Here is a 127,658-nt window from a genome sequence, read left to right as displayed (position 1 = left end):
AGTTGTGGCATGTGGGCTCTAGAGCACAGGCTCAGTAGTTGTGGCACACGGGCTTAGTTGCTCCGCGGCATGTGGGATCTTCCCGGACCAGGGCTCGAACCTGTGTCCCCTGCATTGGCAGGCGGATTCTTAACCACTGCACCACTGGGGAAGTCCCCAGATTTTGGTATTTTAATTACAGAGAATTTTGCCAGGAGCCTTAGATCTTCTTTTTTCTTTCAACCATATTTGACATCATTTGAGGTAATGCCATTTCCTCCTGCTTAGGTCAACCTAACAGAAGCCAGCACAAACAATAGTGTCCTAACAATACCGGAGAAGGAGTAATATTGTTTTTAAATATTACTGAAAATATTTTGTATGCTCTTTTTAAAGTTAGTTTTAAAAAAATTTGTGCTTATCATAACAGATACTAGATTCTCTATAGGGTGATCAGACACATGTTCCCTAAGAATTTATCATCTCAAAAGGGCAATGATGCACATGAACATGTGGAAAGGACAATAACACTTAAGAGGGGTTTAACAAGAGCATCCTCAAGATCAAGAATTGATGTTGCAGAAAAGCAAAGGATAGGTTAATGTATGGCACAGAGGAGTTGGGTTGAATCTCACATTTGGGCAAATTGGGTGGAAGAAGTGAGCCTCTCTGAGTTATACTCACTGTTGGTCTTCATCAAATGGGATTTCCCTAGCTTCCCAGCAAAGCAGAGGAGCATGTCATACATGGGGACTAGCTTGGGCATGACCAAAATGTGATGACGCTGATGATTGCTTAGAACAATTTTTGAGCATTGCAAAGCAGTAGGGGGAGATGATGAGAGCTGGGAGAGGGTTGTGAAGCATTCTGAGGTGAACACTGAGGAATTTCCTCTGCCCCCTCCCATTTGGACTGCATAAATGGAAGTTTAGGGCATTTGCCTTGCTTACTCCTGAGAAAAGCAGTAACCAGTATTAAAAACTATGACTCAGCTGACTCTTCTAACCATTCAGATAAGCATCCTTCTGGTAAAGCAAAGTCGGTGAAATTCAAATGAGCAACCAGTCAGCAAAAAAACTGCTGCTGACATTATTAATCTTCCAAACTACCCAGATCTATCATCCACATAAAAACTTATCATTGGGCACTTGTGGAATAGGTATCCCTCACTTAAAGGAATGGTCATTGTCAGCAAAGTTAGCGGTCCAGACTTTCTATCAAATCAATCTTATTCTCTCATTGATTTCCATTACCAAATCTGAGATGCATTCTGCTGTTAAATCCCATTAAATGTGTACCAAACCCTTTGGAAATGGCATGTGTAAAAGAAAAATGATAATATCCTGATAAAACATTGACAGTGATATTTATATATTAATAGTAATGCTGTGCTGTATTCACCATGTCACAATAAAAATTGTTCAGGATGAAACATAACACAATCCTACAAACTGCCTCACACACTGCAAAGGACAATAATCCCTAAAACATTAGCAACTTAATTTCTCACTAGCTTCACAACTGTCTTGGCATTTCTATCATTACATAGCCAAAGGAATTCTTCTTTTTATTATTTAAAATCTTTTCTCATCTTCTACCAGTCTCTTTTCCAAAATCCTTGTCCAGAAACCCCTGAATAGCTTGTGATGCTATTCTCAGATGGGGAAAATTAGCCAGCCAGACTCAGTCATAGTGGTTTATCCCAGTGCCTGCTGGGATTTCCCCATCATTGGAGCAACGGGGCATCTCCTGGAAGGAATATTGTTGAGGGAAGCAGTGGACCTGTGAAAGTAGGACTAGATACTTCAAATGCTTTTTCTAAGTTCTGAGATACAGCTCTACCATCTGACATTGTTTACAGTGGTAAACATGTCTGTGTTTACCATTCTATTTTCAACCTATGCACTTTGCATAATATATGTTAAATGACCAAATGTTTTGCATAATATATGCCGAATGACTGAATGTTTTGCATAATATATGTTGAATGACTGATTGAATTTAGATGATGATTTTGTTTTTCATTGGAGAATATTGACACTTCTAAGTGCTCGTAGCTCAGGCTGGAAAAGTGGCTACCGTCATTAATCTCCATAGGAATTATGCGCCATAGGTCATAATGGCATTAAATGTCCAATGTTCTAAGGTCTGGACAGGACATTCCTGACAGTGAACTTTTGCTGAATTCTTGAGTTCCTTACCTTTATCATTGCGGTGAGTCAATTTTTTATTAAGCAATAAATAGCCTGCCTTCTTGCATCAGAACAACATGCCCATCACTGTTGATGCACCCCAGGTATTCCCCTTAATCCTTTTAGCATAGCCCACTGCAATGCAAAGCCAACATTCAGGGTTGACTTTACCATCTGATTAAAAAAATAAATGTTTTGATTAAACTATAACATACCCACAGAATTCTGAAGAGTCAGTGGCAAGATTGGGATGTTTTCTGGAGATCAGCAGGCTACGTGCCAAGAGTTTTTGGTTAATTCACTGAGAAAAGGGTTTTGCTGGTGGTGGTGTTTGTTTTTTTACCCATCATGTCCAGAAACCTCAACATGGAAGAATCTCAAAATTGAACACACCCAGGGAGTCAGACCCATGCTCACTGAACTCACGAGGAGCACACGTACAACTAAAAGGACTTTGTGTGGACAGAAACAACCAGAACTGTCACAATGACCACCAGGCTCCTGTGGTTGTAACCAGCACATTCTTTCCCTGCAGGCAGAACAAGTGGGAAGCCAAAGTATGAGCTGAAAGTAAGTAGAGAATGAAAACAAGAAGAGATGTGTATTCTCAAGGAATATTTTGTCCAGGACATGAGAGGCCTGAGGAAGCTGCCATTTTTTTTTTCAATCATGAAATAACTCTCTGGTTGTATGTATGTATGTATGTATGCATGTCATTGTATGTATGGCCACATACCTTTCCTTTCAGATTCTAACTGTCTCTCAGAGAGTCTTCGGCATTCTTTGGCATCTCCATCTCCATCTCCTTGTCACTCTGATTTTCTCTGATACAAACAAAGCCTGCTCCCTAAGCTCACACTTTGTTCCACTATAGTAAGATTGTAAAGAGAAGAAAAAGTCAATGGTATATGAAATTATTATTAATGATATGGCCACTTATAAATCAATCCCCCATTCAAACATCTCTTTTAAACATCTCCCCCCCACACACACAATGATGGTGAACATTTACAGCACAATGCATATACATTCAGTTCTATTGCAAATCTTGCAAAAGGTGTAAGGTCAGTGAAAGTGAGGTTGGTAAAACTGGCACATGAGGATCTATGGAGTTAAACACATGAAGGTAAAATCAACTGGGCTGATGACTATATCGATACTACAGAAGAGAATAGTTTGAATATCAAAGAATTAATTGAGACCCTTGGGAAAACTGAAGAAACTCTGAAACATTTTTACAAAAAATGACCCTCTTTTTTATTATTCTCTGAAAGTCAAATATGAAATAAAGCATGTTGTAAGGTGCTTCACAATGCGTAGGAGAAAATTAAGCCAACAATAATCATCTTGATTTATTATTTATTCATTCTATAATTAGCACATAGTTGTACTTATCAATTTTGTTCAATATAGGATAGAATAAATGTGTTTTAAAAATGTTGAGTTTTATTTTCAAGACAAGTCCCCAGCAAACCTTTTTTCACTAACTGCTCTGAAATTTGGTCTGTGTTTTAAGTAGATTTACTTTAAGGAGGCTTTCCCAGTGCTAATCACAATAGGATATTAAGGACTTCCTGTACTAATGACACAGAACTTTTCTAGTAGTAAGTCTGATGTCTTGTTTCTATTTGCATATTGAATTTTTACTATTTTGTTCATAAAATATCCTCATTTCTCAGTTCTTGGGGGGTAACTTGTTATTTACTCTTAGGTGTTTCCTATAGGATCACTTCCAAAGGGTGATACTTTTAAAAGTATCATCAGTATTTTCTAAGGCAACACATGTGGAGGACATAGACTTTGGAGTCAACTTGGAGCCAGACCTATGTTTGAATCTGCTTTTGCCACTTAAGAGACATATGACAATGGGCAAATTATGTGCCCACTCTGAACTTTGGTATCTTCATCTGTGAAAATGGAGCAGTAATAGCTCCCTCACAAGATTGTGGTGAAGATTAGATGTGAACACGTGTAAATGCCAGGTACAGAGAAAGCATTCAGTATGCAGTAGTTGTAGCAGTGCTCTTTATTTTTGGTTTGTTTGGCGGCCAAATTTCCCTTGTGATCTTAATTTGTTGATTATTTTGTATATTCGGATTCTTTCCATGTGCTTTGCAATGTGAACCTAGGGTCTCTAGGCTATTAAAAGTAGCTAAATATGACTAATACTGAAAATATGCCTTTAGGAGCGCCTTGTTACATAAATCTCTCAGAATGAATTCTAATCTATAAAGCTTTGGAAAAACTCATAATGAGGTCTTTAGGATTTACATTGTAAAATTTTGGTTGAGTTCTTCTATAAGTTGGATGGCTGATATTTACATGTGAAAAACCTCAATGGAAGCCTCCCTCTCCACACCCAAGCAATTTTTATAAACAAGTCTTGACTTAAAACCAAGAAACTCAAGTCTTTCACCTTGCAGAGAGCCCCATGCAGAGCACAGTCTTGGAAGTCAGGTGGTCCTGGATTTGAACCCCTGTTTGGCTGCTTCCTGGTTGTGTGATCTTGACCAACTTAGTATTTCCAAGCCTGGGTATCTTTATCCATAAAGTTGGGGATAATAAAAATACCTACCTTGGGGCTGTCATGAGGATGAAATGAGACACAGCATATAAAATGTTTATGTGCCCATACAGCTTGGCACATTGTGCTTAAAATCTTCAAAGTTAACAGGTATGTCATATTTTGTTGAAAATGGTAATAGTGTAACACAAAAAAAACAAAAAACAAGTTCAGTTGAGTCTCAAATTATGTTCTTTGGTCTTGCTCTGCTTTTTGCCTCTTGCATTTCCTACATTTAAGATCCTTTCCCTCCCCTGGGTGGTGGTGGGATGAATTGGGAGACTGGGATTGACATGTATACACTAACATGTATAAAATAGATAACTAATAAGAACCTGCTATATAACAGAATAAATAAAATAAAATTCAAAAATAAATAAATAAATAAGATCCTTTCCCTCCCCTATTACTCCTGAACATGTCTTCTGCCCCAGTACTTCTCAGTGGTCTCTTCCCCATCCCCACACACAATCAGGATAGCATGTTGGGTTGCAGGGGAAGACATTATTCCAAACTGGCAAGAGGTTTCTACCTTCTTCTTCTCTGAGACTGGTATATCCCCCTACAAGTTTGATTGGTTCAGATATTATTTAATTTACTCAGCTAAAGTCAGGAGGTAATGATGGCTAACATTTAGTATTCACCTATTAGCACCAGATACACTATGCTAGGTGAGTTAACAAACATTATTTTATAACATTTTGACTGTTCATAACAATCAGGCAAGGCAGATACCACTTTTCCTGTGTCTGAGAAGGGTAGCCAGAGGGTCTGAGCCAGTAATTTGCTCAAAGTCACACAGTAGTAAGTGGCAGTATCAATGGCCATAAGGATCAAGTTAATGCATTAATTGGTATGTGATGGCTCTAAATGGTTTTCTGCTTCTGGGAAAGGCCTACACAGACTTCTCATACTGGCACTTATATGTGTGCTATCATAATATCACTTTAATCGTGTAGGACTTTTACCCTTTTCATACCATTTATCCCCTAGCACCACGAATGTGTATAATACATAATACTAAATGTACCAAGATCCTTGTACATTCCATGCACACACACTTACAGTACATTCACCAATTATACACATACACTGGATGCTGGAGATCTGACCAACAGAATTCCAGACATCAAAAAGCAAATAAACTAGACTTTTCTCAACTCAATAATTCCCATTTAATTTCCCCTGGCAAATACTGAATTTCAAACTGTGTTTGTTCTATAAAGTAGAACTTTCGAAATATTGTGATATGGAGTCCCACATAATCAGAAGGAGAGACAGTTGAGAAAGGCGATTAAGGTGGATGTGTTTCTTCCATTATGAATTGAATTTAAGTTTCTCATTTCAGAATAAGTACCAAATTCTGCAATGATTCCAAAAGTGGAAGTTCAGCTCACACTGCATTTTGGGGAAGCTTTAACCACACTAACCATTTAAGGTCAAGCAAACAAGCGGTCAACCCTCACAACGTGCGTAGTTCAGCTAAGAGATAATAGGGTCTCTATCTATACATCTCTATATGTTAGCGCCATAACGCAATCCGGGTCCTCCTCTCACCACCGCAGCTAGACAGACGGACACCCTCTCTCCAAGCCACATGGGAAGTCTCATGTTTAAGCCCCCAAGCAAGTTGCCGGCTCCTGCCTACACCCCGCGTCTACAAGGATTCCCTTTATTGTCTTTAACACACTCTCCAGCAAAACGTCCAGTTCCAATCATCTCCAACTGCGAGTGTGACCCCCACCCGGTCCCCGGCGCCGGGTCAGAAGGCTGGGCGGGCGGGGCGGGGCGCGGCGGCACGCACAGGGGCGCCGGCGGGGCTGGGGGCGGGGACTGCGCGCGGCGCGCGAGGCGGGGGCAGGCTGCTGTTTTCGCGCATTCCCCTTTGTTCTGCTCCATTGTGTGGCGCTTCCTTCTCTGGCGCTTCTTCTCTGCACCCTGGCAGCCTGTGGGGAATTCGTGAAGGGGCTTTTGGTGACTTTTTCTTTCTTCCCCCCTCCCCCCAACCCCCCGGTTTATTTTTGAGGAAGTGAGGAACTCCTTTGCGCTGCCCCGCCCTCGCGGTTCCCTGTCCCCGGGCCTAGAAGGGAGGCGGAGTAGGAAGCGGCTTGCCCTCCTCCCCAAGCCGGCTTCTTCGTCCTCCCGCCTCGCTCTTCCTCCGGGAGGCATCCTAACCCCGCATTCTGGACTTTCACCTCCTGACCGGCCGCGTCCACGCCAGAACGGCGATACGCGACCCTCTCCCCTCTGAGGGGCGCAGGCTCCGGCCGCCTGGGGCTCCACCTGGCGCCCAAGGGAAGGTCGGAGGCCGGCGTGCGGCCCGAGCCCAGTCGCCTCGGCGTCCCGGGAGCCGGTGCAAGTGTCGCCGCTACCCTCCCAGTCTCTCGCGCTCGCACTCCCCGGCCACCGCACGGCCTCTTCGGCCCCCTTATATAGCCCTCTAAAAATAGCTCGCCTCGCACCGCCTTGTAAGGCAGCAGGGAGATTCGCAGCGTGCCAATCCGCGCCCGCCGCCAGGGCCAAGCCCCGCCCCAGGCCCTGCTCCACGCTGCCCATTGGTCCTCAGTGACTTCATGAGCCCCCTGTTTACCATACATGGTCACACGCGGCCTAATGGACGCCCTCCTCCGAGATCCCACGGCTGCGCGGAGAGCCGGGCGGAGGGAGGGAGTTTGGGGAGGGGGAAGAGCAGGAGGAGGAGAAAAGGAGGAGGGGGGGGGGGTGGAGAGACTACAAACTAGCAAGGATGGGGGTGGGGGTGGGGAGGGAAGGAAAGGGGGGGAGAGAAGCGATCGCGAGAAAAAAAAAATGCCACCTCCCAAAATAAAGAGCAAAGATTGCATTAGGAGCGAACAGCGCTGCAGAAATAGATGGCAGCTTCGTGTCAGTGAGTTTGCATCCCCCTTCCTGATCCACGAGCTGGAGTGATTAGAGCCCTGGAAGGGAATTGTTACTCCCGTGAAGTCCCCTTTTCCTGGCAGCCGTCTGCACTGTACACGCTGGATGCCTCTCTCCATCCACCCCACTCAGTCTCTCCTCTCTCACCTCCTCTCTCCCTCTCTTCTGCATTGATTTTTTTTTTTTTTTTTCCTTTTTAGTTGACTGAAACAAAACAAAACAAAAGGGCCACTGGATGTCTGCCTCCTTGGGGGGTGAGCCAGACAGACTGACAAACAAACAGACCCAACTGTGTTCGGGGGAGGGTTTCTCCTCCCGTTTTGCCCGGCAGCAGCAGCATGGACGTGTTGGCTAGTTATAGTATATTCCAGGAGCTACAACTTGTCCACGACACCGGCTACTTCTCAGCTTTGCCATCCCTGGAGGAGACCTGGCAGCAGGTGAATGATTTAAATTACTTGTGTAAATCGTGTGGTGGCGGCGGAGACGCAGGGGCTGCGTTGGTGTGGGCTTGGGGTTGAATTTTGTTTGTTTGTTTAATTCCCCCCCCCCTTTTTGGCTGTCTGTTGTTTAAAATGTTTTCGGAAACAGTCATATGCTTACCTCTCCACCCACCCCCTAACCCCTTAGTGTGCTGAGCTGAGCGGCCGGTCCGAGCTGCCTGCGTTTCAGTCACCAACACACATCCTTGCGCACACGTTGTGCGGCTCACTGCCCCCCAGCAGAGACCTGCCTAACTTCTGGGGTTCGGAGGAGCCGGGTGGGAAGGTGGTTTGGGGCTTTACGAGCCATCACAGACAGGTACCGCGTCCCTACATGCAGGAGCTCTACCTCCTTGGTACCTTAAATCCGGTTCATCTCTTTCAACTGGTGCTAACGACCGTCAGATGGGGGGAGGGGGTAGGAGCAAAGCGGAGTGTTTTCCTAGTAATTAGCGAGTATCAGTAAAGAATAGGAACTTAATTTTGAGATTAGAAGGTGGGCAGGAGGACGAGGAGCCCAGTGATAAAGGATACTCAAAGATATCTAGGAAGAGGATGGGAAGATGTATCTATCTCATGCTGACCGTGCATTGTAGGTTTCCCCAGTGCGGTGTCTTCAGAAGGAGAACACCCTCTGTGGGTGTCCTTGCTTCTCTTTCGTTTGGTGTGCCTCTCCACTTGCACAACCTCCGACAAAGGGTGGTGTGTGCTTCCATGCCTCTGACTTTGTTTTAGAGGACTAGTCAAGAAACTCCTAAGATGCTGAAGGGCACCGATGCCAAGTTGGCTAGGTGTCCCAGTGAGGGGGAAGCGGGGCTGGTGACAAGTTCACTGGGCTTTGTGAAGTGGAATAAAGAAAGTGCTGGTTAGTGGAAAGTGCTAGATCTGCTGCGGAAACAGTGGTTTTCTCAGTAAGGATTAGGAGCTGCTGAGGGGACATTCTGCAGGAAAGATGGTGGGTGGGGATGGAGGGACACGAACATTCTTTCAGAATTCTACAGTGTGCATCGTGGAACGTGCAAGAAGACAGTTCGGATTTGCACATTGGAAGTGTGAACGTGCACAGTCCGTCTGGGAGAAACGTGCTTGCCCTTGGGGAGGGCGGCAAGAGGCTTGGTGTGTGGCTGCTCATGTAACTTCTCTGCTCCGTGACAGCAGCTTGTTAAGGCTAATGAACAGCTGAATTTCCTCTGCCAGGATCCAAAGCGGGATTTGCCAGTTTGAGCCTGGGATGTAACAGTTGCTGTTTTAGTGAGTCAGGTTTGGCTTTTGGTATAAAGAGCCTATCCTGTGTACCATTGTTGCTAGTTGCTGTTCTCCCCTGATTTTGAGGCTGGAGTTTCTCCAGGTACTGGCCTCTGGTGTCTGTGCTTCCACACATACATTCCTGCCCAAGGATGCTGGCAGATGTGTTTGACTTTGTCTTTCTCTAAACGCACGCACAGCTCACATGTTTCCAGCAGAAGGCATTTCTCCAGTGCATCCTTCCCCCCATCCTCGATGAGACTATCTCAGGAAGGGTCTCAGTAGAGCTTTTTCCTCCTTTTATTTCACATGCTAATTAAACCAAAAGGTTGCCAGAATTTCATTTTCTGAAATAGTCTTCATTTCACACTGTCAGCCCACTGGTGTTGAATCGGTTGCCTATTAACAACTGTCTAGACAGGTTAGGGAAGAGAATCTGTTGATTTAGTCAGCCTGCCCAAGGCAGCCCTTGTTTGTGACTAACTGTTAAGCAGGGTTGGAGGGAAGAAAGTTGGCTTTATCTGTTACAACGTTCCCTCCTGATGAATCACCCAACTTTGTTTTGGTTCAAGATTTCACAGTAGTAAAGCCTGCTTTGGGGGAAGGCCTCTCCAGAGGAAACCTGCTTTTCTAGATCTGGTTAGAGCATCCTTGAGAAAGTCTAGATCTGTAAAGAAACATCATTGGTTTGATAATGAGAAGATGTATTGGATCTTTTGTTTCCTTAGAAGCCTTCTCCGCTTCCCACCCACCTCATCCTTCATCTCACCTCCTTCAGGGCATCTCTAGCTTAGTTTGTATCTGTGGGCAAAGAAATTTTCACCCCCCTATTTCTTGCCTTAATCCTCTCCTACTGCCAACTGCCCTCAGCTTAAAACCCTTTGCCAAGCTCTTTCAGAGGCATGCTCATAATCCATACTGAAACATAACTTGTGAGGACACGGTCCTAAATGAGATATCATTCCAAGGAGCTTTCTTCTGTGGACTCTGTAGTCACGGATGCTTTCTGTAAAGGTGATTGTGACTCCAAGTTCATGCTGATGACATAACCTCCAACCTCTGTCTCTTCCTTCCTCCCTCTACCTGCCCCCTCCCTCTTGCCTCTTCTGAGTATAAAGGAGGGGAGTGTGGTTATATGCAACTGTTGGTTCTAAATCAACCATCACATGGTGAAATTTTAAGGCTCCTTTGCTCAAATCAGCTCAAGAAGGTTGCTACAAAGAACCCCAGGCAGGAGGAAGTTTCCTGATGCTCGGGGGTAATCAAATTTTAGAGGTCAAATGAGGAGCAGTTATTAGATGTAGTCCTGAAAGCGAACAGTGTACCTTGAGGAGATGAGCCAAGTACAGAGATTCCAATAGTCTGATTTGGTTCGTAAGAAAGAGTGGCTTGGATGATAAACTCAAGAACAGCTGTGCATTTGAAAATTAAGGATGGACTCTTTGGAGATTTTATTTTAAACTCAAGTCTGAGGTAATTGTTCTGCTTAATAGTCAGTGAGCTTGTCATGGCCCTCCTGTCACAGGGGTCGTCATTTTGACATTGGGTTTTTGGGCAATAATGTCTTAGCCTCATACGGCTCCAACTATGAAAACCATTGTTGGTGTAATTTTTAAATCCACATGGACATCCTACATTAACAGCTCTCCATTCCTGGGCCCTGACTGCATACTTAAGCATTTGGCCCAAGTAGCATCATCCTTGCCTGTCATATAACTGTAAATTACACTGTGCTTATGTGGTCTATTATTTTATGGAATTCCGCTGACGCACAACTCTTAAGGCTACCAGCCTTAAGCTCTTTGGAAACTTGCAGGAAAATTTCCAAGAGCTGTCTGAGCAAAAGTAGGAAAAAGTCAAAGGTAGGACAGAAACTAAGAGTAGCATATAGGGTACCACTTGATGATGGATAAAGGGGGACCCATTCATGAGTTTTGTTGCCATTAGAAATCATGATTTTTCTGGACTCACTGCTGATTTGGAAAATAAAAAAGGATTTGGTACAATACTGATGGTTATTTTTCTTTGGGAAGCTACAAAGACTTTTAGAATTTGGATATATTCTTTATACCTAGACTGCTATTTCATGAGTGCAGGTCAAGTAATGATGTTCTAAGTCTTATTTGCACTTAGCTTTGCTTCATGCCATTGAGGAGCATGGTATGTTTACTTGAAAACTCTTATGGAATTATGCTTGTTGTTAATGCTGATTCATAATTGGCAGATGGGGTCAGTTTCAGGCCTCCTTTTTGCTCAGAGAAAATTTTCCACTGCTACTGGAAACAAATAAATAAATCATAGAACATTCTTCCCTCCTCCCCCATTCCCCCATTGTTTTAAACTAATGGCATACTTGGCTACTGTAAGAACTACAGTGTCCCCATAACACTGCAATTTCATCTTGGTTTCAGGCACCCTGAAACACTTTTTACAAGGGCCTTTGGTATGAAGCATCTCTAGGGGACAACTTACAAAAATGGTTGCCTGCCAAGAACAGCCTCATGGTGCAAGGGATGGGATTTGATCTGTGAGCTACATTGCTTCTCCTACGTTGGGATCTTGCCTTTGCACTGCCTTCTACAGGCCCGAGCAGCCGGGTGCTGTCTCAGCCAGAAAGACAAAGCAAACTGTAGGGTCCCTGCATCCGCAGGTTTGCCTCTGTCCCCAATTTGCAGAAAACCTTGTCATGAATTAGAATTTCTTGGCAACAGCACCACCCAGGGAAATTTGTAGACACAAAGGAGCCTTGCTAACCACACTGAAAGGATAAAATAGCTGGCTTTTTTTTTTTCTTTTTTGTATGTGACTTGTGTGCTCTTTAGTTACCATAACTCTATTTTTTTTTTTTTAAATTTGAAACAGTGACTTGATAGATGAAAAAAAAAATCAGAACTGCCCCTGTTCTCCAGATTTTCTAAATAAGGATGCAGTCACTCAATAAATGTAGCTTTACAAATGAAAGCACATGTGAATGCCATCTATCACACAGTTGGCCTTTCCATGTTCTTTTTAATTTTAATTTCCATGTTCTTTTTAATAGATACATCTTTGTGTAGATTTAGGGACTCTCAAACATTATCACTCAGTCTACCTGTTTGCAGTTCGGTATTTTAAAGTGAGTGAATGTTACAACGCAGATGTTTTTACTACATCTGTCTTTAGTTGGGGGGATAAAGGAAGTGGTGACTTCTTTGTTCTCCATGAAACTCCCACCCCCACTCCCTACCCTGAGGAGGATGTGATGTTGGGGTCCAATCCATTTAAAGGGCAGAGCAGAAGATGTGACACCTCACCCTGAAATGATTTATGTATGGGGATGTCAGAGACCTTCAGCGTTCAAAATGTGCTCTTCCTCTCTCCCAGCCCATTCTAAATATAAATGCCAGTGGGGGCTATTTGCCTCTCCACTTAAATGGGAATAATTTAGAGAAGGTCCTAATGGAGCTTTCAGTAGCCATTCTCTTATAAATCTTCAGATTCTTCTCCCTTCAGAGAATTCCTGTATTTTAACTTTTTGAGTACAAGAAGGCAATGCAGTCTTCTTTAATCACTGTGTGCTTATTTGGGAGAGAAGACAGTTTTCCTCTGGCCAGTCCGGACTGGCTCATGTTGATAGGATAGCTGGCCAGATGGGGTGGCAGACACCCACTATCTCTGCAGTTTGTCAGTAGTGTGCAACGGGTTTTAAATCACCTTTGCTGGACTCCATGATTCGTGAATGCAGAGAACGCCTCTGTGATTCCGGTTCACTCAATCTATCAGTTAGCATGTATGTTTGGAATTGGGATTTGCTGAAAGTTTAGGACAGCTCCCCAACGTAACCTGAGTGGTGCCAGAAGGGTGAAGGGTGGAGATTTATCTCCCTACAAATAAACCCCTTTGTTTCCCCAAATTAGCTGAGTGCTTGCTTAGCATTAACAGGTGGAAATATTTTAACCCAAATTGCCAAATCTTACCTAGTACAGCGATGAGGAAGCTCTATAAGTACTAATGGTGTTAAAGTCGGTGGAACAAGATACACCATCTAATCATTAATGTTACATGCAACATCCACAAGTGAAGAAACACTCCTCCGCCCAGTTACATTGTGTGCTCATTTTAGAGCATCCACATGAGAAGCTGTCCTAACTCAGTTTAAGTGTTCCCCAAATCAAATATTGCATTACTGGAACAGGCTTTTACCTAAGATTGGTCATGATCTTGTTGCTCTCCCTTCTTGTTCCTTGGCCTTCGTTTTCTGCTGCTAATTTGGAGAATCATTTCTCCTGCCTCGAATCCTTTTTGTTTTCCTCACTTGGTATTTTGCTGTGACCCTGAGAACTTGGTCCTGCTAAGTGTATTGTGTCCGTTGCACTCTCCATTAGAGCAGCTTCCAGCTGCCCCATCCACCACATGCGTGACATAGATGTGGACAGCAGGGGGTCAGCAGCAGCTTTGTGATCAGTCCAGAATCAGCCTGCTTGAGGTGGTGTGACTTCTGATTTCATAGTGATACCATTCCTGACTGAGCATTACTGGAACAGGCTTTTACCTAAGATTGGTCATGCCTCTGAGCTGGTAGAGGCAGTCAGTCACACCTTGTGGGCTTTTCTCTGTTTATATTAAAATATGGAAAATATTTCACAGTCAGTACTTCATTCCTTTGCTCTAGTTATGTGCAAAATACTGTTTGGGTGATGCGAATTTGAATTGGATATAGTTCTGCCCTCTATGAGCTTGACTGCAGTAGGGGAGAGTGAGCATGTCCAGAATTAAGTAATACAGTATTAGAACAGGATTGCCGAAAAAAAGGAGATTTTAAGTCCAGTATTTGAACACTGACCCATGCCTCTCTGTACTTACCCACCTCGTTACAACCTTGCTTATAAAACATGCTTGAGATTTACTAAGTTCTCTTAGGCTTTTTTAGCTAATGGTGTAATGGGGCTGGTGGCCCTTTTAGGGCAGATGAGTCGACAGTGTGAATGAACACACATGTCCGTAATGGCCAGGAAACAGCATCCGTGTCTGTGTCATTCGGAAATGATTATAGGTCATTAAAATAATTAATGCAATATCTATTTCTGAATATGGGTTTATTGACGTTTCCTGAGGTCATATTGAAAGTCAGGCCCCAGGCCTTGTACCAAAGCTAGACCCAGAGAATCTTAGAATTTCAAATCCTGAAAGGGTCTTGGTGTCTTTAACTCTAAAACACTATGCTAGGACCAAATGATTGTTGAAGCCAGATGAGGCATTGAACCTTCCAAGGTCACCCAGCTGTTGTTAACATGGATGGTGGTCCCAGGCCCAGTACTCTTTCAGATGCCCAAATCAGTTTGCTTGCTTTTCATCACACTGTTCTGTATATACTTTGAGTCACTTCTTATCTTTCCTCCTCTCTCTTTCCCCCTCTCCCCTTAAAGGGAAGCGAGAAAACCCCCATTTTACCTTGAACAATACTAGTGCACGGAAGTTTGGAATTGTCTGGGCCCTAAACCAAGCTATTGAATATCTTGGAGAAAGCTTATGTGTGTAATTTAATCTCTTTTCCATTTTTAATAATGTGTGGTAACCTGGAAAATGTACACTGTACTGAAAAAACAAAACAAAAGCCCCCAATTACAACTCCAGCCTTATGAAAAAAAGTACTGTCACTTAAATGATAACAAACGGAGTGAGACTAAGGAGGGTGCATTGAGATGTATGCGGTAGGGAGTTGGATGGATGATAGAACTGGGGTTTTATGTGGAAAGCGTCAAATGCGAAGTTTTGAAATGCTTTGTCTCTGACAACTTGCCAACAAAGGGACTGCGTGAAACTGTAGCAGTTATCATGTGCCAATTCAGAAAAATCTCTTTTGAAGTGTTTTAAAATTTCTTGAGAGGGTTGGATGGGCAGTGAGGTGGTAATGTTTCACAAATTTAAACAAAAAACATTGCACATTGTGATAAGCAGTTGGGAAGACAGTCAACTTCTGTGCGGTTTTTAAAAAGTCCTTATGGGGTGGGAGGGTGAAGCCAAGGCTCAATTTTCACAGTGTCCCTAGTGAGGAGAGGAAACGCAGGGCGCTCTTCACTCTGCTCAGTGACTTTTGGCCCTTCTCCACCCAATCTCTAGTGTAGTTATGATGGTGAAAATTCTCTCTTGGAACTTGGCTCACAGATTGGTTTCACCTCTAAGATCTTAGAAACTGAAGATTTCTTCCCAAATGGAGACTTCTTTATTTCTTCAAAGCTGTAATCTACAACTCCAACTCCAATATTTTCCTGAGTTTCAGGCCCACATTTTTGAACTGGCAACCTGGGGCTGACACTTAAGGCTTTTGAGGTTGTCCCATGAAGACCTCAGCTGAATATGTCCCAAAGCTTGAACTCATCAACTTCTTTCCTCCTTTTCCTGGCTTCCCTGTTTCTTTTATTGAGTTGACCTTTCTTCTGTGATCCAGGTTTGAAGGTCCAGCCATCTTTGGCTCCTCTCTTTCCCTTCACTCTGATTGGTTGAAAAATCCCATTGATTTGGTTCTTACAGTACTTCACCATGGTCTTCCACTGTCTTCTTGCTCTGCCATTGCCTCAGGGCAGCCCCATCACCTCCCCTGGACTGACTTACTACCTCCATCACCATGTTTCAAACTGTCAATGGAGCCCTCTTGTACATACGATGAGGCCAAACGTCTAAGAGTCACGATGTTCCAAGACTGGGTCTAGGTAGTAGTCACAAGTTTCCCCCTTTGTTACCATGTGTGGTAACTGCCATCCAAATCAAATGACTGTACTTTTCCTGCTTCTCTCTTCATTTATGTCATTTCCTTCAACCTTTTCCTTTTTCTTCCTCTTTGAGTCTCTTTGTCCAAATTCTACCCATTCTTTAACTTTCAGATGGTTGCCACATCTTCCAGGAAACTCCCTCCCTTTCCCTTGGCCAACAGTAATTGCTGCTGTTTCTATACTCTTTTTTTTTTTTTTTTTAATGTAGATTTGTCAGATTCTTCCGGCAGGTCTAACAATTTTTTTTTTAAAAGACTTTATTTTATTTTTTTTATTAACCCATTAACTTTAATTAATTAATTAATTTATTTATTTTATTTTTGGCTGTGTTGGGTCTTCGCTTTTTCTGTGCGAGGGCTTTCTCTAGTTGCGGCAAGCGGGGGCCACTCTTCATCGCGGTGCGCGGGCCTCTCACTGTCGCGGCCTCTCTTGTTGCGGAGCACAGGCTCCAGACGCGCAGGCTCAGTAATTGTGGCTCACGGGCCCAGTTGCTCCGCGGCATGTGGGATCTTCCCAGACCAGGGCTCGAACCCGTGTCCCCTGCATTAGCAGGCAGACTCTCAACCACTGCGCCACCAGGGAAGCCCTCTATACTCTTGTGTAGAACTTTTTACTTCCTCATGATGCTTTTCAGTTTTGTCCTGTAGTATAGTTTTTCTTTTCTTTTTTTTCCCCATTGCCTTATTTTTCCAGTTAGGTTGTATGATTTAGAGCAGAGTCCATGCCTTGGTTATAATTTTGATAATAAACTTTGAATACATAACCCTTCAGGTTCTTAGAAAGCCTTGCACCTGGTAGATACTCAATAGATATTTAGGGCTTATGATGTGACTTAAGATTTGACTATGTCTGTAGTAATGGTTCACAACTGTGGCTGCACCCCAGACCAATTAAATCAGTATTCCTTTGGGTGGAACCCAGGTATCAGTGTTGTTTTGTTTTTGTTTTTTTATAAATTTTATTTATTTATTTATTTATTTTTGACTACATTGGGTCTTCGTTGCTGCGCATGGGCTTTCTCTAGTTGCAGTGAGCAGGGGCTACTCTTCGTTGCAGCGTGTGGGCTTCTCATTGCGGTGGCTTCTCTTGTTGCGGAGCATGGGCTCTAGGCGTGCAGGCTTCAGTAGTTGTGGCACATGGGCTCAGTAGTTGTGGCTTGCGGGCTCTAGATCGCAGGCTCAGTAACTGTGGCGCCCAGGCTTAGTTGCTCCACGGCATGTGGGATCTTCCTGGAACCCGTGTCCTCTGCATGGGCAGGTGGATTCTTAACCACTGCGCCACCAGGGAACTCCCTCAGTGTTTTTTTAAAGCTTCTGGGTGATTCCAATATGCAGCCAAGGCTTTGAGCCATTAATCTATAGAGGGTTAATATCAGAGATATCAGAGTTGCAGGTGGCTACTACTTATATGGAAATATTTCATTTCTTGTATAACTTGGAATCTAAGTGTAATAGAGGTTTACAATAAAGCAGGACAGTGGTGGATGTACTTCATCCAGCTCCCTGGTTAATAGCAACTGTCCAAGTGTTGTTTCATCTTTCTTGTTTTACTTTCCCTTACCCTAAAGTGTTTCTCATTTAGCTCACATTTCCTATGACCCACTAGAGGTTTGCTTAACCTGGTCAAATTCCATTTCTGGTACCTTTGTGGTGGTGGGCATTAAACTCCAACCATGCCGTGCTTCAAATAATTCATTCTCAGCAGGCTCTCGACCATGATTTTCCACTTACCTCAGCCTGCTCTGTGGTTTTAAAGGGATGGATGCATGCACGAACATTTGTTGGATGATGCCAGATAGGCATTAGGTAGCAGCTCTACATATTTCTTCCTGACCTCACTGTTTGCAAATAGACTCTGTTTATAAAGAATTTCAAAGGACCCATGTTTCTAGTAAGAGGAGCCAAAATAAACTGTGGAAGAATTGCCGCTGAGGACATTCAGGCAAGGAGGCTGCCTCCTCGTCCATAGAAGGCTTTAGCTCTTGTGGTAATGACTGTGGGCATGTGGCGATGTTCACAAAGAAGCCTTAGAAATGCCTCTATTTCAAACTGTGATGTTTGCAAAAATGTATGTACTGTAGCTACATCCTTTCATCTATAAACTGTCTTTGATGGGGGTATGGTTGGCAAGAGAGAACATCATGAGAGGAGCTCAGAGCTTAGGGTTGAAGGATGTCTTTTGGAAAGCTCAACCCAGCCGTGAAAATGGCAATTAGCTGTGGAGCAATTGCTCTGCAAGGAAGTGCCCGCCTGCTCCTGACCCCGCTTTCACACTCACCTTCCAGAGCCGAGGTAGCAGGAATTCAATGGAGTGGTCACAGTGCTGGCTCTTATTTTTGGAGAGGCGGCAAATTCGCTCATCACACAAAGGAGTGGAAATAGATTGCCCCATCCCTACCTTTTGAGCTCTTAGTGTTTGTTCATATGGCCACTGTAGACCCTGTTAATAGAGCACAGTTCCTGCCTAAGGGGTGAAGGGTGTCTTCTGTGAGGGGGCCTCTGTGCAGAACCGATTCTCCATGAGCTCCCTGAGATGCTGCTCAACGGCAGACCGCGTCTCTGGCTTTGCTTTCTGTGTTCCAAGATGGCTCGGCCCTCCCCTGTGCACTTGCCTCCCTATATCGAGGTTCTTGCTTTCTTTGATATGGACCAAGATATGATTTCCTCTGTGACGGAGGTGTTCATGTTGGCTTGTGAGAGCCTAACAAACATCTGTATTGAGCTTTTTTTCTTAAGGGCTCAGGGTGTTTTGCTCAGGATCTCTTGTCATTGGCACATTCTTTTTGTAACTAAGGAACAGACAGGTATTACAGAATTTCCCGTTCAGAGGTGAGAAAATTGGGGCAGAGGAAGATGAAGCAAGTTGTCTTAATGTGGCCGCAAAGCAAATGAGTTGCAAAACCAGTGGTGGAACACACTTCCCTCTTCCTTCTTTCCACTTGGCTATTCTGCCTATTATCATAATAAGCATCATAATAATATCTAATATCTGTCAAATATTTCCTAGAGATGATCTCATCTGAGCACTTTATGTGCATCATTTCATTTAATCCTCACACCAACCCTGTGAGATACATATTCTTCTTATCCCCACTTTACAGATGGAGATGTTGAGGTTCGAGTTATTAAATGACTTTGCCTAAAGTCACACAACTTGGAAGTGGTTGAGCCAGAATGCAAACCCGGGCAGTATGCTCAGGACTCCGAATTTTTACATTTATACTGACTTCTAGTTAGGCAGGAGACACCAGGGCAAGAGCCAAAGTTCATGGCCTGGGACTCAGTGGAACTGTATGGGTTTGAACAGCTTTCTGGTCTGCTTTCTGGGCCTTGGTTTTCTCATCTGAAAAAGAACTGGGTTGTGCTAGGGCTCCTAACGTCATAGTGTTTGCAGTAGTCAAATTACACGAGGCGTTGAAATCAGGCAGAGCTGGAACCTTGAGAATGTCACCTAACGTCTCTGAGTCTCATTCTGTCATGAGTGGAATGGAGTTAATAATGCCTAGGTAAGGGCAGGCCTGTTGGCTCTCTGGCCCAGTGGAATGGAGTTAATAATGCCTAGGTAAGGGCAGGCCTGTTGGCTCTCTGGCCCAGTGTCTGGTACATGGCATCCACTCAACAAATGCTCTTTCCTTCCCCGTTTTCAACCATCCTTCCTCCCGTTAAAAACAGTGCAGAGTGACACAATGCTCTTTTTCTAAATAGTATCACTGGTCTCTCTAAGATCCCAGTGATTTTGGAGTGTCTAAGAGAAGGTGAATGATGAAAGGCCAGGCCAGGGAGAATGCTGGGCATTGGACATGGTGTTCCTTTATCCATCCCACAAGAGAGCTCTCACGAAGTCACTGGTGCTTAGAAGTGGGGAAATACTAGCAATATCCATTGCCCCCCCAAAACTCAGCCTCCTTTGATACCCTTGGAATTTGCTTGACTTGCTCACACAAATGTCCAACTCGTTCCCTTTCTTTCCAGTCTTACTTCTGACTTACTTCCCTTAAGTTTTTCCAGCATGCGGTTATTTTTCTTTACGAGCCAGAATTAGGCACATATACTATAATATAGTGCTGGTTACTACACCTGCCTTCTCTGCCTTACCTGATGACTGAGCTTACAGCAGCTTATGAGAGTGAATCTGGTTTTATGAGATCTATAAATATCTCCGATAGGATTTTTATTTCATTTCCCCCCCTTCAAGTAAGACATAATGGAAGCAATCACATACACAAGGAATATTCTTTCTGTGATAAAGTGGGTGTTTTTGAATTGGCCTCTGAAAAGCAATAATTTGATGTGTTTGTTCATGTTGGGAGTTTTATGGGGGAGGGGGAAGGATCACGCATACGCTGCTATAAAACTCGAATGTTATTTCCTCATGTTGAAGGTTTAGCCCAGCACCTATGGGGAGATTTATGTCGGAGATGCCAGCCCTGTGTGCAGACTGTATTTCCTCCTCCTGAGGAGCGTGCATTTGTGTTTTCTTAGACACATAGAATCCAGGGAAGGAAAGTCCCATTGGCTGGCAGGAGGGGGCTCCCAGAAAGAAGGTTTCCAGTTCTTTGTCTCATCTGTTTCCAGCTGCCCCAAGGGAGGATGTTCTCATCCTTCTCTGCACTTCGTGGATTTCCTAGGAAGATTTCACACCACTTCACGTATCTCAGTGAGATTTTTTTCCCTTGGTATTTCCCTTTTTAAAAAAAAGAGTCTTAAACTTATCCAATTTTTAAAAATGTACTATTCCCCAGTACCAAGTATGGAAAGGATTTTCCTTACCTTGCTCTTTGAGGAGTGTCTAGAAGGAACCTTGAACATGTAACTTTAAAGAATACATTAAAAAAAAAAAAAAAAAAAAGCCATGCGAGTTCGATGTACCTCGTTTTTCCTGTCTGGAAAATGGAAGTCAGGAGCTCCATTTGCCATCTTACTCAGGACCATTGTGACAAAGTTAATTATGGATTTAACAATTGTTTTTGAAAAATTGAATATCTGACTCTGACTACTTAGGATTTTTTAATTTATTTTTTTGGTACAACCTCTCCTTGCATACATACATCTTCCCCCAGTTCTCAGAAGCTTTGTGTTTAGCTAGATGATAATATAATTTGGCCTCTGAAAGAATAACCCATGTGAACTTAGTACACCTGATCCAAGGGCATGCAGGATTTTTGCCTTAATGTCATTCCATTTTTTCTATTTAACTTCATCTCAGTGTGTAATATAATCCTATCATTTTGGCTCTGCTACCTACAAACACTATTCTGTGCTTATCATCAAATAATGTGACTTCTCTGGTCCTCAGTTTCCTCATGTGTATATAGTAGTGTAGAGTTAGGAATAGTCAGCGATCAGAGATACAAACAGGAAGGTCCTGGGATAAACTGGCTTCACGAGCTGTTTTATTTGGCCAGCATACATATTTCAATTTCTTTTTAATTGGAATGCTTTTAGACAGATATGCACTCTTCAATTAACCTTGTCTCCACTATTTCTACCTTGCTTATTAGTTTCTGATTTCTGGCCAGGTGAGCATGCATTTGGGTTTGTGACCCTCAGACTGGCAGCTCTCTAAGTCACCTTCCCCTCCAAAACGCTGTGATTTGGGGACAACCTTTATATATTTATCAGTCTCAAGCTGGCTTGATTACTACTCTTACCTGGAATCCATTTTCATTTCTTTTTAGATTTCTCTGCCTTGTTGAATGTCTTTGTTTGGGATTCTGTTTTATAAAGCAGATTCCAAATTGCTTCTCAATTTCTCCTAGTCATCCAGGTTCTGTTGTAGATCATCGAAATCTGGGTTGGAAAAGACCATCTGGTTTACCCCTCTCCCCGCCTGGGCTGAGCAGTGTCTGCAGAGCATGTTTATTACTTATTGGTATTTGCAACATTTTCCAATTTGGAAACTGACTCTATGTTTCCTGAGCTTGCAGCCTCTTCTTGGTGGAAATGGGAGTGAAATGGGACAATACCAAACAAAAAGTTCTTTTGGTCTAACAGCCCTCATTAACAAATGACTGCCATTGTCACTGTTTCTTTTGTCACTCCTGAGACCCAACTGGTCAGTGGTGGGAAAAACTCCTTTTTGTGGTAGAAAAACATGTAACCATTTCTGAGGTTTCTTAGTCTTGACATAGAAGCATGTTGTACAGAACCCCATTAACTGCTTTAACTGCTTATTTTGTGTGGAAGTAGATTTTATATGACTTGTTTCACTGAGGAAGTGATGCTTTTTGTGTGAAGAACTCCAGGGCATTATAATAAAGTACTTTCCGGAGAATCAAGTAATTTGCATTTTTTCCTACGCTTGGCACTCAAATACTGCCAGCAAGGCACTTGGCCTTCATTTTCTAATGCTTTCAGGATGCTGGTCTACATTAGGGGTGTTTAAAAAAATTTATTCTTTTGTATTGGCTCCCTGATATTACTAAGGATATCATTTAGTTTGACCAGCTGGTGATTTTCAGGGTCATTCTTTTCCTGTTAAAAAAAACCCCGTCATTCCATTAAATTACTTGATGCAGGGTGTTTCTCCTTTTCTCCAATCTCCAATTACTTTTTCTTTCTTTCTTTTTTTTTCTTTTTTAAAAACTCTGAGTGTTAAGTAAAGGTCCAGGTTCATTATCTTGTTAACATATATATTAATTAATTTTTTTAACTAATAGCTGTTTATCTTACTGCGTGAATTGGCAGCTATTAAAATATTTCTGAAAAAATATCCCTAGAAAGGAAGAAAGAAAGAAAAAAAAGATAGAAAATAAGGAAAAGAAAAGGAAAAAGGAAAGAAAGACATTATGTGGGCTTCAAATGTCCTTGCACAGTTCTTCTGTGAAAGAGAAGCAGAATGCAAACCATTTGTCTTCCTATCCAGGATGTGCCTGCCTACATTTTCCTCCTGTTTTTGCATTCATGATCTCTTTTTTTATGCTCCCTATTCATAGAGACTAGGATTTTACAAATATTAGAATTTGAGGACCATTAGACATTTCACTGCAATCTGTTTTCTTCTCCTCAATTTGTGGGTAACCTGCCTGAACTTTAGAGAACATTATTTAAGTCCAAGCCAGTATTGGACCATCAAGAACTGTGAGCCCCCTTTCAATATTTTATTTATTTATTTTTCAAATTTTTATTGAAGTATAGTTGATTTACACTGTTGTGTTACTTTCAGGTGTACAGCAGTGATTCAGTTATACATACATACACACACACACACACACACACTTTTTCAGATTCTTTTCCATCATAGGCTATTTTAAGATACTGAGTATAGTTCCCTGTGCTATACAGTAGGTCCTTGTTGGTTATCTATTTTATATATAGTAGTTTGTATATGTTAATCCCAAACTCATCATTTACCCCTTTTCAGTATTTCAAATGCATTCTCATGTTAACACAATGCGTGGTATAGCATGGCTCAAGGCAGTGCTTCTCGAAGGGTGGGCTGCACTCGTGGGCTTCATGAGCACAGCCTTAAATAACAACAGAACCACCTTGGGAGGCCTTACTATTCCCTTTTTAGTTTTCTTTCAATCCTTCTGACTAACTCAAGGCGAAAGACTCAGCTTTGTGGTAGTATGTCTTTAAGGCTTGATAATCTTTTCTTCTCCTCCGCCTTCTCTGTCCTGTCCTCCCTCCCTCCCTTTGTTCCTTACTTCTTGCCTCTTTTTCTTTCCTCCCTCCCTCCCTCCCTTCCTTCCTTCCTTCCTTTCTTTCTTTCTTCCTTTCTTTCTTTCTCTTTCTCTCTCTTTCTTTCTTTCTCTCTCTCTCTTTCTTCCTCCCTCCCTCCCTCCCCCCTCCCTCCCCCCTTCCTCCCTCCCTCCCTTCCTTCCTTCCTTCCTTCCTTCCTTCCTTCCTTCCTTCTGACAACAGATCCCAGACCCAGAGATTTTGACAGGCAAACATCCAGCTAAAAGTTAATAATATCATTTTGGCTTTATTGTTTTTAATTTTATGATTATCTTTTATTGATGAACATTTACAGGAAGAGTATTTTAAAATATATTCAGCCTTAATACATAATGCCTTAGTGAGGCAATTAAAAATGTAAATAACAGGGAAATGATTACACAGATGGAATGCTGATTTGGTAAAAATGTATGAAGGTGGAATGAAATGAAGTTTGAGGAATGCTGGTGTGGTAGAAAATCAGGGGACCTGGAGTCAGAAAACTGGAATTAGGCCTGACTTTGTAAGTATAAACCAGGGCAAATTGCTAAGCTGCATTTTCCCATCTGCAGTGTGGGGTTTATAATAATAGGATTCTTATAATCAAATGATATATGGCTGTGAAAGTGCTTTGTAAACTGTCATATGCTATATAATGTTATTGTTTTCTATTCTGTGACAGGGGAGGCTTTAGTTTCAAACCTTAAACTAGCACTCCTTGTTGACTTTCTTCTTCCTTATGATTTCTATTTAGTGTTCTCAGCAGGGATATAATAGCTTTTACTTGTTCAAATGGGGCTATTACTTGTGCCTTAATTATGGCACTTTGAAAAATCTTCCTATTGGTTTTCTAGAAGTGGGGACATAATTTCTAATTTCTTTGTGTGTGTGTGCTAGCTTTTAAATAAATTTTGAAAAAGTAAACTTAGTATCTATAGTATGTCAGAACTTCTAGATTAAGATAATACATTTAGCTTAATTGATTTTTTAAGATAAATTTTTAAAAGTTAAAATATTTTACCACACTCATGAAACAATTGTGTGCATTTGTGTGTGTATGTGTGTTGGTGCCCAAGGATGAAGGAAGTTTGGATTTTGTGTAGAAAGGAGAACCCTGGGGACAGTTTGCTTCTGAAAGTGGAAGTCTGGGTGGCTAAAATGACTCATTCACAATGTCTGTCACATGTTGTTAGATGATAAGAAGATGGGGACTTGCCTGGATAGGAAGTCCTAGACTTACCGGGACCTTTCAGCTGACTTACAGGGAAACCCAGCTTCTGCTACACAAGGATTGGAGTGACAGAGCAGCGTGCATGCTGTCTGGGACATGGACTTTTATCCTGCCCAAGACAACCCTGGTAGGAGGTAACTGTAGATAAGAAGGGAGGTTGATCTCTCTGACATGAGGACCACACTATGTTGGTCAAGCTCCATGAACGCTTCAACTCAGGATGCTCAGATCTCCATGCTGCTTAAGACAGGTGCCCTATTGACAAGAATTTGGGGGCCTGGAGTGTCAGGTCCAAAGGCCCACTCTCATACTGCCTCATCTGGAGCACTGGTGGAAATGAGGGTACATCTGGATCACTGTCTATGAGGCCACTTAGGGTTTTAGCCCATCCCTGTTTTTGGGGGTTGAGTAGCTCTGTCTTTCTACGTTCCTTCAAAGCGAAGGCTTGCAGCTTTGATGGTCCTGGGGAGCAGCCCATGTGGAGGCTTGGCATGGGCCTCTCTTGCTCTGCCTGCCTGGGTCAGATGGCAGCCACGGCCCTCCCCTCACCCTAGCTAGAGTTGGAGGGGGTCCCCGAAGCTCACAGCTGCCTGTTTGCCCTGGCTGCAGATTTTCAAGGGGAAGTGGCGATGGAGAGGGACAGGAATCTACTTCTGTAGGGGTTTGTCAGGACATACCTTTGGCTCAACCTCCCACATGAGAAATTTGATTCTGGGGTCAGGAATGTGACAAAACACTTAGGTATGCAGCTGGATTTTTGCCATCAATGTGATTTACAGGGAAGTGTGACCATAAAATGCTTGAGATCATGAATTGGATGGACTCCCCATCTGGAGAGCCATACCTTTCCCTGCAAAATTAAATATTTATGTACTTTTAAAGTTTAGTTTTGATTTTTTTAAAAGAGGATAGAAGCGCACTCAACTATTAAGAAAAAAAACATGAATTGCTTCAGATCTAGTGGTAACATTTTCAAGTTTGCAACAAACAGCTTTATTGGAAAACATTGTTTTGTTCTTTAAAGAAAATCAAACCCATCCTAAGATGTTTCAAGACCCGGCTGATGCTATAGTCCTGGCCCGTGAACACCATGGAAGCAGCAGAGGCTGGGGCTGGCGTTGGCACATTATATTATCAGAGAGCTTTGTTGCCATCTGTTACTCCGTGTCCTCTCGCTTTCAGGTTCCTCCACTGTGGCTTTCCCCGTCAAGTGCTAACTTATTTCATTTTAAAAACACTTTTTATTTTGAAATAATTATAGACTCATAGTAAGTTGCAAAAACAATACAGAGTCCCGTGTTTCCCCCAGTGGCGACATCTTATTCTATAGCTATCAGATGACTTACTTCATTTTGAGGCACTTGCTCTGAGGGAGTCGGGCGGGTGTGGTAGGAGGGAACACCTTGGAAAGCAGGGTGACATCCTTTTGGGGCAAAGGGAGCTGTGGGCAGGGGGCAGAGGGGGAATCGAGAAGGAATCCAGGCCATCCCCTCCCCAGCCGCTTTGTACCTGGGACCTCTCAGCTGTCAAAATGAAAAGCCAATTACCTTCTGTGTAAATGAGGAAAAAAAGAAATAAAACTGTCTATTTGCTGATATGCATAACATTTCAAATAAAAGGATATACATAAGTACTTATTGACAGTTTTGAGGAGAAGGAGGAGAGGGTGCTGGGAGATAGAAAAGGGAGATTTTACTTTTTATACCTTTTCTGTTCTGTTTAAATGTTTTTGACCTTCACGTATGGTCATTACTTTTAATTTTTTTAAGACAATCCTGGTGATGGAGTGATGGGCCACTTACATTTTCCTCGTGTTATACATATATATATATATATATATATATATATATATATATATATATATATATATATATATTTTAGTCTTATGTTCATTTAAAAAATACCAAGCCTCTTGAGAAGATCAATAATTATCAACAATTTGGACTGTTGACAGTTGTCTATAATTATACCATGATTGCCGTTATTTTAGTGGGGCTCATAAATTAACCCCATCTCTCCCCTCCCTAACCTATTTGAGAAAACAGATACGGGAACCAGAGAGAGAGAGGTTAAATATCAGGTCTAAAATTGATAAAACTGGGTTTGGACCCCGCTGGGCGGTGCCACGTCACTCTGGCTTCCCAGTATTTACCATAGCCCTCCCGCTGGTGGCCTGCGGGCTGACCCGTCCACGGGAAGCGTGTGCTCCACAGAACAGCAGGTTGCCAGCCTTGCCTGCCTACCTGGCCCCTCCGTGCTTCCCCCGCGGCAGGTGGCAGAACCTTCCAGGAAGAGGTCAGGGCAACAAGAGAGGAGCATGGGCTCCAGTATGTTTTCTTTTCTTAATGTTTTTTCTCCCAGTATCACTGATCACTTTCTTTCTTGGGCAGGAGTGAGGGAAGGAAGTAAAAAGAAGTTTGGAAGCTTTACTTCCAGGATGTCCTGGGAGATATTTACTTCTGGAAGAGGGAGCCCTGTGGAAGGGCTGGAAGAGGGAACCCTGTGCCTCTGGAAGAATTCCAGAGGAGGGCAGGGAGAAGCCCAGCACAGCAAGGGGAGGGGCTCAGGATGCAGAAGGAAGACTGGAAGCTGCAGTGACAGTTTTACATTGACCTGACTCAGGGGCGGGGCTCAAGGGTCCATTGTCTTAGGCCCTTGTCCTCGAGGAACGCTGGCCGGAAAGGAACGAGGAGCAGTCAGGGAAGGGGAGTGACCCAGAGTGTGTTCGGTTCTAGTGTGTCCTGAATTCCCCCGACCTCACCCTGCAAGTAAAAATGGAAAGAATTTGAAGACTATAGGCAGGTAGCCTTAACAGAAGAGTGGCGGAGGTGGAGAGATGAGAACAGAAGAATCTTGTGTCTCCAAAACACTCTGGTTGTGGAGACGGCTTTGTCCCTTACCTCTCCACCTGCCCACTTACCTCTCCGTGGCCACTTCACGTCAGAACAGAACTCACTCCTAGTCCCTGAAGTCAGCTGGCCCTTGCTGATCAGAGTTTGTCATCCACCAACAAGGGGTGAAGGAGTCGGAATAGTCACACTCGTCTGTAATAAACCATTGGGATTCTTGAGAAGGAAGTAGAGAATGCTCAATTCTGAAGTTGTGCTTCATTTCTCCTCTGTGAGTTTTGTTTGGTTCTCTTTCTTTAAGATTTTCTCAGTGATGTCTTGTCCATGAATAGTTGTTAGTTGTTCTTCTTGTGAAGTCTGAAACCACCTATATATTGCCATCTTAGTGATGTCACTCTTCTGGTTCTTTTTCTTTAATTTATTCATTTAATTCCTCTCTTTCTCCTTCTCTTCCTTCCTTGAGGGCTTTTGATGTGCCAAGCATTGTGCTAGGCGCTGAGAATGTACTAGTGACCCAAACAGATATTGTCCCTGCTGTCATTGGAGCTTAGAGTCTAGAGGTGGACCCAGAAGATAAATAGATACATATGGATGTATGCATTGTGATTGGCATATAAGGAAAAGAACAGGGTGTCAGGAGAGAACATTTGTTCAGTGACTTTCCCAGTCACATCTGAAATAGTTAAGGAATTTTCCTATTCATCTCATAGCTTTTTTATATACTTCCCAAAATGTTCTTCTCAAACCTTTTTCCTGGAAGTGTATAGTTACCACTCAAAAAGGAAATCTAAAATGGAACAGACATTTTGGGTTGAGGATACTTACAACCTTTAGACACCTGTATTTCATGTATTACTAGTCTCCTCCTGGGTATATAAATTCTCTTCTATGTATGCAGCTGGAGTTTTAACATCGCTAAACAAAGAGGTTGTCATGCTCTGTATCCTATATGTATTGTTACTGTTTGAGTAAGTATATTTTTGTTTAAAGGGTTTTTTTTAACCTCAACTCTTTTTTCTAATAGATTTATTTTATTCCTTTCATAGGAAAAAAAAAACGAGGGAAGTAAAGAAAAGGAAAAGCTAATGGGTCTTTTCATGTCACACAGCAAATCATGGCAGGCAAGAGATTTTGACTAAGCATGTCAGTTAAGGCTTTAATGATATGTTACTATACAGCACTTCCTTATAAAATCTGTATATGAAAAAGCAGTAGGTAATTTATGGTCATCACTGGTGGCAGTTTTAAAAATATACAGATACGATGAACATTCTGTTCCTTAAGTTCTGCCTCAGGATTGGTGAGCTGCCATTGCGTCCTGTTGAGTGATGTGAATAATATCGATAAACATATCGGGTCGTATTTGTCTGATTCTGGCTTGGTACATAGCTAAAGGGAAAAAAACCTTTCTGGGAAGAGTGATGCTTCTTTAACAGCAAATGGATTGAATTGATGTAAGTATGATTTGCAACAGGGGATGCTTAACCTTCTATCTAGAATCAAATGCCGGAATTAGAGACGCTGAAGACAACAGTGACTTTAACAGCAGTAAGACTTTTGCTTGATCTGCGTGATTGGAAGAAGGATTTGGGGATAAAGATGTATCTGAAAACTTAACTTTGCTTACCTTTAACATCTGCCAGTTTTCAGCCTTGCAGTGACAGTTACTGGCATTACCGAGGGATGGTGGCAGGGTACTGGAGAGACCAAGGTACACCTTCGTGTGAAGGAAAGCATGAAATGAACCTTGTTCATCGGGTGTGCATGAGATTTGTTGACACTGACTTGGTGATGGAGGCAGTTGAATTGGGTCATGTGACCTGTGAGAGGGAAGCAGTGACTCCCAGCTGGTTGGGAGTCCTAAGCAAATCAGAAGGGACACAAGCATAGGGCTGGTGGTTTCATTTCCATGTAGGTATAACAAAAGCTCTGTATTTTCTTCTGGTGAAAACATTGGAAAATGTTCATTTTGGTACTTGTAGGTGACCCAGGAAAACAAGTTAAAAGTTAGCTACAGTGGGATGCTGTAAAACTTGTGACGCAACATTTGTATGATGTTTTTGAAACTTTTGCCTTGGGTTAGCCCCCTGGCATGACTTTTTGGAAGTCTGCACTAAACAATAACTCTTTGTCATTCAGACCTAGCTTGGCTACCTGTACTTCCTTCCACTATGACAGCTCCTTGACCAAGGGCAAGATTTTTATGGGGGTGGGGGAGGTGCTATATCAATACTGGCTTCATCTGTAGAGCTTAAAGGCATTTGCCTCCTGAGAGTTAAGACTTTAATGAGGCATCCTTTCCCTTGGAGCCAGCCTGCCTTTCTGCCGTCTTTGCTCTCCACCAAGGCAGAGAGCAAAGCCTTCTGTTATGATATTGCGGAGTTAATAATGCTGCTCTATTGATGTTATGAGGCTCTCAGTCACAGGGGAATGTATGGGGGATGGGGCCAGCACTCACAGTGCGCTTCCTCCAACTCTCTTTCCAGCCCTGGAGCTTTTGTTTTGAATCTGGAAGCTTCCAACCAGGGCTGGATTTCCAAAGGTCAAATGTGCCTGCACATTTTGTCCTTAATGAGCTAGCTTTGCCCTGGAGCCCTCTCTGAACTTGCCAGCGTTCAACCTGAGTGGTAGCAGCAGCTTCATGACCAGATCCAATTGACGTTCCACCCTTGCGAGGTGCCAAAAGGAGCCACCTAGGGTTATTGGCCAGGAGAATGTGGTCATAAATGCATGTCTACAGGAATGGGCGAGGTTTCCTCTTTGCTTAGAAAGCCAGAAAAACATCAACAGAAAGGGGCTACAAAGGAAAAAAACACATCCAGGCACTGAACCTTTGGTCCCCTCACCAACAAAGCAGCTGATGGTTTTAATGAGGAAATTTCACTTTTTTTAAAAAGGGGAGATAATCATCTTCTTTTTTCCTCTTGTTTTTTCTCTTTTATTCCACATTTTCTTGTCTTCCTCCTCTTCTTGCTTTAAAGGTGGCATACACAGGTCAACTGATATCTGAGGAAATGATGTTTCTTTTACTTGATGATGAGAATTTCTTAACTCAGTATTGATCTTTTTGCCTTGGCTACCAGGAAACTCAGGGCTGAATTTAATTCTGTGCATGATCCAGTAGCACTTTTTTAAGCTAAGATTTCTTTTTGGTAATATTTATCTTCTTTTGTTCTCATTTTAAGGTTTGTTATATGTACGTCTTAAATTAGTATGAATCTGAAACGGAAAATGCCTTAGATGACTTTGTAAAACATTTGGGTTCAGGAGTATTACTTGGTAGCATTAATATGACCATTGGGCCTCACTAGTATCTTTTGAGTTCTTGATCTTTCCCTGAATTATCACTGAGGATCTAGAGAAACAGCCATTGCTGTTTAGTAAGTATACTGGTAAAGCTGAACCTAGAACAAACCAGCAACGTCATTGTCAGCCAAAAACTGTTTGCATTTTCTAGGCCCTGGGGATGCATTTTTTGCTGCCCCTTTACAGATACCCCGTGTATCAGACCCCCTAGACTGCTCACCCTTTTCCAAGCACACAGTGGGGCTTTCATGTGTCTACATCATTGCTCATGTTGTGTGCTCTTTCTAGAATGTTATTGTTCCCTTTCTACATTTGACAAAAGCTCACTTATTTTCAAGGTCTAGCTCAAATGTGACTTCTTCACGTGGCTTTCACTGACGTCTCTAGGAGAGTGAGTTGGTTCCTTTGCTGTGTTGCCATAACACGTTGTTTGTCCTAGCTATTGGTCACACATATACCCTGTTCTCTTTAATTGTATGTGTTTCTATGCCTCTGTCCTTACTATACCATGGGCATCTTATAGGTAGATATTGAGCCCTAGGATTCCCCGAAATCTCTAGCAAAGTGTCTGATGTAAAGTGGAGGCTCAGTAAACAACTGTTAAATTAATTTAAAAGAAGTACAAATACAGTACCTGCCCCTGAAAGGCCAACAGAGTTCAAATGGGTATAACCTACATATCGTAGCAGAGTTCTTCCTCTCTGGCCGTTATCCTGCTAAGACAAAGCTACCAGTCTGATCCAGTCACCCTTGCGAAGAGCACAGAATGATAAGTAATAGTGGCTCCTAATCAAGATTTTTTTAAAAATTCATTTAGGAAGAATTTATTGAGCAGCTGTTGATTATACCGAGCACTGTGCTTAGCCCGAGGGAGGTTTAAAACTTGGTGCCAGACCTCCAGGCTCTTGTAGATTTGTTAGCGCTTACCCTCTCCTGCTTGACTTTTCGTGGTGACATCTCTGCAGATTTCCCTTTCTTGTGTCAAGATTCTTCTTGAGAGCAGGGATTCCAGCTGCGTGGTGCTGGGCAAGAGTAGCTGAGCAGGAGACGAAGGAAGGTGCTGCTCATTTGTGATTTCCTCCAGCTGGGTCTCTCCTCAAATAAGCAATTTCTTAGGAAAACTTGGTGGAAGTGTTTACCACAGTTCCCACCAGTCTCTGCTGTCATATTCTTTTCACTAATGTGTATTAGCCTCCTGTAGGTGTTTGAGTTTGTGAATCCTGACCTAGATTTATCAGGAAGGGCATTGATAACTACTAGAGGAGGGGATCCTTAGAAACAACACCTGCCTACCCCAGCATCTCAAGGACAACTATCTGGCCTTGTTTCATGGGACCTCACCTGCGAGGTTGGGCAGAAATTGCAGTCCAGAATCTGAAATCGAGATACCTGAAGACTCCTATAAACAGAGGGATCAGAATAGTAAATTCCATCTTCATCATGCCTTGCTTCCTTGAGGCAAGCAAGATTTGGTCACGAGAAACCAAGGATCAAAGAGGAAGTGACTTCAGGAAGGCCACAAAGCTAATTACATAGGAGGAGCTGAAAAAAGTCCTCCTGACTTTGCTCTGTGTTCTCTCCGTGACACCACATTGCCTTTGATTTTATATACCTATAAAAAGTCCCAAAGTTAAAAGATTTTGATATCCCAGATTGATTAGGTACCCCCTCCCAATAAGATGCTAAATTACTTGATTTTTAATAAAGATGGTCTTCCACAACTACACATTTCTGAATGGCAATAATAGTTCTTTCTTCTTAGTTTACTACCAAATGATTATAGATAAAACCACTTTAAAATTAAGGTTTAGATTCCATGTAGGGAGCAGGGCTAAGTGTCAGTTTTGCCCTTGTGTTGATTTGCTGCCCAAAGTTTGATGGATCCCCTTGGTTAGAGGTATGTCACCTGATAAGAGCTACTGGCATCCAGGATTTTTACACAGAAGTGAAATGCTTGCTGTTCATCTGTTTTCCATTACTACTATTTTTCCTCCCCTTCTTGCTGCTTCTAATCCTTCCATGTTCTTTTTCAAGCTGCATTTTCTATTTGAATCTCGAACAAAAGAAATGAGCGATTGATAATACTGGTGTTGAAAATGGGCTAAGATCCAGTATTCTGAAGGGCACTGGGTTGGGGGGGAGTGTTGAATCTGGTTTAGTGAAATATGCATTTTTATGTTTATTAAAACTAGGAAATTTTTTTTCAAATGTTGAATGACAAATTCAAATACCCCCTTTAAAAAAAGTGTATCACTTACAGTTTTCATATATTTGGTATTAATCCAATAAACAAGTAAAATTAGGTTCTTAGTAAACTGTAATTATAAATTTTCTCAGTTCAGATCTTAAAAAATGATACTGGTTCCATTTCTTTCTATCTCAGTGATGACACTTGATGTTGACAGATTGGAATGACAAATACTATTTACTTTTAACAATCCGACCAAGATTTGGAACAGTCAGAGAAAACTCAGAAATCTCTTAATAAAGGCTGTTGTCAAAACTAAGACCTCTTTTTGTTCTCACCAGGAGAAATTACATAGAAATTACATACGTAGATGAAAAGTTTGTGAAGTGAAATTTGGGATCGGGTATTGTGTTTACAATTTGGAAAGATCCTGAACCTTTTTCAGGAATCCTGTTGCTTCAAGGTTACTGCAGATGGTTTGTTGAATTTTTTAGAATGTTTTGAGATCGTGGTAGAGGGTTCAGATTTGGACCAGAAAAAAAGCCTAAGGGAAAAAGGCAAGAAACTTTTGGTTCTGTTTCTGGTCCATAGTGTGGCTATAGAAGTATGGAAAACCCAGTTTTCTTTACTAGCTTGGGTTCCCCATCAATAGGATGGGGATTTTAATCCTTGTTGTCTAGTTGGTCTCACAGGGGGACTTTGAGGTTACATGAAAATATTGACAACCATTTTCAGAAGCTTTTCACAAAAGAATTCTCTGTAAAAAAAGGTATATGTCATTTCATATGGATTGGATTGGAAAAGTCCCAGTTTCACCTGGCTGCTATAGTTATGATTTGTTCCCGATTCTGTCAGCCTGTTTTCTAGAGAAAATGGAAGGTTTCTGTAGATCTCTGATTCAGTGAATCGTGGGTTCAGAGCTCAGAGTATGCTTTTAAGAACAGCACAGATAAAGCATCCCTGCCTTAGCAAAAGTGATCCTTTCATTCATATAGTTGTTTGCAAATCCTGATAGTGGGGATGGCATTTTAATTTTATTTTTCCAAGAAACACATTCAAGAACTCAATTTATGTACACTAATATGTATAAAATAGATAACTAATAAGAACTGCTGTATTAAAAATAAAATAAAATTTGGAAAAAAAGAACTCAATTTATTGAAGATCAAGCCAAATATAAGCAAATTTTATGGCAATTGCAGATATAGACACAACATCAAAATATCTCCTAAATTAAGGCTGTGGCTCTGCTGGGGCCCACATTCCAGGATTCTCAGTAGAGAAAACATGTTTTCTTTATAGGGGAGTTTTATTAGCAGCAATGTTCCGGTATGTGGTTCAGGTTAATTAATGATGTAGTCACACTGGTGTCTTGCCATGAGTTTTATTCCAGTAAGTAGGGCACTAGGAAGTCTCATTGGCATATCCTGTCATGCCAAAATGGAATCCTTAATTTGGACCATTAAAATACATCTCAGTGAGGTCTGTCAGCAAGGTAGTTTAAGAATTTTTAATGTGGATACTACCTTACACTGTGAATTCATTCACCATAAACTATTAAGTAGCATGTGCATTGGTTTCAATGAATGTATGCCATTCTAGAATATTTTGTTGGCTGAGATGATTGAGATGATTGAGACCTCAAAGACCCAGACCACCCACAAGCTCTGGTAGAGTTGACCTTCAATTGTGTAAGGAGATTTGTACTAAGAACCACCTTTTCCCCATGAGAGTTTCTATTAATTTTAAATCACGGTGGCGTTTTAAAACTTAATTTTATGTTGTGCATATGTAGCAACCTTCCTTGGAGGTTGAAACAACAAAGCAACTGGGTTGGAAATTAGATTTTCCCCCTTATGCTGCTAATGTAGTTCTTGTTCCATTGGGATTTCCCTTTGCATGGGCTGATGATTTCTTTGAAACTGTATGGAAATTGGTTCAGACAGGAACAAAGGGGAGAGGGGATGGCATTGATGATTCAAATTAGTGTCTCTTCTTCAGTGAGAGTCTGGTGCGCCTGAAAGTGCATGTCTTGCGGTACCAGGCGAGCCACCTAAGGTTAAATGAGATGCCAGAGCTACTGGAAACCAAACTTCAGGGCCTCAGCCCTTGATTCCTCCCTGTCCAGTTGGGTTGAGTTGTTAATTTGAAATCTGCAACATCAGAATGTGGTTCAGAAATGGGCCAAGCACAATTTTTCTTTTCTTTATGCGATGGAAAACCTTCTCTTTCTTTCTCCTTCATCTTTTTCCAGCCATCATGTGAAAGCTTCCTATTGCCTAACATAACAAACAGGAAAGGGAATGACTTTGTGACTCTGGGAACAATGACGGGTTTAGAGAAAGGCATCCGAAAGACATGAAAAAGAATCTACATTTCATTGTCAGTGGCATGTGCACACACACGCATACATGTGTTCATACACACACAGGGACCCTGTACAGCTTATATTCAATATTTTCACCCTTAGCTCTTGCCTAGTTTAAACGCCATACCCTCTTAATTGGATTTTGGCTTCCTTCCAGGTTCAGTGTTTGAGGGCTCTGTATCCGTGAAATAATGATACTGAAATAAATAGCATCTCTCAGTAGAGATATCTTTTTATGTAGAATTCTTAAAGGGAATGGAGAGGAACGAAATGCTTTGTGTTTAGGAATTTATGGGAAGGTCACCAGAATGGGCCAAAACAGGAATTTCCAAGGACCTCACCTATGTAAGTGAAGTGTGCGGCTATTTAGGATGACAGAAAACATGAGTCCTCCCTGCCTGCGAGATTTGAATGCACTGTTTCATCGAAATATCAGTGAATGTGGGATGCCCATGTTGGGAACCAAATGGATGTGACCCTCAAGTGCTTCAGAGACCAGTGGCCAGAGTTGCCTTTCTCAGGGAGGTCCTTTTGGGTAATAGAAATGGGAATAAATGATATAAGATGGTTGAGCCTCTATCTTTAATCTGTTCCCTCAGGGCACCAGTTAACAAGAACCTGGTTGCGGAGGCCAGGAGAGGGTGGGTTTGTTCATCTGAGTGACACTTGGAGCACATGATGCAATACAGACTCCTTAGAATAAATGCCCTCTTTGCATCTGTTTGAAATGGGCAGGTGTGAGGACCCAAGACTGATCTCTTTGTCTTGAGCAGAGATTCCATCTTACTGAGTCTGATGAGTATGAGTCAGTGAGTGCTTTCTCGGTGCTAAAATGTGAATGGAGGAGAAACATCGATGGAGCCCTCTGACCTAATAAGGTAGACATTTTAGGATAGCTTTCCTGGCTGGTGAGACCAGCTAACGTCCTCCCTGGAATTCCGGATTGACTAATGGCTTCATTGATTCATTTACCCATTAAACTAGTATGTTTAGATGCCTTTTCCAGGCCCTGTGCTGGGTGTGGAGATTCATTGGCACATAAGCCCAGGTCCCTACTCTGCTGGAACTTCCCTAATAGTAGGGAAAGATGGACAATAAACATGAAAACAAATAATTTAGATCTTTCCAGGGCTTGGTAAGTAACTAAAAAACAAATAAAACAAGGTAGTCTGAGGGAGAATGAATAGGGTGTTTGGGTTAGTTTATCTAGGCAGATCAAAGGACTCTCTGAATAGGTGGCAATTAAACCAAAACATAACAGATTAAAAGAAAACAGGTATGCCATGACCTGGGGAGTCTGGATTCTGGGGTGCAGGAATAGCAGGCACTATGGCTCTGCGCTTGGTGTGTTTGTGTGAATGGGAGGGGGGGTAAAAGGTGAAGAAAACAAGACTGGTTCACGTAGGATCTGATTTGCATGGCGAGGAAGTAAGTGTGATGGCAGGCCATTGAAGGACTATTGGCAAGAATTTGAGCTGGAAGGGGTCTTTGAGAGGGTGGTTCACTCACTTTGCGAGAAGGAAATGAACTCCCTGCTCAGGGTTAGTAGTTCAGTGGGAAGGGAAGAGGCAGTGTTGGAAAGGGAGGTGTTGAATCTGATTCCCAGGCCAGGTTCTTTTTACCAATACAAAATGAGAGTTGAACAGCATCTTGTCCACTTGTGTTTATGGCTTCTCTTCCTGGTGGTTTCTGGAGGCCAGAGGAGAAAAGATGAAGTGGCAGGAGGAAGAAGAACGCTCTCTGAGATGAGGAAATGGCTTTTACTTCCTACACAGGGCTGCCCTATGGCCTTGTAAGAATCTAAATGTGCCTCTCATTTGGGAATGCTGGGTGTATCCCAGACAGTAAGCATTTAAACTTTTTTTTTTTTCTTTAATGAAAAACATTGAAGAGACAAGTAAATATCACCTGTAATTAAATATTAAAATACTGCTGAAGCCTACAAGGACTGTTGTTAGTTATGTATGCATACATATTGTTTCTGGTGTTCTTTTGGTGAAGGAAGAAGAATTTTGGGCTTGTATCATGCTCTTCGACCCATGCCTGACCAGAATTGTGATCAAATGTGTTGACATTTTGACTGAATTGTTTGTTTGAGAGTTGCTTCATTCATTCATTCATTCATTCATTCATTCGACAAGACAAATGTTTGAATCAGGCCATGAGTCAAAAACAAGTCCGGGTGTCTTTGAGGAGCCCATATTCTAGTGAAGATTATATTTAGATGCTGGCGGGCTCATATCCATGGTGAACCAGAGAATTCATTTCATAGAATCTGTAAACCTGGGTTAGTGAGTGTCTTAAGCTTCATGAGCGAGGCCATGAGGTCCCTGTGAAGAGGCCAAAGACCACCTTCTTCTGGGTTTTGCAGCCTCCTTCCTTTCACCAGCCAGTTGGGCAGCAAAGCCATTGGTCTGTTCCTTCGAACCTGTTCTGAATGAGCCATTCCCATGTTTCTTTACCCTGCCACCACTATTTCATGGCCTCCTGGAACTCCAGACTAGTAGGTTCCTGAGAACCCCCATCCATTCACCTGGTAGGTGAGAAAACAGCCCAGTGAGGTCGATCATGCAGCCGGAGTCCCCTGCTCACTTAACCTTTTCCACTCAACAGCTTTGCTTTACATTGATAATTATTTGGTGTTTTTATCTTCCCTTTCCGTGCCCTTGATATATTTATTTCCTTCTTAGATGTGTAATGAAAAGAACACATTATATATTGGCTATAGCATCCATAGTGTGTGTTTCAGGCCCTGTTATAAGCACTTGACACTTGAGAGTGATTGAACTCTCACACACTTCTGCGTTGTAGGTTCTTCTGTTATCTCACTTTACAGATGAGGAAACTGAGGCAGAGGGGTCAAGTAACTTGCCCAGCAGTGATGTGAGCTAGTAAGTAGTGCAACCTGATTTTGGACCCAGGCAGTCTGTCTCCAGGGCCAACTCTTAACCCCCTTGCTTCTGCCTTTCAAGGTACACAGGGCCCGTTTCCTTAACTGGGGTGAGCAGCACAGTGGCACACCCACACAGACACCTTAAATATTTTGGGAAGTTGATTCCAAGGACCCTGAATTAAGTAAATGTACAGCCATCTATGTCAGGAAAAGCGGCTTAGGGCTTGGTTTCATTATGTCTTTGGTTGTCACTTTTCGAAGTCTGATGAGCAAAACAAACATTCCTCTTAGTGCCCCTACGTTGTCTTCAACATTCCACAGTGGAAGTTCTTAAACTCTCTTGGTTTTGAAAAGATCCTCTGTGATCACTAGCCACTAAATTGCATCTGCCACTGAGGGCCCCGATGGGATTTGAACCTGTTGTTCCTGGGAAATTCAAACTTCGAGTGGGTTTGTGTGTGTGTGTGTGTGTATACATTGTACACCTGGGCAGCTGTGCTTCGGGGTGAAAAACAATCATGTATGTATATGTATTTTTTATGGGAGGTAGAGGAAGGATATATTTAATTTACCCGACTGAGAAGGATATAACAATGGTCCAGAAGGGAGTCAATGAATTGAGCTTGCTTTAAAAAAAAAAAAAAAATCCCAGTAGCCTGAGTCAGCCTGTGCAAGTGATTTGGGAGAGGAAGGGGAGATGATGTCATGGGTTCGGCATGTTCCGATCTTGGCCACTCAGTGCAGAGGGGCCCGGGGAGTTTGGGGAGGGTGTGTGTGTGTGTGTGCAAAGTTCACAGGAGCGGGTAGGGGGGTGAGTAAGAGTGGGTTGTAAAACAGGATTAATAACCCCTTGTCAGACCTTTCCCTGTTACTGTGTTTTGCAGTAATTTTGGTTTGAATGAAGGCTCTCTAGCCAATTAACGTTTATTTGTTTCCTTTGGCAAGACCCGTTGGGGGAAGGGATGAGATTGGTGAATTTAAAATTTTTTTTTGTTTTTGCATTTTGGAAGAAGAGGCAAGTAATGTGAGTGCGGGTTTTCAATGAAGGCTCCCCTGCCCACCCACCCCCTCCCAGCCCCAATCCACCCCTTTAAGAGGCAGGAGGCAAGACATGGCCAGCTGGTGCCTTGCACTGACACAGGTGCAGAGGCAGTGGGGGGGTGGCGAGCCAAGAATAATTACAGGTTTCTGAACCATCAGGCCCCTCCTGACACAAGCGCTCATCGCAAAAACTGCTCTTTATGGAGAATTAATGGTGAAGCTGAGCAACTGTCAGGGTCATTGTTCTTGCAAAGCATCACTCCTCGGGGGGAGGCCTTCTCCCGAGTCCTTGGGCTCTCATGAGTTGCTGGAGCAGGGTGCCCTTCTTCTCGAGCAAGGACTGCTTGGCCCTCTCCTGCACAGTGATGGGCTTTTCCTTTGGGGGTGTCTCTTGTGCATTTTGTTTCTTTTTTAAACCACACTCTCAGCCCAGATCTGGGTCTTTGCTCTAGCGTAGGATGGTTTTTCATTGACTATTAAGGCATGAACTTTATTTCGTCCATGGAAGTATAATAACTGAAGCAGAGACATCTAATGAAACTTATTTTCAAGCTCTAAAGTAACAAATGGGGTTTCCTCCAGTGTGTGTCAAGCTAAATGGAGACTTAGCTGGGAAGTAAGTTGATAGTGGACCCCAGCGTGTTCTGTGACCTAGCTGTGACGAGCAGTGGTGTCTCTGCACCACTCAGAAGTTGAATTTAGTTATAGTTCAGTGGCCAAGTGAGAGCGAGTGACCCTCCTTAAGGGCTGATGGAGGGTAGGTGCAGTAATTGTAGGTAGAGGCCAGAGTGATAGACTTCTCATTGGTGTGTTCTGAAAAGTAACATATGGAAAAACAACCCTGAACCAAGATAGGACGGCCTCTTGTGCATGGGCCACCTTATTCCTAGTGGACACTGAATTTTAAGGGTCACAGACACTGTGAAGGAGGAAAGAGCTCTTCCAGGTTGTGGGAGGCCTGGGGGACAAGGAGCACAAGACCTGGGCCCCAACTCTGCGCAGGTTACGTGGCTGTAAAATTCGCCTTAACTCTTAATTCGGATTTGAGTTGTTTGGTGTTTGTTGGTTTGTTTGTTTTTAATGTGCTGCAACTAAGGAATCTCTGGGAGATGAAAGGGGTATTTGAGGCTGTCTATTTCAAAGACGTCACCCTCTCCCCAGGTCTTTAATTTTGTCTCCTTTCTCCCCAGCCTCCCCAAAGGAAAAATATACAACAAATATTTTCTTTGTATGTTGAAAATCATTGGGGGAGGAGAAACACTAAAGGGGTTTTTGGTAGAGATTTCCCAACTTTCATGTTTGTTTAGAATTCAGTTAATTTGCATAGCACTGTCTCTCAGAATTTACGGATTACTAGAGGGAAATACTTAATTTGGTTCCAGCTCTGGCAACCAGCTGATGTGAGAGACAGTGGGAAGGAATGGCATTTACACTGGTTGCAGTACTCGGTGGTTTTGCGGAGTTCAGCAGTTCTGACAATGATGGGTAATACTGTTGTACCTCTGGGGTGTGCTATTGATGTGGGTTCTTTTTTTTTAACCTAATAGCTAAAAAACGCAGTAAGAGATTTTCACTTATACCATATACTTGCTCACCCACAATTTCTAGACAGAATTTATTCTCTCCTAACCTTCCACCCAAATATTTTCTGGCAGTGAAAGTCAAGAAAAAGTGAATGTTTGTTTAAAATCTATCTCTAGGTCTTACAAGTTTGATTCTTGTCACTGGTTCATACCTCCTCTCTGCCACGAGTTAGGTTCACTGTTACATTTCTCCTCCTCAGAACTGCTTTGAAATGTCGAAACCCAGGGAGATGGGCAAAACGTTGAGGTGCCTGTTATGTGAGGTTCTCGCATAGGCTTACTGAGTTTATCAATTATGGTGCTTCCTTTCCCTCCCCCAATCCCTCAGAAAAACGGTACCAGAACTCTGGCCATGCTTTCAACTTCCTTTCCCATCTTTCAACTCTGACCTAATTTAGAAAGACTAGAAATGTGTCAGAACCATTACATCATACCATCCTTTGAAGAGGGGGAAAAAAAAAAATCACAAAGTTCCCATAAATATCAATCTTTGCAATCCTATAGAGTTTTCAAGTTGGCTTGGAGTTAGAAGAATAAAGATTTTGCCAAAAAGTGTGAAGTGTGAACTTAGTTAATAATATGTTAGAAGGAATGAGTATTTTAGAAGATTGCTTTACAAAAGAAGCACAAATTACCCTACTGTCAGTAGCTTGTTTTGTGTCACTTTGAATTTCCATTCTGGGTTGTGTGTGAATTTCAGAGCACAGAAAAGTAATTAAGCTCTGGGACACTCCCAGGAGAAAGGTAAGAGGTTCGTCTCCCTGTTTCTATACTTCAGACTCTTTGGGGACTGTGGCACCATGGTTAATAGCACATGACAAAACCACACATAACAAATGTCAGGAAGGGGCTCCCATGGGCAGCCAAGTGCAGTTCACCTACGTGTGCAGTTACCTGGGTGAGCATTCTTTCTGGGAACCAAAATTCACCCCTTCCTTGCTGGAAGCATCGGCATCATCATTATCATCAACATCAGTAGGTCAAGGTCTGATCTCAGAAGAAGCATGACTTTGCAAGTTTCCATGAAGGAGATTGCTGGTATCTCCCCATATTTTTGCCTCTATGTTCTTTCCCCAATTTGTTTGATCTCTTTGTTCTTTTAACTCTTGGATCTTTTAGGTGAATGAAATAGGTAGAATACTTGGAATGAAGGGCAGCTGGCTAAAGGGAACACAAAAGACTGATAATTGATTATGAACATAGGTAGTAGTGTAGGTGGCACTTTATTTCAATGACTATATTATTCCAGAAAGTAATCATTAGCAAAATGCCATTTCTTTTATTTCTTCTATTTCTTTTTTGACTCACTAACTCAAGTATATGTGGATCCAAAGACTACAAATAACTACTCCTAATGACACAGTTATTGAGTGGTGGCAAGAATATTGGACCAATGGCTTTGTCTTATGTTCTAATTAAAAGACAGAAAAAGAACTAGAACTTTTTATGTTTTAAAAACATGGGTATAGTTTCAGCGGTGGTGATGGATGGGGGTTGTGAGGTAAGCTTATTTTTTAGAAAGTTCTTACAATGGTACACCACTTCAAATACTTAGACATATCTGCCATCTGAGATAGCAAAGGTAGAATTTAGCTCTAAAAGATTATTTTTATTGTTTGAGACCTATGTGATTTAAACAATATGGTCATTGCTTTTAAGGAGATCATAATCTTAATAAACCAGACATGCTACCAATTTATGGACCCTTAGATTCATTCTGGAGACACCGTTTAATTGTCCAGGATTGAGGAGGGTTGTCTTTCAACACTTGACAGCCAGCATATTTTCTTAACTCTGTGTTTCCTAAACCAGGCTTCCTGAAAGAGATAGACTTTATGCTGAACTTTGGATGAAAGAACGATTAGTGGGAGAGAAAATGAAAGATTGTGTCAAGCATATGGGCATGAGGGGAAGTTAAGGAGAGGAAAAATAGGTGAGGGAAACCCTTTAGGGGAGGGTTTTAGGGGAAATGGCAAAAGTGCCTGGAGATATTTGCAATCTTGACTGGCAAGTTTCATGTAAATTATGATAAGATAAGGACAGGTTGAACAAGAGCCATTTGGTAACCTTGGCATCATCATGCCCGCATATGACCAAGTTTCTTACATATTTCTTGATCCGTGAAAGTAACTACCTCTTGCCAACAACAGGGAGATTTTGGTGAACTTAATTTGTCCTGCAAGACTTGGATTATCCTGTTTTCTGTCGAATTCTGCCTGTGGATCCTATCGTAGAAGTAGCAGGTATGGCAGTAACAGGTTTGAATTTTTTTCTTTTTTTAAAACTAGGTCTTGGATTATCATTTTAATAAGCATGTTTCAACAAGAAGGCTATGAAGAGAATGGAGAGAGTATTTTAAAATATTTCAGGGTGATCATTTCAAAACCAAGTGCAGGTGATATTTGTTAGGAAACTAGAAGAAGCCATGCATTTCAAAATTGGGATATCGGAGAGCCTTCACAAAACTCATCTGTGACTCATAAATAATAAGAAAGTCACTTTGCACTTGGGTGCGTTTCCTCCCCATTGCTGACGGTAGTGGAGTTTTGAGAAGGTGGAGGCTGATCCAGTGGCTCAAGCCCTAAGTTGTATTGTTAGTTCAGGCTGAGGAAAGCCTCATTTCTCCAAGGTGGGGTACCAGACAGCCATGATTTATGTCATTAAATTGACATCTGCTGACTCCAATTTGGAGTTTGCTGGCTAGTGTCATTGGGACAGAGTAAATCTCTGGTTCTGGTGGACAAACAAACATTTGAACTCTGTATCGAAATTTGCAATCTGGAGACACTCCTAGTGTGCCGATGGGCATTTCTTTTCTCTCTCTCTCTCTCTTTTGAAAGTATTTAGACTTACAGTATGTTGCAAAATTTGTACATAGAGTTCCTGTATACACTCTTTGCAGCTTCCCTTAATGTTACATAATCATAATACAAGTATCAGAACAAGAAATTAACCTTGATAAAATACCATTAACTAATTTATACACTTTATTTGAATTACATTATTTTCCCACCGGTGTCCTTTTTCTCTTCCAGGATCCAGGCAGGGATCCATTGCATTTAGTTGTCTTATCTCCTTAGTTTCCTGCAATCTGTGACAGCTTCTCCTTTGTTCCTCATGACCTTCATACTTCTAAAGAATACTGGCCAGTTATTTTGTATAATGGCCCTCAATTTGTATTGGTCTCATGTTTTCTCATGATTAGATTGAAATTAGGTACTTTTGGCAAGAATGGCACAGAATAATGTTGTGCCCTTTTCAGACTGTCATGTGCGGGGAGCATGATATCAATATGCTGCTAAATTTCATCATATGGTGAAGGTGGTGCATGCCAGGTTTCTCTACTGTAAAATTATTATTTTTGTCTTTGTGATTAATAAATGTCTTGTTGGGGGAGTGCTTTGAGACTAGGCAAATATCTTGTTTCTCATTATACCTTCATCTATTAATGTTAACATCCGTTGGTGATTCTTGCCTGTACTCATTACAACTTTGTTGTTTGACTAATGGCGATTTTCTATTTTAATACTTCTATTTCAATACTTCTATGTTTATTAATTGTAATTTTATTATAAGTAGGAGCTGATCTATCTCCTCCATTTATTTATTTATTCAACCATTTATTTATATCACTATGGATTCATGGATATTAATTGTATTCCGTGGGTTAGAATCTTTTATCATTATTCGTTTTTGTTGCTCACATTGCCTAGATTTGGGCTTTGAGAACTCCTTCACGTTGGCTCATGAGTCTTTTTGACATGCCTCCATCACTTTATGAGCACTTCCTTATCTTCTGATACGACCATATATTCTAGTCTCATCTTTATTTTCTTTGCCTCAGCCTTTCAATCAACTATTTCTCCAAGGCACCCTGGTTCCCTTTATTGGATAGTGATATTTAGAAACCAAGATCTTCATGCCAGGTGTGCTCACTGCTACTGGAGTGTCTTTGCTTGTAGACTCTTCTCATTGACAGAGCTAGGAAATACATGTATATATACACATACATGCATATACACATTTATTTCTATATATACCTCTGTGTGTATATGTAAAATTTAAAATCTCTGAGTAAATACTGATACCTTATATTCCAATTAAACATCATAGGCATTTCTTAAGGGAGTTCTTATAATTATTTTTCAAAAACATTGGCGATAAACTGTCTCTTTTGCTTGGAAATAATCTAACATTGAAATCCTCATCCTTAACATTTTAATCTCCAACACTCCTGATGAGTTTCTGGTTGACCAAGTCTTCTTTTCTATCTAAGCTTCATCACCAGCAAATATTACAAGAAGTAGATTTCTCAAGACAAAAGTATTCCATAATGATTTCAGAGGGCTACCCAGCACATTCTGATGGGTACTCATGCTTCTCTAACTCTCAGATGGAATAAGAATGCCTTGTATTAGGATTGCAAGTGATGGCCTCTCTTAAGTGGTCCAGATTTTCCCATATTTTAGTGATGGGAAGTATCTCCATCCTTAGATAATTAGTGTGATCCATGTGTTCTGGGATTCAAACTAGGGCATACTGGGTAGGTTATTTTTTATCCTCCCTGAAGAGTGTGTAAATGCATTTAAAATATCTCAGTTCCTTAGAACTCTGAATGTGAAGAGATCTGAGCTTCCTAATAATCACAACAATTTCTTAGTGACTTTTGATTCTTTGAGCTAAAAATATGTAAGATGACATGACATCCAAAAGCTCTATCCATAGACACTGGTGACTGTGGGTGTGAAATAGTCCTTGTGTGTGTGAGGCCGGGAACTGCCTCAAGGACCTCTTATAACCCATGATTCAGCTGATTTCTACCTGAAACATATCTGTGTCTCAAAGGTCTGGTTCTGCTCTTTGGGCAAAGCTAAAGGAGCATTACAATTATGTTCTAGAAGACATGTATTGGTGGTCGTTTCTAGGATTGCTAGCCTCAGCCTAGTCCAGGTTAGGGTCAGCAGGTGGCTTTTGTAGAGTGGAGTAGAATAGAATGATCAAAATAATAGCATAAAGTTGATTTTATCTTTGTTTGATAGACATTATGTACCTGATGGGTACCAGACACTGTACTTGGTAGATGATGGTTTAAAAAGGGAAGGGGAGGTTTAAGGGAGGTTTCAGGGCTAATATCTTATAATTCAGAAGTGAATTGGCTGGGGCTAACACTGAGGGTTTCAATATTGGAAAGAAGTAAATGATAATTTTTAGCAATGAGATGGAAAAATGGAAGGGAAAATCTCTGAAACATAGAATTCAGAAAAGGGGCAAATAAGGATAAGACAAATTCCTAGACCTGAGAAGGTGGTAGTACTTGTTTCGGATATAAAGTGGTGGGAAGCTACTCAGCAAGAGCTATTATTTAATCAATAAGCAAAATATAATCAAACTTAACTTTTCCAATAAGCTTTACTTGATTAATACCTCCGTAATATAGAGTACAGAATTCATTGTCCACTCATCCCCTAAGAACTTATCAACATACTTTATTGTTATGTTATTTGGTACCACTTTGCTTATAAATTCATGTAATTTTTAGCTTGTAATTGTTTATTCTGCACCTACATCACATGGATCTATCACAGTCTTCTCCTTCTAACATACAGAAAGCCTTGCACCTTGCTGGGAACACAGTAGTTGAGTGAACACGTGTGACATGAGGGTTGAATGAAGATTGGAACCATTCATTAGTTTATCCTATTAAAAATCAATAGTGAGACCCAAAGGTGATTCATTGTTAAAAATCTGCTTTTCTTATTCAGTAATGCAGAGTTTTACCAGAAGGCTGATTAAAAACCAATCTTTTGAAATGTCACCAAAATAAAATCCTTGACAGATACAACACAACTAGGTATATCGTTAAAATAGATTCTTAACAGAATAAAAACCTAGAATCAGAACACTGGTTGAAAACATAGAAGCTCTACAGAGGCAGTACATTAGGAGCTAGTCACATTTAAAATTTGCCATCAGTGTTTCTTTGTTGAAGCCCCAGAAGTTAGAGCAAATTGAACTGATAATATAAGTTAGCACCATGGTTTTCTACCAGATTCTGGAAGAGTAGGATTAAGTGAGGAGAGCTTTTAGATTATAAACTTAAAATCCGCTTTGGCCATAAAAGCGCTTCCCCCATTACAAAGACTTACATGCACCATGGATGAAGATTTGTTGAAACTCTGAACCTTTCTGTTTTTTTTGGTTTCTTTTTCCTCACTTCTTTACCAGGTGAAAACTTTATATTGAAATAGATTGTGTCTTATCTTTAACAATTCAAATAGCTATGATTGAACTTATTTTTATCATGGAGTCAGAGATGTCAAACTATTATAATGGGACTCATGCTCCTTGCCACACAGTATGTAGCAATTGTATTTTGAATAACTTGCTGTAAACAATGGGGGTTTTGTCATGTGCATCAAAGGTTTTATACAAGGCGTTCTTTAGAACAGTGTCCATTCCTGCTGGTTAGGGAATCCATTCCCAAGGCAGGGCTTGCTGTTGGTTCAGCTCATGACTTAGTTTGGGTGGGCATGGTTTATTCTTCAGGTCAAGTTGGAAAATTGTCTTATTTTTGTGACTTGCTAAAGTCTATTTGAAAAATTAAGTTGGACTGTGGGGAGTCTTATCTCGATATGAAAACCTTGTCTGATTCTATTTGCTTCTTGCTTGCGTGGGAACTCCTAGGGAGGCTTAGAGCATCTCACCTGCTGAATTGGATTGTGGAGCATGAGACCATTTTAACATTAAATGTTCTCAGGGAACTTGATGGTGTGAGATAGCCCTTCTGGGCTTCTAGTTCCCCATTAACTATAGATGTGACCCTTGTGAACCCTTCAGAAGTGTCCAGGGAGGAAATAACAAGGTCAGACCTTTCAACAAGAGAATTTCAGATACGAGCCATGAAACATTCTCTGTTCCTTCCTGTATCTTCTTCCTCAGCCTGTCAACATGTGGTCTTATGGTGTTCTTTGCTTCTGATGGCTGTTTCTCTCCCTCCCTCCTTCCCCTCTGCAGACATGCCTTGAATTGGAACGCTACCTGCAGACGGAGCCTAGGAGGATCTCGGAGACCTTTGGGGAGGACTTGGACTGTTTCCTCCGTGCTTCTCCTCCCCCGTGCATTGAGGAAAGTTTCCGGCGCTTAGACCCCCTGCTGCTCCCTGTGGAAGCGACCATCTGTGAGAAGAGTTCGGCAGTGGACATTTTGCTCTCTCGGGACAAGTTGCTATCTGAGACCTGCCTCAGCCTCCAGCCAACCAGCTCTTCTCTAGACAGCTACACAGCCGTCAACCAGGCCCAGCTCAACGCAGTGACCTCATTAACGCCCCCCTCGTCCCCTGAGCTCAGCCGCCATCTGGTCAAAACCTCACAGACTCTCTCAGCCGTGGATGGCACAGTGACGTTGAAACTGGTGGCCAAGAAGGCTGCACTCAGCTCAGTAAAGGTGGGAGGGGTGGCGACAGCAGCGGCAGCCGTGGCGGCAGCTGGGACAGTTAAGAGTGGACAGAGCGACAGTGAACAAGGAGGAGTAGGGGCTGAGGCATGCCCCGAAAACAAGAAGAGGGTTCACCGCTGTCAGTTTAACGGGTGCCGGAAAGTTTATACAAAAAGCTCCCACTTAAAGGCCCACCAGAGGACTCACACAGGTAGTGGTACAAGTTGGCCGCACGTGGTTTCTTCTTTTTCCTCCTTTAGCCTCGTGGTGGGAAGGGCTTCTCTCTGTTCCGACAAGTGGCATCCATGCCAACTAGGAGGTGTAGAGAGGCAGGTGGGCCTGGGTGGGGAAGCAGGTGACTCACTCGCTACCTTAGGATCTCCAGGTGTCCTGAGCACAGGACATGGGTTTGTCACTCACTGGCTCGGAGACACTTTCAGAGGCAATGCCAACCACGGTGTAGAATCAGACACTACTGAGGATGCCTGAACAGGGGCTCTGGTGGTGTGACTCACAACCGTACGTGATATGTGCACTTGTCACTTTCCTGACACTTTTCATTGTTTTATCAGTGTCGTTCTGTAGTTTGGATCAACACTGGAATCCGAGGAGGTACATTTGAAATTCACAGTTGAACAAGGTAGCCAAGGTGTCCCTATTCACTCTTTTTCCAGCATCCGTGATTTTTCATCAAAGTCACCAACAGCAGGAGGGTTTCAGAGTTCATTAGAGGTGATCATTCTATAATTAATTGGCATCTCCTCTTTTGCATTGTTCTCTGGCGCATGCTTTAATGGAGAGATGGCAGAATTGCTTTTTAATGAGCTTGTTACTGAGAAGTTGCTAAAGTGATTACATTGCTATGTGTGTGGTAAGGGCGCTGGGGACCGGCGGGGACTGTATATTTTCCTCAGGACTTCTGTGGTGACTCCCAGGAATCATGTTGATCTTGGGAGTGATGGGATAATTTGGAAGAGTGGGGTTTGCAGAGAAAAGAGTGAGATTAGCATTTTCCTTGAATCTGGTCTTTGTTCTCTGGTTTGAGTTGGAAGCTTAGGGCTGGTGTCTCTTCTTGGGGTTAGCATCGTAGGAGCAATTACTGTCATTGGGGGTTTTTTAATGAGTCCCTGACAGTGTATTGCTGGTATGGTTTTTGCATACTGCATGCACAGTACAAGCTGGACAGGGAAAAGCTCCGAAAGTATAAACAGCAGAATCAGAGTGTTGTCAGGGAGAAATAGGTGATTGGATCTAGGCTGGGAGATGTGTTGGTGAAAGTTCTTTTCGGGCTCACTGCTTGTCTTCCAGGTACTCTGTGGTGGTTTGTGGACTGTGTCACCAAGGAAGTGTACAGTGCAAAGTTCATTGGCTGGAAAATCAGGAAAACCTGGGTTCTATTCTAATGCTATTACTAACTAGCTTTGTGACCTTGAGCACATCACTTTACCTCACTGGCGGCCTCATTTTCCACATCTGCCAAACAATCCGGATCTTAAGGCCCCTCTCAGCTTTAATGTTCTGGGGGGAGGGGGTCTGCGAAATGTCTTTGTGCAGGACAGAGGAGCTTCCCTGAGGTAGGAGTGCATAATGTGTGACTAGAAGCCATCACCACCGTGAACCTGGAAGGTACTCCCACGGGAGGATGAGCGTGGACATTGCTTCCTCACACCACAGGACTTAGGCATGCTCTCCTCTAATTCCGAACTGACTTTCCCTTGTGCCCTCACTTGGTTCATGGGAAGGTCCCCTAAGGTAACTTTTGAACCCGTGGCTCAGGTTCGGGTGCCACTCAGGGTTCCCACTGGAGATTGGGTTCAAGTCCTTCAGTCCACATACATCAAGGCGAAAGCTTCCTGCTATTTTCAGCTTTTTTTCCCCTCTCTCTGATATTGTCCTGGAGGTCATTTTTATTTATATGTCTTTCTTTCTCAAGTCAGTGAGTAAAGTAACGAGAAGACATTGCAGTGCTCCCAGGCTCCAGCCATGACTCATCTCCTGTTCCCCGCAGGAAACCAGAGAAGGCAGGATGCGGCAAGAAGGCTGAGCTTTGTTGGGGGTGTGGGATTCATGCTTATGAGCGCATTTTTTCATTACTGACGTGAGACAGGCAATGTCCCGCCTAGTATGGAGACTGGACGGCTCTGGGGAAGCAGAGAGTCTTTTTTGGGGGTGAGTCCAGGGCATTTTCTTCTTTTCCCTCTCCCCTCTTTCCAGTGGATGTGTTAGAAGGATAACTCTGAGGCGTGATGCGTATTTTGTGCTTTGTTTTTTGGGCATTTTCTGTTCAGAGTGATTATCAAGGTGGAGCTCATTATGTTTCCCAGCACCTGCAACCCCTTGCCTTATAGTGGATTAAAGTGGAAAGACTCCTCCCCGTGGGGAATTTACCCAAGAAGGCACCATGCATTATTAGAAAGGCAGTACTGCAGAGTGGTTAAGAGCAGGGCTTTGCAGTCGGGGAGACTTGGGTTTGAATTCTGGCTCTACAACTTCCTAGATTTATGACCTGGATACATGATGTATCTTCCCTGAGCCTCAGTTTCCTCACCTGTAAAATAGGGATAATTTACCTCCTAGATTGTTTTGAAGATTAAATGAGTAAACATATGTAAAATACTTGGCAGATGGTAAGAGCTCATTAAGGATAGTAATAGGGTTGGTTGTAGTTGTGACTATTGCCGATGATATTGATTAGCAGTGATTTTGTGCAAAAACAGCTTTATGTAAACTAGAAATAAACCACTTAAAGTTAAATGCCACCAAAAAACAAGAAGCTTTTCTTTCCTCACTTCCATAATTTCAGGGTAGGGGTGATGATACAAGGACATTATTCATGGAGGGTGAAATTGGACATGCAGGCATTGGTCTGTTGAAGTTGGCAGTAATGTAGAGCATGACTTTCCTAAAACAACACATGAAGCAATGGCCTCGCACCCTCCAGAAGCATTTTGCCGGTAAAACCTTCTGCAGAGACAAGCATGGAGGGAAAAGTAGGTGCTATAAGAAAGAGAAACAGACAGGAGGGGAGGTAAAAGTGGAGATGGGGGATGAGGAGAGGGAATCTGAATTAATTTGGATGAAATGGATGAGAATCAGAAGTATTTATTTGGAACTGGTGTGAAGGGGGCACATGGGGAACTGAAAAAAACAAAAGTGATAATTTATGTGGTGTGGATGAACTAAGAATAATGAAAAAAGCATGAAGGATGGAATCAAATTAAGTGCAAACATATCAAGGAAGTAGACTAGTAAAAAGCTTGAGGGCCAAGGTATAGGGTGATGGGAATTCAGGTTGGAGACGAGTCTGCTGCTAGAAGTGAACGGAGTAGGGAGAGCCGCTGACCAAATGTTGAAATGAAGTTTAAAAAAATGGACTCTGGTTGGATTCAGGCAAGCTGTTTTAACACAGGGCTCACTTTAATTCAGTGAAAATATTTTCTTATCCATCAGCTGGGGAAGTGTTTTCGGACATAAAAAGAGAGAGAGAGAGAGAGAGAGAGAGAGAGAGAGAGAGAGAGAGAAAACCATCCAGGAGAAAGATGGGAAATATTGGCATTTTGTTCTCTAGAGTTATATATATGATCTATCTCTTCTACATGGTAATATGTTGAAAAAGAGACACACTTGCAAATGTGAAATAAAATGTGTGGGTCTCTGTCTATGCATAAAGAAAGACAATACTTTGTTGGTAACATGGATTTCCTTGCATTGAAGAATTTTTAAAAGTGTTATTCATTTAATCGTTATACAGATAGGATTTACTGAGCTGGAAAAGATATGCTTCTTCTTCCTCTTCTTTTTTTTTTTTTCCCTTCTGTGGCTGTTTTTTGAGGACGCTGAATCCTTCAAACTTTTTGCCCTGGAGGATGTTAGGCAATGAGGTGGTTTTTCTTTTTTTCAGGTAGCAGATGTTCAAGTTGGTAGCTAGGGCACAAATACTGGTTGCCCAAGGAGGTGAAGTGAGGGATGGGGGAGCCAGGCTGGGGGTGGCAGAAGATGAGGCAGGGACTGGGACAAAAGGAATATTGTGAAGTAGCAGAATCTTAGTGAAAGGAAGCATATAAAAATGGACATATGGTTTATTCATTGGGAAGAGCACTTAGTGCTGGCATGAGCGTAAAAATGTCCTTTAGCAGCCAAGCCATTACAGACCTTTCTCTCCCACTCTGTTTTCTGGTCTTTGTATAATATATTTTTCTTTCTCAATAAGTCAACCATTATGTTCATAGTTTTATTCATCTTCTTGGAGACAGCTAAATAATTCTTATATTTTGACGCAGGGGAATCCCTCACTTTCAATTTAAAAAAAAAACCCCACTTTATTATGCTTATTTTCAGCAAAAATCAATTTGTTAAAATGTTAGTAGTTTCTATTCAAAATGAGAAAGAATAATATTCTACATTTCTTCTCGATCACTACTGAGTAGGAAAGGAAGAAAGTCTGTGATTGAAATGGTGCTTTGTGTTAAGTGAGCAGACTTTTCTAATATGGAAATTCATATAAAAGCATGTCCACATTTACACTATTAAGATGAGTCAGGTTGGTAAAGTCCGGACAAAGGCCAGCAATGGAATCTTTGGTTGTTCGTCACAGAGGAGGGAGAAAAGAGGCCACGTCCTCTCTTGTGCCACTTGGAGAACTCTCTATAGACTGGGGTTGCTTTAGCCTAATCCATGGGTGGTGATAGGACATTCTAGATTTTGCACTGAAAAATATAAAAGTATGCTTTCTAAGTGAAAAGATAAAACGAACGTGCAATTTACTTAGCATTTTATATCTGCTTTGGGGTGGTCATAGTGAATCAAGATGTGGCACAATCTCTAAGTTTAATTAGGATTTAGGGAAATTGTTTTTAAATGGAAAGGTGGGTAAAAACATTACAAACAAAAAGATGAGTGTAGTATTTAAGAGGCAAACAAAAGTGCTTATTTTATACATATAATGAAAGTTCTTTAAAGTTTGAAATATAATTTATTTTACTTATTCAACAAATACTTAAAAACACTTGCTATATGCCAGGTATTGTTCAGAGTATTAAGAAACAAAATTCAATTGAGTACATTTTAAAGATCTTACTGGCTTTATTCAGTGGTTCATGAATTGGGCAGCATCTCATCTAACAGATAGAAAGGAGCTCTGAAGCACTATACAAAACAAAAGACTTTTATAGACAGAAGGGGGCTGGACAAGGAAGTTGTACCGGCAAAGAGCTGATTGTTTGTGGCAAGGTCACCTTCCTTTAGGGGATGACAGGGGTCTATCAGGCAAATTACCTCACTAGTGCTGATCAGGTAATTCCAGATTGACTGGTTTAAGATTCCATTCTTGGGGCGGGTGAACCTATATTAAAATTGTAAGTTTCAGTTTGGTGAAGTGGGGCTTAGCACAAGTGACTCCATTTTGGGCCAGTTGTCTCTTTTTTTTAACAATTCTGCCCTTCTGATCCGACTCAGCCTGAGAGATGTGATCAAAATTTAACGCATTAATGCCACTCCCAGCTACTGCTCTGAAGATCTCACAGTTTTTGCTGATTCTCTGTGTGCTATTCACAGGTCATGACTTAAGGTTCACACTTTTTAAGTTGGTCATTCTCTTCATCCCTTTTCTGACATTTCAGTCTTAGGGTATTACTTGCTTGGTGGTTAGTGGCCATGAACATGCACTTAAACGTGCATTTAAAGTGCACCAGGAAGACTACTATGATTATTGTAAGCAAGACAATTCCCAGTATCTGGAGTGTACTTCAGAGCCATGCTCCCCAAGACCCAAACCAATCAAAATCAAATACGTCAAGGAAGACCTCGTTGAAGGAGTCACTTTTTAAAGCCAAGTGGTTTATTCAGTGATTTTATGTAGCTGAGTTTCAGCTTCCCCAGAAGTGTTAATCCAAGTGCAGAAAGTGGTATTGGACGCAGCACAGACACCTTATTGTTCAGCTAAAAGATAATCAAGGGCTATCCCATTATCAAGAACAACCTTGGTCAGAGAGTCTAAGGAATTTTCTTGGGCAGCTGTTGCTTTAGCAGTGGATTCTGCAGTACTTTCAAGAGTTAAGGAAGGTTCCTGATCATAGTCTCACTTGTACTCACTCCTAACCAGGGAAGTAGGTGCCTGCCAAAGGAAGCGAACCCTGAGTCCTGAAGCCTTCTGATAGGTCCCTTCTAACTTGACAATGTAAATCAGGGGAGTTGACCAATGAGGTGCCTCAGTTTGATTGTGGATGGTTAGGGGCACAGTTAGATAACCTAAGAGGCATTGCCTGGTTATGTACCAGCCATCTAGGCATGCATAAGCCCAAGGAGAATGATAATCACCACAGACAAAGATTAATCATGTCAGGGCACAAACCATTCCCATGAATGTGGCACTGTTAACGGATTCATTTGCAGGGATCGTTGCACTTGCCCATTCAAGCCAGGGGTCAGTTAGTTTTTCAGTGCATTTGGAAAGTAAATCTCCTCGCCCCAAATAAAAAGTTGTTCTAAACTCCTTGAAGAAATGGGTGCTGCTGGTAAGATCTTCTCATGATTGGGGTAAGATCTGATTTAGATAATCATAAGGATGTGAGGGTGCGAATATACTATGGTTTGTCTAGGTGTTGTGTCTAGTTGGGCAAGTACAGCTATAATCAGAGAAAAGTAAAAACAAGGCACTGAATGTCCTGGCCGTAAAAGTTAGACCCTCTAAGTGACTTCTAAGGGGGCTTCAACTGTAGTTTACAGGACATTAGGAATAGAAGAAAAATTGGTCGCAGGAAGGACCAGGGGGTCTCTAGCATTATGGACAGGTTGGAGTTTTTAATGGCAAATCCAGCAGTCTAAAAGGTTATCCCCCTTGGTAATGGCCTGGGAGATATGATGGTGTTGTCGTTCCAGGCCAATGCCACAGTAAAGGAAAGAAAGAGAAGAAGAAAGGGTTTTTAATGCTTAAAGTATGAAGTCTTGATTCAGCATCTTGGGTGGAAGCAGTCTATACTGATGTCAGCTACTTCTCTTCCTAGTTAGTTTGATTTGCAGGTCTCCAGAGTTTGCCCAGGAGCAGATGTCAGGTAGAGCCTTCTTCAGCTGTGAGATATGTACCCAAGGTTCAGTGCCTTCTAGTTTTGCAGCAGTGTCAGTGGTCAGGAGCACTTGGTAAGGTCCTTTCCATGAGTCTCACTTTTGCAAAAATATCAGAGTAAAACAATAACTGCCTGTAAATTATAAAAGACTTTAAAATGCCCACTGTTAAGATCTGATGAGAACTCATTTGCTAAGGAAGTGTATTTATTTCTGTGATATACATTTTAAGATAGTAACTGGAATTACGACTGATAACATTTTACCAGAACATTTAAGATTTCCAGGAATTTCATACGATTTCTGGAACACTTATAACATATACAAATACGAAATAGAGAAGACTTATTGTTACCTATTTGACAATGCTTCTCATTTAATTTAATGTATCAAATAAGCCTATTTAGTTTAACATCTTTCTTTTTATGAGGAGAGAGAACAAATCTCTTGAGATGTTCCAGGGGCCCTCTGGAAAATCCCAAAGAAAGTTTGAAGTCAAAAAACTTCACTTAGAATTTGATTTGGGGGGAAGTGTGTCAAAAATATCCATTTAATAGTGACAGTAGATATTGTTAAAGGCAAATACAGAAGGTTACATAGTTGTAAGCAAAACTTAGCTCTTTTAATATTGAGAAGATTGGGTTTTCTCAAGCAATCAAAGACCTGATAAAGACAGTGTGAAGCACGGTAAGTTACTGTGGTAAGACACAAAATCTTCACTGTCCAGGCAGATTACTTAAAAAATAAAGAAAATTTCACAATCCGTTATCAAAAGCAGACTAAAAGTCCAGTAAAGCCTTGTAATTTTAACAGAGAAAACCAAATTCTAATTTTGTACCAGTGTACTTTTGATATTAAAACTCATTTTTTTTAAACTTAAATAAATTCATTCTAATCTTAGCCAGCCTGACTACACATAAAATTTGTTTCCCAAGGTTCCTTTTCCACAAACTTTCTACAATTTTGTCCTATTTTTTTTTTCTCTTTCTCATTTTGGAACAATCAGTCATTTTACTTTCCTTACCTACTTTTCATACACAGTTGTTTTCCTTCACCCTTATTTTTTTCTAAGTAGTTTTAATTACATATATTGATAATATTGAAAATAAGGAATACATCCTTAATTCATAGTGAAAACTAAGATGTAAGAAATTGTGGACTGTCTCTTATATGGGCATTCTGTGGATTGGCAGATTTATAAATACATTTCATAATTTCTAGAAGTATGTTCTTTCTCATAATAAATTTTCCAATGTGGCAAAAAACCCCATGTCTACTAATAAACCCAAGTTTCTCAGTAATAAGAAGCTAAAAGTAGATAAACCTATGTTCAGGACTAATGTTCCAGTATTTAAATGGAAATGATCTAGATAGTCAGTGACTATTCATCATTTAATTTAACTTAGCAAAGCTCTAAGGTTTCAAGTTACCAAAAAGATTGGGGAAACTATTTAAGTAGATATACCATAAACCATAGTTATTGCTGGAAAGTGGAAGCGCTTACCCACTTACATCTACTTAAATCACTTGTTCTTAACAGTTATGTTTAGATTACTCATGAAAATTTTATCATACCAAGTTATTTTTCTTGCTGAAAAATTTTGTAACGGAGATAACATGAACTTATTTGACTAGTAAACCCAGGTAGAGTAAAAGTTGTATGTCTGCATTATTTTCAATGTTGATAACTCTAAAGACATATCTATTTTAATTAAGCCAACAAACTTAAACTAGCTTTTATTTACTGAAGATTATCCTAGGTCATGTGAACTTGAAAAACATTTGAGTTAGTTTTCATATTTTTGAGACTATGTTCAATTTATATAACATTTGTTTTTAAACCAATTAAATGGAGCCGTTTACAAATTAATTTTAGCAATACCATCCAGAGGTAGAAAATACCACACATCTACAACACATATACAGTTGACCCTTGAACAATGTGGGGTTCAGGGGTGCCAGCCCTCTGCATAGTGGAAAATCTGTGTGTAACTCATCGTCCGCCCTCTGTATGCATGGTTCCTCTATATCTGCGGATTCAACCAACTGCAGATCATATAGTACTGAAATACTGACTGTTGGGAAAAACCTGCAAACAAGTGGATCCAAGCAGTTCAAATCTTTGTGGTTCAAGTGTCAACTGTGTATATAGACACACATAAACATACAGACAGACTCAGAGACCTTAAAGCTTCCATTCTCAAATTTTAGCCATGAATTAGGTACAGTAATACAAAACTCACTAGTTATATAAAATAAGTTGGATCAAAATTGTGTGTTTGGCAGACGGAATAAGTTAAGGCTCAGATGGCTAAAGCTTTTCACTAATATTTGTGAAGAAGACACTTAACATTTTTCATTTATCTTAGTTCCAAATAACTCCCTACCCCCCTTTTTTCCCTTTGATAAGAATTACCTCCCTGGAGTTTGCATTTCAAAGAGATATGGCCTAGATACGATTTCCTGGAGATGACCTGGTAGAACATTTACATCTCAAAGGCACAGGAAAAGAATGCAAGTTCTTCCAAGAAGGACTCTTGTTTCATAAGGCCAGAATTTTTACAATACCTACAAGTCTTTTGAGATGAATAGGGGAGGTTTGGGGATTGGGCTTCGAATTGTTTCTAGAGCTGCATTTCTGGTTTTGCAAAAATTTGTAAGATAGGGGCAGTTGCTTTTAATTTCTCAAAGAAGTGGATTGTAGCCTAAATGATTATCAAGGGGTTGATTTGCTTATTCAACCACATTATCTTCAATTTGCTTTTTTATACTGGGGAGAGGATTTCCAACTAAGATGGAAATGAAAATTTATGTTCTGGATTTAGAGCTGTTTGCCTTCGGAATGTTTTAGTAAATCCTTCCACAAAGGCATCAGAATGTTTTTTGTTTTATTTTTTTCCTCCTGGGTACATAGTTTCATTTCTCTTAGGGGAGAAGGTTTAAAAATTTTTTTCTATCAGGCTCTGAATATCAGCTTCCAGTTTGGCCAACTTCTGATCACAGAGCTACTTAAAAAATGCTTTCAAATATCTTGTCAGTTTTCAGCTGAAACACGCAATAAATATAAATAAATAAGATGAAATAAAAAATACTGGCAGTATTGAACAATCCTATGGACTCAAGAGGTGTCCCCAAAGAGGGTGCAAAAGTTATTACCCTCCCAAGATCCAGAGCCACTCCCAAAGATAGTCAAAAGGAGAAAGAAAGAAAAAAATAAAGACTTAGACAATTCCCCTGAGGGCTGGCTGTATACCCAAGCTGCAAATGGAGTCTAGCCCACATTTCTGTCCAGCCATATCTAGCAGCACATGGGATATAACCTACATTTCTGCCCAGTCATATCTTGAGGCCCTCAAATTGACAAGCCAAGTTCTCAGGACGTAAAATAAGACAAACAAGAAGGTAACAGCTGTCCTTGGGAGAGAAAGGATCAATAACCAGTGGATCTGGATTTAGAAAGGAAAGGGCAATGTGAAATTTTATTTTCCTCTCCCAACTGGGCATAACAGACAGAAATTCGGGAGAGCTCCCTCTGCTAAGAACTCTCACTCTTCGCTGGCTTCTGCCAGTTTCCCAGGATCCCATCTGCAGGCTGTAGTATCTACCAGAATTTGACAAGGTTTTTCCATTAATTTTAATTTTATTTTTCCTTGGCTGTTTAAGGAAGTAATGTAGCAGTTTACCAGAAAATCCCTCAGAGTCCTCTCAACTCTGGGAGGGGTGCATTTGGGGACCTTCCTTTGAGGGTAGATATGGGGGTGTCTGTATGGCCACTAACTTGGCAGACTTGTTCACAGTCCTGTAGTCTCTTCAGAATGGAAAGACAGTTCAGACAGAAGACAGTAGAATGAATGCTCCAGTAAAGGAGGGTAGAGGGGAGCAGTCGGAGCTGTGTCCCTCATATGGTCCTTGGTTTTAGTTACCTCTTGAGTCTTTTCATTAGCCTTTTATAACAAATCTTTCAGTGAAGGTATCTTGGAACTTTGGAGCCTTTTGGAGCCTCTGCATGCCAATTACAGTAGGTATCCCATTCTGTTTGTTTGATTTGGGAACCCTTGTTTTAAGGCACGCTTTCTTAAATGATCATGTCTAATTGGAACATTCCCTATAACGGCCGTTGTAATTCTAGGTTGTCTTTAGTAAGGTTTTGCCATTGTTGTTAAGATATTTATAGCTTCCGGGACCATAGTTCTTAGACATAAAATAAGCAGGTGTGCCAGAGGTAGTGTACTCAGTTCTTTGAAACATAAGGATCCCAATTTTTTTTAGCTAAGCCTTGGGTCTCTCGGAGCCAACATTAATACCCAAGAGGGATGTGGCACTGGGTTGGGGATTGTGTGGTGTTTTACAGCATACCTTGTTGTGTGGAAATTTTCTTGGGATTGGCAGGTGACCTGGTGTCAATCTAACCTGTTTTGTGACCAATTTATCCTAACACAGGAGTCTTTTGAGTTAGGTGACAAGCGATCTAACAGCTTTTAAGTGCTCCACCACACCCATCAATTTTGTGACTTTTGTCTTCTGAGATTCCCATTAGCAATAGTCGTTACCTCATATGCACACTAACATACCAGCAGTAACCAAAGAGATGTTACTGCATACTGGCCAAGAGAAGGCGCTAGGTGGACACCACCAGCTGTTCCCAATGAGGAGATACAGACTAAACTAACAGTCCCTAATAAATGGGGATTGTGGACTAACCAAGGGCTAGGGACTTGGGTTCCAGGTGGGACCATCTGCCAGCTCACGCTTACCCACTAAGCCCTGGACTGGGACCGTGGTCTAACCAAGGGCTAAGGATTGGCACTCGGTTAGAGCCTCCTGTCATACCAGACTGGCCCATGAACCCTGCACTGGAAAGCCAATTGGATCAGGAGCTCAATGCAAAGAGAGCAGAACTCAGAGCTGAGAGGAACTTACCCACAGCCCTTGAAAATAATGAGAAAGACAAAGAACTCAAAGGGTTTACAGGTACCAGTGCCTGTGTTTCTTGTTACCTCTGAAGCCATCAGAAGTTTCCTTTGGATCCCACCACTGCCTCCAAATCTGTTAAAAAACAAAATTCAACTGAGTAAATTTTAACGATCTTACTGGCTTTATTCAATGATTCAAGAAATGGGCAGCATCCCATCTGGCAAATAGCAAGGAGCTCTGAAGAGCTGTACAAAATGTAAGACTTTTATAGGCAGAAGGTGGCAGGACAAGGAAGTTATACCAGCACAGAGCTGTTTTTGGCAAGATCATCTTCCTTTAGGGGGGATGGCAGGGGTCTCTCAGGCAGATTACCTCACTAGTGCTGACCAGGTAATTCCAGATTGACTTGTTTAAGATTTCATTCTTGGGGGAGGCTAAAACTATAGTTAAGTTAGGTATTAAGTCTTGGTTTGATGATGTGGGGCTTAGGACAAATGACTCCATTTTGGGCCTGTTGTCTTTTTTTTTAACAAATCTTTTACAAATATAACCCTTTAAGCCATATTAATCTAATGACACAGGTGCTATTCTTATTTCACAGAGGAGAAAAATGAGACCAGGAGAGGTCAAGTAACTCGTCCAGTGTCACAGAGGTCCTAGATGGCTGGGCCAAGATTCAAATCAAACAGTATTGCTGCAGTCCGAGCTCTTAACTTCTGTGCTAACTCATGAGGGGAAAAGAAGTCATACAGATATTTTTCTTCATAACCCATTATTCAGAGGAAATGAGAAGCTTATAGTTTAAATACAAATTGACAATGAAAACTACTTTAAGTGTCTTCTAAATAGGTAAGAACTGGGAGAATCCTTAAACATACTGCCTCATCAAGTGACTAAGAGCCAGAACAAGGAAATTACAAAGGAATGATCTTCCGTTTCCAGTCCCATTATTGTTACTGCAATAGTTACTATTATTATGGTCATTATTATTAAACCGTTTTTTTTTTTTACTTTAAAATTAAAGAGAGACTTTCTTATAACATTCCCAATTCACTCACTAAAATGACAAATGTTAATACTCTATCCATATGAAATAATAAAATCAAGCATTATCACATATAGTGGAAACTGAGGACCAAAACTGTAAAAATGCCTTAGTCCAGGATATACAACCTGCCACTGGCAGTATTAAAATTTGTACCATGTCCCTTAGGCTTGCATTCTATTTAGTAGAATTTAGTAGTAGTCTTATTTACTTTGTTCATTCAGTCATTCTACAAACAGGTATTAAGTGCCCGTAGATGTCAGGTGCTGTGCCACAGAAATGACCAGCAGTTAAGAAGGGAAGAGCCGGTCAGATAAGGAGTTCTAAAGGAAGACAGGGCATTAAATGAGATCAGGGCTCCTGTCAGTGGTCAGAAGCAGCATGGATGATTCAGAGATACGAAGTCACTCTTCTCTTTCTGGAAAGGGTGTTTTTTATTGATGCTGTTCATCTTTTAAAATGATGCCAATGTGATAATACACTAATTTATATAAAATAGAAACCCTAATTCAAGGTCAGGCGTATCAGCAGGATGAAATTAAATACCTCAGTCTGGAACTGTAGGGGGCCCATCGACCACTTTCAACCTCCTCAGCGCCATAGATAAGAATTCTTTGAATTTATACAATAGCAACTGAAATAGGGCAATTTTAAGACATTAAAGGGCCTTTAATATGCTGAGACACATGGCTGCTAATGAAGTTTATCCATGTGTTGAGGCAGAAACTCATTAAACCCCTCTTATGGGATGGAAACTAGCATAAGGGTTAACTGTTCAGTTCACAGGGTGGAGAGAGTTTAATAGGAGGGTTTGATAGTTTGGATTTAGCATATTCAGGGGCTTAAGAGAAAGAGTTCGAAAGAAGGGGCGTGAATGAGGTGGTGAAAAACAATTGATGGGAGAATTTTATGATTCAGGAAAATCTTAGAGCTTCCCCACATGATAATTTAGCAATATGCTAGCTCTTAACATTTATGAAGATAAATTTAGGTAAACATATATTGAGTAGAATGGCTTAAACTCAGCATATACACAGCAAACACATTTATTTTATTATTATAATATGGTAATAACTATAGGCTTTGTGGGATGCCTATTCCAGATGTCCTTTTAATGGATAATTGGTAGTCACAAAGTAAATAAATATGTTAAAATAAGAATTGAGGAGAAAGAAAAAACCATGAAATTAAAAAGTATTTCACCATAAACAATATTTATTGAACACCCACTATACTAGATACTGTTCCTTCCCCCACCTCTGAGAACCTCATTTTTTGATGCAAAGGCCTGAAATATGGTTTCATAAAGCCATTATATTTAGAACCTGATTTCAAAAGAGAATAGAGCATGGATTGGGGATGGGAGGGAGGAAGAGGGAAAAGAAAAGAGGAATCTCATTTCAGAAAAGGCAGTGGAAGTAATCGAATTTTATAAATTCTAAGATTTAAAGGTTAGGCCAGCTCTGTTTGCTAAAGAGGAAAAGAGGGTCATGAGAAGTCTGTGCAAATGAAGGAATGGCATTGGGAAGGCCAAGTGTGAACCTGAAAAAAACTGTTCCCTTTAATAAATAATTAATGTATAGATGCTGTTTCTAATACAGTAAGAATATTAATAACCATGATCATTATGGTTATCCTGTATATATTATATTGGGAGGTTGGAGGAAAGTTAAACGGAGCTTTTTTTAAAAAAAATTTATTTATTTATTTATTTTTGGCTGTGTTGGGTCTTCGTTTCTGTGCGTGGGCTTTCTCTAGTTGCGGCGAGCGGGGGCCACTCTTCATCGCGGTGCGCGGGCCTCTCACTGTCGCGGCCTCTCTTGTTGCGGAGCACAGGCTCCAGACGCGCAGGCTCAGTAGTTGTGGCTCACGGGCCTAGTTGCTCCGCGGCATGTGGGATGTTCCCAGACCAGGGCTCGAACCCGTGTCCCTTGCATTGGCAGGCAGATTCTCAACCACTGCACCACCAGGGAAGCCCCTAAACGGAGCTTTGTAAAGAGTGCAGGCAAAGATAATATTGTAAGAATTAATTGGTGGTAGGCAATAGTTTTTTTATGTCTCCTGAAGTTGAAACAGTAATGGAGTGATTCTGTTAGAATCAGGAAACAAAGGGGAGTTCAAGAAAGTCATGTGTAATAAAACCAAAACCAAAACCTTTTTTTTTTTAAGCTTTGGAATAATCCTTTTGAAAAAATTAGTTGAAATACAAGGACAGATGAAAAAGTATTTGTAAAATGATGTGCCTTTCTTTGAAAAATATTCAGTTTGAATTTTGTAGAAATTGTAGTTGAAACCTTGAATATGGATCATGAGGAAACAAACTTTTCATATAAAGAGGTTAATTCTGGTAAGCAAATGGAACTCTTTGGGAATCCAGCCTACTATGGATATATGTGTAATGGGACTCAGAGCCAGGCTATCAGGTACCAAATGGAGAGAGCGTGACCCTTTGAACCAGGCAGTTTCAATTTGTCCCCAGTCTAATGGAGGCGATCTGGATGGCGGCAAATTTGTTTTCTAAAAATCTCAGTTCCTTCCTTCTTCATGCCTCACCAAAGAATCTTATACTTGATGCTTTCCTATACTGAGTCACTTCCTGCCTTTTTTAGCCTTCCTTTACCCTCCCTTACATCAGGAAGGATCTGGTACACTATTGATTGGTGGATGACATATCCATCAACCAGTATAAAACACTGAAATCTTTTATTATGTTTTGAATCTTCAATTATAGGAGACTTAATGGAATTTCAGGAATCTGCAAGCAAGCAGGGAGTCAAGATGGGGGCGCGTCGGAAGCTGGAGCAGCATTCTGCAGCTCCCACTCTTCCCCCTTCCCCTGCTACTGGATTTTCTACATTTTCTAAGAGTAACCTCTTTTCAGCCATTTTTTAAAGTAATATACTGACAGGACAGTTATTAAGCTAAACGTTAATAGAAGGAAGACCATTCAAAATAAACAAAAGTTAGTGACTTTTTAATGTGCTGGCTATTTGGCCAACCAGTGACAGAGTCACCCCCCATTCCTGCAGTGTCTCCATATTTGGTTGCCAGTGTTAGGACCTGACTAGCTTATATAATGCAAGTCAACCTACTTAAATTATTTAAGGGTGTCTGCAGAGAGAATATACTTTCTGTGGTCTGTCCCATATTTATGTTCACCTTGCCTCCTCCTTTATTATCTGTGCTTATTGAGGTAGGTGAGTTGGGGACTGACCCAGGATGGAAGCCAATAAGTTTTGGGGGATGGAAGACCATGGCGCCCCATTACTAATTCCTTATGGATCCTAGGTCCAGCTTTGTCTTAAACCAGGCGTACTTGGCAGACTTTCTTCCTTTTTGGACTTTGCATCTTTTCCTTTCTTCCCTTCAAAAGTTACCTGCAGTCAGGTTAGACTCCTTTTATTTTATTTGCAAAATAAAAATGCACTTACAATTTAAAACTCATTTTATATGATAAGCCACTCATCTGGTGTCAGCAAGCATATACTTTAGACTTCTTTTGTTGTTTTTGTCTTCAGAATGTATCCTCTTTCCATTACTGTAATTGACATTTAATTTACGGAATTCAGTAAAGTAAAACGGTATTATGCATACTGTTTTCAAGCAAACAATATAAAAATTTTAAAAATCCCAAATCTGTTGGGATACAATAGTTTCAACCATTCCACGAGGTGAGCTAAAGTTGACAAAAGGCATCAATCCTTTTGTTGTGGGCAGGAAGCCAGAAGCCATCCTCAATGGAGAAAGTCCTTTTCCTTCATGGAAGAGTGTTGCCCAGTGAAGTGTGTTATGGTGTCTAATGTCTTCTTCTGGAGCCCTTGGAGTTTTCATAGCAGGGGAATTTTGTCAGAAGGGTGATAGATTGTTCCAATATTGAAGGTACTGTTAAAATGAGACAGGTTCTAGGAGTCTAAAGGATTCCCTAAAAATGTGAAATTATATAATATGTGCCCTGATGACTAGAACCCAGGAAAAAGGTTGACGCCAGTACATATTCTAGTATATAAGATGGGCAGTGTGCAGTTGGAAATATTTTAGAATAGCTGCACGATAGTCATGTTTAAATGTTTTCTGTCTTCATTTTGTATGTTCATGAGGTTTAATATCACCTCACTGGAATTCATTACTGTGATTTTGAACTTACAACATGGCGTTTGAATCCCCTTACTGCGGTATTCACACACTCTTCACCTGTACTCAACTTCTATTGTAGAAAGGAAATAATGATTCCTCATACCGAATTCTCCATTGGTCATGAGCCTATTGAACGTAGTATCAGTATTTTAAAAAGAGCAACAAAAGATACATCTCCCTTCTCTGATACAGGTAATAAGACATTTTATGTTCCCAGTGTTCAGGAGAGAGTATCAGAAAATCAATATGAATAAATTCAAGTACACAGAAGATTCAACCTATTCGAAAATATAGTGTATGGCAGAATGATGGTATGCATTATTAAATGTTTCTTGCTTCACTCACATGTGAATAGTAGCATGAAGAAAAGGTACCATAGGCTACTTATAAATTTAGGCAGAAGGCGATTTGCTGGCTTTTTGTTTTTTTCGTTCTTTGTTGTTGTTGTTTAGTGTCTCAAGGCTTACAGCTAATCTGAATTTGAAACTAAATACTGTCATTACAGAAGATTTTTTTCCGAGTTCTTCCAATTTCTCTGGGGACAAAATAATGGCTGCTTGAAGCAGTGGAGAAACAGTAATTAGGGCAAATAGTAATACTGTGCATGATTGAGGAAAATGTGAGGAAGGGAGGGAGAAAATGCAACAGACAGACTTGTACAGCCTGTTACTAGGAAACCACATCAGCATTAAATACAGTGTGCTAATTGGCTATCCTGTTTCTGCCTGGGTACCAGCCTGGGCCTGCTACACAGCTGTTTCTGCTCTTTCTGGTTGCTAGGTAACTGCATCAATTTTTTTCCCCCTCTTTGTATTCTGGAGGCTAATTGGCTACTTCTGCTCCTGGTGTTGCTGCTGGGTACCAGTCTGGGCCTGCTGCTCTGCTGTTTTCCAAAGGGATTTAATGGGGGGAGGGGAGGAAAAAGGGAAAGGAAGATATGCTGGCAATTAATGGAGCATAAGTGCAAATTCTACACAATGTCTGGCACCTGCGTCCCTTCAGCCTGCTTTCTCAACTAACTCCTTTAGCTATGAAAACACATTAGAATCTTGAAGTCTTTCTTCTCTCTGCTTACCTTTTGAATATAGTTTAAAAGAAAAAAGACGTTTGAAGACTTATTACTTCAATGATGGATTTGATCTTAAGAAAGAACGGGCAAATTATTACACATCTATAGTTGATATGGGCACTAATAGAATTTGTGCAAACATGAACATTTCTAACTTAGTAACAAAGCAGCATCTTTAACATCTTAAGGAGAGTACCACTTTATCTCTTAAATGGGCCAAATTCCTTTGTAGCCGTTCTTCTTGATATCATACATAGTATAAAGTAAGAAATCAAATGGACTAAAAGCAACTATAGGATTTTCCCAACTGTTTTATTCATTAAGAAAGAGTGAAGGGAAGCTTCTAGACCCATGCCTTTCCATTATGGATTTCATTCCTCTGATGTGCAGAGCGCATGTCCTAAGTACTCTTTGGTGATACATTGCATTTACATAGAAATAAGCATGTTTGCACACCTTATTTTTCTTTCCTTATAGCAAACAAACAAATGTGGTGCAAAGTAAACCTAAAATCAGTTTTGTGATTTTTTTTTAAAAGTGTAATTACTTTCCATATCATTTTTATTTCCTATCTAAGTAGAGGTTTCCATTTCATCATTTTTGAAATTCTCCCTGGAAGTATGGGGAGGAAGATTCTTCAGAAGTGAAATGATGCTTCAAGGAGGTTTCACTTTAAATGGTTGGGAAAGTATATGTAAATTGAGGCCCCTTGTAGAGGCAACTTCATCCCCCTGGGAAGAAGCTGTTTTATTGAGAAAACTCAGAACATGTTGTGTGACTGTGCACAGAAATAGTTAGCAGAGGCAACTCTTACTCAACGCTAATGGCTGGTACCGGCTTCCCATACTAATGAGATCTACCCTCCTCTATTGAAAGTGAAGCAGGAGAAGCTCTATTCTGAGCAACAGCCCTGCCGCTAGTAGATCAGATCAGGCTCTATGGAATCATTTCTGTTTAAAGTATCCTTAAAATAGGTAGAAGGCCTCAAACTAGGCTAGGATGATGGAGAGAATAGTGCAGTGTTCCATAGATCTTAAGGAAACCAGCTAGCTGTTAGTAGCGATCGAACTGCAAAAGAAAACCTTATGATCAGAGGATAACTACAGAGCAGGTGTAGTATTATCTCTGCTGTCTCTATTAAAAGGACCGTTGTTAATCACTCCGAAATATTATGGGTCATCTGCAGTCAACTGAAGCAGGATATGGAGGAAAAGTCCAAGGAAGCCCTGGCTGTTTTTGTCCATTCCTCTTCATCCGTGGATTGGACGTATCTGCATCCTGGCTCTGGTAAGACCTGAGAAACCAAGGCAGAGGTCTTGGAAGACTGAAGCAGTCATGATTAGCCCTAGCCATAAACAAACACCGGGACCCACTTCCTAGCTTCTTCTCTTCCTGCTCTTCAGGCAGGCAGATCTTTATTCTTCTCATGGCTCCCTAGTGAAAGCAATAGTGGGAGTGCAAGCATGCTTTGGGGGTTGAGGAAAGGAGATGTTCCATGCAGCTGCTTCAAACTTTCGATTCTCCTCGGTCACAAAAAAACCTGCTTTGCTAATTCTCATCTGCACGCAATGTTGCTGCCTCTTGTATGAGGTACATCAGTTGATGAACCTGGAAAAGAGGAATCTGATGGCTGCTAGCTGCCCAGTAGGGCTGCGGCTAACCCATAGCATGCTTTTTGTGTGAATCAGAAAAAGGTGCGCCTTCCGTGGGGCAGATGTGGCCCGTACTTGAGCAGCAGAGCTGGATTCAGCCCTCCTCCGCCCTTCAGCTGGCCACCCTGTGTGCACAACCTCACATGGCTGCCTACTCACCACGGGAGCTGATCCACTCGGCGGGCCTTCCCTGACCCTCCAAGAACTTGAGCAGCTAATGAGGTGCCGGCAGGAACATGAAAGTCGCATGACTGTTCGGGGTGGGGGTGGGTATTGGAACCTCCTCTCAGTGGCGGAAGAGGCCGCCCATTATGTGTGAGAGTAAACCTTTTAGCCCAGTCGCACTCCCCAAATGTGAGATCATTAGTTGCCTAATGCTCTGATTCTCAACTTGGGCCCATTTTCCCCCTTGGGGCATTTGGCAATGTCTGGAGACACTTTGGGTTGTCACATCTTGGAGGGGGATTGCTACTGGCATCTGGTACGTGGAGGGCAGGAATGCTGGTGAACGCACTACAGTGCACAGGACGGCCTCCACAAAGGAGACTCATGGGGCCCAAGCGTCCACAGGACCGAGATTGAGAAACCCTGGCCTAACGCAACCTTAGCCGTCCTTCGCTCCTTCTCTTTGGGTTCCTCTGCACCACTTGCAAAATATTTCCTCATCCTTTTAAGACTACCAGCCAGGTCTTGCCTTTCCTTTTGTGCTATTTTTTTTAAAAAATTATTTATTTATTTATTTATTTTGGCTGTGTTGGGTCTTCGTTTCTGTGCGAGGGCTTTCTCTAGTTGCCGCGAGCGGGGGCCACTCTTCATCGCGGTGCGCGGGCCTCTCACTGTCGCGGCCTCTCTTGTTGCGGAGCACAGGCTCCAGACGCGCAGGCTCAGCAGTTGTGGCTCACGGGCCTAGTTGCTCCACGGCATGTGGGATCTTCCCAGACCGGGGCTCGAACCCGTGTCCCCTGCATTGGCAGGCAGATCCTCAACCACTGCGCCACCAGGGAAGCCCCCTTTTGTGCTCTTTTAAAAATTGACAGAATATAACTACTGTATAATGTATTATTTCTTTTGGGTCTTAGAAGATGTTCTATTCTCCCACCCCCCCACTTATGATATAGGGAAATCTCTCCACCTCTCCCCGATGCTTAGCTTTCTAGAATTAACATTCATGATTGTAGCTCCTCACAAGCGACATCCCCTCCCCTCTTGCTGAAGGCTCCTGACCTGTAATAATTTGAGCTTTTGCTGAGGCAGGGATTTAAATCACATGGGCTGCCAGGCTGGTAGGTGGGAGAGAGGCTTTTAGCCAGGAAATGGGTCCAGCTGACCAGGCACTGACGATCATTTTCTACCCGTCCTCTCATGTACAGCAGTCTCGCCAAATTGTAACAATTGTTTCCTTATTATCAAAGAGAAAGTTGACTGTTAGGGCAGAAATAAGGCTGAGAATAAATGTTTTCAGTCAGAAAATGGACCTTTTATTGGGAAAACTGTATTATACTGGTATGTGCTACCTCAGTGCACTTGCTGTCGTTCACTGTCTGGTTCACACCAGCATCGTGAGGAAAGTACCGTGAAGCACTGTGAGTTCCCAGGGAGAAAGGTGCTACCTCACGTAAAAGGATTTTAAGTGGCATTATCTAATGGACACATACTTCATGCTAGCATTTTGTCAGGAGATGTGAATTATGCATTGGCCCTTTCAGCTGCAATCACATGCATAGAAAATAACATTGTCAGACATGTCATCCCAAGATACAATGGACAATATGCTATTATAATTGTGTGGCATTGTCCTTGCTGTTTGGAGATAATACTGCTGACATTATTCCTCTCATACATGTGAATGTGGCTATAGGGAGGACGTGACATCTGTGTCTTTCACACAGATTAGCTTATCCCTTGCCACTTGGAGAGATTGCGATTAGTGGGCTGGCCTCCTGGGGTCATGGTAAGTGCCATGTTTTGGATCACAGTTGTTATCGGACCTTAGTTTTAGGTCCAGCAGGGAATTAGTAATATTTATCTTGATGACCTGAAGAGGCAGTGGTTATTTAGTCAGCTCCCCAGAGCAGATGTACTAAAGAAAGGGTAGGCTGAGGCATTCCTGCTCAGATTGGCTTTGGAAATGAGAAGGCAGTTGGGGACCAAGCCTGGATGGCTACTTAACACATTATTGCTTTATCCAAGGAAGTAAGCAATAAGATATCACTTGTATTGGTTGTCATAGCTCACCAAGTGCTTTTACATACCTCATTTGATTTAACCCTCACTTACCTGTGGGGTAAATGTTCTCATTATTCCCATTTTAGAGATGAGGAGACTAAGGCTCTGAGAATGATTTTTCTGTGATGAACTCTACAGCATACCCCATTCTGTTTGTCCTTTGGAAATCAGTTATTTTGCGGGGATGGGGCTAAATTCAAACAATATAAATGAATTTAGTTGTGTTTATGGTTCAGCAAAATAAATGGCTTAACGTTTGCCATCCTTCTTATCTCACACATATGCTAAGTAACAGGTGAGTTGTTATATATCCAGTATGACAAGTTTAGAATAGCTAAGAGAACTGAAAGTTTGTCTAATCTATTCCTATATTCTATTTAGATTGAACTTAAGAATCTTTAATCTTGGTTGTTTTTTTCTATTTTAAGAAAGAAAGCTTTGAAGATGCCAGCAAGTGCAAGGCATTGATTCTTGAAGTGATAGCTCAGTACTAGCGCATTTGCATATTTTAGAAAATGTATGGAGAGAAATCATAAATGAAAACTTCTCCTGACCCCTTACAAGAATGCACCTTAGTCCTCTTTCCTTACTAAACTGGAAAATCCAAATGGAGTGCCTTAGAGAAGAGGTGGGAGAAGCTGTGGATGGATGGATCTTGGTGTGTAGGTTACTCGTTGCTGTCTTAGGTATACCAGAGCTTTGCTTGGGGAGTTTGAACAAATAATTTGTGCTCTTATTTTTATTTGTATGATAATTATGGAGTTAAAAAGTAATCCTGTTTAGCCCTCTTTTGCCCCACTTTTTGGAGGCTATTTATGGACGTGTTAAACGTCTTAAGGAGAAAAACACTTGATCGATACAGTAATTATAAATCCCCTAGTGGGCAAAGATCCCAAACTCAGGTGAAGATTCTGCTGCTGTGTGCAGCCATCTCCCCTCTGTATTCACAAAAGCACGTGGTGAAGAATAGCTGCTTTCTAGCATTCTGCCAAAAGGATCTATAGGAACCTCTGAGTGACAAGCACTTGCATTGTCTTCTGGAGAGCTGAAGAAAGAAAAGGTTTTAACACCAAAAGACAAATTCCTGGAAAGTGGAAGGAACAGCACGCATGAACCCTGAGGGCTCTACTTTTTGAGGATTGTTTGCCTGTAGATTTAATTTTGTCTGATCTTGGGTTCCTGTGCATCTTCATATTTTCAAATTTACTTCCCCCTTTTATTTATTCTACCTGCCAAAGAAATAATTGTAACAAATCATTAGAACTGGCAGGGCCCTCATCCTCATTTGATATGAGCTTCTTGTTTGCTTAGAATTTGCTGCTAAGCATTAGAACGCTTTCTAACCCATGTGCGTCTTTTCCCCCCTCCCACAGTCAGATCTTGAAGTTTTTCCTGTGGTTTTCCTTGGTGTCCATCTTTTCCACAAGGAATGTTAAATAAGCAACGACAGGGACTGGAAATAATCCTTTCAACTAAGGAAAACCTTTCATGCATCTTTCCCACTAGTGTCATCGCACGAGTTAGAAGGACCATAGGCACAAAGTTTATGGGATCAATTACAATGAGTTGACTGTTAAACATTTTTTAAAAAATCTGTTGTGAGAAGAATAAAGCAATAATTAAAATTAACTGAACAGCTTTTGCTCTATTGAGGCGTTAAACCTTTGTGTAAACACAATCATATTGTGCAAACATGGGTCTTTTCACTTGGCTGATTCAGACAGTGAAACCGCTAAAGTTTTGAGGTCTCGGGGTCAAGGGCCCATTTTGGCGTGGCTTGAAAGGTCACCTGCTCATTTGTGTCTCTGCTGCGCCGCACACAGGGCCGTGAGCAGGTATGATTCCTTGCCCGCCGTGGCACAGAGAGGAGCTGGCAGATCTCAGGTCTGAGGCCGGCACGTGAAGACAGCGTGCTGCCCACGGGGCGGGTGTGGGCGCCTGCTGGCCGCTGGGGCCCAGGCAGTGAGCCGGCTCGAGTGTGGAGAAAACAGCAGTTCTAAAATATAAATGTGTTTATTATTACACTGGGCCCCATGCTATATGATTTCACACACACTCATATTTGTGATTTATGGCCACAGCTTCATATGGAGGAAAAACTTGCTAATTTACCCAAATTGATAGGGAGGCCTCTGAAGATGATCAAATTGGAAGGAGCGGGGTAACGGAGAAAAACTGGTCTCCTAAAACAACCAAAATAAAAGTGGCTGCTGTGTCGGAGGCATCCTTTGTTCATTTATTTTGATTAGCAGAGCTTTGCCTTAATTATTCATGATAATGCTGGCCCTGCAAGGAGTGTCCCTCCCCTGTCCTGGCAGCCTTGGCTCGGTGCTGGGTTCTCCGTGAGGTTAATGCCAAAAACACCCAGCCCAGCTTTTCTTGAGATGGTGTCATGCTTTCACCTGTGAGAGGTGAGACGGATGAAGATTGGGAGGTTCACGCACACCTGCCGCCCGCGCCTTTTTGGGAGACGGATGTTGAGTGGGTTGAAGGAGGGGAGGCCTCAGCCCCGGTTTGAGGCACTACTGTGCTAATCAGGCTGCTTGCTGGTGCTGTACCTGTGTCCCTGCCCTGAATCCTCCCAAGGTGGGTGGTGATTTTCCCATCTCAGCGAGGAAAAATAGAGGCCTAGAAGAGCCCAGGGATACCCAGCTAATAAGGAGCTAAGCTGACTGGAAGTCAAGATCTGACTCCAAAGTCGGTTCTCCTGCAGTATTCTGCTGGAATTTTCTAGGAGAGAAGCCAGGAAGGGGCATAGGAGCAAAGACCCCACCCAGCTTCCACCATAGCCCATCCCATTGGCTGTGCTTTCAGCCCATTTCCTGATCGTAGCAGCAATAAACATCATCGTTTCCGACAGCTTTCCAAAGTGATTCTTGTCTTGGCAGAATCTTGAGTTACTTGTTCTGGGAGCTCTTCAGAAGGAAAGCACTTTGGAATGGCATACGCTAGTTCCAGAGCACTCAGAGCGTCCATGATTCATGCCTCTTGCAGAAGAACTTCGTGCAGGCAGAATACTGCGACCCCGGGATAACTTGATGGGCTATTTTTACTTGGATGTACAATTACTAGAGAGTGGATACTGAATGGCCCACCCACTCTATTCATAGCAGAACCTTGGGAGTCATCCCTGTACACAACCTTTTGTTTCCCCCTATTCAATCATTTTCTATAACTTTTTGGCATTACTTTCTAACTATGTTTTGTATTTGTTCACTTCTCTCCTTCTCTGCTGCTAGGGACAATGCCATCCATGTTCCAGCCACAGTCTTCTCTCTCCCAGACTGTTATAGAGCCTCCTAGAGAGTCTGCCACAACATCAGCTTATTTCCCTCTGCAGCCCATTCTCCGTTTTGTAGCCAGGGTGATATTTTAAAGATTCAAATCTGATTGTGGTATGCCTCTGCTTAAAAGCTCACAGTAGCTGCCATTGTTCTTAGGATAATGTCCAAATCCTTACACGTGGTGTGTAAGATGACTGTCCAATAGAAATATGTAATACAAGCCACATGTGTGTTTATATATACATATCCTGGCAGCTTTATTTTAGAAGCAATTAATTATACTAATTAATTAATTTTAATACTAGACTAAAATAATTTCAACATGTAATCAATATTAACATTTATTAATGAACTACTTTACATTTTTTTCCATAGTAAGTCTTTTTTTTTATTTTTTTATTTTTATTTTTGGCTGCGTTGGGTCTTCGTTGCTGTGTGTGGGCTTTCTCTAGTTGCGGTGAGCAGGGGCTACTCTTCGTTGTGGTGCGTGGGCTTCTCATTGCGGTGGCTTCTCTTGTTGCGGAGCACGGGCTCTAGGCGCGCGGGCTTCAGTAGTTGTGGCTCACGGGCTCAGTAGTTGTGGCTCACGGGCTCAGTAGTTGTGGCTCGTGGGCTCTAGAGTGCAGGCTCAGTAGTTGTGGCACATGGGCTTAGTTGCTCTGCGGCATGTGGGATCTTCCCGGGCCAGGGATTGAACCCGTGTCCCCTGCATTGGCAGGCGGATTCTTAACCACTACGCCACCAGAGAAGTCCCCATAGTAAGTCTTTGATATCCAGCATGTATTTTACACTTAGAGCACATCTATATTCAGATTGCTCACATTTCAAATGCTCGGAAGGCACATGGGACTAGTGGCTTCCAGATTGGACCCAGCAGTCTGGCCCCTTACTGATTTCTCCAGTCCCATTGTGTTGCTCTCTCCCTGCAGGACACACCAGATCCTCCTCTGTGGGCTTCTGGGCTAGGTGTGGGAGAGGATGTGGCAGAGAGGTAGGAGTTTGAGGAGATAGCCCAACACAGAGCCATCTTCAGTCTACCTTTGGACCTGCAGAGCTTTCAGGCAGTCGGAGGTATGGGTTAAGAATGAAGCCGTTGCTTTTCTGTTGGCCTTGGGGGTTTCCATTTTGGTTTATCTAGGGCTGTGTCAGGCTAAACTGATGCCTTTTTGAGAAAGTGAAGGGAATTAAATGGAAAACCACAGGTAAAGTTGATATGTGGTATCACCTTTGCCTGCCTACCCCACACAGAGGTCCTGTAGGGAGTAGTACCATTATATGAGCTAAAGATGAGACTGTGGGACTTGACAGGGGTGAGTGAGGGGTAGTTCACATCCCTGGCTTCTAGTCTCAGTGGATAATATTCCTTCATTTATTCATTTTTTAAAAGTTACAACAGCTACTGTATGGGTGCCTCTAAAGAGTTCTGGCATTCTTTCCAGTTGAAAGATTTATTTTATCAGAAAATATTTCCAAAAGGAATATGAACATTTATTTTTATTGTTGGCATTTAAATAAGAGGCAGAGTGAGATAAGGGTTAATCATGTGGACTCAAGGTGAGCCTGCCTGGGTTTAAATCTTGACTGTACCACTCATAAGCTGGTGAACTTGGGGACTGGCTTAATTTCTCTTACCCTCAGTTTCTCATCTATAAAATGGGGGAGGATGATAGCATGTATCTCATAGGGCTGTTGAGAGGATTAAAGGAGAGAATAGCCTTGAAGCCCTTAGAGTGCTGCAGTGCCAGCCCATAATGAGTGCTGGGTAAATATTAGCCAGTAGCCTGTTTCCCCAGGATTTATAAAATATCATCATCGATTGAGGATTGATGGAATTGGGCCACAAGTCTTGGCTCAGGATGATCATGCAAGATGTTTTCTTGGGAAAGATACATTTATTGTCTGTTTGTGTATAATGTTTTGTGTTTTTCTCTCTCACTTGGTTTCTGCTATATGTACATCTATGTGAGGAAGGAAAATAGAGACATCTTATCAGGATTTGATTCTGCCGTACGTGTATCTAACAGAAAGAGCCGAACATATTTTAGTGCATGAGGTGTGTGGCATGGTGAGATGTATACCATATTTAGTGGTACATGGACTGTAAGCTATTTTTCTATTAAAAAAAGTTGTGCTGTTTGGTCCAAACCCCTTGTGTTTCTAATCAGTGACACAGTGCAAGTTGAGAAGTTGGGGCTTAGGGTGACATCTCTGATCATTAACTGAAAGACTAGCACCAGGAGGTGGTCTGCTCCTAACACCATACACTGATCTCTAACCATGTTAGCTAGAAACAAGTGATTGCAGACCTTTTGTTCACCAAGAAGGTACATCCGGCTACTGGGTGTTGATATGAGCCACCTTGCATAAAGAAGGATGTTTGTTGGGAATATTTTAATAATAAGTTTGCTTACATAATACAAAGCACTTGCCCAGCCATCATCTCTCTTCATACTTCATAAAAGTCCTGTGAGGCCAACATCAAAGAAGAGATTAGCCCCATTTGTTTCTGGTTTTATGTTTATCTTAGTATATTATTTAGTGCTTATTATCATTGGTGGATTTGTTTATTGGTTTGGTTGCTCTCTTCCATATATATATATATATATATATATATATATATATATATGTTCTTTTTTTTTCCTTTTTCTCTTTTTGTAAGTGTGTATGTGTATGCTTTCATATATATATATATATATATATATATATATATATATATATATATATATGTTCTTTTTTTTCCCTTTTTCTCTTTTTGTGTGTATGTGTATGCTTTTTGTGATTTTATCTGTATAGGTTTGCTTTTACCATTTGTCCTAGGGTTCTGTCTGTTTGTTTTTTACTTTCTTTTTTTTGTTTTTTGTTTTTTCTCTCTTCCCTTTCTTCTGAGCTGTGTGGCTGTCAGGGTCTTGGTGCTCTGGCCGGTTGTCAGGCCTGAGCCTCTGAGGAGAGAGGGCCGAGTCCAGGACATTGGACACCAGAAACCTCCTGGCCCCACGTAATATCAATCGGTGAGAGCTCTCCCAGAGATCTCTGTCTCAACACTAAGACCCAGCTCCACCCAACGGCCAGAAAGCTCCAGTGCTGGACACCCCATGCCAAACAACTAGCAAGAAAGGAACACAACCCCACCCATTAGCAGAGAGGCTGCCTAAAGTCATACTAAGTTCACAGACACTCCAAAACACACCTCTGGACGCGGCCCTGCCCACCAGAAGGACAAGATACAGCTCCACCCACCAGAACACAGGCACCAGTCCCCACTACCAGGAAGCCTACACAAGCCACTGAACCAACCTCACCCACTGGGGACACACACCAAAAAGAACAGGCACTACAAACCTGCAGCCTGCAAAAAGGAGACCCCAAACACAGTAAGTTAAACAGAATGAGAAAACAGAGAAATATGCAGCAGATGAAGGAGCAAGGTAAAAATCCACCAGACCAAACAAAGGAAGAGGAAATAGGCAGTCTACCTGAAAAAGAATTCAGAGTAATGATAGTAAAGATGATCCAAAATCTCGGAAACAGAATGGAGAAAACGCAAGAAACATTTAACAAGGACCTAGAAGAGCTAAAGAGCAAACAAACAATGATAAACAACACAATAAATGAAATATAAAATACTCTAGAAGAAATCAATAGCAGAATAACTGAAGCAGAAGAGCGGATAAGTGACCTGGAAGATAAACTAGTGGAAATAATTGCCACAGAGCAGAATAAAGAAAAAAGAATGAAAAGAATTGAGGACAGTCTCAGAGACCTCTGGGACAACATTAAACACACCAACATTTGAATTATAGGGGTCCCAGAAGAAGAAAAGAAACAGAAAGGGTCGGAGAAAATATTTGAAGAGACTGTAGTTGAAAACTTCCCTAACATGGGAAAGGAAATAATCAAGTCCAGGAAGTGCAGAGAGTCCCACACAGGATAAATCCAAGGAGAAACATGTCAAGACACATATTAATCAAACTATCAAAAATTAAATTCAAAGAAAAAATATTAAAAGCAGAAAGGGAAAAGCAACAAATAACTTACAAGGGAAACCCCATAAGGTTAACAGCTGATCTTTCAGCAGAAACTCTGCAAGCCAGAAGGCAGTGGTAGAACATATTTAAAGTGATGAACGGGAAAAACCTACAACCAAGATTACTCTACCCGGGAAGGATTTCATTCAGATTCGACGGAGAACTTAAAACCTTTACAGACAAGCAAAAGTTAAGAGAAATCAGCAACACAAAATCAGCTTTACAACAAATGATAAAGGAACGTCTCTAGGCAGGAAACACAAGAGAAGGAAAAGACCTACAATAACAAACCCAAAACAGTTAAGACAATGGTAATAGGAAAGTAGATATTGATAATTACCTTAAATGTAAATAGAGTAAATGCTCCAACCAAATGACACAGACTGGCTGAATGGATGCAAAAACAGACCCATATATTTGCTGTCTACAAGAGACCCACTTCAGACCTAGGGACACATACAGACTGAAAGTGAGGGGATGGAAAAAGGTATTCCGTGCAAATGGAAATCAAAAGAAAGCTGGAGTAGCAATTCTCCTATCAGACAAAATAGACATTAAAATAAAGACTATTAAAAGAGACAAAGAAGGACACTACATAATGATCAAGGGATCAATCCAAGAAGAAGATATAAAAATTGTAAATATTTATGCACCCAACATAGGAGCACCTCAATACATAAGGCAAATGCTAACAGCCATAAAAGGGGAAATCGACAGTAACACAATCAGAGTATGGGACTTGAACATTCCACTCTCAACAGTGGACATGTCATCCAAAACGAAAATAAATAAAGAAACACAAGCTTTAAATGACACTTTAAACAATATGGGCTTAATTGATATTCATAGGACATTCCATCCCAAAACAACAGAATACACTTTCTTCTCAAGTGCTCATGGAACATTCTCCAAGATAGAGCATAAATTCGGTCACAAATCAAGCCTCGGTAAATTTAAGAAAATTGAAATCGTATCAAGTATCTTTTCCGACCACAATGCCATGAGACTAGATACCAATTACAGGAAAAAATCTGTAAAAAAATACAAACACATGGAGGCTAAACAATACACTACTAAATAACCAAGAGATAACTGAAGGAATCAAAGAGGAAATTAAAAAATACCTAGAAACAAATGACAATGAAAACACAACTACCTAAAACCTATGGGATGCAGCAAAAGCAGTTCTAAGAGGGAAGTTTATAGCAATACAATCCTACCTCAAGAAACAAGAAACATCTCAAATAAACAACCTAACCTTACACCTAAAGCAATTAGAGAAAGAAGAACAAAAAAACCCCAAAGTTAGCAGAAGAAAAGAAATCATGAAGATCGCATCAGAAATAAATGAAAAAGAAATGAAGGAAACAGTAGCAAAGATCAATAAAACTAAAAGCTCGTTCTCTGAGAAGATAAACAAAATTGATAAACCATTAGCCAAACTCATCAGGAAAAAAAGGGAGAAGACTCAGATCAACAGATTTAGAAATGAAAAAGAAGTAACAACTGACACTGCAGAACACAAAGGATCATGAGAGGCTACTACAGGCAACTCTACACCAATAAAATGAACAACCTGGAAGAAATGGACAATTTCTTAGAAAGGTACAACCTTCCAAGACTGAACCAGGAAGAAATAGGAAATATGAACAGACTGAAATTTCAGACAAGCACTGAAATTGAAACTGTGATTTAAAATATTCCAACCAACAAAAGCCCAGGACCAGATGGCTTCACAGGTGAATTCTATCAAACATTTAGAGAAGACCTAACACCCATCCTTCTCAAACTCTTCCAAAATGTAGCAGAGGGAGGAACACTCCCAAACTCATTCTATGAGGCCACCATCACCCTGATACCAAAACCAAAGATGTCACACAAAAAAATTACAGACCAATATCACTGATGAACATAGATGCAAAAATCCTCAACAAAATACTAGCAAATAGAATCCACCAGCACATTAAAAGGATCATACACCATGATCAAGTGGGGTTTATCCCAGAAATGCAAGGATTCTTCAATATACGTAAATCAATCAATGTGATAAACCATATTAACAACTGAAGGAGAAAAACTGTATGTTCTCAATAGATGCAGAAAAAGCTTTCAACAAAATTCAACACCCGTTTATGATAAAAACTCTCCAGAAAGTGAGCATAGAGGGAACCCACCTCAACATAATAAAGGCCATGTATGACAAACCCTCAGCCAACATCATTCTTAATGGTGAAAGACTGAAACCATTTCCTCTAAGATCAGGAACAAGACAAGGTTGCCCACTCTCACCACTATTATTCCACATAGTTTTGGAAGTTTTAACCATAGCAATCAGAGAAGAAAAAGAAATAAAAGGAAAAGAAATAAAGTCCAAATCGGAAAAGAAGAAGTAAAACTGTCACTGTTTGCAGATGACATGATCCTATACACAGAGAATCCTCAAGATGCTACCAGAAAACTACTAGAGCTAATCAATGAATTTGGTAAAGTAGCAGGATACAAATTAAATGCACAGAAATGTCTTGAATTCCTATATACTAGCGATGAAAAATCTGAAAGAGAAATTAACAATCCCATTTACCACTGCAACAAAAAGAATAAAATATCTAGGAATAAACCTTCCTAAGGAGACAAAAGACCTGTATGCAGAAAATTATAAGACACTGATGAAAGAAATTAAAGATGGTACAAACGGAGAGATATACCATGTTCTTGGATTGGAAGAATCAACATTGTGAAAATGACTATACTACCCAAAGCAATCTACAGATTCAGTGCAATCCCTATCAAGCTACTAATGGCATTTTTCATAGAACTAGAACAAAAAATTTTACAATGTGTATGGAAACACAAAAGACCCCAAATAGCCAAAGCAATCTTGAGAAAGACAAACGGAGCTGGGGGAATGAGGATCCCAAACTTCAGACTATACTATAAAGCTACAGTTATAAAGACAGTATGTTACTGGCACAAAAACAGAAATAGAGATCAATGGAACAGGCTAGAAAGCCCAGAGATAAACCCACACACATATGGTCACCTTATCTTTGACAAAGGAGGCAAGAATATACAATGGAGAAAAGACAGCCTCTTCAATAAGCGGTGCTGGGAAAACTGAACAGCTACATGTAAAAGAATGAAATTAGAGCACTTCCTAACACCATACACAAAAGTAAACTCCAAATGGATTAAAGTCCTAAATGTAAGGCCAGACACTATAAAACTCTTAGAGGAAAACATAGGCAGAACACTCTATGACATAAATCACAGCAAGATCCTTTTTGAACCACCTCGTAGAGAAATGGAAATAAAGACAAAAATAAACAAATGGGACCTAATGAATCTTAAAAGCTTTTGCACAGCAAAGGAAACCATAAACAAGACAAAAAGGCAACCCTCAGAATGGGAGAAAATATTTGCAAATGATGCAACTGACAAAGGATTAATCTCCAAAATATACAATCAGCTCATGCAGCTCAATATAAACAACCCAATCCAGAAATGCACGGAAGACCTAAATAGACATTTCTCCAAAGAAGATATACAGATTGCCAACAAACACATGAAAGGATTCTCAGCATCACTAATCATTAGAGAAATGCAAATCAAAACTACAATGAGGTATCACCTCACAGTGGTCAGAATGGCCATCATCAAAAAATCTACAAATAATAAATGCTGGAGAGGGTTTGGAGAAAAGGGAACCCTCCTGCACTGTTGGTGGGAATGTAAATTGATACAGCCACTATGGAGAACAGTATGGAGGTTCCTTACAAAACTAAAAACAGAACTACCATATGACCTAGCAATCCCACTACTGGGCATATACCCTGAGAAAACCATAATTCAAAAAGAGACATGTACCACAATGTTCATTGCAACACTATTTACAATAGCCAGGACATGGAAGCAACCTAAGTGTCCATTGATAGATGAATGGATAAAGAAGATGTGGCACATATATACAATAGAATATTACTCGGCCATAAAAAGAAACAAAATTGAGTTATTTGTAGTGAGGTGGATGGACCTAGAGTCTGTCATACAGAGTGAAGTAAGTCAGAAAGAGAAAAACAAATACCGTATGCTAACACATATATATGGAATCTAAAAAAAAAAAAAAAGGGGTTCTGAAGAACCTAGGGGCAGGACAGGAATAAAGACGCAGAGGTACAGGATGGACTTGACACGGCGAGGGGGAAGGGTAAGCTGGGACGAAGTGAAAGAGTAGCATTGACATATATACACTACCAAATGTAAAATAGATAGCTAATGGGAAGCAGCTGTAGAGCACAGGGAGATCAGCTCTGTGCTTTGTGACCACCTAGAGGGGTGGGATAGGGTGGGATAAGGAGGGTGAGAGGGAGGGGATATGGAGATATATGTGTACATATAACTGATTAACTTTGTTACACAGCAGAAACTAACACAACATTTTAAAGCAATTATACTTCAATGAAGATGTTAATTTAAAAAAAAGAGGTTAGCCCCATTTTGCAGAGGAGGAAAGTGAGACTCAAAGAGTATGTAACTTTCTAAGAGCAAATAGTAAGAGTAAACACTAGAACCCAGGTCTCCTGATTGTGAGTCGTGTGTGTGTGTGTGTGTGTGTGTGTGTGCGTGCGCATATGTATTTTCCACTGAACTATACTTGCAAACATGATACTCCATTTCCAGAAGTTCTGGCAACCTTTCTGAATAAAACAAAAAGTGAAATTGAGATGTGAAATAATGCTTTTACTGCAAATTTTCCATTTGGGCATGTATCATTTTCATTCATTGCTTTCTGCTTACCCTTTGAATTAATAAGAAGATAAATGAAGCTCTTTGTGACAGAGACCCAAGCTAACAGAGGCTTAAAAGAAGATGGAAGATTTTTTTTCTCTTTCACATAAAAGTCCAGGCTCTGAGGCAGGTGTGCTCTGAGAAGTTTTCAAAAGCCCAGACTCCTTCTGTCCTGTTGGTCCCTCCCCCATCCCAAGGGTTTCTGTCCTTAAGGGATCGCCCATGTCCATGCAATTCAAGATGGCTACTCCCAGGCCTGCTTTATAGCAACCTAGTTTTCATGCAACTATTTTGAAAGTGGGAAGGGGAGAGGATGTCCCAACCTTTAAAAGTACAGCTTGGAATTGCACTTATCACTTCCACTCACATCTCATCAGCCAGAAGTTAGTTATATGTCGATATGCAACTGCAAAGGAGCTGGGAAGTAGAATTCTCATTCTAGGTGGCAATGAGCATGACTAAAATCTGGGGATTCTCTTATAATAGAAAAAGGGAGAATGAGCATAGAAGGACAACTGGCTGTTGCTGCTCTGCTCTGAGTCTTAAGAATAGCCTCTTTTTAAGACATTTAAACATGAAGCACTTCGGTTCAGAAATTCTAAAAGTATAATATGGTAAGAAAAAAAATCCTAGTGCATTTTAGTTTGTGGCACATTGCACAGTCAAAATAACTGCAGGAAAACTAGCTTCCTGTGGTATTCCAGAAGTTCTGAATGGAAATTTAATTTACATTTTGCATTTTATGAGAATATTGCATTATTGGCATAATATGAAGTGACTGGGAAATGAATAACTTTGAGAAAGTAAGCCTATAGGGTCAAATTAACCACATCTTAATATTCTTGCACTTTTTTCTTTCCAAAGTATCAAGTCACATTGCACTGACATTTTCATCCCAAGATGAAAATTTAGTAGAAGAATGAAGAGAAAAGTATTTTGTAGCTGTGGGTTTAGCGCAGACAAAATTAAGGCTGTTTGAGGTTAGAGGTATATAGTCTGACAGATTGTGTGGGGATGTTTTTACATATGTGGGTGTCAACATGTTTGTGCTGAATTGTTTGCAGATTTGGGGGAGAGGTGGTTTTGTGTGTGTGTGTGTGTGTGTATGTGTGTGTGTGTTAATGTAGACTCCATGGGTGGCTTCAATCATTGTGTTTTCTTCCTAATTCCTATTACAAAGCAGCAGAAGGAGGTTGTAGGAGGATCTAAGCTACAGTGCTTGAAGGAAGGTTTGAACTAAGGACTAGTCATAGATGCATGTTTGTTCGATCAAGTTAATTGACGGTCTTTGAAATGTCTCCACTGTTTTAAATAAGTCTTGGAAATACTAAGGTAAATAAACCTGGCCTCTGCCCTTGCAGGACCAGTTGGTTTTGTGAGGCGACAGCGTGTAAACAAATCACTCAAGCAGTAAGATAAGACTCTCCTGAAGAAGTTATAGGATCAGAGAGGAAGGGGCACCCAGTTCTACCAGAGTTGGTCTAGAATCGCTTCCCAGAGGATATGCTTTGTGAGGTACTGGTGCCACACATTAGGCTAGGCTCTGATGATACAGCTATGTAAAGACATGAACTCTCACTTCAAGGAAATCAGTCTCCTGAGAGGGGGGTGGCTTGTCATCAAGGCCCCTAAGGGTGTGGTTCTTACTTCTTTCCAGTCCATTCTTGAAATTCCTCTTCATATCCTCCCCCTTCACCTCAGCTGTGACACCCCCCTGTTCCTCATCTGTGGCCCTTTGCACCTGCTGTTCCTTCTCCCTGAGATGCCCACTACCCTTGTCCCTGGCATCCTTCAAGTTTCAGTGAGGCTCCTCTCTTCTGGGATGCCTACCCTGAGGGTCCTACAGAGTCTAGGGATGGCCTTCTCCACACATCCACGCACACGCACTGATCAGACACATCCGGCTTTTGTTGTTTGTGTGCACGTGTGGGGCTTCCCCACCTGGAAACCCCTCTAAAACAGAGACTCTTTACTTTTTTGCTTTTATCTCCGACACTGTCATTGCTTGGTGCATATAAGAACCAACAAGTAATGTTGGTTGAATCTAGGTTGTCACACTGAAGAGGCTGATGGTATTTTCACCATCAGTGAGTTAGACCAGAAGTCTTTGTATCTGACTTTGCCTGCTCACTTGTGGACAGAGATGAGGTGTGTCGGAAACAGTGCATGTTAGGATTTATGAATCTGGAAGGCAGGATGTTACTGTTGATTTCTGATTGATCACTGACCTGTTCATTAGTAAGTGTCATTCTGAGTGCACTATAGGCACTGAGAATGCCTGAGCTGGTACTCGACAGTGGGAGATGACAAAGAGGCAAGCGAGAAAGCATCTAGCTCTGTTCCTAGACACATTGGATATTCAGGCAGGGCAAAAGATCAAGGCATAAAAAGATAAATATCTATAGGAAATAGCAAACAAGTGGCCAAAGAGTGAAAACTCACACAAAACTATAGTTTTCTGAGGAGGAGAAATACTTTGGGCTGGGGTGACATGTAGAAGACAGACACATCTTGACTTGAGGACATCCCCGTAAGCAAGAAGGGCTGGGGAGGGCTGCTTGGGAATGTTGGAGAGTGAGGGGTTTGTGGAAGGAGTAGTGGATAGATAAGGGTAGGAAAAAAAGTGAGACGGTTTTGTGGACATCTTTTCCGAAGTACATAGGCAGTGGTATTTGAAGAGCATCTTGCGTAAGTTATCATTTGTCAAAATAAGAGACTAATATTTTCCTTTTGAGTTTTTTTTTCTTAAACTTCATACTTGGGTAGGTACATATGTGGGATGGCTTAGCTAATGGGGAAATTCAGTCTCTGGGAAAAAAGGGGGTTAATCTTGGGAGAGTTAAGTTATATAGACAAATTGATGTTTTAAGTCGTGACTTGAAACCTCTAGGGAATTGGGTCCACATCTATTCAACCTGAATGGTAGCTGGTCCAGGTGAGGGCCCATATCTCCATCATCTGTATGTAAATGATACAATTTGGGCTTTTTGAGGATTGATAAAGTTACCTTTTTGTTTTTTAATTTAAGACAAATTACCTTATCCAGTATTGATTTGCTTAGACCACTTCTCTACCATCTGCATTTGTATAATCAGGGAATAACAATTAATGATTGTGTTAGCTGAATCAGAACAAATTAAGGATGCTGACACTAGTCATTTGATAATTTCCAAAATCAGATCTAACATGGTTTTTTGATTATCTAGTCTTATGGTTTTCTATACCACCAGTCCATCTCTTTTCATACATATCACATACGTAGCAGAAAATTAACTCTGTACCCTAATATATGTGTTTCAAGCTTATATTATCCAATTTTTAGTTAGCAAAAAAGGAAAATTCAGTGTATCTAAGACAATAAATTAGGCATCATCTACTAATGTGATATGTGCCAGTTGATGACTACCATGTGTTCTGGATCCGGTGAGATTTGTTTTAGCCTCCCCTCCTGACACAGTGGTACTGGACCTCCATGCCTCTCTTTTTTTCACAAATCCCAGATACACAATCCTCTCCCACTGCCCTCAGGTTCTCCCAAATCCTCACCAGTAGGTATCAGGCCTACTCTCATTCAAAGCTCTGTGCTACCCATTATTCTTTTTCTTACTACCTCCCTTCATGCTAGAAGAATAAATTCCTGCCAATACTCACTTGAAGTTGTATACCTGAGTTGCCAGCCTCTGAAATTCACTGGACCTCTGGGGGGAAGGGTTCCTGTTCTATGTTGGTTTGCTTCTGAAGGGCACACTCCTGCATTAGAGATATTATTACTTTCACAGTGGCTTGGTGATACTTTTCATATCAACTAAGCTTGGAACATGTTGATTGGGGCTAAAGTTACATTTTTTTCCCCTTCATTTTTAAAATTAAATTTTTTTTAAATGATTCAAAAATTAATAGTTTGGGCATGGTTGTGATAGTAATAGACTGTTCCTGCATGTATCCTTTGCAATCATGCTATATTTACATTTGAATGCAAAAATCAAAGATTGGCCATGAGTTTGAAATTCATAGTTCTTAATCAAATTCTTACCTAAATACATCACATTGAATTGTGGAGACCTGGCTTACAGAGTAATATCTTTATTGCTAAATGGAGGAAATGCCCTACAAATTAGTTTCAAATAAATTCACATGGTGTAGTTATTGTGACAGGAAAAGAGACAAATGTTTTGACAATTTTTTTCTTTAAATTTAATTTCTATCTAGCTTTTAACTTTTATTGTAACTTTGGTAATCACCAAAATATACTTAAATTTCCAAATTGATGTTAAACTTTCCTTGAATTTATCCTTAAAAAGCTGATAAAAATAATTTTAAAAATTAATATTGGACAATAGCAACAAAAAGAAGCCATTAAGAGTCAAAGCAAAATAAGAAAAAATTAACCATGGTGCCAGAAAAACATTTAGTTCCCCAAATGGTCATACTTGCCTATTTTACAGCTTGAGAACATATAACTTCAGGTATGAGTGTTGAATTTTTAAGTGAGTTTACAATCTTTTGAGAATTACTCTCCTAAGAGTTGTGGAATTTTGTTTTTGTTTTGCTGGGGGAAGGGAATTAATTGTAACTTAATGAAAATATTAGAATGCTGTATGCATTTTGATAAAATAAAAAATCAATTTGACTTTGAGAATATTATGATACCCCTAGCCTTATGGGACACATGCTGTGGTATCTAAAAACAAATGTATTGGACTCACAGGTTGCACATTTGCAAAAACTCTATAATTGCTGAGAGCTATACTTGTTCCAGCATCTGTGATGGTTTCCCATTTTCATGACCAATTCAGTCTTCCTTCAGCATTTCAAACAAAATTCACCAAGAATCTAACAGTTCACCTCCAAAGGAACGTTTTAGAAAAAGTTAACAGTCATTAAAAATGGAATATGTCCCCAAAGACTTGTTTAATCCTGTGTATTTCCAGGCCATGTTTCACAAAGCTAGGTGGGTCTGAGAAGTGATTCATTGCGATGCTTGGGCTCCAGTTTAAGTTTCATGGAGAAGCCCTTGTGCCCTTGCCCTGCATACAGAGGTGACAGAAGTCTCTGTTCCCATAGTCTTCTCTGGCCTCCTGCACACCTGCAAACTCCATTTTGATATCACCATCATTGTCAATACACCCTTTATCCATTTGGGACTTCATAATTGACCACTTTTATGTACTAGATTCCATTGAATCTTCATAACTACAAGAGAAGCAGGAAGATGTTTTAAAATTTCTTTTCTACGTGGTTAAGAACAGTAAATCCAGAAGAAGAAGTTAAGTGACTCTACAAGGCTATATTGCTAGTATGTGGTAAAGCCAGAACTAAAAGAATCTGTTTTGGGATGACTAGTCCTTTTTCTCTCCACCAGACCAATGATTCAAGTTTCATCGAGGCATTGAGGGAAGCCTACCCTGAGGGTCCTACAGAGTCTAGGGATGGCCTCCTCCACACATCCACGCACACACATCGATCAGATGCATTGGGCTTGTGTTGTTCGTGTTCACGCATGGGGCTTCCCCACCTGGGAACTCCTTTAGTGCCGAGACCATTTACTTTTGCTTTAATCTCTAGCACTGTCATTGCTCGGTGCATATTAGAACCAACAATTAATGTTGGCTGAATCCAGGTTGTCACACTGAAGAGGCTGATGGTACTTTCACTATCAGTGAGTTAGACCAGAAGCATCAGTATTTGACTTTGCCTCCTTACCTGCAGACAGAGATGAGTTGTTTTGGATGATGTGTGCTAGGGTTTGTGAATCTGGATAGCAGGGTGGTAACATAGCTTTTGGGGCTGGGCATTGGTAAGAGTTTAGAAAGGATGAGCCCTTACACTTGAATTAATGGTGGGAATTCTACATAGAAGCTATATTTTAAACTAGTGCTGTCTAAAATAGAAATATATGCAAGCCATGTATGTGATTTAAAATTTTCTAGTAACCACATTTTTAAAAAAGTAAATAGAAATAGGTAATAGTAATTTTAATAATATATTTTATCTAAACCAATATATCCAAAATATTTTTTCAACATAAATCAATATGAAAAAATTATTGAGCTATATTTTATGTATTCTTTTTATTAATAAGTCTTCCATATCCAGTGTATTCTATACTTATTGCATACCTAAATCCATATGCTAAATTTTCAGCGGTTAAAGTTACATACAGTCCTACCAAAAGAAGAGTATAAAATATTCTTTATATTGCTTCAGTTTTCAAATTTTAATTTACATTAAATTAAATCGGAAGTTCAGTTCTTTAGTTGCCTTAGCCACATTTCAAGTGCTCACAGCCACATGTGGTTTGTGACTACTGTATTGGACACTGCAGTTGTTGACAGCTGTGGGATTAAGTCAAAATCCTTTCTCACCTCCCTCCATATTCTGAAGTAGGAGCTATACCTCATTAAGGATATAAGGTTTAAATTTTAATTTATAAATTTTTAAACAACCGTTTTAAGGTGGTGATCCAGGCAATGAGGAGTTAACCTAACCTAGGCCAGTTATTATTTTATTAGTTATTTTAAAAATTAAAAAAAAAGTAGAGTAAATGTTTGTATGGTCTGTAAAGTGTCTGGTGCTTTGCATAAATTCAGTAACTCAGGCCCTAGCACCTAGTTGGCTTTTGGGTGAGCAAGTAAATGGATGAATGAGAAAAATCAACATGGAGCATAAATAAATGAGTACATATTTTATTTTATGTGATAGTTATAAATGCTTTTGAAATTCTGGAAAATAAAGCCCTTGTCTCATTTTTCCATCACTCCCCTAATCTAAAAACCTTGGGAAAAAAAAAAAATTTAAAATTCAGCTGGAATCTAAGAGGAACTCTGAGACAGTTTTCCAAAGCAGAGTTAATAACATGGAGTATTTTTTAGTTGTAGCACATACACCCTGAGAAGGGACTGCCAAACTATGGAGTGATGTTTACTGGTTACTCTTTTTCCAGTTTTTTTTTTTTAATGTTTATTTATTTATTTATTTATTTTCTTATTAGTCATCCATTTTATACACATGAGTGTATACATGTCAATCCCAGTCTCCCAATTCATCCCAGCAGCACCACCACCCCCCACCGCTTTCCCCACTTGCTGTCCATACGTTTGTTCTCTACTTCTGTGTCTCAATTTCTACTCTGCAAACCGGTTCATCTGTACCATTTTCTAGGTTCCACATATATGTGTTAATATACGATATTTGTTTTTCTCTTTCTGACTTACTTCACTCTGTATGATAGTCTCTAGATGCATCCATGTCTCTACAAATGACCCAATTTCGTTCCTTTTTATGGCTGAGTAATATTCCATTGTATATATGTACCACATCTTCTTTATCCATTCATCTGTCAGTGGACATTTAGGTTGCTTCCATGACCTGGCTATTGTAAATGGTGCTGCGGTGAACACTGGGGTGCATGTGTCTTTTTGAATTATGGTTTTCTCTGGGTATATGCCCAGTAGTGGGATTGCTGGGTCATATAGTAATTCCATTTTTAGTTCTTTAAGGAACCTCCATACTGTTCTCCATAGTGGCTGTATCAATTTACATTCTCACCAACAGTGCAAGAGGGTTCCCTTTTCTCCACACCCTCTCCAGTATTTGTTGTTTGTAGATTTTCTGATGATGCCCATTCTAACTGGTGTGAGGTGATACCTTGTAGTTTTGATTTGCATTTCTCTAATAATTAGTGATGTTGAGCAGCTTTTCATGTGCTTCTTGGCCATCTGTATGTCTTCTATGGAGAAATGTCTGTTTAGGTCTTCTGCCCATTTTTTGATTGGGTTGTTTGTTTCTTTAATATTGAGCTGCATGAGCTGTTTATATATTTTGGAGATTAATCCTTTGTCTGATGATTCATTTGCAAATATTTTCTCCCATTTTGAGGGTTGTCTTTTCGTCTTGTTTATGGTTTCCTTTGCTGTGCAAAAGCTTTGAAGTTTCATTAAGTCCCATTTGTTTATTTTTGCTTTTATTTTCATTACTCTAGGAGGTGGATCAAAAAAGATCTTGCTGTGATTGATGTCAAAGAGTGTTCTTCCTATGTTTTTCTCTAAGAGTTTTATAGTGCCTGGTCTTACATTTAGGTCTCTAATCCATTTTGAGTTTATTTTTGTGTATGGTGTTAGGGAGTGTTCTAATTTCATTCTTTTACATGTAGCTGTCCAGTTTTCCCAGCACCACTTATTGAAGAGACTGTCTTTTCTCCATTGTATACCCTTGCCTCCTTTGTCATAGATTAGTTGACCATAGGTGCATGGGTTTATCTCTGGGCTTTCTATCCTGTTCCATTGATCTATATTTCTGTTTTTGTGTCAGTACCATATTGTCTTGATTACTGTAGCTTTGTAGTATAGTCTGAAGTCAGGGAGTCTGATTCCTCCAGCTCTGTTTTTTTCCTTCAAGACTGCTTTGGCTATTCGGGGTCTTTTGTGTCTCCATACAAATTTTAAGATTTTTTGTTCTAGTTCTGTAAAAAATGCCATTGGTAATTTGATAAGGATTGCATTGAATCTGTAGATTGCTTTGGTTAGTATAGTCATTTTCACAATTTGATTCTTCCATCCAAGAACATGGTATATCTCTCCATCTGTTGGTATCATCTTTAATTTCTTTCATCAGTGTCTTATAGTTTTCTGCATACAGGTCTTTTGTCTCCCTAGGTAGGTTTATTCCTAGGTATTTTATTCGTTTTGTTGCAGTGGTAAATGGGAGTGTTTTCTTAATTTCTCTTTCAGATTTTTCATCATTAGTGGAGAGGAATGCAAGAGACTTCTGTGCATTAATTTTGTATCCTGCTACTTTACCAAATTCATTGATTAGCTCTAGTAGTTTTCTGGTGGCATTTTTAGGATTCTCTATGTATAGTATCATGTCATCTGCAAACAGTGACAGTTTTACTTCTTCTTGGAAAAGAAGATTGGAAGATTTGGATTCCTTTTATTTCTTTTTCTTCTCTGATTGCCGTGGCTAGGACTTCCAAAACTATGTTGAATAATAGTGGTGAGAGTGAACATCCTTGTCTCGTTCCTGATCTTAGAGGAAATGCTTTCACTTTTTCACCATTGAGAATGATGTTTGCTGTGGGTTTGTCGTATATGGCCTTTATTATGTTGAAGTAGGTTCCCTCTATGCCCACTTTCCGGAGAGTTTTTATCATAAATGGTGTGGAATTTTGTCAAAAGCTTTTTCTGCATCTGTTGAGATAATCATATGGTTTTTTGTTTTTTGTTTTTTTTTAATTTATTTATTTATTTTTGGCTGTGTTGGGTCTTCGTTTCTGTGTGAGGGCTTTCTCTAGTTGCGGCGAGTGGGGGCCACTCTGCATCGCGGTACGTGGGCCTCTCACTATCGCGGCCTCTCCCATTGCGGAGCACAGGCTCCAGACGCGCAGGCTCAGTAGTTGTGGCTCACAGGCTTAGTTGCTCCGTGGCATGTGGGATCTTCCCAGACCAGGGCTCGAACCCGTGTCCCCTGCATTGGCAGGCAGATTCTTAACCACTGCGCCACCAGGGAAGCCCAATCATATGGTTTTTATTCTGCAATTTGTTAATATGGTGTGCCACGTTGATTGATTTGCATATATTGAAGAATCCTTGCATCTCTGGGATAAATCCCACTTGATCATGGCGTATGATCCTTTTAATGTGTTGTTGGATTCTGTTTGCTAGTATTTTGTTGAGGATTTTTGCATCTATATTCATCAGTGATATTGGTCTGTAATTTTCTTTTTTTGTAGTATCTTTGTCTGGTTTTGTTATCAGCGTGATGGTGGCCTCACAGAATATGTTTGGGAGTTTTACTTCCTCTGCAATTTTTTGGAAGAGTTTGGGAAGGATGGGTGTTAGCTCTTCTCTAAATGTTTGATAGAATTCACCTGTGAAGCCATGTGGTCCTGGACTTTTGTTTGTTGGAAGATTTTTAATCACAGTTTCAATTTCATTACTTGTCATTGGTCTGTTCATATTTTCTGTTTCTTCCTGGTTCAATCTTGGAAGGTTATACCTTTCTAAGAATTTGTCCATTTCTTCCAGGTTGTCCATTTTATTGGCATAGAGTTGCTTGTAGTAGTCTCTTAGGATGCTTTGTATTTCTGTGGTGTCTATTGTAACTTCTCCTTTTCCATTTCTAATTTTATTGATTTGAGTCCTCTCCCTCTTTTTCTTGATGAGTCTGGCTAATGGTTTATCAGTTTTGTTTATCTTCTCAAGAACCAGTTTTTAGTTTTATTGATCTTTGCTATTATTTTCTGTGTTTCTATTTCATTTATTTCTGCTCTGAAAATTCCAATTCCAATTTTTGTTTGTTCTTCTTTCTCTAGTTCCCTTAGGTGTAACGTTAGATTGTTTATTTGAGATTTTTCTTGTTTCTTTAGGTAGGCTTGTATAGCTATAAACTTCCTTCTTAGAACTGCTTTTGCTGCATCCCATAGGTTTTGGATTGTCGTGTTTTCTTTGTCATTTGCCTCTAGGTATTTTTTGGTTTCCTCTTTGATTTCTTCAGTGATCTCTTGGTTATTTAGTAACGTATTGTTTAGCCTCCATGTGTTTTGTGTTTTTTACATTTTTTTCCCTGTAATTGATTTCTGATCTCATAGCATTGTGGTCAGAAAAGTGCACACTTGAGAAGAAAGTGTAATCTACTGTTTTTGGATGGAATGTCCTATAAATATCAATTAAATCTATCTGGTCTATTGTGTCATTTAAAGCTTCTGTTTCCTTAGTAATTTTCTGTTTGGATGATCTGTCCATTGGTGTAAGTGACGTGTTAAAGTCCCCCCTATTATTGTGTTACTGTCGATTTCCTCTTTTAGAGCTGTTAGCAGTTGCCTTATGTATTGAGGTGCTTCTATGTTGGGTGCATATATATTTATAATTGTTATATCTTCTTCTTGGATTGATCCCTTGATCATTACATAGTGTCCTTCCTTGTCTCTTGTAACATTCTTTATTTTAAAGTCTATTTTATCTGATATGAGTGTTGCTACTCCAGCTTTCTTTTGATTTACATTTGCATGGAATATCTTTTTCCATCCCCTCACTTTCAGTCTGTATGTTTCCCTAGGTCTAAAGTGGGTCTCTTATAGACAGCATATACATGGGTCTTGTTTTTGTTTCCATTAAGCAAGCCTGTGTCTTTTGGTTGGAACATTTAATCCATTCACGTTTAAGGTAATTATCGATATGTATGTTCCTATTACCATTTTCTTAATTGTTTTGGGTTTGTTTTTGTAGGTCCTTTTCTTCTCTTCTCTTTCCCACTTAGAGAATTTCCTTTAGCATTTGTTGTAGAGCTGGTTTGGTGGTGCTGAATTCTCTTAGCTTTTGCTTGTCTGTAAAGCTTTTGATTTCTCCATCAAATCTGAATGAGATCCTTGCCGGGTAGAGTAATCTTGGTTGTAGGTTCTTCCCTTTCATTACTTTAAGTATATCATGCCACTCCCTTCTGGCTTGTAGAGTTTCTGCTGAGAAATCAGCTGTTAACCTTATGGGAGTTCCCTTGTATGTTATTTGTCATTTTTCCCTTGCTGCTTTCCATCATTTTTCTTTGTCTTTAATTTTTGCCAATTTGATTACTATGTGTCTCGGCATGTTTCTCCTTGGGTTTATCCTGTATGGGACTCTCTGCGCTTCCTGGACTTGGCTGGTTATTTCCTTTCCCATGTTAGGGAAGTTTTTGACTATAATCTCTTCAAATACTTCCTCAGGTCCTTTCTCTCTTCTCCTTCTGGGACCCCTATAATGCGCATGTTGTTGTGTTTAATGTTGTCCCAGAGGTCTCTTAGGCTGTCTCCATTTATTTTCATTCTTTTTTCTTTATTCTGTTCCGCAGCAGTGAATTCTACCTTTCTGCCTTCCAGGTCACTTGCCCGTTCTTCTGCCTCAGTTATTCTGCTATTGATTCCTTCTAGTGTAGTTTTCATTTCACTTATTGTATTGTTCATCTCTGTTTGTTTGTTCTTTAATTCTTCTAGATCTTTTTAAAACATTTCTTGCATCTTCTCAATCTTTGCCTCCATTCTTTTTCTGAGGTCCTGGACCATCTTCACTATCATTATTCTGAATTATTTTTCTGGAAGATTGCCTATCTCCATTTCATTTAGTTGTTTTTCTGGGCTTTTATCTTGTTCCTTCATCTGGTACATAGCCCTCTGCCTTTTCGTCTTGTCTATCTTTCTGTGAATGTGGTTTTTGTTCCACAGGCTGCAGGATTGTAGTTCTTCTTGCTTCTGCTGTCTGCCCTCTGGTGGATGAGCCTCTTTTTCCAATGTTAAGAAAGCTTTGTGACATTTTCTCTCTCAGTGTCTTTTTTCCCCAGGTGGTTTAAATTCTCTAGTGTTGCTGAGTGTGATGTGAAAGCAATTGATGGGTCTTTGCTGGTTTCCTCTAGATGTGCTAGGTGATAATATAAACCCATTACAGAGTACCCTTTCTCCTTTCCAATTTGCTTTTTCATTTCCTGATCTGCAGAATTTCAAATTCCTAATCCAAGTCCTAAGGAGACTAGGACCCTAACATGCCCGATAACAGAAATCTAGTAGCTACATTTTTTAAACAAATAAAAAGAAATAGATAGAATTAGTTTTAACAGAAACCTAGGTACATCAACGTCCTAGTCTCCTTAGGAAATGGATTAGGAACTTGAAATTTTGCAGATCAGGAAATGAATGTAGAAAATTTGCATTAGCAATGTTTATTTTCAAGAGACTTTTAATGCAAGATTCTGGCACCTGTTCATATTTCATGCAACAATCTATATCTTAAAGGCAAATGTATAGTGCAGTACGTTTGACATATCACTTATGCTCTCCCAAACCCATCTTCAGTGAGAACCTCTACCAGTGAGTTCCGTAAAATGATGCACTTGGTTTCCCAGAGGGGATGTTGCTCAGGAGACTGATCCCAGGGTTGAGATGAAGGTTACAGGAAGATTTTCAGGATACTCCTTTTTTAGGCTCGCGCAGATAGGGAAGAAGTGGGAAGTGATCTTTGATGGTGAAGGAATAGTTAATCCATTGTAGAGTTTCACATTGTAGTCCCTGTCACAGAGGCGTGGCCAGGTTTAAACAAGCAAGCAAACATTTTCTACTCTTATGCCAGTTCAGTACATAGAGAGGGACTGAAATCACTCAGGCTGTCCTGCCCCTCTGCTGTACCTGGGTCTTTGTTGCAAATCAGGATGCTTTATTCATGCAGTGTGTTTTACAGGATTGAGCCAGGCCCTGCTTTAGTGCTGTTGGTATCACAATGAACAAAAGAGATGCCTGCATGAAGCTTATACTCTCCTAGGGGAAGCAGACAGTAGTACACACAAACAATATGCAGTCTAATTTCAGAGCGACTAAGTAGTATATAGAAGGTGACAGAATCTGCTGTTCAGCAGAGGATGGGGAGGGTAGGTCTCTCTAAGGTGGAGACATTTGAACATTGACCTGAATGAAGTGAGGCAACAAGAGTGTTCCAGGTAGCAAGTGCAGAGGTTCTGAGGTGGGAGCAGCCAGATAGGGTGTGGGGAATCAGGTTGGCGGGGGCAGATCATGTAGACTCTGTACTACAGGACCTTATAGGCTTTTGACTTTTATTCTAAAAGCAATAGGAAACCATTGGAGCATTTACACTTTAATATCTTCTTAACCATTTTTGGGTCATGAACTTCTTTGGCAGTCTGGTGAAGCCTGTGGAACCCTCTGCAGAATAATGTTTTTAAATGCATAAAATAAAATACAGGGGATGTTAAAGAAAAAACTTATATGGAAATATAAAGATTGAAGCCCTCTGTAAGGGACACACATGCTCTGATTTACATTTTCAAAGGGTTGTTCTGACTGCTGCAGCGAGAATAGACTGTAGGGGCCAAGGATAGAAGCACAGAGACCAGTGAGCTTGGAGCCAAGCTGTTTTCATCTACCCTGTAGGGCAATGGTCTCGAAATAGGGTTGTGCAACACAGTCTTTTTGAGTGCAGGAAGAAAAATTTATAACTTCTATTTATATTTAATTGACCCTAATTCTTTTAAATTTCTATATTGAGTGTATGTTTTATAATATCCTAATATATTAGGACATTAGTACATTTATATAATTCATGAATAAATCTACATGTATTGGAGGTACATGTTCAAAAGGTAATGGTGACAATATATTTTGATCAATCAAATGTGATGATTGTGATGTAGGAAGAGTTACTCTGTAAGAAACTAAAAAAAAAAATGCCACACTGCTTTAGACCACATTCCATTTCAGAGGCCATTTTGTGGGGAAGCATGAATTTGTGCCATGATTCAGCCTTGCTAAATGTCAGTCCTGTTTCTCAAGCATCCTTAACTCTCCTTAAGAGCCCTCATATGGCTATAAATCTTTTTACACCTGATTAGACCTACTATCACGTCTGACGTGACACATACTCCCCCAGGGAAATGTTTCCTGGGGTTAATAACTTCCAGAAAGGAAAAGTAGTTCTTGATGTTCCCCCTAAAATTCAGAGGATTCTGAAGAGCATCTTCTACTGCGGGCCCTGTGAACCGTGCAGGCACTGTCGTGCTCTCCTGTACATCCTCTTTGTCACGTGCTCGCCTTCATTCACACACTCCTTCAGGACTTGAGTCCTGATGTTTGAAGCCTGTCTCCCATCTGCCTGTCTCACAGACACCTCTCTTGAACATTTTTGTTCACTCTTGAGATGCAGTGAGCCAAATGCTGGGCATTCTAGGTGCCGCAAGTGTAGCGTGGGTCAGGGGTATGACATTTTCTGTTTTATACCCAGGAATAGGACCTGGAGTGGAGCAAGGAGAGAAGGGAGGGTGAGGCAGATGAGCTGATTTTGCATGAATCTGCTCAGTTATTACTGAACTGCCTTTTTTATTTCTTTCTTTCTCCCTCCCTCCCTCCTTCCCTTCTTCTCTATCTCCCACTCTCTTTCTTTTCCTCCCTCCCTGCCTCCCTCCCTTCCTTCCTTCCTTCCTTCCTTTCTCCCACAACCCTTTCGCCCCCTGTCTTTTTTTTCTAAAAGACTTTGTTTTCTTTTATAAAGAAAGCCGTTCTTTTCTAGAGAAGGAAACCCAAACCTTTCATAAAATGAGCAGAAATCCTCAGATACGGTGTTAGGATAAAAACTAATGCGTTGTGGGTGTAGGTTGTTCTGCCCCCAAGATCCAGCAGTCAGGTGTTGGTGTCTGGGGGATGTAATCTTGGCCATGCAAAGTACTGATGGAAGAATTTCACTGACTTGAGGGTAGATATTAGTTTGTGGAAGTGGGTACAGAACCCAGAAACTAGGCCAGCCTAACCACACTATTTGTGAGCTTTAGATAGGAAATTGTATTCCCAATTCTTTGTATTTTTTCCTGTCCCTCTAATTTCTGAACTCTCCCTGTTTCAGGCACTACTCCTTCATTTGGCTGAGTTCTTTCTTGGTTATTTTAAATTTCTTATTAGTGAGTATTTGCGGAAATGGCAACTGGTAGGTCAATTAATCAGGAGCTAGAAAAATAACTTGATGAATCACCGTAGTATAACTTGGCTAAACGAGCAGGGCACAGAGGGTCTTGTCCTTAGTGTTATTCTGTATAGCACCTGCTGCAAGCAGGAAACAATGTTAGGTGACACGATTCAGAGCTAAGTCAAGCTGTTTGTAGTTTCTGTCTGTGCAGTGGCAAAAGGGACACAGCCACTGGAAGGACACTGAAATAGCTACTGGGAAGAGGATGGTTGGTTTGTGCCAGGAATTAACAGAGCATCTACATTATTTTCTGGGAAATAACTAAATCCTTGATATTATTTGTCAGAATAAAACAGAACAAAACTGGCTAAAAAAAATTCAGCAAGGGGAAAAGCAAACACTTGGAAGTTTTTTAAAAAAATACCCAAAGACATCTACTTTCATCTCCCTCATTTTCTCTCTGTCCTTCCTGTGTCCTTCAGAATGTGGTTGCCTATGATGAACGGGTCTGTTCGATTGTGGGATTGATTTTGGGGACTGGATGTCTCTGCTTGTTGCTGTAGGATGTCATGGGATTTCCAGATGCCTTGTTGCATTTGGGGTATGCTTGGTACCCAAGGTTCCAGGACCCTCCAATTTTACTTGCATTTGAAGGCCTTTGGGGGTGGAGGGTATTTTGAATTTCTGAAGTCTTTGGTGCCTCATTCTCCGTTTCTTGTTGTTGTTTGTGCCAGATATCCTTGAAGTAACAGAGCCTCGTGGGTGATCAATAACATTAAGTAAATGATGCCAACAGGCCTCTCTGAGAGGGCACTTCTCTCTCCTACTTGGGTCTCTTATTTCCCCTTCAGCATCCCACTCATTCAGAGCAGATCTAAAGAGCACAGTTTTTCTGGTCCATTCTCCATCAGTATACTGAGAAAATACTTAAAACTTAAAAAGACTCTCTGTTTTCCAATATTTAGTTTGCCCAGAGTGACTCCAAACCCAGCTGTCTGGAGCCTGGGCCCTGGAAGTTTGTACTGACGGCCAGTGAGACCTGTCTCCTCAGCAGCCTCTGAGAATATAGGCGAACGGAGAGGAAAGGGGGTTCAGATTAATTGAACATTTACCTTGTGCCAGGCTCTGGAAATGCCTTATACACAACAACTTATGTGAACCTCACGATAAACACAGGCATCTCACCCCCATTTGACAGATAAGGACACTGAGGCCTGGTGTCTGCAACGAATGAATAAGATCCCAGGTGTGCTAACTCCAAAGCTGACTTGACCCCTCCACTCTTCACCTTCTCTGCAGCAGGCGCATTTTTCCAAAATTGTGGCTTTAAGGATCCAGAAGGTGAACTTTTAACACCGCTCAGTGATTCTTTTTTTTTTTTTTTTTCTGGTTTCCAAAACTGAATGGGTTTCCTCCTGTGCTTCTGGCCCTCCTTCATGTCCTCTTGGTTCGATTGAAAAGAAATGCCTGTGTTTCTCATTCCTCTTCTCCATGGGTTTTACAGAGCAGCAGCCCACTAGGGCACCAATTTAATGAAATGAAATTTTCAATCATGTTTGGTTCAATTCTAGGTGATACAAATAAAGGATCGTGAATGCTTTGTAGTTAGGTTCAAAGGGAAGGAAAAAGGTGGAAAGAAGAAAGTGGGTCAAGTATAGTACCTGGGCAATGTCTCCTTAAGTGCTGCCTAGTGAAGGTTGAGCTATTAAAAATGGAGAAATAATGGGGCAGCCGTACTACTTTGGCACTTGTGTATCTGGAAATTTCAGGTTTGGCGGTTTATAATACTTACCTATACCAGGCGTTGTTCTAATTTATATATAGTACATATGTATATTAATTTATCCTCTCCAAACCCTTTAAGGTACATATCTCTAAGAAAACAGAGGCACAGAGATGTTGATTAACTTGCCCAAGGATAGACAGTTAAGGGCAGAACCAAAAGTTGAGCCTAGGAAGGTTGGCTTCAGAGCTGTTGACTGCTATGCTAACCAGCCTCTCAGTTACAGGGCTCAGTAACTCTCATGATTTCAAAGATCATTTTTCTTCTTATTAGAACCAGCCCACCATACAGTTGGAAGGGTAAATATTTGTCATGTTTGAAGACAGACGTTGATGGGTTAAAAAAAAAGGTCTTAGGAAAAGTCATGTACTTTCTCTTCCATATTCCTCCATCTGTATTTACTGTGCGAAAAGGTCACTTGAGCACAGAGCTCGAATTTCGTGCTTCTAAGCAGCTTCACCGTGGCTGAACCCTTGCTCTACAAATTGACTTTAAAAATATTTTGTAATAATGTGTATCACGCTCAAATATGAACGCTCTGGAGTCATTAAGTGATGAGCTTCTTAAATAGGACTTTTGCAACTGTATTTTACATAAATGCCGGGAATCGTTAAGTGATTTTTGTTTTACTCTCAAATCGTAGCCTTTCCTCGTGACTGTCCATCCACTTACATTTACTGGAAGGAACTGGGGTTCTGGGAGACCTGAGCTCTTTGCCTTGTCAGTCAGCTGCCTGGCTACAGTGTGTGGTAGGAGGGAAGAGAGGGGAGAAGACTAAAAAGGCCAAAATGGTAAATTACTGTAGGTTCTGGAGAAAAATAGAATTAGAAGCATTTGTGGTTCAGATGAAAATAGCACATTTCCTTTCTGCTTGGAGTCGGGGGAAGGGGGTCAAAGTGCTCCAGGGAATAGAAAATAAATAAAAATTGATCCCTCACCAGTTGAAGGAAATGCTCTGACTCTGGGAACTGAAATGACAGCTCCAGATTTGAAGATCTTGTGAAACCACTTTTGAAGGTTAAAAAATAAAATAAAATAAAATAACAACAAGAAAAACACCAGGAGACTAAAAAAAAAAAAAAAAAAAGAAAAAAAAATGTGACATACTGTGTTAGGAAATGCAGTCTTTCAAGAATGATTTCACAGCCCTTTTCCAAGACTGTAGAATAGGTAGCAGACCCTGATCAGGTGTGTGCCCGTTTTGTTCCTGTCGCTGACCATGGTCATTCCATCTCTTCTTGCAGGTGAGAAGCCTTATAAGTGCTCATGGGAAGGGTGTGAGTGGCGTTTTGCACGAAGCGATGAGCTCACAAGGCACTACAGGAAACACACAGGTGCAAAGCCCTTTAAATGCAACCACTGCGACAGGTAAAGAAACTTAGAAGCTGCTGGGATGGGGAAGGGAGATGCTGAAATGGGTGGGAGGGGGCGCTGGTCGTGTGCTCTTGGGTTTATCACAAGCCTCTCTTGCAGAGACTCAGGCCTGGGAATGCCTTTTACTTCTCCATGGAGAAAACCAATTAGATAAGTGTGCCTCCTTGCATGTAACCAAGAGATGATATGAATTCTTGGGTCAGTTACATAAGTATTTAATGAGCACCAGAGCTGTGATAGTCACTGGGTATCAATAAGACATAGCTCCTACCCTCAAGGGGATGATGTGACAGATAATTTTAGTATAATAGGAAAAGTGATAGGGTAGAGAATGGTCACCTGTAGCTTCTGATCTTTTTATTAACATCAATACTATTTTTCCTCATCCTTAGTAACGTGAAAGAATAGAAAGCCTGCTTAATGGAGGGAAGGTTAGTTATAAGGCTTTCCTTTAAAGCACTATTAGAAATGAATTTGCTGAAGAGAGTTCCCATCCTTTGAGGGGCCTGAACCATCCTTTCTTCTTTGAAAATAGGTACAAAGGTCTAAAAGTTGGTGAGGCTTTGAGAACTTATCCTATAATTCAATTTCAAACCTTCAGCATTTGATAGTGGAAGAAAGAGCACGTAGCAGCAGATACTACGCAAGTAATAGTATCTGACAGCCCTGGCATTATCAACCAATAAACCCCAAAATGGAGACTCTGCAGGCCAAGGTGAAGGCAGGATTAGGTTTAGACATAATCAAATAATGGGCTTGCATCTGAGCGTGTTAGCCTTCTAATCCTATTTCTGTGTTTAAAAGGAAGCTTAAGAAAATTAACCATCTTTTTAATGCACTACTAAAGGTCTTGGTTATGATGAGAAAAATGCTTCTAATACGATAAAAGCCCTGAAAGCCTCAGGGTTCCCCGGCTCAGCCAGCAGTTCGCAGGCTGGCAGGAGGGGTGTGCAGGATGTCTGCAGAGGCCTGGCTCTCCGTCGGAGGAAATGCGATGGTTTTCACATCCTGCCCCCCTCATCACTGTGCCGGCACCTCCCTCACCAGACCTTCCTCTGGAGTAGTGCCTGTTTGTTTGGAGAGCAGGGCAAGAGTGGCCAGATCTCATGGGTGGCCAGTTGGCTTGGAGCTCCTTTAAGATGCTTATAAAGGAGCATTCAGGTTTTTCCTCCTTTTTTTTTTTTTCCTTTTTCCTGAAGAGGCTATTTTCCTCTTATCTTCATTCTTGAAGAACTAAATAAAGCCCCCCATGCCTCCTGGAGCCCAAAGATAACCTCCCACCCCAGGGCTGAGGAAGTACATTCCATGAAGCTGTTGTCTCTCATTCCCTTGGAGCTCTCTTCTGCTACCTAAAAACACAACCTGTTTTTTCATTTCTATCCCATTACCTCAAAGTCCCCCTAAATGTATGTGAATCAGCAGCTGTTCTTCTACAGATTATATTTCAGTGATGTTTCTCCTTATTTGATATCTTCTCTCGACTCCCATCCCAAGTTCATTCCTCTCTAACCCTGGCTACTAATAAAGAAGTTATATGGATGGTGACTCTTTGACCACAGTCCTTTGAGGAAGAGCCTTATATCAGTGGGGATGAAGAGGATCCTTTGTGAGTTATCAAAGTGTGGTGGTAGTAGGTACACACGAGTCGCCTTGCCCTGTAGGGCGGTGAGGCTATTCCTTGGAGGTGGTGCGCTATGGATGGCCATGATCCGGGGAAATTGCCCGAGTTAGTATTCCTCTCTTTAGGTCCACCGAGTTCCTAAGCAGTATGCAACTGTCCAGCACTTGACACATTAGGATTAAAGCTGACCATTTGTGTGGTTTATATGGAGAAATATTTCAAACCGACTGGATATTTCAGTGAAGGAGATGTCAGGGATGGGTAATTTGGTTAGTCTTTTGCTTTATTTTCCTCATTGAAATATACTCTGGTTTCTGGAGTTAGAAATTTGAGGAGCAGGTGGTACAGATTCTGTGACGTGGTATTTGGGGGAGCTGGTGAGTAGCTCAGCGTCCTGTGACATGGGCCAAGAGTCAGTGCATTTCAACAGGGTCAGAAATCAGGGGGAAGAGTCTCATTCGTGTCTCCTGACAGGCAGCACCTTGTACTTTAGTTGCAGGAATTAAGCTAAGAATAGAGCAGGTCTGGGAGGTGGCGCGGGGAGTTGGAGTGGTCCCAAAGCCTATGGAAGGAAAGCCTGGAGTGACCGCGGACTTGGCATTCCTTAGAAGACTTTACCTTCAGAAACAGAGGGCATCTGTAGCCCTTAGCAGGACACTGAATCCTATTGGTCCCAAAGGGTGTATGAGCCCAAGAAACCTATCTCTTGCCTCGTATAATTTAGCAATCAGACCACCCTACTTAGAGGCTGAACTAGGATTAGGGTTTCTTGTCCTTAAAGCAGGTACCAAGTCTAACTTATACTTTTATTTTGCCTGAAGGGTAGATTAAAAATACATGAGTTTTTGTTTGTTTTGCTAACATTTAAAATTGCTAAGTGCCACAGAAATCTCTATTCCTGGCTTTGTCTGAAAAACTCGGAAGATCTGGTAACGGTGGGCTCACATTCCCACGTGGCCGTGATTTTCTGGCGCTGAAGAATCATCACTACCTTTCAGTGATGGCCCTGTGGTCACTCATTTCTCACTGTCCCTCCTCCCCCACCACAGTCTCCCCAGTGAGAAGGCAGAGCATCAATCGCCGTGTATCATCACACTTCTCGTTATGTCCTCTCAATCCATGCCTTATCAGAAGTGGAATCACATAGTTTAACTGTGTGTTTCTTACACTTCACCCATTGCACCCATTTACTTTATCTGCCTGGCCCCTGAAGACATTGGGTTTTGTGACCTCTGGCTTCAGGTTTGGGTTAGAGGAGAAAGCAGTGAGGTGGCTCTGCCATTTTCTTACCGTCAAATTCAACAGTGCAGCCCACTCAGTGATCAGCTGCTTACAGGGCTGAATCTTGTTTCCCAGCCCATAGAGCATGAGTCTGCTGATGGTGGTAGTCAGGGCTGTTTCCACAAGTGCTCATATGCAGATACAATCCAGGGAGACTGCTCCCGGGGTAGTACCTCCAAGATCCTGGGAAGTTTAGAGGAGGCATTTTGATCTTTGATCTCTAAGTTAGCTCAGTCAGTAAGAGGTGGTGACAAATACCAACCCCTATCTGGCCCTTCAGTGCCCTGGAGGATTGCTATCAGCTTAATGCCCATGTGACTTTAGTGGGCCTTTTTCATAAGCAGCAGAAACTACAATAGGGGTTTGACTAGTTCTCTGTAATGAACAAATTTCAATCATTAAGGACCTTCTTATTCAAGGTCATCTGACTGCTGTAGAGTCACAAATACCCTCTGGGGGTATATTACCCTTACAATTATTTGATTCTGCATTTCTAGATGCTGAGTTTATTACTTTTTACTTTACTATTCCTATGTGGAACTCAGTAAGTATAAATTAATAAATATAAATTAATCATGACTAAGTATCTTGCTGGTGTACTGGATTTAAATAAAACCTCAGTGGTGAGGGACCTAGTCTAATTTTTTTTTTAATGTCTTTATTGGAGTATAATTGCTTTACAATGGTTTGTTAGTTTCTGCTTCATAACAAAGTGAATCAGCTGTACATACACATATATCCCCATATCTCTTCGCTTTGCATCTCCCTCCCACCCTCCCTATCCCACCCCTCTAGGTGGTCACAAAGCACCGAGCTGATCTCCCTGTGCTATGTGGCTGCTTCCCACTAGTTATCTATTTTACATTTGGTAGTGTATATATGTCAATGCCACTCTCTCACTTCGTCCCAGCTTACCCTTCCCACTCCCCATGTCCTCAAGTCCGTTCTCTACGTCTGCGTCTTTATTCCTGTCCTGCCCCTAGGTTCTTCAGAACCTTTTTTTTTTTTTTTTTAGATTCCATATATATATATGCTGGCATATGGTATTTGTTTTTCTCTTTCTGACTCACTTCACTCTGTATGACAGACTCTAGGTCCATCCACCTCACTACAAATAACTCAATTTTGTTTCTTTTATGGCTGAGTAATATTCCATTGTATATATGTGCCACATCTTCTTTATCCGTTCATCCAATGATGGACACTTAGGTTGCTTCCGTGTCCTGGCTATTGTAAATAGAGCTGCAGTGAACATTGTGGTACATGACTCTTTTTGAATTATGGATTTCCCAGGGTATATGCCCAGTAGTGGGATTGCTGGGTCATATGGTAGTTCTATTTTTAGTTTTTTAATGAACCTCCATACTGTTCTCCATAGTGGCTGTATCAATTTACATTCCTACCAACAGTGCAAGAGGGTTCCCTTTTCTCCACACCCTCTCCAGCATTTATTGTTTATAGATTTTTTGATGGTGGCCATTCTGACCAGTGTGAGGTGATGCCTCACCTCACATGGAGGCAAGAATATACAATGGAGAAAAGACAGCCTCTTCAATAATATTGTGATGATCATATGTTTTTCTCCTTCCATTTGTTAATATGGTTTATCACATTGATTGATCTGTGTATATTGAAGAATCCTTGCATTCCTGGGATAAATCCCACTTGATCATGTTGTATGATCCTTTTAATATGCTGTTGGATTCTGTTTGCTAGTATTTTGTTGAGGATTTTTGCATCTATGTTCATCAGAGATATTGGCCCGTAGTTTTCTTTCTTTGTGACATCTTTGTCTGGTTTTGGTATCAGAGTGATGGTGGCCTCGTAGAATGAGTTTGGGAGTGTTCCTCCCTCTGCTACATTTTGGAAGAGTTTGAGAAGGATAGGTGTTAGCTCTTTTCTAAATGTTTGATAGACTTCACCTGTGAAACCATCTGGTCCTGGGCTTTTGTTTGTTGGAAGACTTTTCATCAGAGTCTCAACTTCAGTGCTTGTGATTGGTCTGTTTATATTTTCTGTTTCTTCCTGGTTCAGTCTCAGAAGGTTGTGCTTTTCTAAGAATTTGTCCATTTCTTCCAGGTTGTCCATTTTATTGGCATAGAGTTGCTTGTAGTAATCTCTCATGATCCTTTATTTCTGCAGTGTAAATTGTTACTTCTCCTTTTTCATTTCTAATTCTGTTGAATTGAGTCTTCTCCCTTTTTTTCTTGATGAGTCTGGCTAATGGTTTATCAATTTTGTTTATCTTCTCAAAGAGCCAGCTTTTAGTTCTATTGATCTTTGCTATCGTTTCCTTCGTTTATTTTTCATTTATTTCTGATCTGATCTTTATGATTTCTTTCCTTCTGCTAACTTTTGGGGTTTTTTTGTTCTTCTTTCTCTAATTGTTTTAGGTGTAAGGTTAGGTTGTTTATTTGAGATGTTTCTTGTTTCTTGAGGTAGGATTGTATTGCTATAAACTTCCCTCTTAGAACTGCTTTTGCTGCATCCCATAGGTTTTGGGTCGTAGTGTTCTGATTGTCATTTGTTTCTAGGTATTTTTTGATTTCCTCTTTGATTTCTTCAGTGATCTCTTGGTTATTTAGTAGTGTATTGTTTAGCCTCCATGTGTTTGTATTTTTTACAGATTTTTTCCTGTAATTGATATCTAGTCTCATGACATTGTAGTCGGAAAAGATACTTGATACGATTTCAATTTTCTTAAATTTACCAAGGCTTGATTTGTGACCCAAGGTATGATCTATTCTGGAGAATGTTCCATGAGCACTTGAGAAGAAAGTGTATCCTGTTGTTTTTTGTTGGAATGTCCTATAAATATCAATTAAGTCCACCTTGTTTAATGTATCATTTAAAGTTTGTGTTTCCTTATTTATTTTCATTTTGGATGATCTGTCCATTTGTGAAAGTGGGGTGTTCAAGTCCCCTACTCTGATTGTGTTACAGTTGATTTCCCCTTTTATGGCTGCTAGCATTTGCCTTATGTATTGAGGTGCTCCTATGTTGGGTGCATAAATATTTACAATTGTTATATCTTCTTCTTGGATTGATCGCTTGATCATTATGTAGTGTCCTTCTTTGTCTCTTTTAATAGTCTTTATTTTAAAGTCTATTTTGTCTGATATGAGTATTGCTACTCCAGCTTTCTTTTAATTTCCATTTGCATGGAATATCTTTTTCCATCCCCTCACTTTCAGTCTGTATGTGTCCCTAGGTCTGAAGTGGGTCTCTTGTAGACAGCATATATATGGGTCTTGTTTTTGTATCCATTCAGCCAGTCTATGTCTTTTGGTTGGAGCATTTAATCCATTTACATTTAAAGTAATTATTGATACGTATGTTCCTATTACCATTTTCTTAATTGTTTTGGGTTTGTTATTGTAGGTCTTTTCCTTCTCTTGTGTTTCCTGCCTAGAGAAGTTCCTTTAGCATTTGTTGTAAAGCTGGTTTGGTGGTGCTGAATTCTCTTAGCTTTTGCTTGTCTGAAAAGCTTTTGATTTCTCTGTCAAATCTGAATGAGATCCTTGCTGTGTAGAGTAATCTTGGTTGTCGGTTTTTCACTTTTATCACTTTAAATGTGTCCTGCCACCCCCTTCTGGCTTGAAGAGTTTCTGCTGAAAGATCAGCTGTTAACCTATGGGGATTCCCTTGTGTGTTATTTGTTGTTTTTCCCTTGCTGCTTTTAATATTTTTTCTTTGTATTTAATTTTTGATAGTTTGATTAATACGTGTCTTGGCGTGTTTCTCCTTGGCTTTATCCTGTATGGGACTCTCTGTGCTTCCTGGACTTGATTGACTATTTCCTTTCCCATAGTAGGGAAGTTTTCAACTATAATCTTTTCAAATATTTTCTCGGTCCCTTTCTTTTTCTCTTCTTCTTCTGGGACCCCTATAATTCGAATGTTGGTGCATTTAATGTTGTCCCAGAGGTCTCTGAGACTGTCCTCAATTCTTTTCATTCTCTTTTCTTTATCCTGCTCTATGGTGATTATTTCCACTCTTTTATCTTCCAGGTCACTTATCCGTTCTTCTGCCTCATTTATTCTGCTATTGATTCCTTCTAGAGAATTTTTAATTTCATTTATTGTGTTGTTCATCATTGTTTGTTTGCTCTTTAGTTCTTCTAGATCCTTCTTAAACATTTCTTGTATTTTCTGCATTCTATTTTCAAGATTTTGGATCATCTTTACTATCATTACTCTGAATTCTTTTTCAGGTAGACTGCCTATTTCCTCTTCATTTGTTTGGTCTGATGGGTTTTTACCTTGCTCCTTCATCTGCTGTGTGCTTCTCTCTCTTCTGATTTTGCTTAACTTACTGTGTTTGGGGTCTCCTTTTCACAGGCTGCAGGTTCATAGTTCCCGTTGTTTTTGGTGTCTGCCCCCAGTGGCTAAGGTTGGTTCAGTGGGTTGTGTAGGCTTCCTGGTGGAGGGGACTGGTGCCTGTGTTCTGGTGGATGAGGCTAGGTCTTGTCTTTCTGGTGGGCAGGACCATGTCCGGGGGTGTGTTTTGGGGTGTCTGTGAACTTATTATGATTTTAGGCAGCCTTTCTGCTGATGGGTGGGGTTGTGTTCCTGTCTTGCTAGTTGTTTGGCATAGGGTGTCTAGCACTGTAGCTTGCTGGTCGTTGAGTGGAGCTGCATCTTAGTGTTGAGATGGAGATCTCTGGGAGAGCTTTCGCTGTTTTATATTGTGTGGACCCGGGAGGTCTCTGGTGGACCAGTGTCCTAAACTTGGCTCTCCCACCTCAGAGGCACAGGCCTGACACCTGGCCGGAGCACCAAGACCCTGTCAGCCATACAGCAGTGAAAATCTGCAATCTTTTCCTCTACGATCAGGAACAAGACAAGGATGCCTCCTCTTAACTACTTCTATTCATATAGCACCGGAAGTCCTTTTTGGACAGAAAGGTCTTGCTCCTGGATTGTCATAATGACTTGATGATGATCAGTTAACCAAAATTTGACTTATTCAGGAAGTCCGGAGTGCAGTCCTGTAAAAGTTATATCCTAGGGCAAGTTATTGAACTTCTCTGTATATCAATTCCTCATCTTCTTCAACTGTTTTATAAAAATGTTAGCCACCCCTCTTCAGATTTATGGTTTTCAGTAACACCGTCTTGATCTCTCAAGAATGATGGTGCTGATAAAGAGTTCAAAGAAGTAGTCATTAGAATGCTTGCCAGGCTTGGGAGAAGAAAGGAGGAACTCAGTGAGAACTTCAGCGAAGACCTCTGAATGCAAAGACCATACTGCCTGTGGTTTATCTTCCCATATTTCTGTAGGTCAGAAATCCAGCCTGGCCTGGCTAGGTTCTCTCCTCAGAGTATCATAAGGCTTCTTGCTATGGTAGGCCTGAAGTCCTATTTCCTTGTTTGCTATCAGCCAGAACCACTCTTAGCTCCTAGAGGCTGCCCACTCTCCTTGCCCTGCAGCCTTCTTCATCTCCAGTTCAGAAACCACCTAGTCCAATTCTAAACATCATGTACTTCCTAGAATTTTAACAAATAATGATGCTAGTTTGATTCAGGAGGAGTGCAGTTACGTTTCATACCATGTCAAAGATTTGGTTTACTTTTTTCTGAAAGAACTTCAAGGGTAAAGATAGTTGCTTGTACATATATTGCTAGATACCCAGCACGGGCTAGGCAAGTGGTAAAAGCAGAATAAAAGTATGGAACACATACATTATGGAGTGGTAATTTCAAATGAAGTCCTATATCAAGAATACTGTTGTCTTGTATGTTCTCAGGATATGGAAAGGAAAGGAAAGAGGTTTTGTACTGCCATGACTTATACTTTGCTTCTTACTGTCTCAAATCCCCATGTGCCTCTTTTGGACAGGCAGGATTCTTAGTACCTGCTCTGTTGCTTTCTTATAAGTAGGTCCTTACTGCTCAGGCCTGACCAGATTAACTTCTGGATTAGTTTTCTAGCTGCTGCCATTACCAGTTGCCACAAATTTATATCACCCTTATTTATCTTTATAAATTATTATCTTACAGCTCTGTAGGTTAGAAGTCCAACACAGGTCTCACTGGGGACAAAATCAAGATGGGGGCTGTGCTCTGTTGCTTTCTGGAGTCTCAAGGGGAGAATCCATTTCCTTGTCTTTTCCAGCTTTCAGCTTTGCCCACATTCCTTGGCCCCTGACCCCATTCCTTCATCATCAAAGCTGTTGAGTCCTTCTCATGCTGCCATCTCTCTGGTTTTCTCTTTTAATTCCCTCTTCCACTTTTGAAGACCCTTGTGGTGACACTGGGCCTACCCAGATAAATCAGAGTAACCTCCCTATCTTAAGATCAGTTGATCAGCAAATTAATTCCATCCACAACCTTAACTCCCCTTTGTCTTTGAACCTAACATATTCACAAGTCCTGGGGATGAGGTGTAGATATCTGGGGAGGACCATCCGTTATTCTGCCTACTACAAACTCTTTAAATTGACAGCTCAGCTTGACCTTCTTTTCAGCCTAAAAAGCAGATATGGCTAAGAGCATGTGCTCTGGAGTCAGGCTACTTGGGTTCAGATTTTGGCTTTGCCTCTTTTTGATGAGTATCTCATCTGGTAGTGGGGATAAGAATGGTACCGTCTTTATATAGAGTTCTTGTGAGGATGTTAACTTTAAAAAGGAAATACCTACAAAAAGAACTGCCTGGCTTAGATCTTCTTCCTCAAGGCTGTTGAGATGAAGGACGGAGAAAAGAAAGAAGGGAGGAAGGGAGGGAGGGAGGGAAAGAAAGAGAAGAGGCAGTGGGCAGTACTAAGTGTGCCTTCAGGACAGGACAGAGTCGTGCAAGTCAAATACTAAATTCCCTGCAGGCTGTATTGCTTTTTCTTGTACCAGTGACATCAAGTACTTGCTTTTAAAGAAAATTTATCACTGTCTTACAGGAAATCAAATCCCCTTTCAGTGGAACTCTAAGGGATTATCCAAGTATCTTGCTCATACCAAATCAGAGCCTGAAATAAGTGGTTATAGTTAGAATTACTATTATTCAACACGTTATTGGATTAGATCATTTTCTACTGTACTTTTCCCTTTTTTTTTTCATTTTACCTTTGTTCTGTTTTGCTTCATTTCCTTGAGGTTCTATCCTGCATGTGTACCTGTTTACGAAATGAACACAAAAGGTGTGTGGAGAAATGTTGGGATCAGGGGATAGGGCCGGTTTTTGTTTTTGTTTGTTTGTTTTAGGAATGAACAAATACAGGGAAATTCTGCACTGAACAGGAAACCTTGCTAACCTGAGCAGGACAGCTTGCTAACATCCCAACAAGAGTTTTGGACTGTGAGGGTATCTCAGGCCTCAGGGAATCCTGGGAACATTCTCCCAAGTAGGAGGGTGGCCGGTTTCTAGAGGAGGATCTGAGGGAGGACGTACACCCAGAGCTAAGAATGACTGCTGTCTGAGGTGCTGACTTCACTGGGATTCCAGCCAGAACCTGAGATTGTATGTAGGCTTTGGGGATATGGAAATGGCCACTCTATTAGTTATAAGTACAGAACCCTGATTCAGACTGGTGTTAGCTTCCAAGGGTATTTATTAGCTCTAATAACTAAGAAGAATAGAATTGGATTTGTCTTTTGGCTTGGCTGGGTCCAGGTTCTCAGATGTTTTTCATCAGGACTAGAAACTCTGTCTTCCTTTCTACCCCCTGGCCCCATTTTTCTCTGTTGACTTTGTTCCCAAGCAGGCTCTTTCCCACATGGCCATATGGACACCAGCAGCTCCAGGCTTCAGTATTAGTATCTTAACCCCAGTGGAAAGAGAGCTTCTCTCTTCCAATAGTTTCAGCAAATGTCCCAGAGCTGGCTCTCGTTGACCTTTGTGGGTCACATGACTGTCACTAAGCAGATCACTGTGGCCATAAAACTTCAGCCTTAGGAGGAGGGTCAGGCCCATACAATTGAGAATGCAGAAGAGTTGCTGTCCCGGGCAAGATCAAGTTGGTGGTGTCAGAAGAAGGGGGAAGGAGTGAAAACAACCACTGCATCAGCTCTGAGGCTGACAAAGGCACTCAGCGGTGGACCTTGGGTACCAAGAAACAGTTCAAAAGAGTGGGCTTACAGATCTGCCTGGGTTCTCACCCCATGGCTGCCACTCACTGGCTGTGTGACGCAAGCCTCAGTGTCCTTAGCACATGCACACAAAAGGGGTGCGAAGATTTACCATGGAAGGCTGCTGAGGATATTACTGGGGTGAGATTGGGGAAATAGCCAGCACGTGCCTGCATATGATACCATCCTTAATAAACATGAGCTTTTTCTCGACTTGAATATAGAATGTCTATATAGACCTGCAGGTATCACAGGCAGCATTTCTGGGCTTCCATTGTAAAGCTTAGGACTGAAATCTGGGTGTTGAAATGTTAGAGTTTCATCATTCAATGGTACAGGCTAATCATTCTTTATTTACCCTATACGGGCATGACACGTCATTTCCAACACACTTTTACATTAGTTTCTTCTTTAATAATGACAATTTCGATAATAATAGTTAATATTCATCGAGATCTTACCATATGCCAGAGAATTTTCTAAGCACTTTACATAGATCATCTCATTTAATCCTCACAACCAATCTATGAAGTAAGTGCTATAATTATCCCCGTTTTATTGAGGAGGAATTAAGGCACAGAGAGGTTAAAGTGCTCAGAGTCACACAGCTATTGGAAGAGCTGGGATTTGAACCCAAGCAGTCTGACTCCTGAGCTCACCTTCCCTACACACCTTATTTCTCAACACATACGCACTGCCTCTCTTCAAGGTAGGGCTAATCGTTTTCTAAGGGGTGATAGAAGTTGAGTTCTTTACCCAGATCTCTCTAATATCCTCGTTATTTTTATGTTTCCTAGGTGTTTTTCCAGGTCTGACCATCTTGCCCTCCATATGAAGAGACATATCTAAAAAACCTAAAGGCCACAGTTGCCATGGCGCCAGCCGTTGTCTGAAGGAAATGCCATGAGGCAGGGGGCTGGACTTCAGGCGGGGACCCATTGCCTCGCAGAAGAAAGCTCTCACTTATTAAACCTCTGTGTACACACACGCACAGACACACACAGACACGCACACACGCACTCACACATAGACACACACACACGTGCGCACACACACTGTCATGCACTCAGCTCTATTTAAAATATATACGTCTATTCTTTATGCCTTGCCCTAGCCAGATGGTAGAAGACGAAGAAGAAGGAAACCAGGTGAACTCAGCAAGGCAGTCTGGCTGCTTACTTCAGCACTATTGGAATTATTTCCCGCTGTTGCCAATGGAAATCAAAGAAAATGGATGTGACGTCTCTGCAGGTGGACGGCAGTAAGAGGGGCTTATTTAACTTGCTTCTCAGTGCAACTTGATAGGAGAATACAACGTCTTAAAGTTGCATATGTGTAGCACTAATGTTTCTTTTTAAATAGTTGGGGGAAAATGACCTAGAAAACCAAATTGCAGTTTGGTAGCCAAAATTAACTCTTGGTTTATTTGTCCTTTGTGTGTGAAAAGTCCTACTATTCCGTGCGTCCGACTTCCTCACAGAACTGTTGATCAGTTTTGGTTCTTCTTAGTACTATTGAGATCTATCCAGTTGATACCAACGGCCTTAGCGGCGGCAGACTCTGGAATAACTCCTTACACCTTTCTGGCCTGCATTTCTCTAGACTTCACTCTCCAGGGAGGAGTTTTCTTTTCTTACTTTTTGACTCTCTTGCACACCATATGCACTAGGGATTCTGGAAACTTCTAGCATGACTGCAAAGTGGCCAAGAGAATAAAGTCCTTGATGATAAATCACAGTATATCCCTTGAGCCTCACCTTATTGCCAGTGCTAGATTTTTTCTTTTTAATCTCTGTTTTTTGCTAACGAAAACTTGAAAAGCTTATTTGGAAGCTTAAATGTTTTATCTTTTCTCCATGGACTAAACCTCTCCAGGACTCTCTCTCGGCACCTGGATGTCCAGCTCTCGAAGCAGCCAATCAGATGGGACATCACACTTTTCTCATCCCCCTTGAGGCATCCTGACCTCAGCTTACAGTGATCAACCCTGTGCTGTATGTCATTGCTACCCTATAACCAGTTTCAGCATAGATGTTGCTAGTCTCAAAGGGCAGCTGCATATTTAACCTAACTCTGGGTTACGACCTGACAAAAAGCCAAAAATATCACTCTTTCCAGGAGTGGGGAGAACAGAGGATGCCTCCCAAGTCTAGTGACTTCAAAAACCATCACCCTTTCTTCCTCTCTCATACCCACTGAGTCCTATCACCCCACTTGTTAAAACACACAGTTCAAAATGCCATTGTGGGAATGCAGGGTGGACATTTAAAGAAAGGGTTGAGATATTTCTCTCACGCTCTGCCTAAAAAGAGAGACATATTTCTGATTTTTTTTTTTTTTTTTTTTTGGCTAGGCCCACCATGACTTGTGACCTAGAGCACCCGGGATCCACAGAGGCCTCACTCTTACTCTGCAAGCTGACGCCGAGGGGGTTAACATGCCTCACTTTCCATCCCACACACACATCCAATATCGGCCTCCATCTACCCGCATTCTTAGCTAGCTGGCACTGGCCTCAACTCCAAAGACTGCCTTTAGGACCATTAAATGGCCTATGCAAGCAAGCGGGGTGGTTTTAGGGCAGATTGTATATTTTGTATATTCTGGGACCATCCCTTCAAGACGCGCGTCTGAAAAAACAAAAATGGCATGTGGTCTGCCCATGGTTGCTGCTCCTTCATACCAGCTGGCTCCCCTCCTGCCCTCCTTGACTGTTTGACTCCTTGACTGTTAAAATGCCACCCCATACCTATTTGGGATGCAACAGTGAAGTCCTTGAAAGGAAATAATAATATAAGAAACACAGATGCATTTATGACAGCAACCTTCAAGATCCTTGGCATTTGGTTTCTCAGCTTTCTGCAAACTTTGATTTCACTGAAATGTTGAAACTACTCGTCTGAGGGCAAAGGAGCCTCCTTATCACAAATGCTGTAGCTGCCAATTGGACACTTGGGGCATTCTGAGGTCTGGCCCTTAACGTTTTCTTTCCCTTTTTCCTTTTTTCAATTTAGACCAAAAAAAAAAAAAGAAAAAAAAGAAAAAAAAGAAAAAAAAAAAAAAATGAAACAACAACAAAAAAACAGCAAAAAAAGAAAAACCACCCTAAACACACATACACACAAAATCTGCCCATTTGCCAGAGGCAATTATGTATATGTTAGTCGGAGGGTATTTAAAAAAATCAGTTTTATTCCAAAGATTTAAAACTAGACATGACTTAGAAACCATTTCTGGAGCACTGCTTGCTGACAATCTCATAGTTCCCGACTGCATTCGAGTGCATTTGTAGCCAGTCCATCAGGGCGGACCATGGGATTATATTTGAATGTGTGGTGCATCCTTTCTCGATGAAGGATGTGTGAGGGACCTTGACCCTCAGCTGTATTAGACTGTAGCGCCTCCAGTCAGTGCACTAGATGAAACTTTAGACACCCCAGGTTTTGTTGGTTCGTTGATTTCCCTTTCTAGAGCAGCCTCCAGCATGACTGCACGCACACACCAGTGATGGCGTTAGCCATGGCTGCCACGATTTACAAACGTTCTCTCCCCAGCTGGAGTTGCTCTTGCCTCTCGAAATGCTATTATTATTAAGGGTTTATAATACTTAATTTAATTTTTGAACTGACCAATGCAAGGCTCTATTAAAAAGAAAGTTTAAAAAAAATGCAAAAGAGTAATCATTGCTTGCTCACTCCCAGTTGTCATCTGTGGTCTTGAAAAGATCTCATTTGAACGTGGCAGAACAAAGGGCATTTGGTCTTCATCAGCGTCTGAAATGTTCGGCAGTTTCTCTCTCTTTTGTATCAGTGAGGTCCTTTGTAATCTGCTCCTGACCTTTCTCTTAGCAGGGTGCACTGAACCTCGATGGTGGGGCTGGCTTGCTTGCTTCAGGTATTTGTTGACTGTGAGAATTGGCCTGAGAATTTGGTGGGCGCTAAGTGTATGGCTTTGAAACTGTTCTTCTCTAGCCCGATTGACACCTCTGAATGATAACCAGTCCTGTCCGTGGTGGGTGGGGTGGGGGGCAGTAGCCCCAATCATTTTGGAAATGGATTTGTGATCATGTGTCCATCATCTCTGAAACGGCAGAGATGGTTGGAAAGAGCCTGCTGGCGTGAACAGGCTTTCCAAGAAATAACCTGAAGCTAGTTCGCTTCCAAGAGGACAGGTTATTTAGAACAGTGCTTTAATGGACCTTTGAAATACAGTAAACCGCTTTCTCGTTTAAATTGTTACCTCCCAACATTCCAGGGGATCTCAAATTTGAAAGGAAAAACCTGGCATGGTGTTTCTTGTGGTTGTCCTCTCAAGCTCGGTTTATCCAGGGTTCAGAGTTTGACATATAGGAAAAGAGTGTTTCGAAGCCATTGACAGTTTTCTTTATTTCAATTTGTGCTTCTTTCTCCTACCACACGGCTGTAAGTCAAAGATGTGGAAACCTGAAAATATAATGCTGCTCCTGGCTACTGGCCTCCTGCCCCATTGATGGTTCATTGCCCAGCTTAATGCCTGGTGGTGATGAGTATTATGTCCAGAGAAAGAGATGTTTGGATTCTATGACAGAGCTGCATTTTATAAAAATATCGGAGACCCCCAGAATGAACTTCATGCTGACCATTTCCTTCTCCTCTCTGTGCTCTCCCCTGCAAAGCCCTTCAAGTATCCCCTCTCCTCCCCTCCTGCACCTCTTGTGCCCTTTTTACATCTTTGATTGCCTGATGATAACAGGGTAAAAAAAGACAGCCAACCTCACGCATGATTAGCAGAACTGATTCCTATGTTTTAAAAAATCTTCTTTGAATCTAGAAGCCAGAGAAGATTTTTGTTTAAGGATTTCAGTTTGAGATAAGCTTCCAGATTAGCCATGTCTGTTTGCATCAAAGGGGAAATAAATGGGACTTTCAGGGCGGCTCAGCCAGTGCATTCAGAACATTCTGCCTATAGCCCCAACTCCTGAATTCTACGGCAAAGTCAAAAGAAATGAACTCAAATGGCAAGAACAACAAATCTTAATGATTAGTTTTATTGGTTCAAAATGGTTTCCTCTATGGAAGTCACTTCATAAAATATAAAATATAGTGCAAAGTGCTTTTGGCTTTTCTTTTGCGTGAGTTGGTTTTAGGAGAAGGAAGAAGGTTGGGAAAGTCAGAAACGCAACATATTTAACTACAAAAATCAGGTTCATTGTTTCTTTTTTAAAAAAATCTTATGAGGGCCAGCATTTCTGGCCACAGTTTTGCACCCAGATCTTTGCCAAAGTGAAAATTCGTTAAGTAGAACCTGGTTGAAATCTACTTGCGGAAGCTTCCTCTGGCATCTTCCGGAAGTGGCCACTGCCAAGTGTGGGGTGGAGGGAGGAGGAGAGAATTTGCATTCCGGGTCTGGATTACATTTCGGTAAACATGGTGATATCTCAGTTTGAAAAGGGGCTGGCCTGAGTATACATCGATGCCTCTTTGATGGCCTACTTTCCTCAATGAGGATCTTTGGGAAGACTTGAGATGGAACAACGAAAATGTGTCAAAGGAAGCAAAAACTGCTTGTAAATGTGAGATCCCATGACGAACTGCCTGAGGCTTCAGGGTTTTCTCCTGCTTTTAACACTCGCTTAAATCTCCTCTGTTGATTCCTAATAGATCCTGGAAAAGGGAAAAGTAAAGCTGCAATTACCTTTCTTCCGTGCACCCTTCCAATAGAGTACTGTATTCTTCAGGTGTTTTGCATTTACGTATAAGTCCTCGGGAAACAGGTATCAAAAACGGAGAGAGAAATCCTAGGCCGTCACTTCACAAATATCCCAAACGAGATACTCTTTTCAAACAGGGCTCCCTCTCAGCAGTCACGAGGGAAGGTTGATGTGTTCTTTGTTGGGGACTGTTTATACAATTTTTTTCAACTGTGAGCTTTGGAATCGTAAACTGCTTTGACTCCAGCTTCTGTCTACTGCCATAAAATGCACCCCACGTCAGAATAATGAGGGTGGTGTGTGTGCACGCAGCTAGACACGTGTGCATGTGTACCTAATGTACCTTCGCAGAAGGAAAACAGTTAGGCTACTGACGTTTACGAGGAGTAGCCACCAGTGCCTAATATCTTTTGGGGGGGATGGATGCTTATAATTGCCAGTATATTGAAAACACACTGGGAGTTCCACGTAGAGGGGAGGGGCTGAGGGTGGGGAGAGGGGACATTTTAATCCTAGGCCTTTGGACCCGAGGCAGAATGATTTCTGCAAGTCTAGGTCCCGAAAGGCTTTGGGGCTCACTGGCTGGTCCTCAACCTTTTTGTTTTTGTTTTTCTCAGCATGCATTTTCTATTTCAACCCAGACTTAGTTGAATTTCTTGATCTTTCACTTCTGCTTCATTCCAGGGAGGAAAAATACACCTGTTATGGCCAAGATCTCCTTGCTAACACAGAGGCAAAAATAAATGTTTAATGTTTTTGAAGCCTCCCCCTTCCTTTCCATAAATGCCCCCCAAACTCCTTCTCTCCTGTCACCCTCTCCCTCCTCCTACCATGCAACCTCCCAGCCACTGCCACTTTTCTTTCAACTCTCTATCATTCTCGTAACAGTTGCTTGAAGAACTTTATTTTTGCACTGTACGTTTTCTTTTTGCCAGACGTGTCTAACAAGTGTGTTTGGAGAGACCTACTCCCAGCCCTACCCCTCCCACACCTCCCTCGGTCACATGCTCTCAGGCCTTCTCTGGTATTTATAATATATCACAGAAGTACCCAGTCTTATAGCCCTCGGTTATGCCTTTTTTTGACATTTTATTTTTTTTAAGCTTTTTATATATATATATAAATATATTACTTTGTCAAGTTTTTTTGCTGTACAAAAGTCTTAAGATTTAAAACTATTATTTGTATTATATGATGGTGGTATGTTAATGTTACAAAATTATTAATGAAGAAAAAATTTATTTTTGTTACTGGTCTGTTTCATAATTCTTTTTTAAATTGGTATATTGTAAGATATCTATGCAAAAAATGTTATGTGACGCATTTTTATTTAAGAATGTAACATGTGTAATAAACAGTAGAATGTGTTTGGCCTTGGAATGCCTTACTGTATTTCTCCTTAGCTTATCTCACCAGGGAGAAAAAAAAATCCTCAAAGAGATCCAAATGGGTCCTTATATACCTCATGAGAGTTTTCTTTCTCAGAGAGAAAAAGGGAAGGCAAAAGATTGTATTAGGTCATTTTTCTTCATTTGGGAGGCTGTTGGGTGTGTGTGTGTGTGTGTGTGTGTGTGTGTGTATTTTATGGTTTCAGTGAGGTAGCTCAGAGCCCAGATAAGAAGGAACACTAAAGACAGTTTATTTCTTCAAGGGGAGGTAGAGAGCGGATGGTTGGAGGTTATGCAAAGCAATACTTTAGAACGAGGTGGATTGTGGGATGTTATTTGTTTAGGGGGTTAGGAGCAGCTTATTGAAAGCAGTTTATTTGGTGAGAGAAGGGGAAAGTTTGTTCCGGGATAGCATTAAATGGAGCAGCTTTGGAAAGGGTAACTAGAAGCAGTTGGTGGAGGAGAGAAGAAGGCAAATGTGAGAAGGAGTAATTGAGGTGAGGGGTTGAGGGATCAATTTATAGGAGTTTGGTGACAAAGTGGGGAAGAGAAGGCTAACCAGAGGCAGAGCCACGTGGGTGGCTAGGCTTAAGTACGAGAAGGTAGATGCAGATATAAGCAGCCGCAAACACTGACAAGAGGGAGATGGAAGGCCTAGGGGAAATTCTCAGAACTGAAAAGAACACTTACTAAAATCTTCTCTTCCCCACACAACTTCCAGGAAAGAACATCCAAGTAAGCGGAAAGGTAGAGAACCTAACTGGTCTTACAATCCCAGCACCCCTTGCAGGGCGAATCTCCGAGAAAAGTGGTATCATTAACCGGGAGCAACAAACGGACACATTTGTCACCTACACTGGACACAGTGCTACTCAAGCTTTCTTTTCACGCTTTGGACTTAAGGAAATGGATACAGTGGTGAATCAATTCTATCCCTCCTCAGACAAACGTGACGAGAAACTTTTCGATCAATTTTCACATTAAAGATCGTGACTATGGTGACCAAACTTGCTGCCTGGGCACATGCATATCTCTGAACAGGAAAACGGGTGTGAGGAGTGTTGCAGTGGGCTGGGAAGGGAGGCTGAGTGATTGTGGCCTCACCCTAATAAAACTTAAGGGAAAGAGAATGGTAGATGCGTCAGGGGTCAGGAAAATGGTTTTGAAAGTTGTAAAGATCTGCGGCCACATCTTTCAAGTAAGCAAGTGAGCTGGGCAAAAGGGCAGCCCCCAAAGCCAGCTGACAAGAGCTACAGGCTCCAGTGGGAAGCGCACCAGCCCTGGAGTCCACAGCCCCACCTCCTGGTCCCTGGCCATTTAGTAGGTCCATGCCTAGCGGAGTAATTTAACCATCTCATAACCAAAGTCATTGGCTTAGAAATTTCTTTGCACGAGGAAGGATAAGATAGTTTTGCAGTGTTACTTAGAGCACGGCTTATTTTTCCGTAAGATTAAATCTGACATGTCAAAGCATATCAAATTGAACATTTTAGGTGGGGGACAACCTACACCCCGCTGAGATGATAAGAGGGGAAGCTGGTAAGTCTAATCTTTTTGCCATAAGGAAAGGAGATGGTTTACATAAGTGAATATTCTAGATGACTGAAGCTTCCACATTTAGAGACATAACTTTTGTTTAAAATATGTCTAAAAATACATTACCCACTTCACAATTTTTCTAGCATCCGTTTTTGCCATGTAACATAATTCAGGGATGATTCCAGACTGTCAGGTTGTCTGACCCCCAAACTAAATGACTCCAGTCTTTACCCCGAGTGACTCTACTTCCTCTGCTGTGTCCTCCCTATTTGCAAGTTGCAAGTTCTTTGTGTTGCCTTCTAGCAATATTTATCTCCTTGTCAACTCACAGATCAGAGAAGCAAGCTTGGTCACTTAGTAAGTGCAAAATATAATGCTAGTTCAACAGGCAGTAGTCAGAAAGTGTAACCTGGGTAACCTAGGGGAGTAAAGTGCATAGGCTTTGTGACAGCTCTAATCTGAGGTTATGTATCCGATTGGAAATTCTGTGCTAATGGAAAGGAACCTTGTAAAAAGCAGAGCTCGGTGGAATTGATAAGTAATTTATTATAGCTAGATCATCTTCCACTTAGGATTATAGGTTTAGAAGGGGAGATGGTTAAAACTTTTAACTGAAATGAGAGTTTGAGGTGACTGGTGAATGATGATGGTTTTTTGGGTTACCCATGATAAGCCAATTTGTGATTCCTTCTTCAACATTAAACATTTTATCGCAGCTGTTCAAAACTATCAATACTGACTGGCTTGAACATCAATTCAACCTATTGTTTTCTTAAAATTCTGCCTGATCTTAAAATTAACATAATTATACATACCACCCCACTACCTTTAAAAATACTGAAGTGACAAAAGAGCTACAAGGTTGGGGGAGAACAAGATTTGTTTGATTAGAATTTTCCCTTCGTGTACACTGCATTTGAGCCGTCCAGGAAGACTGCATAGTAATGGAATAGATATCATTCACAACCGTGACCCTTTGCCTTCACAAATAGAGAAACTGGGACTGAAAGAGGGCATGTGACTTTGTGAAGACTCAGGGGACACAGTAAGTGACAGCGCTGGCTCGTAGGTCCCCTGACTCTGGACTTTCCTCTACCCCTCACTGCTCCTCGGTGACCCAGGAGCCAACTTGATGCTTATGTGTGTCTATCCATAACATCACCATTGGCAACACTGACTTTATTTCCCAATTTCCTTGCCTTTAGTCACAGATGGTAACCTACAATAGAGATAAAGCATCACCTGCTAGAATTGGAAGGGATCTTGGAGATCTCCTTCAATGCACCATTGTACTTGAGTATACTGGGGCTCAGAGAGGTGGCAACCTGCCCAATGTCATATAGCATGTTCTCTGCAGAACAGGAGTCAACCCAGGGTTGTTGATATGCAGTAATGCTCAACCAGTCTTGATGTTGTTTCTTAAACTTTAGTCACTTGAGTATGGCCCTCAAGGTTCTTGGGATATCTTTGCTCTAATACTTCCTTAATATTTTTCTTTAAATCGACCTACTTTTTAAAATCTTAAATACCTGTTTTAGCTTTGTCCTAAGCAAAAATTTCCTGAAACCACTGATTTGACTGTTTCTTCTTTAAATATAAATGAAAATAAATGTATAATTCAAAATAAAAACACACATAATTGTGTTACATTGAAAGACAATTACTCTTGGTGGTATTGGAGAGGCATCATTCTGTGCCATTCTCTAAAATCTTTTCTGTACCATTTCTCTTTAGCTAATTATTTAGTCCATATGATGCTCCTTGGAGCACATTTCAAATTGAATCTAAAACTAAGTGCATGTGAAAATTTAATAAAGACTGATTTGATGACTGGGAAGTTACTTAAGGACCCAGAGGTCTCTTAGGAGGAAGAAGATAATGCAGCCGTGAGTGGAGTGAGCATGCATTCTCTGCCTTGCTTTCCCATCCTTGGAACACCCATCTTCCCTCAGGGCAAGGCACTCTCAGTGGATGGGCGCATGGCCAGGTCATGCCATTATTCTGGGAATGGAGCTCTGAACACTGGGCGTTGACTGCATCAAGGAAATCACCCTTTCCTTGTGTCCCCCAATCAACAATCAATGCCTAGAAACAAATGCATGCTATGAAACATGGCATCAAAAGATGTGTTCACTTTCACGGCATGTTTCTTTGGATCCGCAGCCCACCACCTGTACGTGCACACAACTCAGCCCCCAAAATATTCTTCCAACCAGCTTCCAGGCACCTGATATTCTACTAGTAAATTTTTTTTTTTTTGCCTAAACACTTCCCTATTTTAAAACTTCAGCTAGCCAGGGAGAGGTAACTCTATACTTTATCCATGATGTGTATCTTAATGTGAATGAGTGTATTCCAACCTTTCACAAGAAAAGACTTTAAGTGCAAGGAAGATGAGAGACATGGGGACTATGGATAGGAAAGTAGGCGGCTAACTTCAGGCCTCAGGAAGCGGGAGGGGTAAGGAGTCAGGCAGGCAGTTCTTTGCCCATCACCGCGGAGCCACAGTGTAGGCAAATGACTTCATAAAGGGACCGAAGCAAAGAACAGCCCCATCTGAGCGACTTCCAAGGAGGTAGCTGATCAGGTTAAGTCCCAGGAACCTTCTCCTGAAAATGTGCTGAGATGGACCTTCTCTGGGTCTTTTCTTAGATAAGACCTCTGGTGGTAACTCTGGGGATAGTGCGTTTTGATTTTGTTGCTTTTGACTCAATCCTCTCAGTTGGCCTTGGCAGCTCATGCCCTGTGCTAAGATGGTCCCTGGCAGAGGTCCTAACCAGGGCATAAGAATGCCAGCCTGTTACTAGGACCTAACAACTTACCCACTTTGGGCTTAAGACCCCAGACTGGGCCCTGACCTTGGCTTCTGAGACACCAATGACACCCTCTCTGGGTCAAGTCCTATTTGTTTCTTAAACCTTTGCCGCCTTTATGCAATTGAAGTTCATCCTTCAAGCAGAAGTCCCCTGGGACTGAGAGCTTGGAGGAGCCCATGTGAGTCTGCTGTCTGTCAGCAAAGCCCCTTGAGCTAAGCTCAGTTTTACATCCATATTTTATCAACTGAAGGAGAAGAAAGAATTCATGTCACAGTTGGAGAGTATGGGCTTTTCTATATTCTGAGGAAGCTATTCTAAAAATAGGCCTGTGGAAGACCTAGCAGGGAAAAATAGGAGCAAAGAAGGAATTTTAAAAATGATTGTGAAAGCTCTTCCTGAAAATGTACAGATACAGATTCCTGCTTATCTCCTTCCTCTGACCCACAGCACCCCAGGGATGAGGCAGGTAGCTCAGGGAACAGGAAGAGAATTGCCATAAATCTGAGCTAATTTGGAAAGGGAAGGAAGAAGCAGATACTCTGCAATCAACAGAGCGACGATTTGTTTTGTGGTAAATGTTTACGGCTCTGTTGCTGGAATGAAATCCTGCTGCATCAGAACATGGACCATTAGAGGTGAAATGAGTTCACCTAATGCCCTCGGTGTGTAATTGGTATGCATCCCTCCTCCACTAACAGCAGCCCAAAGTCCCTGGCTTCCAACTACAGAAAAGATTTTAGATGATTCTTGACATCCTCTTTACCTTTTTATTATTTCAGGATTCCCAAGAAAGAGAGAAAAATGACCGATGTCTCTTTCCTTAGCCCATGCTTGCAGAACGGGATGTACAAACGGCACTTAACGTTTCCTTCCACTCCTGAAAGTGCTGTTCGGGAGCAAACGAGGAAATGAAAACAATGAGAACAGGGGCTGGTTTGTTCCTCCACTGACTGAACTCAAGAAGTGATGCCTTGCTCAGCCGCAGAGGGGAAAAGAAGCAACGCTTGTGTTTCCTTGTCATGCAAAAGGGGAGAGTGTGAAAAATGCTTGACTGAAAGCGGAGTGCACTAATTGATTGTTAATGAAGACGCAACCCTAAATGTCTGGAATTTGGTTTAGATTCAATGTAATTTGACATTTGCCAACCATTATTAAATCCTTTTGATGCTCTCCCTGTGCAGCAGTGATGAGCAGCTGATTGGCTCTTGGGGTTGAAAATGCGGCTGGCTGGGCACTGAGTCAGTGGGGTATCTGGAAGGCAGCCGCCTTCACCCAACTCCCCTCAGCTCCACCAGCCTCACCAGCGCTGGCGCTCCCGGTGCCTTGTCTTCTCCATCCCCTTCCTCTCTCTGCAGGCTCTCTTCTCTTCCGTTTCCCCTCATTCTCCAGGTCATATTCCCTTTCCAGCTCCGGTTCACCTGCCCCTTTAAAAGCAAACCATCCTCTGCTCAATCGGTTTCTCTAACTCAAAAGCCACCCTCTCTCTGAAAAGCACAAAAACGTACTACAATTGCATCGTGATTAAAGGATTAATTAAAAAGTTGCAGGAGGATTTCATGAAAACCCATTGTGGGAAAAAATAGTCCCTGAGAGAATTTGAGAGTCCTTGCCTCCCTCATGTTTCATTTCTGTTTTCCTTTGCCTGTTCGCTCGTCCTTCCACAAACAAGCTTCTCTGCTTCCTCATCCGTTGTGTACTGTCCAACGTACCTTTCACCAGAGCCACCCCCGAGTAACTCCCTTAGTTCCAGCCTCTGCAGAACCCATCTCCTGGCTCCCCACAGGAACTGACATAGTCTCAGGGTCCCAATTCTAATTTCCCATGAGAAAGAATTTCATTGGCCAGGCTCCGGTCTAGGGCTCATCACTGGCTGAATCAGCTGTTGCTGGGGGCGGGGAAGTGGGGAGCAGGGGCAAGGCAAGTAAAGTTCATTTTTCCAGAGCTGAGAGGGGGAAGCAGGAAAAGACGGCAGCCCCGGTGCAGTGTCCAAGAGCCAACCTCTTCATATTGGGGTCAACTATCTTGGAATATCCAACATGGCCTTGCAAATAGTTTTCTATGTTCATAATTTTTAATATACTCCAACACTTGCATTCACCCACTTACTTTACCAGAACCAATTCCTCCCCATCCACACTTCTGCTACATCTCCTTTCAAAAGATTTAGGAGGAGGAAAAAAAATCAGAAAACATTTTAAGACAGATCCATGGGAATCAAGAGAAGAGCTGTGGCAATGAGAGAAAAAACACATGATTCCATTACAGTAAGGACAAAGCGGAATTTCCTTATCCATCCGTCTCTGAAGCAGCATGAAAGGGGTTCAGGCAGAAAGGACACTGGAGGAGGGAGTCAGGAAACATTTTCCTAGTTCTAACTATGCCTCCAGAGAGCTGTGTGACCTGAGGCAAATCAGTTAACTTTTCTGGGCCTCTATTTTCCTTTCTTGAAAATTAAAAAGAATAAATTAGATGAATCTTAAGTCCTTTCCTCTTCTTCAATTCTGTGATAATATAACTTCAAGAAATATTTGATACAGAAATCATAGAACAGCAAAAGAATTTGAATGGTTTCAAAGAAGTATTCGTCTTTCCATTCATTCTTTTAATTCATCAAGCAAAAATTAATGTCTTATGTTTTAATTCACTTAATTAATTAATGTTTTAATGCTAGCTAATCTCTGGGCTAGGCTCTGGTTATGCAAATGGCAATATGCAGATATGATCCCTACACTCACAAAAGGCACAATTTAGCACATTAAGGAAAATCTTTATCATCTACATTGCAGTATTTCTGAGATAAACCTTCTTTTATGTATAATGCTGTTTTCTCCTGTAGAACTCTTCATACACTGATGATCTATGGCTTCTTTCTCTTCGTCTACCTGGAATGGGAGCCTTCCCTCTCTCGGGGAGACACTACGAAACCCCAACACTTAGCTGCTACAGAAAAACATGGCCATGACCGGATAGAGAAATTGGCCTGCTTTTCCACCTCCTTCTGTGTCAGGTCTTTGTGTGTGTGTGTGTGTGTGTGTGTGTGTGTGTGTGTGTGTGTCAGGTCTTTCTAACAGGACTTCCTCTTCAGGTTCGGAATAAGTTCCAAAACATCGGAAGACTTTATATTCAAAGATAAATGTAAAAGCATCATGAAACACAAGCAGACACTAATTATGAATTATGCCCCATGTTGACCATCCCGTTCTCTCTGAGCCACTGGAAGATCGTTTCAAGAATGACACGAGTGGACCCATGGCAATGAGAGTTGGGCCTGGCACATGTTATCTGCTCACTAGGTGCTGGCTGTCACTGTTGGTCCTAATAGAAAGCTGACACATTTCAGGGCAGAGTTTCTTAGGTCTGAATCTAATCCTAGTGCTTGAGAAAGCGGACCAGCTGCTCGCACTAACCCCAAGTCTTGGGGACCTCAGCTTTGGGCTCAGGGAAGGAGAGAGCTACAGCCTCCTTCTTTCCTCCTCTCCTGCAGCCACCCCAAGTGCGTGCCCCCCGGTCCTTGCCCAGCCCAGATTCTCCTTAACCGGTGACTCACCAGACAGGCCGGGGGGCCGGTGTTTCACAGGTTCAATCCTGCTCTCCATCCCCCCAAAGCAAGTCAGTGTGTTCTCAGAAAACACAACCCCGGTGGAAATGTTTGCCATTTTCTTGGCTAAGTGTTATTTTTTCCATATTAGAGGTCTGATTTCCTGCCATTCTTGGAGAGTACTGGGAGGAAGAAAGGTCAGGAAGCTGGGCCCAGAGGGGAACAGTGATTAAGCGCCCACTCATTTCCGTCCTTTTCCTTCACATCGGCGGGCAAGGGCTCTGAGG

At 41.3% G+C, this 127,658-nt stretch overlaps 1 protein-coding gene across 6 annotated transcripts; it reads left to right on the top strand.

Annotated features, from left to right (window-relative positions):
- The first annotated feature begins 7,525 nt into the window (after positions 1 to 7,525).
- Positions 7,526 to 119,342, top strand: KLF7 (KLF transcription factor 7). 6 transcript variants are annotated; one of them, XR_009504279.1, is made up of 5 exons: positions 7,526 to 8,072; positions 48,243 to 48,873; positions 101,311 to 101,434; positions 113,199 to 113,652; positions 114,755 to 119,342. XR_009504279.1 is itself a non-coding variant. In XM_059928546.1 (5 exons), exons 2-5 carry the CDS (start codon positions 7,971 to 7,973, stop codon positions 113,248 to 113,250), a joined length of 909 nt encoding a protein of 302 aa, XP_059784529.1. In that variant the 5' UTR covers positions 7,526 to 7,621; positions 7,833 to 7,970; the 3' UTR covers positions 113,251 to 119,342. The 6 variants fall into 6 exon arrangements, 2 of the variants coding, with proteins under 2 accessions (XP_059784529.1, XP_059784528.1); XR_009504278.1 differs by having other exon boundaries at positions 113,199 to 113,662; XR_009504277.1 differs by having other exon boundaries at positions 113,199 to 113,662; positions 114,277 to 119,342.
- Positions 119,343 to 127,658: the final 8,316 nt, after the last annotated feature.

The sequence above is a fragment of the Balaenoptera ricei genome, chromosome 7 (assembly GCF_028023285.1).
Source record: "Balaenoptera ricei isolate mBalRic1 chromosome 7, mBalRic1.hap2, whole genome shotgun sequence".
NCBI classification, from domain to species: Eukaryota; Metazoa; Chordata; class Mammalia; order Artiodactyla; family Balaenopteridae; genus Balaenoptera; species Balaenoptera ricei.
Note: the sequence above shows the minus strand (reverse complement) of the source record. Positions and strands in the feature narration are given on the sequence as shown.

What these genes read in the sequence shown, in the direction of transcription:
- KLF7 (XM_059928546.1), top strand. Translation starts at nt 7,971, where the DNA reads ATGGACGTGTTGGCTAGTTATAGTATATTCCAGGAGCTACAACTTGTC. An exon ending in CCACCAGAGGACTCACACAG is followed by an intron (nt 48,874 to 101,310) that starts GTAGTGGTACAA and finishes CTCTTCTTGCAG; the next exon opens with GTGAGAAGCCTTATAAGTGC. An exon ending in AAATGCAACCACTGCGACAG is followed by an intron (nt 101,435 to 113,198) that starts GTAAAGAAACTT and finishes TATGTTTCCTAG; the next exon opens with GTGTTTTTCCAGGTCTGACC.